The sequence below is a fragment of the Fringilla coelebs genome (assembly GCF_963513975.1).
Source record: "Fringilla coelebs genome assembly, chromosome: 5".
Classification (NCBI taxonomy): Eukaryota; Metazoa; Chordata; class Aves; order Passeriformes; family Fringillidae; genus Fringilla; species Fringilla coelebs.
In genome coordinates, this window is record NC_140033.1 from 65,838,688 (window position 1) to 65,982,866 (window position 144,179).

Below are 144,179 nucleotides of genomic sequence, written 5' to 3' on the forward strand. Positions count from 1 at the left end.
GGTGACATGTACTTAAGGAAGAAAAAGGTGGGCAGAGAGAAAGAGACAAGTTAAACTCACAAAAAAAGAAAATCTGATTCACTCCCTGATTTTGTCCCATGATTAAATGTGAACATGGAGAAAAAGCTGATGCACACAAAGGACACAAGCATCAGTGCTTAATAATGGGATTATGATGCTCGATTTACTTCCCTGTAGCAGTAAGGTATCCTATAGTGTCCAGCTTTCAGGGCAGTTTATGGGTGGTTTACAAAATGCTCACCCTCAGGACATGCCAGCCATGGGGTTGGATGCTTCACTCTACTGACACTGATGCGCTGTCATAGTGCAAACCCTCTGTAGGTACCACAGTGTTGGTGGGACTGCTGAGAAACTTCCTGCCTAAGGGACAGGGGTGGATGGGGGGATCAGACATCTTGTCATTGCCCTCAGTCCAGTTTCTCAAAGCATTGTTTGCCACTTCCAGCTTTAGATGAATGGAAGGAGAAAGGGCAAGGAGCTGATTCTCAATTGTATAGAGCGAACAGCAACAGATGGAAAAGTAGGAGGCAAATTAATTTTCCCTTCCCTTTCTGGATATCTGTCTGTATTTAATTATCCTGGGATTTTATAGCTGTCAACTGATGGATGCGCAGCCTACCAGTGCCTGCTGGCTAATCCACTTTGGGGCTATATTAGATTGGTTGAAAATGACTGGATTAGAATAATATTCTGCTGTAACATTAAAAAATAATGGGACAATGAGGAAGTTTATGGGAAAAGTATTATTTGTGTCAATAGAAGAAGCTGAGTATCAATTTCTAAGAAGTAGATCTGAGTTTCGGCAACATTAGTGCAACAACAGAGAGAGTTGGGCTTGATCATATGAGACTGAGAATTACATTAAAGGGAAAAAAAAACCTGAAAAATGAGAAAATAAATAGGATATATGGTCTGCTGATTTGTTAGGAAACCAAAGACAGGATATTAAATTATGTGTGGTCAGTAGCATTTTGTAGACCCAGATGCAGGACATAAAGAGTGGTAAAACAATAAGAATTGGAAGAAGAGAAATAGAAATTCATAGACCTGTCAAAAGAAATACAAGGGAGCGCCTTTAAATGAGTCCATAAGGTTTACATAGGTGAAGATATGCCTTAAGCCATGAGAATTCTTACTGTATGTGAAGTTATTTAATGATTCATGCTCAAACAACCCACCACCAAAACCCAGAATGGTGCATAAAACTGAGTGTGTTTTTGACACTGTGTGTCTAGTTCCTTGCTCTTACTTGTGAATAAAGGTTTACTCTTAAAGCACTGATTTGGAATGGAGTAAAATGAGAGATTCTCTGTGTATGTTAAGGTCTAAGGAAGTTTTTATATGTATGGTTTTTTTACTTTTTTGTGCTTAGTGCAACAAACATACAGTGGGTCTTTTGGCAGAAGTGCGAAAATTGCTTCTGCACCAAAACTATGCTTTTATCATCCTGAATTCTTTCCTTCAGTATATGTCTACATGCCAGTATCACCATTATCTTCTTTGAATTGAACATGATGCATTTTCTCTAGGTAATTGGGAAAGAAAAGTACTTTTTTCATTCAAACTGTTTGCAAACTGAGAAAGAATAGAATAGAATAGAATAGAATAGAATAGAATAGAATAGAATAGAATAGAATAGAATAGAATAGAATAGAATATTTTCGGTTGGAAAGGAGCCACAACAATCATCTGGTCTAACTACCTGACCAACTTCAGGGCTGGCCAAAAGTTAAAACATATTATCATTGTCCAAATGTCTTAAGGTCTGACTGATCATTGATCATCTCTCTAGGAAGGATTTTCCAGTGTCTTTGGAAACTTTAATGCTTTTAGAAACGGCAGGTAAATATTTTTTTTAGTATCTTAAGGGAGCAGAATTAGCCACAGAAATCAGAATCCTTGTACTTCCAAAAAGCTCCCTGAACTAACCAAGAGTGATTCAGGGAGTGTCAGGAGATCTCATAAAATACATGTGTTGTCTTAAATAAGGTAAACCCGATCTCCTGACTGGTTTCTCCCTGTGGAAGGAAGTGGTAATTTTCCCTTGTTTCATCCATATTAGTAATTAAACAGATAATTTATGGAAGACCTCTTAGGTGAGAGTATCAACAGCTTAATTGCCTGTAATGAGCAGCAATTGATGCAGTCACTGGCATTCACAAATGCTTTCTGTAGCAGTGCCTTCATTACAAATTGTGCTAAAGTGACCAATACCCTGCCCTTTATGTAGAAAAGTGTTAACAATTTTCTCATTCGTAACATCAAAACATTGATGTTGCTTTTTGCAAGCCATGAATGCAAAGGCCTAGGTCACTGGTTTGGTGTTTGGCAAAACTAGCTCACACATCCAAAGACTGGAATATTTATATCCTTTGGCTCAATTATCACTTCTTTCGTATCAGCCAAACTTACTGCTTATCTGTTTAGCTTTTCCTCACTATAGATACCCCTGCTGCCTTTTCTAGCTCTGATTCTGGGTAGATAGTAAAGCCTGTAGAGAGGGAACTGGCAGGAAAGTCCCCGTCTCCTTGCTGAGGCAGGAGGCACAGTGCTGGAAGTGACTTGAAGTCATTTAGTAAGGCAGTGATTCAGTGCAGGCTGTGACTCAGGCATGTCACATTCAGCATCCTCAGGCTTCCTGAAGTCATGACAAACCACAGGAACAATGATGAGCTGAAGTAATCTGTGACAAAGAATCAAAAGGCAGAAGGCACCCACTTGCCTGTTGTTTGATTTCTATGGTTGTATTATTTTACTGCATTATCAGCAGTATGACTTGACAGACTAACATGGTAATACCCTTAAAATGGCCGAGCTGGAGCTGAAATGCATTGGTCTGTCAGTATCTAAAAGGAAGACCAGAAAAGCCAGTTGAAGGAGAAATAGCATTCTAATTTCAAAAAGGGAGCTCTAGCCATGGAAATTGTAAAAGAAACAGTATCTTGTGGATTCTAGAAATACTACATTTTCTGTCAGATTACACTCTTGAACCCAGATTTCATTTTTATTTTCAAAATATAGTTGTTGATTTACAACAAATTCTTAGAAATACCAAAGAAATGCTGTATTTCCTGTATGTTTTTAATACACTGATTCATTTTATCAAAGTGCTTAATTTTTTTTTTTGTTCCAGAATCTTTTTTTCCTTTACTCCTATTTCAGTTAACTCTTGTTTCCTTCAGTCCTCTTTACTTTATTTGCTGATTCTCTTCTCAACACAATTTTTCTCTTATATCACCGTTCTTCAATTCTACCTTCCATTTTCTGTTCTCTTGCAGACTCTGTTTTTTGGTCAGTGTGTAGGCAGAAATAATAGCCACCCTTAAAGCCCTCTAAATATTTATTGTCCTAAAACAGATTCTTCCAAAACATACAGTTATGCTACATATTGAAAATAGATTGCTCTGTGTTATGACAGGAATAAAAGTAAGATTTTTTTAACAGGGCAAGCTTTGCAAGACCTGACACAATGCAGTTCTAAAAAAGACAAGTTTTGATTTTCACCTTACAGAAGAAAAGTATCCATACAGCAATATGGTAGTCAGAAGGAAACTTCTAGGAAATTGCTTTTCTTTCTTAATTGCCAAAAGTCAAGGGATGCCTACAGCTGTCAGCCAAAAGGGTTTTTTTCCCTATGTTTATGCCTCATGATTGTGGAAGATGCTGTCCTTGGGCCATTGCCTTTAGAATCAATCCAAGTTAAGGCTTTTGAAAAGAAGAAATGTAGTGAAAAGATATGATAAAGAGACAGTTAACCTAGAGACTGTATTTAATCAAGGCAATAAATATGTTCTTACTTTATGGCTCATGGAGACTCAGTAGACAATTCATAACAATCAACTGGAGTTTGAAAGGTCCCAACTAGCAAAGTGCAAAAGACTGTATTAGCTGTGCCATGCACATGAACAAGTCCAGAATGATCCTGTGAATTAAGCTGTTGGTCACTTTAGAGGGAATAATTAGCTCAGTATAAAATAATTCGTTCAGTATAAAATTCCCCCACATCCAGAGACTCTATGGACAATGTGAAGTAGTGCGGAACATTCCCAAGAGCGATACTGGGTTGGAGCTATGCTCTGAATTTGGAAGGATGTTGGGGATTAATCATTTACATTCAGAAATCAGAAATTTTGTGTTCAGTTATGTGAAGGTCACAAAGCTAGGCTCCAATTTGTTAACCCTCATATGAACTTGTAGCAAAAAGTCATTGTCTGCACCCAAAGATTGAAAGAATTTAATTAATACCCTGGGGTGAAACATGTTCATCCTACAGGAACTGTTTGTACTTCCTCAAAGATTCTTCAATTCTTCCCTTTTCTGAAAGCACAGGTAGGGGTGTGCAAGTACAAGCTATTCTCAGTTCCCCCCTTCTTTTAAAAAAGCAGAAAGATAAATTTATTCTAGAAGCCACAGAGAGCTGAAGACTTGCTCTGGCAAGGCCATGGATGAAGACACTAAATAACTGGTCTCAGCTCTGTGCTTGACTTGTTTTGCTCTCAAGAGTGGTGGGCATGGCAGGAGCCAGCACCTGCCAGTCCAGTGTCTTACAGGGTTGGTTTGGGATGCTTCCTTAGGTGACTGTCCACATCCTGGCAGCTCTCAGAGGGGTATTTAGGGGTGGGAGAGGCAGGCACTATGGTGGCACAATGATTTCAGATAAACATGGGATTGTGGAATAGTTTGGATTTGAAGGGACGTTTAAATGTGACCTAGCCCAACCTCAGAGCAGGAGTGCAGGTTTCATGCCAGAAAGGCTTAATGGGGAATCTCATACTCTTTTGGACCTTTGCTCAGGGAGCCTGTGTGTGGAATCCCACCTGTGCTTGGTTTGGAAAGAATTTTTCAATGATTTTTACAATGCATGTGAGGCATGTTAGGGCTGCATCCAAACAATCTGCAGAGAACCTCCCGCTCCAAAGGAGGTGATGAAAGAGAAGAGGCTGTCAACACCATGTGAGATTTAAACCCTGGTCTCTACAGATATCTTGTACTGAGTTTAAGGAGACACTGGAGTCAAGCAAAGAGTTAAATCTGTAAAGTGAAGTATGCACTTTTAAACATTTCATAAATGGCTTGTAACTGCACAAAATACCGCAGGGTGCATGTGAGCATCCCCACATGAAGCTGAATTGCAGCCAGATAAAATATCCTGCAGCTTTTCTGATAATCCTGATGAAAGAGAGGCTTATTGTAATAGAAAGAAAATGTAGGAAAGATTTGTAGATAAGTGACCATTCTAAGTCAGTGACCTGGGGGAGGACGTGATGCAAACAACATTTGATGAGTCATTGAAAGCTGTAAAGGGAAGAGTGGCAAACCTTTTTAGATAATTTGCAAAGTCTGGCCATTGCATATCTATCTATCTATCTATCTATCTATCTATCTATCTATCTATCTATCTATCTATCTATCTATCTGATTCTGCTTTGTCATAGAACTGCATCATGACAACACAGCTAGGTGAGCCAAACCCTGATACACAGAGGCAATGATTAAAATATCCAAGTAAAAGAGACAAATGTTCTGGAAGACAGATGAAGGCTGAATGAAGAGTAAACTTAATTGGGCACATCCTTATAAAACTATTCACTAGAGGTCATCTTCACCTGAAATCCTCTTTAACGGGGCATTTATTTTTGATTTAAGACACTAGAAGTATTTCTAACTCCTAAGTAGCCTATGAATGGACATTTATTTCCATTGACTTTACTCTAGCTGTAAATAAATTGCAGACTCTACTCAGTAAGAGCAGTAGATGTTTTTAAATAATGGCTGGTGGAAAAGACAGTAAGCTAAACAAACCAATGTTCTCATGTTTAGGTTGGCAGCATTAATATCATCACTCCTGTGCTTTCAAAAATAATGTCTGGATTCTTCCTCCCCCCACTTCAATTATTAAATTTACTTTAAAAATCAGGATAATTTTAAATATTGCAATTCTAGATATGCTTGTTTTTCTTAGAAGGCCATAGTTTCTGTGAGCAGGGGAAAAAAATATCACATTTAGGAGTTTTTCTTGGCATCTGACATGTATGGAATAAAATAATCCAGAGGTTTTCGTTTGTCATTTTAAAACATCAAGCATTGGAAGGCATGTGATTAGCTTTTGAAATCTAGAAATAACATACTGTCAAATGTATATAAATATGGATCATCAGAGTAATTTTTAAGAACAACCATGCGCAAAATTGAGAGATGATATTTTTATTCCAAACAGGAGGGTTCATATTCACACAGATTTATCTCAAAATAGTAAGCAGTATACAATAAAACAAATTAATAATTTCAATATGAATAAAGCCCATAAAGTCCTGTATTTTTATGAAGAGATGGTTATCAAGTCTGTTAATGAGTTATTCTTAGGAGAAAAATGAATGTTTAAAGGCTCAATTGCAAGATAACGAATATGACCTAAACATAGGTCTGCAATTATGGAGTTTCTTACTGGTTGCTGAAATAAATTGAATATTTTCTTTATATGAGAGGGGAAAAAAATATACTCTTACATCGGCACTATTTGCCTTTCAGGATGTTTCCTTGACAGGAAACTGTACCAGGTAGCAAGACACAAATAGGCACTTTGACTCTAGACCTGAGATTTCTGGGAAGTGTAGTTTAGAAATCAGAAAAAAAAAAAAAGGAAAAAAACCAACCAACCAACCAAAAAAACCCAAAACCCAAAAAACCCAAAACAAAACAACAACAACAACAACAACAAGAAAGCAGGTTTTTTCTCTTTTATAGATGGTTATTTGCAATTACTGGAATGACAAGGTTTTGGGTTTGGCAATTAATGAAGCTACAAGATTTTGTATTTGCATTCAGTGAAAATGCAAGATTTTTGTGCGGTTACATGCAGTGATGCTGTTCTGGTCTGGGGGCAGTCACATTTCTTCTGATGACCGAAATGCATTTGAGCATTTATCTGAGCGATTATAAGCAATACCTTTGAAAGCAGTAAGATGAATTGCTGAAGGAGATTCACGTGATGAAGCTGTATCAACAGTGATGTAATGACAAATGAAAAAACAGGTAAGCTAATCCATGTTGTGGTCAAGCCAGTGGGAAGTGAGTAATTTCCACACTGCTCAAATCAGAAACAAGTACAATTTCTCTCAGTGTGTGGCAATGAAGCCAGCACATGGACGGATGGAGGCAGAGTATGTGGAAACATCATGATACCTTAGAGCTCCAAATGTTGATGTCTGGCTCAATTGGAATAGAGAACCATTGTCACATTTTATTTGTCAGTTAATGCTCTTCCCCCTTATATTTCCCCCTTATATTTCTCTTGCTTACCTTACGAAGGCACCCTGTCTTACAGTGAAAAGTACATCTCTGGAGGGTTACCTGAGGAAGGACTCCAAAGGACCCTGCAACTCTAGACTCACAATCTCTCTACATACAATAGGGATAAAACCAATATCTGGGAAGAGACAGCTGGACAGCTGCAGTGGTGAAAGACACCACTGGACGGCTGCAGTGGTGAAAAACCTACAGCAGGACCTGGTAGACTTTTCTCTTTGGCAATTAAAGAGTAGGAAGGTTTCTGTCATAATTCTGCTAGGAGGCAATCTTCCCTTGATAGAAGCATTGATAGAAGAGTGCCATGCTCCCCATCTGCAAGCTCATCTCCAAATTTGACACTAGCCACTTTGGCCTTACACTGGGATGCTGCCCCTGTGACAAACACTGTGGGTCTCACTGTGTCTGAGCCAGGGGGAATATGTTGCTTGCCTCAATGAAATTTCAAGGTCTAAATAGGAATAAAGGAATAAAGGAAAAAACATGCCTGTTTATTCATAGTATTTCTCTTTTTTTGCAACCATGTTATTGCTCATATTCCTTTTTAACTGCCCAACCTTATTCTGCAGAGAATTTTTCAAAGTAATACAGTCAACAAAGATCCCTGTGATGCAAACTGTAGTTCTTAAGATGTGTTTGAAATCTACAGTGATGCAGTTTCAGTGGGACAGAACATCAGGCCAAACACACAGAAGAGGTAGAGCTTTAGTCTTCTCAGGCTGAGTATGATGTTTATTGGTTAGCAACTCAGAAGCTAAAAGGCATTTTGCACTAGGTGGAGTAAGGTTACAATAGAGAAGTTCAGTTAGGAAGAAAAAACTGCTTAACAATGCAGCTTCCCTTGTAATATTTACAAAAATTGCAGCACTCAATAGGCAGGCAAACAAAATTAGTATATCACATAAAACTATTCAGTCCCTTAGCTTTTGAAAGATGATTGTAAATGTTAAGTGTAATCTAACCCCACCATGGTATCTTTTGTAATCATCTTTCAAAACCACAGATAACTAAAAATGTGTTTGCCAATCTAGACATGTCTGAGAATATAATAAGTAAATAGGAATGAGCATGTAAATCTCAGCAAAAATCACTTCTGAGTCCTGATTTTTCCATTTGTTGCATCATATGTAGTTGTAGGGCTTAGAGACTTGCTGATTATAGATTAAATTACTAGTATAAAATTATTTTATCTTGCTAAACTCAGTATTTAGTTTGCATTCATTTGGTATAAGGCTTCTTTAGTAGGGCTACCTTAGGCAAATAATTGGGTTCAATGTTGATGTCTCACTGTATTATCTGAAGCATGGAATTAAAGTTATTCACAGAATTTCAGAATCTACAGTCTCAAACCTTAAGTCTCTGAATTGCTGCACTGATTAGAAATGTGCAAAGGCTCCTTTCATTAGGCATTTGCTTCATGAGGACTGGGGAGAATGTTTGTTTCTGCAAGATAGGATGAAAGGACTTGCTTCATGAAATACAGCCTACAGATAACTGCTCTGGGTGCTCCTCTAAACTCCTGGATGCAAACTCCATCTCCTCTGGTCAAGCTAGATGATTTCTGAAACACTTTCAGAAGAAGTCAGGAAGCCTCTCACCATGCTTTTTGAAGGTGAAAGGAATTTTGATAGCCCAGTGATTGAAAGCAGAGTCACAGAATCAAAGGCCTCATGTCTAAAAGGAACCTGGATGTTGTAGCCTGTGATAGGATCCTGTACTACTAAATTTCTGTTGATGATTATTTAACCTGATCTTAAATCTTGGCAATATTTGCCATTAAACTAAATGCTGCTCAAGTCCGTTTATCACAAGTACAACAATTCCTTACCTTGCTGTCTTTGCAACGTGTTTTTGCACATTTGAAGACTATTACACTCTCCCTGCTCAGTTTGTGTTTCTGTAAAATAAAGCAACACAACCTTTCCTCATGGATCATGTATTTCATTGTGGTAGTGGATCATCTTCCTGTTGTTCACCTCTGTGTCATCTCTAGCTGGTCTATGTACTTACTGAAGTTTACTGACCAGAAGACAATTTCATACATGAGTCTGGACTTCCTACTGCTGCAGGGTACGAGAACAAGTCATGTTCATTCCCATACAACATGCCTGTTTATTCATAATGTTTCTCTTTTTTTGCAACCATATGGTATTGCTGACTCACATTCCTTTTTAACTGCCCAACCTTCTTCTGCAGAGAATTTTTCAAAGTAATACAGTCAACAAAGTAAGAAATCAGTTCATGAAGAACAGAAGAAAGAATCTAAAATTATATTAAGTCCAATGCAACAAAGCCAGGAAAGCTTCAGTTATCAAGGGAGGAGTTTGTGAGAAAATTTGTAAATTCCATTTCATGCTGCTATAAAGACATGTACTGTCCTCTGCTTGAACACTGACTCAGCTTGGATGAGACAAGTAAACAGAAATTTTCAGGCCAGCATTTACCTGTAAATATGAAACACCTGAAACAACTGAGCATGGACAACTGTGTTACTTATTAATCGAATTAGCTGTCTGCTAAACTGGTAGAGGCTTAACAGGCTCAAGAAGACTGATAGCTTGAGAAAGTGAAGCATATACCAGGTAATGAGATGTAAAAGAGAGGAAAGAAAAAGAGGGAGAGAAACAGGGAAGAAGCTGAGACAAAAGGCAGTAGTGATCAAAGATGTGACCAGATGCTGTTTTGCATAACACCAAGTGAGAGAAGAACTAAGAGAGCAGTGGACAGGTCAGTTACTATGTAAGACCAGATTCAAACCTCGATTGTGGTGCAGGTTTTATTGCCATTAAATCATGCTGTTGCCATTAGGTCATTACCATGCCAGATGCACATGCCAAAGGCATAATCTCTTACCAGTTTGGTACCCTTCTGCTGAATCAAAGCTCAAAGACCAGATGATTGAGAACACATCTCAGCATCAGAAACTCACCGAAGGGCATCCCAAGCCTGAAAAATACTCTGGCATCCAAGAGTGGGTTTGGTAGTCTTTTAGAAAGAAGGGACATCTTAGACATAGGAAGCAGGTGGGTAAATGCAGTAGTGTGATTTAAGAAAAGACTTCATGTACAAAAGCATGGTAACACAAGTATAAAATATTAAAGGCTGCTAGTATATGTATATAGTGCATATGCTTAATGTGTACATTTGTTAAGAGCATGCATAAATTGTGTGTAAGATCCTGATCAGATGCAAGATACCTATCTTTGTGCGCTTTTTTTTAATTTTTCTTCTTTTAGTTCTGTTCCAGCCCCATATGCTCTGAGTGCTTCCCCTAAGGAATGTTTTTGTGCAATTGTTTTGTTAGTGATAGATGGGGCCTTAATCTACAACTGCAACAGTGGAGCAACAGTGCCAGAGAGTGGCTGGCTGGGATAAATGCAGCTGGATTTGCCTTGTAGTTAAGCCTTTGGGACTTAAAATGAGCACACACAGAATCATAGGATATGCTGAGCTGGAAGGGAACCACAAGGATCATCGAAGTCCAGCTCCTGGTCCAATGGTTGATCTGAGCAGTACAGAAAGAAGAGAAAGGCATGTAAAGTGACCTGTCACAGAGTAATTCTCTCTGTTGTCTGCATTCCCTAGAAATTTCATGTGACTTACTCTGATTTTGAATACTAGTCGTGGAAAAATGCTAGGGAAGATGATGTGAGCTCTGACCAACTGTTCCTTTCCCCTTTGGTCCTGCTTGCTCATACTTTGATTTACAGAGCTGTACAGGATGCAAGCTGTTCCCAAACTGTGGAGATTGCTCCTCCTGCTTGGGCAGAGTTCCCTGTTCATGAAACCCTATAAGCCCCAGGTCATACCAACAGCACTGTGTCCCTTGTGGTACATCCTGGAATAAATGGGACCCGTGCCTGGGCCAGTGACTCTGCTTCCCATCATCTTCATTTTCTAAAGAGATGCACACCTAAGTTGCCCTTGAGTGCCTGCAGCCAGTAGCTACCTCCTGTTGACTAAGCTTTCACAGCCTGACAGGGGACTTCTGAAGTTCACTTGGATTCTCCTCCCTAGGTAAAGGAAAAAGCTCATCAGTTGGAGTGGGGGTAAATGCATTTGTGATGGATTGGGAAAGTTGAAGCTCAATAGGGCTTTGAAATATTTTACCACAGGAGCCACTTTATCAGAAGGCTGTGGGGAGGTGTGGGAGAGGTGTAGGGACCAGCAGCAGTGTGTGTAGGTGACCTTTCCTTTGGCAGGTTTTGGAGGTGTGAGTGTTGAGCTTTGTCAGCAGAAAGTCAGTGCAGGAGAAACTGAATTAGTGATTTTTTTATTGACTATATCCCCTTCTATGCCAGTTGTTTTGTATGAGTAATGAATAAGAATTGTGTACTAGAAGACCATTCAGCAAATTATTTCAACCCACATCTACCAATGCTTTTCTATTTAGGAATATTACCTTGCATCCAGAAAGTGTTCTAGCATTATTAAGGTGGTATTTGTTTAAAGTAAATAAACGGGCTTTATATATTTTGCACATAAAGTAATCAGGTGTATCTCTGACTACTAATGTGAGAATTAAGCATTTTAATATTCTACTGAGTTTTTTTTTCTTGAGTCACAGAATTATTAAGCTTTATTAAATCTTCTTAATCTCAGCCTAAGTTTTCAGGAATAGTCAAACTGATATTTGAAGGTAAGAAAATATATCATTTTCCCCCAGTTCAGGATCTTCAAATCAATTAGCTGAAGATAACAGTAGAGTAAGGGTCAAAAATACAGAAATTTTTTGCCCTCTAAACGATACTACAACCTAGTCTAGTTTCTGTTGTTGAAACTTCTTTAGTTTGCATGAAGAATACTCACTAGTTTGGAGCAGCGAGTGAGATGTGCTAGCCTGACAGTCAGATGGAGACAATGTGAGTTGTATTCCCATATCTATGGGGTTTGTGACAAAACAGGCACGAGGGGTCTGTAGAGGAGACCTGTGACAGCAAGTAGCTGTGATGCAGGGCCCCTCGCTCCTCCTGATCTCCCTGGCCAATGAATGCCCAGTTCCTGCTCATGGCCTCACACACGGGGGAGGCAGCCTGCCCCTCCACGCCGGTTCTGCACCCACGCCCGGGTTTGTGCTCGGGTGCGGAGACAAAAGGAGGTAGCGCACGGGCAGCTCCCAGGCGCGGCTCTCCTACAGCCAGCGCCCGCGGGGGGACCGGACTGTAGGTCTCGGCAGTGCCGGGGCTCCTGAGCGCATCCCAGCCCCACGGGACGGGGCCGCTCCGCGCCCTGCACTCTCCGAGCCCCGCAGCACCCCGGGCCCGCCGCACCGCCGCAGGGTGGCGCTGTGACCCCGCGGGACCGGCCGGAGCCGCCCGGCTCAGGGGCCGCGCCGCCTCCCCCGGGCCGGGGCAGCGCTCCGGACAGACCGCCAGGGCACATCCCCGGGGCAGCGCTCCGGACAGACCGCCAGGGTACATCCCCGGGGCAGCGCTTCGGACAGACCGCCAGGGTACATCCCCGGGGCAGCGCTTCGGACAGACCGCCAGGGTACATCCCCGGGGCAGCGCTCCGCACAGATCTCCGGGGCACATCCCCGGGCAGCGCTCCGCACAGACTGCCCGGGCACATCCCCGGGGCAGCCCTCGCACAGATCTCCGGGGCAGCGCTCCGCACAGACCGCCGGGGCACATCCCCGGGGCAGCGCTCCGCACAGATCTCCAGGGCGCATCCCCGGGGCGCATCCCCGCCCGCTGCCGCGGTTCGGGTCTGCCGCCGCCCTCGGCATCGCCCGGCCCTGCCGTCCGCCTCGTCCCGCCCCGCAGGGAAGATCTTTATGTACCCCGCTCCTCCCGCCACCGCATCCCCGCGACTCTCGTGAGGGACACATGACACTTCCTTTCCACTTCTTTTCCAAAAAAGTTTCAAAAACCGGAAAAAGATTCACAGGTGGCGGGTGGTGGTGGGGCTGTATCGTGAATGACTTTTTGGTGTTGGTCGAAGAGTTTGGGAGGCAGCTGTGAGTAAAGTTGAGAGGCTGTTGGAGACATGGCTCTGCAAAAGTGAAACATAGAATCAAAGAATATTCTGACTTGGAAGGGCCCCACAAGGATCCTCCAAGTCCAACCCACTAACCTGCACAGGACAGTCCCAAGAATCGCACCATGTGCCTGGGATTCCTGTGATTCTGTGAAACACGGCCTCATCTTACAACAAATGGCTTAAAAAATAATGGGGATGAAGAACAAAATAATCCTTACGTTGGGTCCGGAAAAAAAAAAAAAAAAAGAAAAAGAATAATAAATGACATTTAAATACAAGGAAATGAGTGTGAAGGGAAGACTCGGCATTTTTTAAGGACAAATTGTCTGTAGTTGAGTATTGATGACAGTGTAGCTGAGTGGACTGGAGGAACTGGAGGAGAGCTGGCTGCCTCGGAGAGCCGGAGCGCTGATTATTAAAGAATGAAACTGAGGAATGCAGGGGAAAAGAGCCAAACCGATCTGCAGCAGAGGAATCGGAGCTGGCGGTGGAGTGGGAAGTCTCGGCCGCCTTCGTCGCTACTGGGGGACTTGCTCTGAGCCCCCCTTCCCCAGCACGGCCCTTCTCTGTCCCGCTTTGCTTCCCCTTCCTCTCACAGGGACTGGCTTGGGGTCCCTGCATGATGCCTGGAGAGGACCCTGTTCCTGTGGGTCGAATGGGTGATGACAAGGTGCGGGCAGCCTTTACTGTGGGAGTCTGAACATGACCTGCGATTTCACACTGCGCCTCTTCAACCACGGCAGCCTGGCTGGCCTTTAAAAAATCCTTTGTTTTCTCCGTCAGGATAGATACTTTACGATGAAGTTCTATGTTCAGCCTCTTTTGCTTGCTTGTCACTGCCTGCTTTCCTTTCAGGCTTTCCTGGTGTGTGTTTAGCCGATTCTCTTTGAGAGATGCCTAGAGCCATCTGTGCTGACTGTTGCTACACGTATATGAATGTATGTGTAGGAGAGGGCAGAGGTGCACGAGTTTTTCCGTATCTGTGTAACTCCCTGCAGCCCACAGACTTGTATCGGAGTGCTATTTAAGCGTGCATATGCATGCAGATCTGTGCCTCCGGACAGGCACACATTGTGTAGTAGACTGGAACAGATAATTCCACAGAATGCAGGAATAAACGGAGCAGCTCAGAAATCAGTGAAGAAGAAAAATAGAAAAAATAGAAAAGAAATGAAAGGGAAAACCCCCCAAAAATCAAAAGAAAAGGAAGCCTTGCTTCATTGTTAGTGTCTGAATACAAAGTGAGGTTTTGTCCCACCGATTAATCTCTCTAGGAGCAGCAAACTGACTATCCTAAGCTAGTGCTACAAGCTAAGTGTATCTGTTTCTCAAAGGAGGAAGCATATTCTCTTACTGCGGAAAATGATACCAAATTTGGTGGCAGACATTGGTGTCCGGCAGGGTCAAATGGCCGAAGAAGTAGTCTGGACACATGTTGCTTTTTAGGATACAGCTGCCAGCAAGTGGGGATTAACGCCTGCATCTGTTTGTTTAGAAAGAGAAAAAAAAAAGAAAAAAAAAGAAAAAAAAAGAAAGAAGAAAAAAATAGAAAAGTTTTAACAGTTTCTTTTGTGAAGTCCGTGCATTGCCAATCCAGCCGCGTTACCATACTAAAGGAAATGAAAAAATGCTTCGGTTTGAGAGGACGAGTCCTTTATTTCCCTTATTGGATACGTTTCATGTGTTTTCCCCAACACTCCGGCTTAAGGACATGCCTTTTGAAACACAAACACACGCGCAGCTCGCACACGCACACACAGATAAGATATGTATTAGATCCTGACACATGCGGGGTGGAGGGAAGAGCGGGAGAGAGAGAGAGAGAGAGAGAGAGAGAGAGAGAGAGAGAAAGAGAAAGAGAGATCCTCCTACCTGGAGCCATAGATTGCAAGATACGTAGTGTTACCTGAGGAAGTCAGAACAAGTAAAAACAGATTGAACTTCAGGGCTCTATGAGGCAGTTGATCAACATCAGTGCTTGCTCATTCTCTCCCTCAGACTGTCTGTCTTGGGGTTTTGTTTTACTGTTTTGAGCAGCCCTTTCCGTTTTTCCTTCCTCTTTAGCTTTAATATCGGAGCCGGTTTCGGTCACCATGGCTCTGGGAAGAGCTGCCTATCTGCGCGGAGTTGACTTTTTACAGCTCGGCCGGCTTTGCTCCTGGGTAGCTTCAGCAATGCTCTTGACTGGGATTTAATCGACAAGATCAGTTCGGCTTTTTGTGCAATTTTTATGGCTCAGTCCATTTTCTAGATCATGCACAGAAACTTTCGGAAGTGGATTTTCTACGTGTTTCTATGCTTTGGAGTCATCTATGTCAAATTAGGGTAAGTCCTTCTGCACGACAAATCTCCTTGGCTTTTGGGTCACGTTAGTGCGGAGTTGGGAGCAAAATACTGCAGAGGAAGAAAAAAAAAAAAAAAAGAAAGAAAAGATGTGATTATTTCTCTCTCCGCCTTCGGGTGTCCAAGCGCCGGCAGCCCCCCGAAGCACGGCCGTCTCCCCCGGTCCCGGGCCATGCCCGGCGGCGGGGCGCTCCGCCCGCCCCGAGCCTGCAGGGAGCCGGTCGCGGGTGATGACGGATCCTTTTATTTTGTACTGCTTAAGCGAACTTAAATATTATCTCTGGCTTACAGCACCCTCAGAGGGGAAAAAAAAAAGGAAGAAAAAGAAAAGGCAGCCTGACAGAGTTAACTCAGGCGCTGCTGCTGGGACAATAGAGCAGAGCTGAGGTATTAGGCGAAAGGGGCGGGAGGAGGGGAATCCCTGCTCTGAACCTGCGCTCAGGGATTTGGTTTATGCAGGCCTAGACACAATTTGCGTTTCTATCCATCACACGGACGTGTTGAAATTAACTTGACAACTGGTCCGGCTACCTCTGCTCTGGTGCTCCCGGGAAGCCAGGCGGGCTCAGGCGAAGGGACCGGCCCGGGGCCCTGCAGGGTGCGGCGGGGGCTCCCGGGGAGCCCGCTGTTTGCTCCTCGGTGTTTGATCACCGCAATCGAGTGCACGCGGTTATTTTGGTTGCCAAGTTTCGCCCTCTTTCCCTCTGACTCTCCCCCCAGTGCCTGTATGCCCTTATTAATATTGCTCGTCGCAGTAGGCTGACTTGAGTTGAATTTCCACATTCCTGAGCCCCAGCCGAGTTCTTACCTGTCGAACTACAAACTCTTTAAAGATCCTGTCTTTGCGGGATTTTTTATGCTTTTTTTTTTCTTTTTAATGATCAAGAATACATAAGGTGAGTTGCAATCCAAAAACTCTCACTTCCCACCTTGAAATCAATACGTGGAAGAGGACAGGAAAGGCAAAGGGCAGCTCCCAAAGGCAGGAGAACGAGCAAGCTCCCCAGAGCGACGGGCAGGCTGGAGCCCGGCCGGGGCCGCAGAGCGGGAGGGCGGCGGGCAGCGAGGAGCGGCCCGGCCCTGCCCGCCGGGAGCCGCCGCCGCGGGCGCTGCTCCGCGCACGATGCGCGGCGGGAGCAGCCACGTCCCCGCTGTCAGCAGCCCAGGCAGCGCTGGGAGGAGGGGGCGACGAGAGGGAGGGAATCTGCAAGAGGGAGCTCGCCAGAGCCGAGGATTAAGGTTAAACAGCGGGGGGAAGGAATTAAACTGGGCTCCTCGGGGATGAGGAAGGGAGCGGCAGGCTCTGTATAGCCCACCAGGAGCTCCCTCAGCTGCGGGCAGCAAGGGCAGAGCTGTCCCATTTTCAGGCTGTCGGCCAGACCCTGAAGAGAAGCCGGCTGCTTCCCGGAGGGTTCCCAGCGAGTTGCTCGGCGGGCACCAGCCGGATCGCATCCCTTTGTGTTTGCTCATTTAGGTATTTTTGGCACGGCTCTCGGCCCGCCCCTGCGGCCGCAGGTGCCGCCGCGGTGGCCGGCGGAGCAGGGCGCTGCCCCGCAGGCGACCCGCGGAGGATGCGCGGGTGCGGAAGGGGCACGGCCTGCGCGCTGCCCCCTGCCCCGTGCCGGTGGGGAACCCTCTTCCGCCCCTGTCCCAGCTGAGCCACATGCCCGGGGGTAGCTCCAAATCCTGCCTGCTGCAGACAGGTCCTTTCAGTGCTCTGACCTTTGCGGGGCCGAGAACCTGCGCCGCCCTTTGTCGTAGCCGGTGTCGGCAGCGATGGGCTCTGTCCCCCCTCTAGGCTCGGATTGCCGGGAGTTTAGATGCGTAGTGAATTTGTTGAGGCTGTGTATCCATAAATGAAGTGATGACAGGGTACCCAATCTACTTCAATAGTATGAGGACTCTGTAGAGCACACCCCTCACAGAGAGGCAGGCGAGCTCAAGGAAAACGCTTTGCAAAATGAGGGCAATGGTACAGCTACTGCTTTCGCTGCGGCCAAAGGGAACAGAGGATTGGGCACATGTTACATTCTGAAAGGCAGATCTCTCTTCGAAATTAGTTTTGGCTGTTTTAGAACGGGATTCAGAGCAAAAATCACAAGAATGCTGTCAGACTGTGCCTGGAAGTGAAACTGAGTGGACATCAGGAGCAGCAAAAGCCTTTGTGGAAACCCTATCAGATCCATCACCATGCCTGTAAGGCGATGAGGATACTTCACTTTCTCTGAACAATATGAGAGAAATTTGCTCTGAGATCCAGGGCTACTTCTAGGCTAGGCATGTGGGATGCAATTATTTCCTCTTTCATCAGCCACTGGAACTACCATTTTGTTGAAACCATATCCTTTGGGTGTAATGATGCCTTTTCTGGTGAGCTTTTGCTTTGAAAAGGGGGAGGTGAAGGTGAATAAAATGCCTTCCAGGGCATTCATTCGGTTGATTTTCAGCGGGAAGGAGACAGCCGTCGTGTCAACCCCGGCAAGGAGGGGAGTATTGGCAGGGTTTGTTTTTTTTTGTTTTTTTTTTTTGCTGCTGAGCGCGTCTCCACGTCTTAATAAAACGTGCTAAAAGCTCCATTTTCGGTGGCAAACATGACGCCGAAGGGAGAGAAAGTAGCGCAATACATAAGCTGTTGGACGGGCCGGGGTGTTGCATGGGGTGACATGGCAGGCTCCCATCAAGAAGCCACTATCTCCTCCAGTTAAGAGAAGAGAGCAGGTGCCACTCAAGTATCCTTCCTCTAGGGGATCTTCCGTCTTTCCCGTTTCTATTTCCGGTCCCCCATATTGCTGGAGAAACAGGGGTGAGGTGAAACATCCCTTAATATTTCTGTCGATGACGTTTCCAGGCACCGAAGCATTAAGCATCTGCAGCCTTGCTGACTTCATGTAACCCGCTGCGATAGCAGGTCGCATCAAATATTGACCTCAGGCAGGATTGAAACAGAAATACTTCCTGACAAGATCACAGAGCATTCGGATACCGTTTAATTCGGATACCGTTTTAATTATTAAATACGTCAGAAATTAAAAATTACAGCAGAAATTAAAAATTTGCAGTACTACAGATGCAGATGACAGTGGAAGCTCTGGGTATGAGTGATGAAAGATGAAAGATGAAGTCGTGGACAATACCCAGATCAGAGATCTGGGGGCAAATCCCACCCTTTTCCTCTTTATTCTGGAGGAAAAGAATGGTAGCAGCTGGGCAGCTCCAAAGGGAGCGGGGAAGACCCCCCTTTTCCCGCGGAGAGAGGGTCCCTATGACGTTAGAGGGATGCTGGCGGCGGGAGCTGGCGCTGCCCAAGGGAACAACGAAATGTGTCGGCACCCCTTTGAGGGGCGGCAGGGGCGCTTCTTTCGTGCCCATCCGAGCTGAGGGCGCACAGGGCTACGGACATCGGGGACCCCGGCCCGTTCTGGGAAGGCCGGAGCACTCCGCTTGCCGGGACTCCCAGGGATGCTGCGGCAGGGAACGTGAGAGCCGGTCCCGCTCGCCTCCCCCACGGCGAAGTTCGCCTTGGCTTTGCGACGTTTGTGGTAAAGGCCAACGAAATCCTGCTGCCCTCGCCATCCCCGGGGCTGTCCGGCCGCGGGGAGCCCGCCCGGGCCGGCCGTGTCCCCCCGGCCCTCGGCAGGCATTGGCCGGAGCTCAGCCTCGACGGCGGCAGCACGTGGAGCGCCGGGAGCCGCGGCGAGGCCCCGGGAGGAGAGCCGCGCCATTCCCGCCCGGAGCGCCCCTGCCTGGCGCCGTCCCGCCGGCGCGACCGGCGCTCCCCGGCCCCTCCACGGGCACCTGCCGTTGTCTCACCCATCGGCCAGACACCGCTCATTCTGAGACTCATTGTTGCCTTCTTTCCCCGGCACTGGACTTGCAGCTCGATGAGGTACAGCAAACGCCCGGTTCCGCCCAGAAAGGACACGGTGTGCTGCCCGCCTGGCGCATCTTCCCGGCTTCCGACGTGCCCTTCTGCCGGACTCTCCCTAGGCTTGGGGTAAAAAAGGATTCGCAGCTGGGAATAGATCGATAATAGGGGAGGAATAAAAAGCAAATAGTTTATTAGTGCCTGCCCGACTATAGTGTCGGCAACTATTTCGGTGTAATTCTGCCCCATTTTGTCCAAAGCATAGCTGTTTGTGGGAAAAGGAGCGACCGATGCTCAAGTGCCCATATAAGACGTTACCGACAATACCTCCTTTCCAGTGTGACGTTTTATTGAAGGGAATGTTTCCGTCTTCAGTCAACAAAATGACTGTGGTTCTCGCTGCCCCGGCTGATATATGTATAAAAACCATTTGGATGGAATTTGCAAGGTTATTCTCATCATCATCGTCATAATCTTCATCCTCCTCATCCTCATTATTATTCATCATCAATAATTTTTCGCCATAATAACCGGCCCGTGGTTTTAGAATAAAAATTAACTCCCCGAAAAGAAACTGCACAGTTTGATTTCTTTATACGACTTTTCTTCCCCTACACAACACATCTGTGGATAAAGTCAGTTTCGACCTGAAAATTATGGAAATTGGCAAACCGTCTTCGTTTCAGGTGGAGAGGGTCAAACTTTGCCAGCACAAGTTCGAAGTTTTCCAGTGCCAACTTTTATTTGCATTTTTACAGTTCGCTGTCCCCCTCCTTCCCCTCCCAGGCGCATCTTTAAAAGAAGACGCACATTTAAAACATCTATTCGAAGTGGAACAAATGCTAGAAATAAAACCTTCAAAGTGGCTTCTCGTGGTTCAGGCTCAGCAGAGTTGCCCCAGCCACGTCTAGCAGCGAAAAGGGCACTGAGGAGATATACATTTCTAACTCTTTCGCTATATATAGACTTGCATGCACACTTACAGAAGTATAAATACGTTCATTTTAGAATCTTATATAATTATAAATAAGACTGTTCTGGGATGTAAATAATCGTTGAAAGGCTTAAGCTTCCGTCTCTTGTTAATCGAGATCAGCGTTCCTCGAAAGGACATTGACTGTCCCAACGTCTGTGCTGAACTTGCAGACGAAAGTGGTTAAAGCAACCAAACCCCGAGAAGATTTTTATCGCATATTGAGCGGCATACAACGTTTTTGCACCAGTTCTGCAATTCCCAGTCCATCTGAGGGCATATTTCGTTGTGTCGCTGAGACAGCTGCATCCATGTTCTGGGACTGGTTAACTGCAGGAGGTGTTATCAGGGCGTTCGGTAGAGCTCTTAGCCAAGACGTCTTCTTCGGTCAATAGCCAATTAACCTGAGACGAACATTTACAGACCGAGGACACTTCGGAGACTGGTTCGTGTTCGTTTCAGCTGTTTTTCAGTTTAAGCGTCTTCGGTGGCCGTTTATTTTTCGGGGTTCGTTTTCAACCCCCAGCCCCGGTATCCGCAGCGCACGTATTTCACCATCGTTCTCAGCACTTCCGAAATAAAGGACAGACGCCCAGCAATGCAGAGGAAGAGCGATGGTCTCCTGCACGCCTGGGGCTGCTCAGGGCGAAGGGCTCAGGCCCGCCGGAGCGGGAAGGGTCGAGCATCTCTTTGCGGGGCGCGACGGTGCCAAGGGGCTGGAGTCGCTCGGCTCAGAGGGAAGGCGAGGGAGAGGCAACAAACCTGCCGGGAAACGCCTCTTCGGACTTGCATCTTCTCGGAAACGAGAGAAGCAGAGGGAAGAGCGGAGACGAAAGCTCTTCCTGCGGGGGTGGTGAGAGGTGTGGGGAGCCGGGAGCCGCCGGCAGCCGCCCCCCGCTCGCTCCCTACAGCGGCTGTTCCGCGCTAGTCCTTTCCCGAAACCCAATCTCGCCAGGAAGCTACGTGTGTGCATGTCTTTATTTCTCACTCAGTAAGGCTATGACTACATATATGTTCCTTTTTTCTTGACGTTGCTCCTGAAATCGAAGCCTAATTTTTAATATCGGAGGGACAACAACAGCCAAACCCCCGCCGAGGCTGGAGGGAAGGTGGAACCCTTCGGTGGAACCGGGACAGCTCGCCACAATAAAGAAATTAGCCGAGAGTGGGGTTGGAAGCTGCCAGCTCGTTCAGCCTCTCCCAGGGCGAGCTAAGGGTGCCGCGGCAGAAGCAGGGAGCTCTCAGCCCGCTGAGCGCTGATGGGGGGGCGGGGGAGTTAAAAATGCCCCACGGAGCGCGAAATGAGCCCTTGCCGGGCGAGACGTACGGAGAGAGCTCAGCCAGGGAGCACGGATTCATTGCAGCCCGGGCTAGATCAGTGTCTTTCCATTGTCATCCTCCCCCTAGGAAAAAAAAAAAAAAAAAGAAAAAAAAAAAAGGGAGAGGGAGAGAAAAAAGTAGGCGGATTGCAGTGACTGACTGCCCAATGGCAGCCCCGGGCCTCAGGAGAGTTACAGAGAGAGAGAGAGAGAGAGAGAGAGAGGCACTTTCTGCCATCCAAATCCCTTAAACCATCCTCATTCCGACACGAGAACCCACTGTAACAACTTCCAACCACTGAGACATGACAGGCAGGAGCCCAGAGGCAGCAGCAGCAGCGAGAGCAGCAACAGCAGCAGCACACACTCTGCACAGGGAGCAGCATTAGCACCAGGGGAATACTACACACAACAATACAAACAAAAAAACAAACAAACAGACAAAGCCCCCCCAAGCCCAAGGGACTGGATTCCAACTCAGATTCAAGCCACAGCTGACACCAAAAAGGGTGGGGAATTACGACCAGGGGGGGCCAGAAAGGAATAACCAAGGAAGCGAACTCAAGAGTGTAAACGGGATTCAGCCATGATCCTTTTTTCATCTCGCAGTGTGTTACTCTCAGTATATTACCCTCAGATTTTCCTCATCCTTACCAGTGGGAGTTACCTGTAAGTGATCCAGATTTTTTTTTTTTTTCCAAATACTGTTTGCAATGCCCCCGCTAGCAGCTACCTAGGGGCAATGCGCAGAGCGAGCAGAGGGAGCCGGGAGAAGCCAGCACGGGCGGCAGCTCCGTGCGGTGCGTGGTGGTGAGGATGGTGGTGGTGGTGGCGGCGGAGGAGGAGGAGATGCTATGCTGGTGGCGGTGCTGGCGCTGCTGGTCGGACCCCGCCGGGGGAAGGGACGCACCGCCAGGTAACTCCCGGGGCTGCCCCGCCGGCGAGGCCGGGGCCCGGCGTGCCCGCAGCGGGGGCGGCGCACCTGGGAGGGCGGCGGGGCAACGGGACGCGGAGCGGCCGGCGTCTCCCCTGGGGACTCCGACCCCGACTCCTCCTCCTGCCAAACCGGAGATGGGCATCGCTTCGCGCCCGTCGGGGGAAGGCTGTTTGTGTACGGAGGTCCCGGGGAGCGCGGGGCTGCCGCAGCCGGCGGCGAGCGCCCAGCCCGGGCCGCCCGCGGAGAGTCCCCGCCGCCGAGGCGCTCGCCGGCCGGCTGCTTTCGCTCCGGAGGGATCTCCAGTCCCGCAGTTAGAGCTGGCTCCAGGACTTTTTCCTTGTGAGGAAGGGGGTGGAGGTAGGGGTGGGGGAAATGAGAGTCGGTGGGTGGGACTGCGAGGAATTTCGGTCTCTTTTTTTAATATCTATATCTGTATCTATCGTTGCGGTGGATAAGAAGCGGCTGGGTTAGTCCGTGAGGGCTGCGGAGAGAGTGTCCGCCGTCGTTCTCCTGCAGGTCCCCCGGCAGGTCTCTGTGCCCGCCGGCCGCCGCGTTAGGGTGGCGGGGGTGGTGGGCCGGGGTCCCCGCGCCGGCCGTGGGGGAGCCGGGCCCGTCCGGGACCGCAGCCGGGCTCCGGAGAGGCTGTCGGGGACCTGCCAAGGGCTTCTGTTCTCCTGCGCTCCGGAGGAGAGCTGACCGCGCCGCGGGGCAGCCGTGCGGAGAGGAGGGCGCTGCGGCGGCAGGTACCCAGCCGAGGGAGCCGCTTTAAAATCGGGGAGCCTGCTCCCTCCCTTGAGCATCCCCCCAGCCCCGGGGCAAGAGTCTCCGTGCCGGAACGCGGGGGGAGCTCTGGGGCGGTTCGGAGCCTGCCCAGTCTGCCGGGGCTGCGGCAGAGGGGTTCACCCCTGTCGGTGATGGGGAACCCCGTCTCGGCATCCCCGGCCCCGCATTTATCTCGGCTGCCGAGGCCGGACGGATTTCCCTACTCTCCTACCCCGAAGGTGACCTCAGTTTTTTTGTGCCCCGACAGATGCGAATTTGAGGTCCTATCTCTGAACTGTACGTGGGTTTATATATGTTTGGGGTTTATTTCCTCTGTATGCGCGCACAGGAGCACAGGCGTACGAACAAGCACGTGTGCGTGTGTTCCTCCGTGTGTGTGTCCGTCTGTTTTCTGTGGGCTATGGAAAAAACATAGCCCACTGCTATGGGAGAAAAGTAGGAATAAACACGCCCATAAAGAGAAACTAAAAGCCTATTTCTACGTTCTTAATTCTTAATGAAATGCACATGTCTTGGCCACCGATTTTTAAAAGTGCTTAGATTTATGGAAGCACGTTAGATTAATTCAACCAGAGCTGCCTGTTTCTGTTCACAGGAGGGAAATGTCTGCTGCGTAGGTGACCAATAGCTTGTAAAAAAGCTTGCCGTGCTATCTTTGGTTGGTTGGGGGTTTTTTTGTGGTTATTATTTTTTTTATACAGGAGGAAGGAGTCGTAATAAATAAATAAATACACCCTTTTAATATAAGCATAGCCATAGTTTTCTCAAAACCGTAGGAAATTACTATCCTACAAAGTTTTCCTTCTATAAATAGTTCAAATCTTAAAACAAAAGTTTGCAACCGCACACCAGATGCTGGGATGCTGGCGGTTTCCCTTGCTGTGTGACATAATTATAAGGTCCGAAAGCAAAAGCTATAGAAGTATAATAATAATACTAAGGCGACTGCTGAGGGGAAATACAAGGGAAGCAATGCCTGCTTTATTTAAAGCCAACTGCTTGTGGATCTTTTGAGCACTGCCCCGCGACAATGAGAAGTTGTGGTGGATAAATAATGCTCTCTCGCCTTTCCCTGGGCCGTCCCCAGTTCATCCCCTCCGCGGCAGGTCACTCGGAGCTGGACCCGCGGAGCTGGAGCCGAGGTGGCTATTGCAGCCCAGCAGAGCAGAAGCGAAAGGGATCAGGAGGTGAAACCCAACAAAGCGGAGCCCCAAAGCGACGCCCACCTCCCTCCATCCATCACTCCGGAGGGACGGAGCCGGCTGCTTTCCCGGGGAGAAAGCAGCGCACACGGGGCCGCTGGGGACAGGGTGCCCGGGACCCGACCCCCCCCCCGCTTCTCCTCCGTGCCACCCCCGGCACCAGCCCCCGGCCACACTTGCTCCTTTTCCAGTGTGTCCCCCCCATCCCTCCCAGAGAGCGGGGGCAGCGGCGGGAGAGCTGCGGGGCTTCGCCTCGCTCTCCGTAGGAAGTGAAAAGGAAGAGTTATTTCAGTGCTTAATGGAGAGTAGCCTACTGAACTTGTGGTGTTTGTCTGGTGGGTAAATATGCTTCTCTGGCTTACTAATGGTAGCTTTTGAAGATTAAAGCATAGTAGAGTCTGTTGGAGCACTATCTGCCGGTGTCTGTTTCTGCTACCCTCGCTCTCCGGAGGGGAGGATGCTTCCCAAGCTGCTATTTAGCGAGCTCTCAGGGACTGTCAATGGTTATGTTAATTTTCCCCGAGATCTCTATCATCTTTTAGCTATGGGAACGACTCCTTGGCTTCTGCATTGCAGCTCCTTCAGGGACAGAGGGGGTGAATTTCAGCGAGCAAACAAATGGAGTGCGGGGTGTCTGTGCTCAGTCTCTCTTGGTGCAGGGAATGCAGGCCGGAGGAGATGGGATGGTGCCCTGTTATTCTGTGAGAAAACCTGTCAAGCAAAAATCCCATCGGATTTTTTTGAATGGAAAAGGCAATGGTGAATTGAAATGGGCACCACACCTCAGTGGTTTTTGTGCAATAGCTGTGAAGAAAGTTAAATTATGGTCAACTACATCCAAAATTGATTTAAAACCCGACTCCCTTATAAAATTGATTTCTGTATTGCAAGTGTGCTATCTGATAAAGTCATCTTCAGATGACTTCATCAGTCATCTGAAGATGTGCTTGCCTGGTAACCTTTGGCCTGCTGAGGCACTGTGAACATTTTTACAACCAGAAGAAATTAGTGTCTGCCTCTCTGAAAAAGAAAACTGACTGTGGCTCCAACAGCTGATGCATTTTAATGTTGGACATATTTTGATAATCCACTTAAATATTTAAAGTATAAAGCTGCCATTAAATAATATCAGTGTAATTAGCATAAATGTCTAAACACCAGGATTATGCAGAACACTGGCACTGTTTCTTGCAGTGCATGTGAGAGTGTGCATGTGTCTGTACACAGGCACATATTCTGCTGCTTCTAAAGAAGATGGTGCTTAGTTTTCCATTGGTGCACCCCTTTCACTGTTCATCTTATTTAGTGCAGGATGCATCCACCAGCAACATGAGAGTTGGTTCTGAAGAAGCTTATTTGGGGATTATCTGCTGGCACATAGATAGAGTTAATTCAGTTATTTGCTATGAAGTGATTTGGAATAACTCTTAAGGGAGTGTGTGCGCATGTAGTAATAGCAGCACAAATGTTCAAAGCAGATACATTTTCTAACACCATAACACAGCAAGTAATTTATATTGGTGAGTAGATATCACTGCTTGGTTAGGAAATGTAGAGGAAGAAAAATCCTCTGCATGTTTTGCATTTGTTCTGCTGGTGCTTCCACATCCTTACAATTCTGTATCCCTAACAACAGGGCTTCTCAACACTTGTGGGAAGCAGCTTAGAAGGAATGCAGATTGTTCATATGCCTACAGGAAAGTGGTCATGTCTAATCCTTAAAGATTAGGACTGCTGAAGAGCCTCTGGACTTTGCTTCTTAGTCCATCAGTGCTGGAGGGAGCTGCACAGGCAGAGAACAACCTGGCTGCTCTATGAGGCAGAGCCTTCAAGGGAACAGTGGGCACAGCTTCACCAGCAATGCCAACCAGCCTGACTGATGCTCCCACTCTTTCCATCCTGGTTGGATCAGGGCAGGATCCACCTCTGTGATTAAGCTGGCTGTTATGGGGATGGAATTGCCTCCGGCTCAGTCACTGAGCTGCAGTGAAAATCCATCATTTCCCTGCTTTTGCACCTTGCTCGTTTTGTAACTGGGACTTTAGGGGAAGCTTGCTCTCTCAGTTATGCAGTGTGCAATGCCCAGGAGAGCTGTGCTGTTACAGTCTCCTTTTATGTGATACTGTCATAATGATTGTCTATAAGAGGATTTGCAATAGGACTTCCTTCCACTTTGCCATCCCTCAAAGATGTGTTTGCTTATAGACAGAACAGGTCAATCTTCAAAGAGTATCAAATATTTTCAGGCTCATCTAAAGCTAATGCTTTTGCTCAGCTGAAAAGAGAAAGATAAAGGATATTTTTATGCTGGACTGCCATAAGCTTGGTTTACGTGCCTGACACAGGAAATTTCCATGTATTGAAGCAGCTACACAAAGATGGGAGAATGATTGTGACATGATTTTGTGGTAGCTCTAGGAGGTAAAGTCCAGCATTTTGCTGTGAGACCCAGAATAAAATTCCCTGTCTAAAATCAAAGAGCTCTGGTAAATCTGGGGTTGTCCACCCTTCTCCCACCAAGGTCTAGATCAAGCACTGAAGTCCTGAATATCCTTGAATCCAAATGCATTTGGATGAAGGAAACTCTCTCAATCCTTTGCAACAATCAGGTTCCAGGAATTGGATGTTGAGTACACCTTGAAATTGCAAAAAAAACCCAAAACAAACTTTAGAAATTATAAGGAAAGGTGGCAGCATCCAGAATGTGTAGGATGACAGCATGGAATTACCATATATGTTGTATTACTAACATAAAATAAAAAAGTGGATAAAAAGCAATATGAAATATTCAGATGAACATGTAATGATGAATACAGATGTGTTTGCATATTAAGCACCCAACAAGGCTAATCTCTCAGAAGAGAGTCTTTCAAAGAAGGTGTCAGAGAGCTAAAGAAAATGACCAGCAATTTTACAGTTAGACTGACAAAAACCTTTTTTTGCAATGGGAAAAGCACCATGTGTACCTGGCAATGTGGCATGAGGGTAGAATGGTGGCATACACTTTGTCAGTGCATGGGACTGTGTAATTTGGACTGAAATGCAGTGAGAGAGCCTCCTGACCCCAAAATATAGTTTAACCCTCTAGTCCTCCCCAGTTACCCCAAGCAACAAAAACCTAGGACCAGCTGCAGACCAAAGGAGTTCTACAGATATGCTGACATTATGAATTACAGAATTGGTTAATATTGCAAGCCCAGTTTCTTCAGCCCACAACTTTGGCATGTTGTTCTACCCTCAGTGGACTCTCACCAGTGCCTTTCATGGCTGCTGGCAAAGCATGTCTACCTGTTAATTACCTGACAGATTAATTTTTGCAATACAGGTTCACCTGTCTGTTTGGTTCTTCTCATTATTTTTGTTCTTTCCCCCTTGACACTCCACTGCCCTTCTGTAGAGCATCTCTCCAACCTCCCAGGTAATGTAACTTGCATAGTGGTACAGTAAAACTCTACATGGAAGGGTTCTATGAGAACTAGACAGACCTCTCTCTGTGAGAACCATGACAGAAAAGCAAAACCTCCACGACTTTTTTGTTCTGGAATTGTGCCATGTACATGTGAACACCCCATCAATGAGCTGAAGAAACTTGTCACCAAAAGCTTCGGGTTTACAAGCCCAGAATTATGTAGGAGGATGAGAAAGCCCAGGAGTGTAGGCACAGGAGTACTCTGGAAGAAAAGCCAAGGAAGGCATGTTTCTGGAGAATGTCTTTCAGTCTTTTAAGGGTTGTTAGAACCCTCTCCTCTTTCGCTGTCCCTTCAATCCTCCCCCAAATGTAGAGGTATTTTCTCTCCATTGAGGATAGCTGCATAGGACTTGCTGTTAACTTCTTGCTAAGACAATTCCTATTTATTTGCATTTGCTACAACACATGCCTAAGGAACATTGCAAATTCAGCATTAGTAGAAATTCTAGATACAGAGGCTTAAATATTTGACCAGTATGTTTTTCTGTCCGTATGCATTTCTCTGACTTCTTCCTTCCATTACTGCCAAAATGTTTTTAGGACAAACCTTTAAATAACATTCTGAGTTTTTTTTTTTTTCCCTATGTTTTCCTCTTGGGCTTTCTTTCTAACAGTCAGTTTTCTGGATGGAGCTGAAAGTTTGCTGCCTTATTCAGTTCTAATAGGGTATGGGCAGTTTTACTGAAGTTAAGATAGTTACGGCCATATAGTTGCTCTCATCATAAATCGTCTTTCTTCCACTAGGACCTGATAACAAGATGGTTATCATCTACTAATTATTTTTCTGCAAATCATACCTTCTCTAGAAAAATCTCAAGACAGAGTAAATCAGAGAGTTATTGTATCTTTCTTTTCTGGAAATAATTTTAATGGCACATACAGTTTGTACCTGTATCACTGTTACAGTTTTGAACATTTATTTTTGTCTCAGCCTATACTTTTGGGTCAGATTTCCCTTGAAAAAGGATAAACTTCATGTTTATGCAAAAATCTCACTTAATCATCATGGTGACAGTCTTTGTTCCCGCTCATTGTCCAAGGTCAGATTTGACCCTGAGTTCTTAATAAGGAGAAAAAAGACATCCAGTGGCAGAGCAAGTGTGCAAGTGAGGGAAGAAGTGAGGGCTAGAAGTTTGATAGGTGGCAGAAGAATTTCCCCTGTGTGGTGGCACCAAGTCTGCTGGTTTGTTTTGGGACGTGCAGGGAGCCACACTTACAGGCAGTGACACCATTTTCAAAGCTGATGGAACTCTATGGACTTTACTGGCAGATTTGTGGTGCAAAAAGTAATGCTGGTGAGTTGGGTCTCCACCAGCATGTACTTGGAATGCACAACAAAGACATTCAAAATAATTTCCTTTTGCATGGCCATCGCTGTGTAGAATTTTGGGAAGATCTCACCTTTTGTCTTTTAAGCTTTATGGGCCTAAGGCTTCTCTCCCCTGAGGCCATATCCACAGCTCAGCAAGCTAATAAAGCAGGAGTAACTCTGCTGCAGTCAAAGGAATGACTCCAGTGCAATCAAAAAGAGCACCAAACAGAAAGTCAGCACCAGCCTTGTCCTTACAGTATCAATTTGAATACAGCCTTGACATGGGCTGCTACTTTATGTAATTTATAGGGAATCTGGCCAAAGTTTGCAAGAACATACAGCGAAGACAATATTAGTAGGAGGCCATGCCAGACAAACCCCAAAATCAGTTCCATGGGCTACTGAAAGAATTATGGCTTTGGAATCGGCAAGACCAGACATAAATCCAAGACCTTATTTAATTTTTTGAGGGGAGAAATAAGTCAAAAGCCTTGAAGCATTTGCTGTTGCATGTGAAGTATTGCAGAGAAGCCCAAAGCTGGAAGTAAGCATAAACTAGAAAGACATAAACCACTGTCTGCATGCAGGCAGGACCTGGGAAATGTTTTGACTTGTATCCAATTAAAAATTTTGAAGTGCTGCAATACTGGGACTGGGTGTAATACGCACCTTACTAGTCTGTATGAAGTGAGACATAATTATCAAATGTGACTACTATTTAATAATAATTTCTTTCATCAGGGATTGTAAGTGAATTAATCTTAATTCAAGTGAATTGGGCAAGGATCATTTCCCTCACTGCTGGGGTGGAGTGCAGCAGTTGCTGTGCAGCACCCAGCCAAGCTGTATGGACGTGCAGGACCAGCACCAGTCCTGACATTGCTGGCAGCTAGGCAGGACAGCATCTGAAAAAGCCCAAGCACATCTCTGATTGATCTGGACCCTGGCCAGGGCCAGTCCCTCTGAGTCCTGCACTTTCCCATGGTGGGTTTCACTCTGTGGTGAAGATAGGAGCGTTCCGAGAGCGGGCCGACGGCTGAGCTGCTGAACAGCAGTATCGTGACTCCTGCCTGCCTCAGTTTCCCACAGCTTTAACAGGGCAATAACAGCACTGGCAAGGCTTGAAAGTAGGGGAGGGGCAGCAGAGCAAGAGCTGCCGCAGCACTTTGGAAAGAGAAAACGCAGCGTAAGTGCTGCGTCATTACTTTCAGTGACTCTCTCTGACCACAAGCACAAAGGCGATGCCATTGCACTCCTCTGAAGCGCGGCGTCACCATCGCCCTCTTCGCCGCCGTGCCCAGCGTGGCCTTGTGGAGAGCTCAGGGCGCAGGGCTGCTCGCCAGAGTCGTGAGCATCACTTCTGACAGTGCCTTCTCCTCCTGTGGGAGCCAGACAGCCGCTGTGGGCAGCGTGGAGCAAGCCCTGGCCTCGGAGAGCTGCTGGCCTCGGGGTGCCCGGCGGCCGCTGGAGTGCTGGGCACAGACAGGACATGGTTAAGGGAGAGCTGGGGGGAATGGCCGCATCTCTCATGACTCCTTTGGCTGCTCGCCAGGGAGAGCCATGTGACTCCTTGGTCAAAAGAGTCCTCTCAACCATGAGACACTTTTTTCCCCCTCTGGTTGTACCTTTTCTTTTCTGAAGTTAAAAGAAAACAAAACGTACCCACAGAACTTTCCACATTAAAGTTATATTGTAGTCCGATGACTCAGGGTGAGAAATTCAAGGGGAATGAAGAGGAAGGGAAACATTCCTGAATCAGATCTGTTGTGCTGGGCCTTAAAGAAGGAGATGATTTTGCTGGATGGAGAGCAGCTCTGCTGCAGCACAGTGAGCAAGAAGTAAAGGATGAGACTTAAATCCCTTCCCTGCTGCTGTGGACTACCACTAAATCTCTCAGGGTAGCTTCAAACCCAGTGGACTTTGACGCTATCAAGAGGGCTGAGGGTGGAAGCCCAAATAAATATGGCTTCTGATTCACAGTGAATTCCTTTTTCTCCACTCCCATGGCCTAAAGGGTATATCAACTAGCTTTACAGTTTTTGGTTAGCTTTTTTGCATTGGCACTGCCCACAATAATTAGATTGGCACATCTCTAGTAGACTCCCTGGAGTCTTTTGTTCCTCTGCCTGCTCTCTCTCTGGGGAACTCTGCCCAGGGTAGGTGCTTCTGAGGGGAGGGATGGGGTCAGGTTATTGTTGTTAATGTCACTCTGGTTATGTTGTAAAAGATGTATCAAAGAGGAAGTTCTTGCACTATGACCTAAAGGTCATCAGACTCTGGCTTAGGCTAATCTCTAAAAATTTGTCCCCTAGACAGATCCTTTCGACCGAGAGTAACTTACCTCTAGGCACAGAGCTTTGTGATCTGTTTTGTGATCTCCACTGTTCCAGAGAAGCTCTGCAGCTGAGGCAGAGGTTTGTTCTGCCTTCTCTTGCTGGGCCATGATCCACTAATTGTTGTGTTGAGGTCAGGCTTCACACCTTGAACTAAGGATGAAAGAGAGCAGGGGAGGAAAGGCCTTGCATGCAGAGGTGACATGTGTGGCACCGCCTCACCCGGACACTGACTTTGCAGTCAGCATGCTTATTCATGGTCAGAGCACCCTGGAAGTCACAAAGGCTGCATCTCACTGTGGCTTTGTGCTCTCTTTGGAGAAAAAGGGCAAAGCATTTTGAACATTGCCAGCCAAGAAGTTTTCCAGGCTTGCCCGTCTCTTTGGGAGTCTTGTAGGCTGAACTGAGAGGTTGGAAAAGCTGTGGATGGAGAGTTGCAAGTTCAGGGACGTCCATTCACCAGTAACACAGAATGTAAGCTGTGCCAGGGGTGTGGAGGTGCAGGACAGGATTCAGGAACAACAGCTTGCTCCTTTGTTTGTAACCCCCAAATGCAGACATGCTTCTGAGCAGAGCCAAGGTCTCCCCTTGGTGTAAATACTCACTTTTAAGGAATGCACTTAAAACAAGCATGTGTGCCTGGCCCTGTATGCTCCTCTCCTTTCCCCACCCCAGTTATGCAGTGTGCCAAAGCCAGTTCCTCAGCAACAAGACTTGGCAGGTGGCACCTGATGAGATAATTGTGCCCCTGGGACATTAGGAGTCATGAGGTGCAGCCAGGTGCTCCTGATCCTTCCATGGGTGTGATTTTCTGTCGTAACCACACCCTCAAGTGTCCTACTGCAATTAGGAAATTTGTTCAGTTTGGGTCAAGTACTTCTATTAGGGTGATCTTCACACCTAACATGTGTTGGCATGGAGAAACATGTGGATGTCCAGGGCCAGGAGATGCACTAGGCTGAGGGGTGTTCTTCCAATGAACAGGGAAGAGATCCTACTTCTCACCACTTTGATCTCTGCTTATGTCCAAATCTGGACCTTCCCTTCATGAAGAGCCACTAATCTGAGCATTGATTCAGGTGCAAATAGTGAAATGGCTCCCTTGGACAAGAAGCTGCTCTATTTTGTCTGCAACAGATGAGAAATCTTTAAACAGTTTGCCACTTTTGCTTCCTGGGATTTCCATTTTGCAAGAAGGTCTTTTAAATCTTAGACATATGAGGGCCATGCAGCAGGAGAGATCAAATGACAGTTCCTTTTTGTAGCTTGAAAATGCTTTGCTGTCCCAGGCTGGCTTGCCTTGCTGTCTTACTCCTGGTGTGGAAGCTAGAGGTTGAATCAGTCACACCTTCTTGTTAAAGATTTGGTGTAGCAAAATCCAACAGAAAATGAAGTGCTCTGGCTGTCATGGAGGTGAAGAGGAAAGGGGGGGGGGGTCTCCAGTGAATTGCAGTGTTCCTTCTCCTTTCCTCGGGCAGAGCTGTCACTGTTTGCCATGTTTGCTGCAGTACTTTAGGAGGCAAGAAATGAGACAGCCAAGAAGTGGCTTGAAGTGCTGCCAACTCTTGCTCCAGCTTTGGGGAAGCCTTTCCTGACAGTGCACAGAAAATTCTTCCAGCATCGCCTGCTTGACCTGCAAGCAGGGATGATGGCTCTGCGCCTTCATGCAGGGAAGCACATGCAAGGCTTCTGCTGTTTGCCCTGCTCTCAGCCATCTGGATCCTGCCTAAAGTTGAAATTTAAACTTTGGTTCCACACAAACATTGCCTGAATAACTTCTGGATTTAGGTCACAGTATTTTGTTAGGAGAGTGCTGTCTTTTGGAAAGAGAGACTGGTGCATTTTACCTCTCTAAAATTGAAAACCTCTTTCAGCACTAATCAAAGCCCTGCTTTTCTTTGTTATGCCCAGATAGGATTTTTTGAGGTGTATCAGATCTTTTTAACATGATAGTTGCCATTGTGTACCTAATTAGAAATCAGCTTTAGCTTTCTGACAATAGCTGGCACAGATTATGTACACTCTAAGACATCTTGTGAGATAATTAAAGCGTTGACTGAAAACAGAGCACAGCAAAAGGAATGTTTCTTGAAGTGGAGCCACTTTACAGGTTGGTTGTGTGTGTTTTGTTAAATGCAGCCCAGGCATAACTACCCTGACTTGGATGAATTCCCCAGAAATTGGCACCTTATTTTTTGAGAAAAAAAAATCTTGAAATTCTCTCCGTTTCTGGCTCCTTTTAAAATTAAACAGATGTATATGAACATACTGCTTGTGAAGGGTGCCTGAATCACAGCCCTGGAAAATGAATTCCTCTTCTTACCCACAAAACCAGGACAGCACAGGCAGAGGGTGTGTGAACTTCCCCACTCCACCCCATCCTCATGTCTCATCCATGACCTAGAGGGGCAACCTCTAGCTAGGCATAAGCGGGTGGCTCAGTCTCTGTACTTATTTAATCCTTGGCCAACCTGCCAAGGCTGCTGAAGAGGGTGCCAATTGTGGTGGTGGTTTCTGTGATGTGGAGAGTCATCCACTGGGAACTGGATTAAGACCATCAACTCATTTCAAATACTCTAGGCCACAAAGCTTCTGCCAACCAGTAACCATTTTTTTGGTCACTACTGACTTGGGTCATGTTTGGATCAACGATGAAAGGCTCCATATCCCAGTACCGAGCCCCTGAGCCATACAGTTTCCCGAAATAATTTTTTTAAAGAAGGAAAACATTATTTTTTTGTCCTAGATTCTACTTTGATCTGCTGATTTTTAATGTGCATATTGGCACTTTAAGATACATAATTTTCATTACTTGATTGTTGAGGGCTCAGATGATGGGAAGTATTTTGAAAGATGGCAGGTGGCAGACCCATGTGGTGTGATCCAAAAAAAGCTCTCAGAGATAGTGGTTACACACTGGCACCCCAGCTTACATTATATTTTGACCTAAGAGTGATTTTACACCTTGAAATTTATCTCATAATCCCTCAGGAGAAAAATTGCCGTTAAAATTGAAGATCAGATTCTCTGCTGCTCTTGTTCTTTCAGAGCTACCCTAGTTGTGTGTCAGATCTGGTAGCATTTCCAGCAGCTGTTTATATTGTCAGTGGCCCCTGTTGGTCTCTGTGCCTGCCCTCTAGCACTCTGAGGTGTTGGGAGGTGATTTATTTCTCAGAGATAAAGACTAAATCTTTTTGCTCAAATTGCATGGCCCAGCAGGGCACAGAAATGGAGTAGAGTTCCAGCTTAACCCCCAAACCATAAGTTCTCCTCTTCAGCACACCTGAGAGAGGAATTAGAGCCAGCTGAAATAGTTTTGTTGGCAATAAATTATATTGCTTCCTGGAGCTGTAGCTCCTGCCCAGAAGAGACCCAGCCCCAGAGAGCTCTGAAGGTGAGCAGCACATTTTCAGCATGCCAAATGAAATATTCTGGCCTTTCTCAGGTAATATATAACCATGCAGTGCTGCCACCGTCTCTCCCTTGAGCTGAAGCATTTCCTGGTTTTGTTTTTCTGGGGGTAATTTACATTGAAGCTGGCAGGAGGGCACTACTTTGATTGCTTTAGTTCCTTGGAACAGTGAGTCACCTGTCTCTTCCCTGTTACACGAGGAAGTGATGCTGCTGGGCTAACAAAGGAGTGACTGTAAAGATGACTGAGAATTCTGAGCAAAATCCATTTGCAGCTATGGATATTCAGAAGCAACAAATAGAGGGAAAAATGGTATTTATTGCTGGTATTGTGAGGCTGTGGTAGAACCTTCTTTCTTGCACACAGGTGAAGTGTCAGAGGCACTTACCTATGGTTTATTAGTCTTGGAGTGTGAAGCATATATCTTGGGTTTCCTTTTATTTTGTTAAAAAGAAAATGAAAATATTTTATTTTATGTATCCATCTGCCATGAAAAGTTATCCCTGTTAAAAGAAATAGAGGAAGACAAAGAGTATTGAAGAAATTGTCCTTGACAGATTAAATGTAGCCATATAGGTACATATAGAAACAATAATTCTTTAATTTTTTTTTTATAATAAGTGTGTCTCTTCTCTTTTTGAAGTTTCTCTGCTTATTTGGAGCCCTTTATTTATAATTTGTCTTTCTAGAGTAGAAGCTTCCCTTTTAGTGACAGCTGAGGCTTAAGTTCCTGGAGAGCTGGAAGCATACAGGCTTTGGAGAGTTCGTAGTTACATCACATATTTAAACAGACCATGTCACACATGTGGAAAACAGGATAAACACAGTGCCCCTTGTATGTTCCCTGAGTACAAAGGGATCTAAGACATGCATAACTCTTTCCTGAAACAAGATCTAAATTTGAGCGACGTCTCAATTTTACTTTTTCCCTTCCAAACCCACGAAAAGAGAACTGAAAATGTACTTTGTCAGAGAAATCTCAGTTTGGGACACACACGTTTATGTCAGTAAGTCAGAGTTTTCCTTTCAGCTTGATGGCTGTGAGTGAAGACCAAGCTCACCATCCTAGGAGTTTTGAGATGAGAGGTGATGAGGAGTGATGGTGGCACGGGAGGGACAGCCAGGGAAGGACCTGCATGTTCCCAAGGGAGAAGGGAATGGAGAGAAGGCTGGGGTAGAAAACCCAACTGAAAGGAAACTAACAACTGAAAGGAAGAAAGTAAGAAGTCCATGAAGCCTGGAAAAGGTGGACCTGGAGGGTGAAAGAGGCTTTAGGATAGCTGCCAGAGAGGGAGCCAGTTCTTGGGAGGTTCAGCATTTGGCTAAATCACTGCCCAACCTGTCCTGTGGGTCCGAGTCATGACCCCATCAGCTGGTCTGAAATTTAACCACCTCACAGCAACTTTTTTGCCCCTCAACATGAGGATCATATCCTGGAACCAGAATGCAAGTGGGGCATTGGGAAGTGTGCTCAGGAGGTGTGAGCAGAGTGGCTCAGGAAACCAAGCTCAGCCCAGAGACACCCACTGTGGCTTGTTTGTCCCCAGACAGGATGTGAGTGACCATTGCTGGCCAGGGAAAGGGCACAGACAGAGTGCAGGTCACAGCTGGCCAGCTTCAGCTAGCAGAGCATGATCCCCTTTTTCAGGGGAGAAGTACAGGAAAGGGAATGTAAAAGAGATAAGAGACAAAGCACAGTTTACATCAATAAGAGAATTTGGTATTTGAAGAAGACTTTCTGCATGGCTGCTCCACATAAATTGTGCTCAGCTCTACAGCTGCAGGATTGTGGTGTCCCTGATGAGGCTCTTGAATTGTCCTAAGGACAGTTTTGCAATATAACATTTGAGAAACATGAGGCCTTTACATGGGTGCACTTTTAAACTTAGAGATTCAGAAATGCTCTAATACTGATGGTCAGAAGAGATGTGGAATAAGGGCTGTCTTCACAGGTTTTCATTTGTGGGCATGGGGTAAAAATACTGTTTGGCCTGAGAGTCTTCAACTGCAGTGTGTACTGGGAACACATAATAGTGCAAATCTTTGGTGTGACCCTGGTGTGGGAGGTGGAACTCACACAGTCACTGCCCAGTGGATGCTCAGCTTTGCCTTCCTCTAGAGCATGAATTAATTTCAAAAGCCAGCTTTTAGGGAGTATAGCATTGCTTGTGAGCAGCCAAACCATAAGGGATTTTTTTTCCCCCAAATTAAATTCAGCTCTTTCCTTGCCATCTTTAGAACTATTTTCAATGTTTCAGCTGACTGGGATCCAGTTTTTGCATATATATATAGAGGAGCCTTTGCTTGGCACAGAAAAGAGACCTTGGATTTTATAGCATTCATGCACTGCAAGGGTCTAGTTTATTACTTTGTAAAGTGTTTTTGGGATATATCTTTTTTATATAAAACTAAGTTCAGAACAATTAATATTTCACATCTCTCTTCTCTGTTGTTTTTTTCATGGATACAAATATTTATAAGGTATAGAAAGACTCCAGAGAAGGTCTGAGTGGTGTTGAGATATTCTTTTTAGCTTTTCTTAGATTCCTCTTTTCAAAGTTACACACCCTTTTAGTCTAAATTGGTGCCTCATCCATACATATATGATTGTGGTGTGTGTCCAGGCCTGATCCTCAGGGTTTCACACAGCAGTTTTCATCAAGGGCATGTATGTGTATACCTGAGACCAGGCAAAAGTTGACATAAGGTGGATGTTGTGTCTCATCCTTCTCAGTAACTCAAACTCCTTGAGATGAAGATTGGTATCTGAAGTAAGTTATCTTATCAAGGCTTGTCTCAGTGTAGCTATGCCATTTCAGTCTTGCCATACAGTTGGAGAGCTGTATTTTCTTTTTCTCCCCCTCCTCTCTTCCCTCTATTGCTGTTGCTAAAATAAAATGCTATAGGAAGGAGATAACTGATAGAGAAACACATGAAACTCAGAGGAGGCTCAGAAACCACCTATGATTCCCTTTGGTGTATCCTCCTATTTGGAATAAACCTCAAGTCACTCACTTTCCTGAAGATGTGAAGCCCAAAATACACTTCCCTGGGCCAGGAAGCCCCTGGCAAATACCTGGAGAGAGACTTGCTCCCATGTTCAGCAACACATGCAGGCACACACGTGCAGTTGCCCAGGCAGAAGAGTATATGCTGGCTCCAGTGTTTCCAAGTTGAGAACACATATCTGGGCAAGCATAGGTTATTATAACTCTGGACAGCAAACCACAAAGGCATTCAAAGAATCACCACCACAACATTTTGCAGAATATTATTACAACTGTCACTAGGAGTTCGCTCAGAAATCTGGAAGTTGCAAAGGACAAAAATTTAACCACTGAGGAGCAGGGAATTCTCAAAAATTGTCTGGCAGTATGCTGGCATGTTTGACCAGACAGAAAGGTGCTAGGCTTTGCTGCTAATGATCCCAGAGTGTAAAGAGGGAAAGTAATGTCAAAATGATACTCATGTGCCCCTCTTCCTTCAAGATCCTAATGCATTATCCTTACTGTTTTCATGTCTGCTTGCTCTCCTCCTCTACATTGCACCACCTCTGAGGCTGGACTGGCTCCAAGGACTAACTTAAATACTCTTCAAAATTTCACATCTCATTAGAGCTGAGATTTTGGAAACAAGTTTGAGTTTTAAGGGAGAGAAAGAAAATGGAGCTGTTCTCATACAGCCTGTGCCAGCAAAATACATCACATCAGGATTGCGTTTAAATGATATCTGGGTGGGCATGACCTCTTGCCTGTTAAAAGCCTTATTTTGTGCTTTTTATATTCTGATAAGATGCATGACATTTTGTGTTGCTCCAAATTTTAATTTTACAATCCTTTCTCCTCGTTTCCTTGATGCAAGAGGCTATCAGAAGAGAAGTGGGGATTTGGACGCAAGGATCTGAAAGCTGGCACCTTTGAAACTTGGGAAGTTTGCACAGGAAGGGGTTTTGGTAGTTTTGAGTCCTTGGGATATCTTTTAGACAGGAGGTAGAGCAGGGCTGTGTGCAAAGATGCAGAGCTTGAATTCCTTCATTAAATCCCACATCAGCAATGGCTGAGGAATCTTCTTCATGCTGCATCCTTTTTAGATGCTACTTCAACCCAAAGTGATCCATGAGCCCATAGCCTAAAAGCTTTTGGTTGCATTACTAGGAGTGAAATGATTAAGCACACTAATCACCATTTCTGCCAGATTTCAGGAAAAGCAGATTTGTGGCACGAACAAGCCAGCTGATGTTGCTCTTGGACTTAAGGTTTCAGGCTCCTTGTGGAAGCACTCGTGACCAAAACAGGGCTGCAGCTCCAGCAGTGACTGAGGACATGTTCATGTAGCTGGCCCTGGTTCCTGTCTGGGAGAGCCTGCATGTGTGCAAAGTGCTGCTGGGGGTGTGTAGCTGCTGGCAGCAAAGCCTTGCAGTCCCTGCCATCATGTGTCCCAGGGATGGCTCTCTTGGAGCCCCACACGTGGCACAAGGAGACCCTGTGGGTGCTCCTGCTTGCTGGGATGGGATTGCTGCAGCCAGAGCAGTTCTGTACCTGCCTTCTCTGCTCTTCTGTGGTGCTCTGTGCAGAACAAAGGTTTATCCTGGAAATACCTGAGAGAGCTATGAAACATTATTTTTACTGCTGGTCATGCTGACCTCCCTCCAAAGCCAGGTGTCTCTAATGCTGACAGTTCAGGTTCTTGTCTGTAACACAGTTCTGGCTCTGTGGAGGTGGGAAAGAGCCCAGTTGTGCAAAATCCTTTTGGCTGGCACTGCTCTGATGACTTGGCCTTTGGTGAAGATCTGGAAATTGAAGTTCAACTTCAGTTTAACAGGACAAGAGGGCATCAGCTTAAGCTGTGCCAGGGGAGGTTCAGGTTGGAAGTGAGAAAGAACTTCTTCATGGAAAGGGTTGTAGGCATTTACTGCCTAGAGAGGTGGTAGAGTCCCCATCCCTGGAGGTGTCCAAGGAACACCTTGGTAGATATGGCAGGAATTTGTAACAGACTGGACTTGATGATCTGGGAGGTTTTTTTACAACCTTAATGGTTCTATGATCATATCCTCTCACTTCATCCCATCCAGCTCTGGGACCATTTTGTTGTCTAGTGTAGCGATTTGCAACCAGGAGAAAACACAATTGTATTTTTGTGCCTTTAGCACAGGAGCTCAGATGTCTAGGGAATCTGCCTGCAATCAGCAGGATTGAAAGTGACAAATCTGCATGCAGAATGTGCTGAATGTACTAAAAAAACCTCATAAGCTGTAGACCACGGGGTGAATGAGACTGTGTCAGACCAGGGGTGCTTTTTAGACAACCTGAGTCCATAAGCTACGTAAAATTGTGGATTGCCTCAGAGCCATATGATCCTGTAAGGCCTAGAAATGGACAGAAGACAATCCCTAGCTCCTCAGGGGTGCAGCATGCTCATTTCCAGGCAGAATGACTTAAGAGATATTACACATGAAGCCTGTTGGTCACCCAAGGCTGATCATTGTGCCTGACGTAGGAAATACTGATTCTGGGGGGAAATATGTTTATGTGTGTGCTGGTGGTTTTATAACTGCTGCTTAGGTTTGGGGCTTCTGAAGTGGCTCCAGGGAGCCTGGATTAATGGGTACAAGAGGTGCAGGGCAAGTACTGTAGGAGGATTTCCAGAGGTTAGCAGCTGATATCACCACAATGTAAGTGATATCAGCGCCTTGCTGAACAAAGCAATCTGCTGTACTGGCTTCCCGTCTAGGGTCACTTCTGGCGTTTTGTGGCCTAATTTCACCAAAACACTGAAGGCTGGGAGTATCCCACTGGCTCTGGTCTGAGCTCAGTGGGAGCCTATGTTAGTTTAAACCTTTCCCCACACACTTTAGAGTGTGTCAAAAGCCCATGCCTGGTGGGCTCCATGGGGCCAGCACCAAGAGGCTGAGTGTCATCAGCAGCCACCAGTGACGTGTGAGCTTCGGTCACAGCCTGGTCCCCCGGGTGGGTGGTTGCTTTACCAGACTGTTTTCAGTTACATTTTTTTTTTCCTGACTAGGAATGTTTTGTTTGTCCCTTCCCTCTTTGCTTTCACAGTTGTGTTGCTCTTTTTAAGAGCTGCCTTTAGCACAGGAGCTCAGATCTCTAGGGAATCTGCCTGCAATCGGCAGGATCGGAAGTGACAAATCTGCATGCGGAACGTGCTGAGCGTGTAACGTCATGCACTGTCCAAAGGAGATAGGAGCTCTTCAGGAAATCAGGCTGCTCCTCTGCTGGATATGTGGCTTTCAACTCTCTGGCTGCTAGGCAGATTGCCTTTTAATTATCATTCTCTGAAGCCACTCCTAGCACTGCTAAAAGCTTTGTGAAGGTAGTCACCTTCTCTGAAGGCCTGAAGAACATTCATCCCCTTGCATGCCTGTGCTATTGCCAGCATCCTCAGCCAAAGATGCACATGTTCCCTGGCTCTGGCTACAGCCTGGATCCCATCCCAGTGCCTCTTTTCACAGGGCTGCCTCACCACCCCATCCATACACAAAGATGTGGTGTGACCCTTTATTCCTGGTCTTCTCCATCTCTGCTCTAGGGGTGGTCACCCCATCATTGTCCTTTCCCATTCTCTGCCATTCTAATTTTTGCTATTTATTTTAAGCTGGGCTCTTCAGTTGCCCAAACTCCAATCTTCTGGCAGGTTCAATCATCAGCACCCATGGGGTCATCATCCACCCCACATTCCCTGGTCTGGCAGGGAAGGAAAGAGGAAACATGCACTGGCAAGGTCCTGCACAAGACTGGAAGACTAAGGCAACCATCATGAGCACGGATACTAATCCTGGCTTGCTAGTATGCTCCTTGCCAGTGAGAACAGTAATTTCTTTGAAATCCCCAGAGACTTGTAGACTTAAATGGACTTTGGCTCAGGTTGCCTTTTTTTGATACAATAATTTGCTTTAATGATGAAAGTGAAATTACTCCAGTTCCCTTCCAGTTTGAGATGCAGCTGATTGAAGGGGAGGGTGTGGAGCTGCAGTAAGAGGGTGGAAGAGGGAAGAGTCTCCTTTGAAAGCAGATAAATGTTACCACTTCTTCTAATTGCATAAAAATGAAAAGCTAAGCCATAAACTGGAGTGCAAGTCTGAGATTACTTGACATCCTGTTATTCAAATGCAGAATGCTGGACGGAGCAGATAGAGAGGAGCTTAGTGTAGGAAAAGGCACTTATCTTCACTTGTAAACCCCCTGTGTGTATGAGGAGTCCTCCCCAGCCTGGCAAAAGAAGATTAGTGCACACCCATCAGGATTAAAAGGCATGGACACAAGGGACTGTGACACCAGACCCACATGGCCCCTGATCCGTGGGGAGCTGGCACCTCAGTCCGGCCATAGCTCAGGCCCCTGTATCATGAAAAATTTGAAACCCACCCGTCTGTTATGTACTGATGAACATGTAAAGGAATCATTTTGCTATGAGAACTGGCATCCCAGTCCAATTAACCCAGTGAAAAGACTCCTGCTGTTTTCAATGAGCTTTAGATCAAGCCCAGGAGTGGCTGATAACACACCCTGCGTGTTCCTGCGTGGCCCAGAAGGACAGCAGATATTGCTGCTAATGCTTGGCAGCTCCTGTTAAAGCCAAAGCATACCAGAGTGGCTCCTCAGAGATGACTTGCCATGGAGTGACAGAAAATTGGCTTCAGTGTTGAAATCCAGAGTTGTTTTCAAAGCTAACTGGAATACATATTTGTGTGTCGGATTTTTACTTTGAAAAATTCAATCTGCGGAAACCACAATTGCTCTGTGATAAGAGAGGGGTAAACAAAGAGAAGAACAAAAGGAGCTGTGAAAGGCAGTGGCATGTTGCAATCTATTTGAATGTTTATCTGCAGCAACATGCAGAGGTGGATTCATACAGCCAAATTTAGGCAATGAAGAGAGGTTCTCAAGTTAGGAGTCCAGTCTCCCTGGGTGTCTTCTGTAGTTAATGGAGAGACAGGCAGGTCCATGGGGTAATTCAATCCACCTCTGCTCTGAATCATCCTGGGAGGTGTCTGGCTCTTTCCTTGATGGCAGAGGGAGCCTGGTGCAGCTGGTTGCTTCCCTCAGGTGCATCTAGGGGCACTGTGAATGGACAGAATACAGGACCCAGTGAAGAAGTCTACCAAAATTCAGGATGTTCTATGATTCTGTAAAAAATCTCTTTTTAATTCCCATTAAAATTAATTAGACCTAGCTTGGTTGCCTGAATGCTGAGCTGAAAGAAAAAGGGGGTGAATGGGATGCTAAATAGGCAGAGGACCAAACTCTGCTCTGTGCCTGTGATCCACCATATCCAACGAACCCAGCAGTGCTGGGGGAAATTCAGCAATGACAGTCTTTGTGCTGCATGGATTTTTAGGTTGCTAAACTGGAGCTGTAGCATCCCCTTGTAAATTGAAATAGTCCTGAGGTGCTGCAACAGTGGCATCCTTCTTTAGGCTGCTGAACTGAGGAGGGTGGCAAGGTTGACAGATAGCTACAGTTCTTTGAAAGCGGGATAGTGTATCATCCTGAGTTGGAAGGAACAGACAAGAATCATTGAGTCCAACCCCAGCAATGCCCGCACAGACACCCCGGCAATGCCTGCACAGACACCCCGGCAATGCCCGCACAGACACCCCAGCAATGCCCGCACAGACACCCCAGCAATGCCCGCACAGACACCCCAGCAATCCCCACACAGACACCCCAGCAATGCCCGCACAGACACCCCAGCAATGCCCGCACAGACACCCCAGCAATCCCTGCACAGACACCCCAGCAATCCCTGCACAGACACCCCAGCAATCCCACCCTGTGCATCCCTGAGAGCGGTGTCCAAATGCTCCCGCAGCTCTGGCAGCCTTGGGGCCGTGACCATTCCCTGGGGAGCCTGGGCAGTGCCCGACACCCTCTGGGGGAAGAACCTTTCCCTGCTATCCAGCCTGAACCTCCCCTGACACAGCTTCCACTCCTACCAACCCACTCCTGTTCCTGAGGCAAAACAGCTTCTCCAGCTTTGTTTTGGTTTATCAGTGCCCAAGTGAGAAGGAAGCAGAGCAAAGGTTTCTCAAACAGGTTAGGGGCTCGGCAGCACTTTGGGCAGAGGGAACATAATCTCTAGAGCTGCCAGCAAGTGCTTGGGTCTTCCAGGCAGTGAGGGTGAGTCACAGGGAGGGACAGAGAGAGAGAGAAAGAGAAGGGAACTCAGATCTGGGAAGGTAGAGAGTGTGGGTGGAAGGCAATTACCATGAAAGAGCAAAGGGCTGCTGTGTGAGTCAATTGAACCCTATAGATACTAATAGTTATCATAAATACCAAAGAGGTTTTAGCAACCACAATTTTCAGAAAGTAATAAAAGCAAACTGTTTCCTGTGGTTAGAAGGATCAGAGAGGATGATGTGAGTGGAGGAAGAGGAGATCCTGAAAAATCAGGACTGCGAAGGCAAGGGAAGGAGCATTGTGGGGGATGACATAATGGAGCATGGATTAGCAGCAATTATGTGGCATGGGCACAAGATTGGATGATTAGCTTTTCCAGAAAGATGTTGTGCTGTTTTTCCCAGTAATCTCTTATTAAATGGGTGCTAGAATGCATGAACAATACAAGAAAACCCCTTTTTATTCTAGTGGTTTTCTTTCCATAGCTAACTAAGTTTTGCCCATAAAGCATTGCAGGACACTAATTTTTTTTCCTAGTGCTACTTCATTTCAGTGCTGTGTGTTCAGGTGGCACGAAATGTGAGGCAGTCTGTAGAAACATTTTTAACTCTTGAAGTTTCTTTTTGGGAGTTCTGTCAATGCAGAGATCGCTGTTTAATGCTAGCAACATTATCCATTAAAAAAGGCCTGCACTGTGGGGTGCAATAGCCTATCAGTGATTCTTTTTTCTTCTTTATTTAGAAAATGCACTGAGAGGTGAATAAGCATTATAGCAGTATTTTTACTCAGGTTTTAGATTTTAATAACAAAACAGATATTGTGAAATAAAAAAGATACAGAAGTGCATCTTCAAAGCTAAGACAGCAAAACAGTATCTAGGACAATGCAGAGTTTTCTCTAACCCTTTCACAATTTTATAAAGCCTAAATTTTGGGCATTCCCAAAATTCAGAAGTGGTTTTTTTCCCGTTTTCTGAAGGACAGAATGCAGTGATTTTCAAATGAAATTGTCAGTAATGCACCTAAGCCATTTCAACTGTATCAATTTGCAGGTGAAGCATGCCACTACTCAGAATGGATATAAGCATGGGAAACTCAGCCACAGATGTAAGTGAGGGCTATGCATGCAAACCAGAGCAGGGAGAGAGAATTTTTATCTGAAATAATAGGGGGGATTGTTATGCATTTTTTATGGCATCAAGACTTTTCCTGTTCTGGGACACGAAATTTCTGCCTCAATGATTTCAGATGAGGTGGTGCAGAGGATGCTTAGAAAAGAGGCTACAGAAAGTGAGGCTACCCTGACCTTCATGATGCTGTCATAATGTGCTTTTGAACAGAGAGTTGCATTTGTTGTGTCCAGGTTTGGTGTTTTAAAGTTCCCATTTGAGTTAAAATTTCAGTCTAGCAGTTATTTCTTTTTTCCTGGCAACTGCCAATGGATCCTGAATGTGGCTCCCACCTAAGTGTGCATTAGTGTCTGATCTCTAGTTCAGTCACATATTTCTACAGCATTTCTGCCTTGGGGCATTTACTTCAAGTGGCTTTGGGCTGTAGGCTTTCCTCCAGGGGCTGTGCAGGGGGAGCAGAAGTCTCCTCTGAGTCAAATATTTGAGTGTTGCTATATGAATGTTTTTTGTTTCTTTAAGTGAGAAGTAGCTATTGGCTGTATTTGGTTGCTTGGTTCCCAGAATGTGGTTTGATGAACTGGGGAATGATCCCAGCTGCAGAAGTAGTCAGAATGATCAGACAACACAAAATGTTTTGAAGGCTGAAGTAATAAGAGTTGTCAAACTCAACTCCTTGGACCAGTGAATACTTGATAGCTCAATCTTGCTGAATTTCTAAGGTGGGAGGATTCATGTCTCCTGTGCTCAAAGAGGCATCGTGGGATAATTTTTCTGTCATTCTCTCACACATTGTATTGATCATCACCATACAGAAGGTAAGATTCAAACTCAGACTCTTTCAATAAAATGGAGTTTGAAACGCTTATAAAGCCTGGGTGTGCGCAGTGAACAAGGAGGAAGCAAGACAATCCAATTCCTCATCAAAAGAGTGCATCCACCCTGTGTGCCAAGTGGATGAGAGGGTCCTGTGGAAAAAAAAAGTTGTGTTGCTGTAGAACTGCAGGCTGCATTCCTGTGCATGCACAGGAGACAGGTGAATTCAAATTTCACTTGTCCTGGCATTTTCTGACTTGCAAGTGCTTGACCTCATGACCTGAGAATGTTAGTGTAGAGTTGCTTTCTATCACTTAGTATTATGTATGGTTAGAGAGGTTTGATTGGAAAGACTGGAAGAATGAGCTAGGACATAAAATCCTGATGTAAACTTTTTTTTTCATTTGGAGTAACAGTTATTTTCATACTTAATTTTCTGAGGCTTTATCTATATTGCAATATATTGGCTTACTCATTTTTAAATTACCAAGTTAATTGAAGCCTGTTAAATCCTAGAGTTTAACAGTTTGGCATTGTAGAGGCATTGCTCAAATTCATCCATCATATTGCTCTAATGACATTGGTATTTGGCTTATTGTACCCCTTTCATTTTGGAAGGCTAATCCTGCTAGTCCTACTCACAGTGAAGGGATACATCAACTTGGCCTATTACACTGGACTCCTTTGTGTCAACAACTCAGTAAACAAAGAGACATATCTGGATGCTTTTGTAGGGAACAGAAGAATCAAAAAAAAAAAAAAAAAAAAAGAACTATTTTGTGTATTGCCAAAGAAACAGAAGCATTCACAGGGTGAAAGAAAACTTTGCTACATGGGTGATGGAAAACCGCTAGGTGATAATTTCAGTAAGTTTGCTAAAGGTTGCACCCTGCTTACAAACTCTTTATTAAATCCATCCTAGCTCCTAAACCCTTGATCTAATTAAAACAAGATGTATTTCTAGATAAAGGTGTTAGAACACTCTGTAATTTCTATGGCTGATTGCACTCTGCAGGAGCAGGGGAGGCAGGTGAATGGCTGGGTGTGTATGAGCGCAGGTACGTGTGTACGTGTGTGCCAGTATCTGAAACAAGGTGGAGCTGAGTCTTAGTTGAAAGAAGAAAATCAACCTCAGCAAGTTCTGGATTTGCTTTAGATTTTTTTTTTTTTTTAAGGAAAAAAACCTTTGTAAAATGTACAGCCTGCAAAGCAGCTTGGCTGTGTTTCCCAGGGTAAGTGAAGAAAGGTGGTAGGTAGTAGAAGCAGGATATTGAGGCATGCATCTGAATAGAAGAATGGGTGACCAAAGTCCATTGAGCAGAGATCTCCCAGCTTCACAATGAGCTGCCCAAATTCTGTCTAGAGCAGTATTAGTTGGGAGGCATCACCACACCACAGCTGCTGGGTGGCTGAGAAGAAAATAGATGTTGTGGCTTCACAGCAGCTCCCCCATGGGACCCACCAGGCCACTTCTGTAACCAGTAGTAATTAACACCCCTATTTCCAGTGTTAGCTCCATGGCCATGAGGCAGGCCTGGAAAGGTGAGAGCTTTCCCTCTGAGAGGCCCCTGGGTTGTGGCTAAACTTGTAGAATGAGCCCACTGTAGTGTCCTTTGAGCACACAAAGGGAGCGGGCAGCTGGGAAGAACCTAAGGCGGGCAAAGAGATGGGGTAAACTTGCTCTCTTACTATTTAACTAACCCAGGGAAAAGCAGTGAGATTGGTTAGTGAAGAATGAGAAAGCATCTATATTTTAGGATGCCATTGTCAAAGTCACAGAGCAGGACTAAATTTTGTACTGCAGATGTTTCAGTTTTGGTTTTGGCTGTCTTTTGCTCTTCTGTGGCAAATATATGTGTCTGAATCAATGACTGGAGGCAGAAAGGAAAAATTCATATTTTTATGTTTCAGCTGGAATTGCTAGAGCAAACTGCTATGGGAAGTGATGGGCTGTTCATCTTGGAAAGTGCTCATGAAAAGTCAAAATCCATTCCAGCATGTGCTTTAAAGCTGGGTTTCTCAGATGAGTGGTTCGTGACCTCCTTAGAGGTCAAAAGAGGATTTGGGTGATGCTACAAAATGTTACATGGCATTTTGCAGCCCCTTGGCTCCTGGGAGAGAGGGTGCAGACATGGGTGTCCTGTAGTTGCACCAGCCAAGGCACAGCACCGTGGCTTCAGTGTGCTGTAGGAACTCAGCTCCTTGAGACCTGTGGGATGTGCAGTAGGCAAGGTCAGCGGAGCAGAGGAGATGTGTTTTTGCCAAGTGTGGAGTCAGCACCTAAAAAGTCACAAAACTTGTGCTGGGTTTATCCTTGGTTCATCTCTGTTAAGAATTTGAGATTTAATATATTCAGGATGTCCTCCTTATCCTCAGTGGGAAGTATTTGATCCACAAACTAGTATTAGTATCCTAGGCATGTAACTAACATGCTAGTTAGTGTTTGTCTGTTTAACATGGCTGAATTTGAAAATTCTCCTTTAGATGGTACTCCTGAGCAGCCTGAAGGAGATATTTCAGATTTGCTGTGCCTACACTCATTACCTTCCCTGGAGCTGGAAAGCACAGACACATGCTTGGCAGGAGTGAGGAGGATGGTTTGTTTTAGAATTACTACTTTGGCAACAACACCAGCTCAGCTAGGCAAAATCTATGGGCAGCTGGAGAGGTAAGACCAGATTCCAACCCAACATCTTTCTTCTGTGCAAATGAATAACAGCAGCTACAGCAAAATGGATCATTTAAAAGAGTTTGAAAAGGATAGTTTGGATGGTGGAGGGAAGCACTAAAACTGATGGTACTTTAAATTTTTAGTGCCTCTCCTTTTTGCTGTCAGCCTGCTTGTTACTGGTGGTACCTATGTGAGAGTCAGTTGATATATATATATATATATATTCTAATTAATTTTTCCAAATAAATTAATGCCTAGCACTCAGTCTGTAGTGTGGAAGAGATTGCAAGTATGGGCAAGTCACTGTCCTGGCTCACACTCTGTCTAGGAAGGTAAAACTGCAAAGAAGCAGGAAAGCAGCACACTAGAAGAAGGCGGCCCACTCAAACCAACACAGCAAATCAGAGCCATGAGTAGGACCAGATCTTGCTTTGATCCACTCTGGGAGCTCCTGGAGAAGTGGCTCTCCACTTCTCATCTGTGGATCTTCTGGAAGAATAGGTGAACAAGGAGAGCAAGTTTAGGCTGCTCTTCAGGACCAGAAGACTCTCAATATCCGGCACCTACTGGATTCATCCTTCCCACAACCTGCCTTAGCTTGCAAACATGGGAAGTGAGCTGATGTTCTAGGTATGAACAGAGCAGTGTAAGACCTGAGTCAGGTTGCCAGATTTTTCTATGAGTCTGTGACTCCAGAGGACAATATCAGATTTTCATTTCAAATTCTAACCTATGGGATGAACTGGCCTATCATTCCCATGATTTGACATTATAGTCCTAAGGTTATTATAGTCCTTTCATTTAGAAAGACAAGAGGAATGTAAATCTTGTGAAATACTGCCCTCAATGTGTGCCATGCAGACTTCCCATGCCATTTAGAAGCAGCAAGCCTCTGAAATGCTGGAAATACTGGTGCAGACAACTAAAACCAGCAATCCTATGTCCAGTAACTGCTTGGGTTTCATCCTGTAAAGATGTACATCTGCTGGAAACTCTAACTAACAATTTTCTACAAGCTCCTGTGTGGGTTTTCAATCCCTTCCTTTTATAGTGTGCTATAATGGTTGGAATTGTCTCCAAAAAGGAATGGTTGATTCTTTAAGTTTCAGTAATCACCAAGGAGCTGAGCAAGAGGTTGGTTGACAAAGATATTGCATGTGGAAGATGTCACTAAGTTAACATGGTAGGGAGCCAATTAAGATAATTTTGCCAGCTTTTTCATTAAAATTCAGTAAAACCTTTGTGAACCAGAAGGTGTTTTAGATTAAACGCCACATTCAAATTCCTAAAACCAGCTTTTTGCATAGTTTTGTGCTTCAGTATTCACATCTTAGAGTGCCACTTCTCATCAATTGCTATTGCTGGGAATTTCAATCTCTGATTTTTTAAGATTTCAGGCTTTTCTTTCACACAGGATAGGTTTGAAGATTATTTTGTTTGCCTGTACAGTGTCTCACCATACTCAAAGCAAGTTTGGTGTGTTTTGGATCCCACCATCAGCTGGTGCCAATTAAGAAGAAATGTTGGAAACTAACACATTGTAGCCAGGATAGGAGCAGAGTTCCTACTGCACCGCTTAATTCCTTGCCGTACACAAATTGTGGAGTCCAGCTTTGATTCCTGGCTTCAGTAACTCACAAGATCTTCTCAGGGACCTATTTCTTCATGTTTTCTTTTTAGTCAGTGTCAGGTTACAATTTGGCAGCTTTCTACACAGCTTTCCTTATAACTATATCCAGGCCAGGACAGCTGTAAGCTTGCAAGTCAACAGCTTGCAATCAAACCCAAGGATCTCAGCCACCAGGAACACAGTCTGTCAATAAGACAAAAATAAAAGCTGCCCACCAGTTTACCATGCATATTCAGAGATATTTAATTCCACTCACTCCAGCTTGGAGTAACAGCAGTTTGAAAGTATTAGCTTACTTCTCTGTGAGTTCACCAAATTTAGTGAAGCGTGTGGAATGTGGGTGGAATTTTGGTATTTTGTGCAGAAATTGAAACTCATGAAGATGCAAAGAATTGGTGGCCAGTGAGATAAGTTATTATAGACAAATATAATACAGCTTTTTATTTTCACATTTTTGATTCAGGTCATGATGAAACTAGTAGTTTGGAGTGATGTTAGTTTGGCCAGCTTTGGGATAATTTCCAGAACCCAGAACACCACTGTTTGGCTGTTATCTGCCATTGCCTCATTGATAGTCTCTACATAGAATTCAAGGATTTACTGGTTGTAGAACAGGAACTCTCTCTTCATCCTCAGAGAAGGTTGTTCCAGTTCAGCAGTGAATACAGCAATCATTGCATGTGGATAGGGAAATAAGGGAGGGAGAATATCAGTTTCTAGAAACTTACCAGAAGAAGCGTGCCAAAATTTTTTTCCTCTCCTTTCGTTCTTGCATGAAAAAGAATACTTCAGCTATATCTTGTAAAACTGAACAAGAAGCTTTTTATAACTGGAAAAAAAGCCATCAGGCAAACACTGAATTATCACTTTTTTTTTTTTTAATGTTGGCTATGCAGAGTTTTATTTTTCTCTGCAAGCCCTGTATTTGTCATACTGAGTCATCTGAGGTCAAGCAGCTCAATCCTTTCTGCCATAGTGCCCATCTTTTCTGGGATCAGCCTTGGCATGCTGGCACGGTGCAGTTGTTGGCATTCCCAGGCCCAGCTTGGCTTGGGTGCCTCTGGCAGTGCAGTCAGTGGTGCCTGGCATGGACCAGCAGCTCCTTCAGGCCACACCATATCGCCTTCCCCCTTCTTGGGCAGAGCTTCTCCTGGTGCTGTCACAGCTGGGACCACATCAGGGACAAAGTGACACTGACTCTGGGGAGCAGAAGGTTCACTCTGTGAGAATTCTTTCTCCCAATATTTTCAGTTCTCTCTGGTCTGTCCTGTTTCATTCCTGGAATTCATTGCCGTTTCTGCCTTGCTGCAGACTTCAGTCAGTAAAAGCGACTTTCGTTGGCTGCAGTCAGTTAGGACCTTATACTACAAGCTATTTGATCTCTCTTTTGGGTTTACATTTTCCTCCTGAGTGAGTGATTTTTTGGCATGGGAAACAGTTTTATTAATTATGAACTTTTATCTGTGTTAGAGTTTCATGCAGTGATGTCTTTTGGACACGCATGATGATACACTGCTGAATATTTGGCAGAACTGAGATCCCTTCACCTAGAAACTGGCTGTCAATGTTTGTCTTTCACTGAAATAGCACAATAGTGGTTTTGAGCAAAATAACCAAACTGGATAGGGAACTTACCATGACAGTTATGATTCAAAAATAGTCCACAATATAAAAATCATTATAAGGTCAAATTTCCCATTTGAAGTCTCTAGATCTGTGAATCATATTTTCCTCTATTAGCAAAACAAGGAGGATAATCTCTTCTGTGCAATGTGGATTCATTCATTATAATTTCTAGAAAGCCCTGAGCGAGCCTATTTCATATGTCTGGCTCTTTTGCCACCCAAAATTCTTCTTGGGTAGGTTATGGCCAAAATCTATCCTGGCATCACTTGACCTCTCCAGCCAGAGAGAACCCTAAGAAACACATAAAATGTTATGCCTTTTCTTTTTGAGTTAAACCCACATTCACCTATACTTTGTATGCATTTCATACAGATAAGTCATAACTGTAAAATATTTATGTCCCCAAATGAGTCCCAAAACAGTTGCAGGCCTCTGACACGTGTACTCAATTTTACATTCATGGGATTGTCCTCTTGGGCCGTAGAGTTAAATATCATGTCTGAACGTCTAGGTTGAATTATTTGAACCTGAACTGGGAAATATCAGCCCTTTACTTAAGCCCTTCTACTTGAGTAATCTTGCCCCCCAGAATAAAAAAGCTAGGATGGTTTTTATACAGAAAAAAAGCAGAAAAACTGTTTGAACAGAAAGAGCAGAAGAATACAGCATATAGTTAATACTTACAGGAATTCTAAGCAGGCAATTTTAATTATCTCATTTTCCATCAGTTCTTTGATTCCAAAAAATCCCAGAGGATTTTTATCACCACAAGAGATCAAGCCCTCTGTTTCATCTGTGGGAGGCAACAACAAACTGTAGGACATGCATCATCATCTGTGACCATCTATTTTCCTTGTGATTTAGGCATTTGGTATCTCCAGAGGAACTGGATTTTGGGTTAGCATGAAGTCTCATTGTTTTGTTCTACAACAAAGACGCTGATTCTTGTTAGCTTTTGGGAGTTGGTTTGTGATGTTTGGATTGTATTATCAGGATCACGCACCATATGGGTTAGTTATCAGATCCTTCATGAAGTTATAGTTTTCCCAACACCAACTAAAAATCCCCAAAGGGGTGATTTTCTTACTCTCATCTTTCTGTAAGACAGAAGGAATGCTGTTGATTTTTTTTTTTTCCTTTCTGGTGACAGAAGGTTTTGAAGCATAACAAACAAGATGCTTAGGAGAGTTCTGAAGCATACTTTAAGACATGGCATTAAGGTATTATTTGTAATTCTTTTTTTCCTGAAAGCATGCAAAACATTCTCTTCATTAAAGTAACTGAACAAATACATATGTTGTTCCATTAGTTCAATTAGTTTTTCCTTTAAAAGAAAGATTTTTAGCATTCTGTAAGTATTTTTTAGCACACACCGGAAGACTAAAAAGAATAAAAGCACTCAGCTTGGGAAACACTGGTCAGCCCAGGAAGAGCCTTAGGGAAGATGGATTTTGAACAGCATGAACTGTGATTTTTTTTGCCCTGTCTGTGGGGTGGGCTTCCCCACATAGAAAGGTATATTGTGTCTCATGGTCAAATTTTCAAAATAAGTGAGAATTCTGTTTACCCTCCAAATGGGTGGCCAACTCATCACAAAGAATTGTCTGTCAACTGAGTAGATTTGTGAGAGGGGTGAGTGGTCCTACTTGCAGACTGAACCCATGACCTCCTAATCCTATCTCATGTGTAGTGCCTGCCAGACTGTTCAATGGTCATTAGACCTGGGTGAACAATTTGGACAAAAAAAAAAAAAAAAAAAAAAAAAAAAAAAGGAGCCATTCTGGGGATTAAAGATCCAAAGAAACCAAAACTGAGCTCTCAGAGTTACTCTGGGCTTTCAGCTTCCCCTCAGATTTATTTTATAGTAATGTCTTTCCCATGCTGCATGTTTGTTCTGCTATGGCAAAAATATTTCATCCTGGATCATATAGGCTGTGCTAGGAAAACTTGAGGATATGGCACAAATGCTTTATGTGTGAGGTAGAGAAGCCAGAGTTTAATGATTCATGGTAATGGCATAATGCAATGGTAATCCAATAAAATCAGGCACTTTGATTTTTACTAGGGATGAAATGCTCACAAGTTGGATGAAAACACTGGCTTAATTGTAGAAGTGTTACTGGGTAGAAACTTTTATATCATCCATACTCTATAGAAAATCCATGAATTACAGAAAATTCAGAAGCACTGAATGATTTGAACTGTAAATCTTAACTCCTAGGGTCCCTTGAATGTTCAGACTGGCCTAGAAATTAAACAAAGGGTGACAGTATTTAAGCCTGCAACTGAAAGATACTTTTCCACCAACACATGTAGCTCCTTACAAGAAAAACTTCTCTGGCTTTGTTTGGAGACACAAGAGAATGACTTGGTAAGGCTGGAGGTGATGCCACCTCATCCTCCCAGTTCCCAGATCTCCAGTTGGAGCAATTCTCATTCTCCTGAGCAGTGGCTCTGACTCTCAGAAGTGCAATGAAACCAAAACACATCAAACCTACTTTGGCTACTGTTAAATGGGAAAATTGATTCCTTTGCCATAATTCCACTCAATACTGCACCAAAACTTGGTGTAGATTTGTTCAGGCTTGTATCAGTGGGAGGCAAAATATGCAATATTTTAAAGACTCTTAAAATAGGTGCTTTTAAAACACAAGCTTTGTGTATTTTAGGTACTTAGTGAAGATACTTTTACTTGACCTGTCTCTCTAATGTAAATATGAAGCACAATCTAAGCAAATTGTTTTTCTATACTTTTAACCATGCTTCCCCTCCCTCTGCTCCATGTTCTCAAAGTCAGATGCTGCAAATAAAAGGAGTACTCATAACTGGACACTGATTGCTGAACTGCTGCTGTTCCACTAATGAGGGGGTGAGGCACAAGGAGTCAAAATATTTTGGGCCTGCTTTACACAGCTGCAATGCAGTCCATGCAGGAACTGAAGTCAGAAGCAATGGTAATTCACTGTAGAATGGGGACTGAAGAGCCACATTAGGTCTCAGCTCTGTTTTACTAAGTGGAAAGTAAAACAGACATGGAATGGCAAAAGCATTTATCTTGTTTCTGTTTCCCTGAGAGGAGAAGAGGGGAGTGTAATTCCAGTCATGATGTGTTGTTTATCTTCTTGTGCAGAAAAAAAACCTTGGACCAGTGGGAGAGAACATTGAAAAGAGGGATAGAAATGATCAGAGGTTTCATGCATGAGAGGAAAATTTGAATGAGGGCTGCTTTGTTTTGCAGAAGGTTTATAAACAACTTAAAGGGCAGTGCAAGGCCTCTGGGGAAAAAACATTCTCTTCCCATTTGGTATCAGAGAAGAAACCCTGATCTTTAAGTGCAGAAATTTCCTAGTATCATAGAATAGAAAGATTGGAATATTCTGAGTTGGAAGGGACCCACAGGGATCATCAAGTCCAGCTCCTGGCCCTGCACAGGAGAACCTCAAGAATTTTACCCTGTGCCTGAGTGCTGTTCAAATGCTTGTTGAGTTCTGTCAGCCTTGGAGCCATGACCATTCCCCAGGGAGCCTGTTCAGTGCCCAACCATCCTTTCAGGGAAAATTTAGGGTGATTTATAAATGGTTTGAAGTGTCAGTCAGGAGGGGGAAAGGTGCAGCTGGCCCTGCCCAGGGAAGGTGGATGGACTGCTGTGTCCTCAAAGTCACTGACTGTCCAGTTTGCTGCCTTCTGTGGAACCTGTGCCTTCCCATCACCACGTTCCTTCCTCACCCAGCTCTCCCGGGGGGATGCAGCTCATTCAGTCCCCAGCACTCATGGTGTCATGCTCTCCCAACAGGAGCCTTTCCATGTGAGCACACAGGGGCCAGTTCTGCAGGCACAGCTGCCTCTCTGACACACCTTGGCATGTGCTTTCAGATCCCTTGGTGCAGGAGTTCTCCTGCAGTGCCCAGGTGCTCTAACACCATCTACAAATGATCACACCATCAGGGGAACCACTGGGGGAAAGCCTGCAGGTTCCAGACTTCATGTCTTAGAGAATGCCCATGGCTGTCCTTGTCTATGACCACAACACTTTTAAAACAAGCTCATCTCCTGAGCATGCTATAGTGCTTAAAAGATATTTAAGTCATGGAGTTTTAGGAAAATTTGATAGTTTCTGAGCTTCCTAATAGTCTGTGATGCTACTGTTAGCTTAAGTTTTTCTTCTATGGAACAGATAAATGTAATTCAGACAGAAAGCTAACTTCTCTATCAATTTCTGTTTTACCTAGGGGTAAAAAGTTAAAAAGATCAGTGCCAAAAGAATGGTAGCATCAGGGAGAAAAATGAGAGTAAGTATTTATTGGCAGTGAAAGGAGATTTCTGTGGGAGTGTGGGGCTGACTGATGGTGGAGACTGGACTGTGGCTCAGATGTGGCTGTTAAGCCAGGCTTAACCTGCTCTGGGTGCTCCCTGGCTGACACTGTGTGTGCCATCAGCTGCCTGTAGTCCCTACAGATTGCACATGACTCACTTTGGTAGAGCTGTTTTAGTACCACCCCTGCAGGCTCAGCTGTGAATCCCAGACAGTCCTTATCACTTACCTCTTTAAATCTCTTCATTCTTTGGATTGCATGGCCATAAAGGGATTTTTTTTTCAAATTGTCAAATTCAGAAAGATAACTGGAGGAAAAAGAAATCCAAGATTCCCATAGTCAGCAGCATCTTCAGTTTGAAGCTGCTAAATTGGGGTCAATATGCCACCTTACAAAAAGGCAGGTAAATGCCTGTGTGTGTGTATGACTGACAGTGTGTGTGGGATCTTCTGAGAGTGGATTTTAGAAGGAGAAGTACTCCATCCAGCTGCTTTCACAAGCTTACAGTGATTTTCAAAACACCAAGGGCACACCCAGCATGGGCCACTGGGATAATAACACAGATGCGAGATTTTTATGGCTGCACACCAGATTTAGAAACTCCCTCTAGAAAAACAACTCAAAATGACTTTTTCTAATCCTTCTGAACACCTGGAATAGACTTAACAAGCCAGGCAACTAGAAAAGTCACTGTTTGGTTTACCAGGCCTCTTATATCACTCAGAATTAAAATTTTGAAATAAGTAGCTGAAAGAAACCTTAGACATTCATAGATAGCCCTGTTTGGTGTCACAATATTTTGTGCCAGTGTTGACAGTTCAGATTATAAAACAGAGAATTGTTGTTCACACAAAGCCCACATGAAGCATACAATAATGTTTTAAATGCTTGGAAATCTGCATAGGAAATAAACCTTAATATTCTGATGTTTCTGAGGGGTTCTCCCCTTTTTCTCCACACTTGAGACTTTCTCAGACTGAAGCTATTTTGTAGTGATATCCAACTTTTAGGTACAGATTTGAAGGTCTGATCAGACCCCATTTCCATGTCTAACCAACATGTACAATCTCAAATATAAGTGTCTCATAATTTCAGGAGGGTAGTTCCTGTAAGGAGCTCACCAGAAATTATCTATCTGATGGATCAGAATTTCTCTTTCCATGATCACCAATAGGCAGTGGGGACTTTTGCTGGTTTCAGGGAATGCAGGTCTGCTCCATGGAAGTGCCAAGCAGTTTTGCTTATAGCTGGTGTGGTGGTACAAGCAAGGCTGCAAATAACTTTCTCATTAGGGAACAGACTCAGAAAATGAGAGACAAAATTAATTAACACACTAGGAGACAATTAAAAAAATATTTCCAAGCGCCATTTGCTATTTGCTTAAAAACTTGTTGCTTTTTTTTTTCTTTTTCTTTTCAATAAGTATTAATTAAAAGTATAGAAAACCTACCAAGTGTAGCATTTCTGCCCTCTGCATTTCTTGGGCAACTTCCTTAGTGTAACACCTCTACCTTCTTAATTTGGGATCTGGTGTTAACATGAGGTCTTTGTACAGGGACATATTCTGGAACATTGACTTGGGCTGACTTGCAGTTAACAACAAATTTTCCATGGAAGCAAAATAGAACTGCATGACCAGGAAAACACAAAGGGTATCAGCCATACATTGATCACCTTGAAATCTGTATGGATCTCTTGTATTTAGTAAGGTGGTCCTAAAGTATTTTCCTTCCTAAATCAAGGCTTTGCCCGAGCTTAGCTGAGCTATGCAAGCTGAAAGGGACTTCCAGGGCACTTTTGTTTGAAGTTGCAGCCAGCCCAGGGAGGTCATTTAAAGCTGGCTGTCCAGCCCTAGCACAAACCTGCCCTGGGAGCAGAACCTGTGCCCAGGCAATCCCCCTGTGCCAACCTGAGCAACCTCTCCAGGGGAAAGGGAGGCCCTGGCACAGGGTGCCCAGAGCAGCTGTGGCTGCCCCATCCCTGGAAGTGCCCAGGGCCAGGCTGGATGGGGCTGGGAGCAGCCTGGGATAGTGGAAGGTGTCCCTGCCCAAGGCAGGGTGTGGAACTGGATGGGCTTTAGGGTCCCTTCCAACCCAAACTCTTCCATGATTCTGAGGAGCAGAATCTGTTTCTTTTTGAGGTGATGTGGAAGGTGCATCCTCCCTCCTGTCCTTGGTGCTGGAGATGGAGAGCAGTTGTACATTCGTGCCATGTCTCTGACAGAGGCACCTCTGCACCACCACCCAGCCCCATGCAGACACACCCCCCATCTCTGCTGGGATATTGCAGCTCTCCTGTGGAGGAATAAACTCTGACATGAAATTTAAAAATAATTTTAAACCCCACAGTTTTCCTCATTCTGACCTGTTCGTGCTAAGCCTGGAGAGGTCCACAGTTCCTGCTGCTGGCACTTTGTGTTTCTTTTCCAGTTTTTCCTACGTCTTGAGAACAACACAAATGTTCTGAATGAGTGTCCCCCAACTGCTGTAGTTTGAGGGAAAGGTGAAGGTGGGTAAGTGAGGAGGAAAAATAACAAGGGCTCAAGGCTGCACAACAAACTGGGACTATTGTTGGGGCACCAGGGATCTGCCTGGTCCCACCTGGGTGGTGCCAAGGACGTGCCCAGTCCCCGCATTCACTTCCTCATCTGCTGAGCACTGGAGCAGTGTGCCCTTCTGGAGCTGCCCTTCTGTCTGCCATCCCAAAGCTTCAGCTGTTGTAGAGAAACATCAAAAGAACTCATGCTGCTTCTTTTACCCCCTGACAATGGTTTTGTCTGAAGTGAGGCATTTAGAGCAGATGAGAGCAGCACACACTGCTGCTGGTTTGAGCAATGCTCCCATTCCAGATGTAGGAGCCAGCAAGTAAACCTGACGGCACCAAGTCCATGGATTTTTTGCTTTAATTTTGTTTGTGGATGTTACTTAATTCTATATCCTGACTTTTTGTGGCCTTAGGAAAGATTTATCACCATGAAAACAGTGGTGAGGGAAGGAATAAAGGAAACAAATCATGGCTCATCATAGTGGTGTATTCAGTGGATAAAAATTCAATGTCACTGACAAAGAGAATTTAACTTTTTTTCCTCTGCTGCTAATTCAAGACCAGTAACTCTTGTTTTGTGGTCATATATCTGTGTCCAAATAGCAGCCCTCAGTGGTGATTTACTCTGAAGTGCACTATGGGAAGGGTCAATGTGGCCTCTCCACCTTCATAATAAAAGAATGTCTGAGACAACTTTACATGGCTTTTCAGGAGTACCTCAGAGCTGCATACAGCTTTTGATCCTCATGGTACTGCAATGGAGCCTCAGCATTTTAACACAATATACCAAATTCTCCAACATGATGGCTCAGTAGACTTTCAGAATTTATTCTCATTGGTTGCTCAGATCCTGATGAGCTCCTGCCTAAACCACGACAGCAGTAAAGCCAGCGGACTTAATTTTGAGAAGGAAGAGTCTTCCTCTCCTGCAGACCCATTAGTATGTGCTTTCTTCTTTTAATTTTTGTATCACATCCATGAAAGCCCTATGCAAACAGAGCAAAAAATTTAAGAACTTTAAAAAATGTTAAATGAAAAATATCACGAAGCATTTATTTTAAGATAGATTCCAGTACAGTTCACCTTAAAAATTTTAAAGCCACAAGGCATACCTGGCATTTCAGAATGAGCTAGCCAATAGATAATTGCTTCTGTGTGGGACATCTGTGGTAGGACTGGGACAGGCTTTCATCAGATCTCACAAATTAAGCAGGGTATGGTCTTGATAAATCTTGGACTTTGCCTGAAGACTACCTATTTCTTTCTTCCTCTTAATCCATTCCCCAAACAGAACAGACTGCTAAATTTGGTCAGAGACAAAATAGGCACTTCATTGAAGTTTAATTAAGGCTTGGAATTGATAAAGCTTGGAAAATGCCCATACTTATAAATATGTTGTGTGTGATTGGAGAAAGCTTATTTGTTCTTATTTACTATATGGAAAACAGGACAGAACTGTGGACTTTATATATAGAAATTTTCATTTTTCTATGATACTGAACTGCATAGTTCAGTATCATAGTTCAGATTTTCTGTCTCTGCATAGACACAGCAAATCTGTGACTTATCTCTTCCAGCCACTTTGGTATCCCAAGGTTGCATTCCCTGCCAGGAGAGCTGCAATATCCCACCCTGGTTATTCTGCAGGGTAACTTTGCTTTCCACAGCGGTGGGTTGCTGCTCAGCAAACAGCTCTGTGCCTCCCTGTCAGATATTAGTGTGGCTCTTTCTGGTGCTAAAGGGAGCCAGAAATGGGGTGGAAGGCAAATTGTGGTGCTAGACATCAACACCAGCTGTGAGAGCTTGAGGGGCACCTTGGCATTGAGGAATGGGCTTGGAAGCTGCTTGGTACTCTGCAAGGTAAGGCAAGTGCATGTTTGCAGAACAGGACTGGTAGGTCCTGCTGATGCTGTTTATAGAGACAAGAGAAAAAATCCTGCGTGAAACAAAAGTGCTTCAGTTTGATTTCTGAATCTGATAAAGCTCTGCTTGTAAAAAGAATCAAATAATTTTGTATCAACACCATTTTTCATTAGGCCTATTCAGATAAATGCAATTGCACAACCTATGTCACCCCCTTCATCACTGACAAGACCAAAGCAGGAATATTCCATCTTTCCATGAATTGCCCAGGACTATGCTGGAATTGCTTCCTTCCTGCAGATTTCAAACACTGGCCCATCAGTTTTCTCTGGTTTGGCAAACCAAGCACTTATTAAAAGGCAAATTCCTTTGGAATCATTATTTGCCACGCTTCAGATATTTTAACACCCAATTTTATTTTTATAAATTTTTATATCCACAGGATGTGTTTCCCACCATATAACAAGATGCCCCCAGAGTAAAGTGATTTGAGACAAGAAAGAAAACCCTCATTATACAGTAGTTTGCCATAAAAATTCTGGAGGATAGTGAATGTTCAATGAAAATGGAAATGTAAATTTGCTAGTGCAGCCTTTACAATAGGACACATGAGGTCTCTGAGGCATTTCTGTTCTCCATGAGCCTTTTGTTGGTGTAAAAAAAGTTGAATACAGGTAAACTACAGATGTAACAGTCTTCAAGATATCCTGCTGTTACATATCAAGTGTTGCCTCACTGAAAGATTATTAAAAATTATCACAGTGGACCAGTCATACAGCAAATAAGATAGGTGTCAAAATCAGATTTCTCTTGCTGAGTGGGCAGCAGGAATGTGCAGGAGGCTGGTGCTGGTTGCTGGTGCTGATCTGTGAATGGCATCCCAGGCAATGTCTCCCCTCCTTCTGCTGGAGCCCAATGAATCACTGCTGGTTTCACAGCAACCATCCCAGCTGGCAGTGAGGGGAGGGTGTGATCCAAGGGTTTGCTGGTGTTCCCTGCTCCCTGTGGCACAGAGGGATGGGGGGCATGCCCCCACTCCTCTCTCAGGCAGGTATTTACCCCAAGGCAGGCTCTACCCTTGTGTGAGTCATCCATCAACTCACCCATTCCTCCCGGCCATGCCAGCAAGCAGCACGGGATGTCAGGCACTTTTTTGGGTGAGCTCCTCAAAGAAATCTCTGCCTTTCATTTGGTGGGAGTGAGCAGGTCTGTGTGCAGCCCCCAGGTCTGGAGCCCCAGCAGAGGGGAGAGCAGCACAGGGCTGAGCCACGCAGCCTTACTGGATTTCCTCTTCAATCACACACATCGATTTCCCAAAGCCAGGCTGGAAAACAAAACTGAAAGCCTAAACAAATGCATATGGCATTCAGAGCCCAGGACACTCCTGCCAATTTCTGCAACTGATATGCACTCAAAATATTGACTTAGGAATTCTTAATTAAGTCAACCATTTGGTAGTGGTGTAGGGTTTCAGATGTGTCGCAATGTCACCACAAAATACCTCGGTGGCTCCTGCTAACAAAGAACCCACTGTGTGGATTTTTTTTTTTTTCTTTTTGGTCAGAGATGGTGGGGTAAGTTTTCTGTACAGTGTGCCAAAAAGCTGCACAACTCCTCTGCTGTTAATGGGGTTCGTGTGGCTAAATGCCTTCGTTCCTTGCTGAGAACAAAGCCCCTGCCCAGCAGCAGCCTCAGGTGAATGGCAAAAAGCAGAGCTGGGGAGAGATCACAGTGACCCTACAGCTGCCTGTCCAAGGGCTTGCAGCAGGGCTGGCTCGGTGGGAAGTGTGTGCTGTGCTGCTGTGCAGTCAGGAATGCAAGTGAGGGAGGAGAAGCTCTTGACAGCAGTCCTGGGCTCCAATAAAATGAAATTTGCTCAGGGAGCACAGATTGGCAGAGAATTTTTAAAGCAATTTTTTAGTTTTTTAACCAAAGTGTTAAAATCAACTTGATTAAGTGTTTCGTGTGTATGCAATGTGTTGTTGGTTTAATCTCTAATTTTACATCTTTTTTGTCATGTATTTGTCAGAATGGTATATTAAGCTCCTAGGAGAAATCTCAGTACACATCTGTGCCTGTGCAGGAGCTTGGGGACAATTCCAAAGATTGGTCAGTTACTGCTCTTCATCTAGAAGCAGACAGTTCTGCTTCATAATTTTATCAAAATTCAGATTCTTTTAGCAAGAATAAAATTTAATATTTTTTTCTTATCATGTGCTTGTACAGCTGTCTGTTATAAGGATTTACTTAATATATTTTCCACTCATGCAAAGAATCTGTAAACTGCAGTTCACATGATGACCTTCTTATAGGTAAAATTAATCAGCAGTTGCAAGGATGTGATAACATTTGAAATCAATGAAATGACTTGGGCTCAAGTTAAGTGAATGCTTGCTTTTGCAAATAAAAAATGGAGACTCCAGCAAGCCAACCAGGAATGAGGAGTACATTTCTCTTCCAACAAGCAGTTCTTAAAACTCAAGTGGCCTTAGTGCTTAATTTCTGAAGCATTTCAAAGACTTTTACTTTTATGACTCTCTTAGAATATCTAATAATTTTCATTTCACTTTGCGAAAAGGGAAGCTGGAGTTGCTTAGGTGCTACAGAGGAGATACAACTGTGACAGGAAATACATTTGGAAGGAGAAATTCCTCTTTTTGTGACAGGATTCATCTGTCTTTGCATAAGTAAGCAAGCACTATTTCAGAAAATAAGCTGAAACTTGTGTCCCACTGCCATGATTTTCTGCTTGCTGTGACACAGTCCTGGTTATTTTTACAAATGATAAAAACCCTTTCAGAATTCTTATGCAGAAACCAAGCCTTCCAAAATTTTGTCCATCAGGTGTAATTTGATGGAAGTTTGAACTGCAAGGTCCTATCCAAGCCCAGATCTGATGGGGGTTTTCTTGTTTGTTTCTATGTGTGGTTTTTGTTTGTTTGATTTTGTTGGGTTGTTTGGGTTTTTCCTGTGGGATTGTTTTTTGGGGGAGGATTGCTGTTGTTTTTTAAATTTGGGCATAATTCAGTTTATAAATATTGCTCAATTTCAGTGCTGGTGTTTCCCTTGCATTAATGGCATAGGCATGAAGAAATATCAACTCTCTCCATATGCCAGGCACTGGTGCCAGCTCCTTAGGAAATGTGCCATTATTCCACTCACTCTGTTTATCTGGATAAGCCATGGGGATGATGTTTAATTGAATAGCCCATGTGGATGACCCAGCAGAACACTCTGAGCTGTGTGGAGACTGCTGTGGTGCAGGATGGTTGCAATTACTGTAAACTGCACCAGAAATCTTAACAAAATGCCACACTCAGGAGTTTCTGGTGATAAGAATCAAGGCAATTTGCACCACAGAGAAAGATTAGATGAAAGAAGATGCCAAAATGTGGCATGGAGGATCTGCCTTTTGACAGCTATAAATTGAAACAATCTCCATCTTTGAGAAAAAATAATTTAGCCTTCAACCTGCCAAGGGGCAGGAGCACATCATAACCCTCCCAAATGTGTGATGGATGCACAAACTGAGGGACGCCACAAGAAATAGAGGAGAGGAAGCTTGAAATGCTGTTGGGTGCATTTCTTTAATAAAAATAAAGCTTTCCAAAACCTCAGTTTCATGATTCAGCATTTCTTTTGGCAGTGTAACAATTTAAAAGTAGGCTAAACAAGTCTGAGGGAATATGCTGGTAAGTTCAGGCCAGAGAGGGGGAAGTTTCTGGAAGTAATAGAAAAACCAAGACCCCTTCCACCCCCAATAATTGCTGTAATACATTTCACAAGCACACAAGAATTGTAATTATAATAACACTACGCCCTTCCAATACCTTCTGAAGCAGGTATGATTGTGCTTCTTTTCTGGATGAATAAACCAACCCACTGTGTTAAATACTTTGACCAAAGCCTGCTCTAAAAAACAATGGGAGCCCAAAGAATATATTCTTTAACCTAATTATGAGACAGCAGGGATGTGTATGAAGGAAGAACCTTAACTGAAAATTATATGTTAAGATGCTGTGGCCAATTCTTGCTTTCCTTTGTTTTGAAAGTCGTAAGGTTTTTGCTGCTCAACTTGAGAATAGTGGAAACTGTGGATGCCCAGCAGTTCAAAAAAAATGATGTCAGGAAGTTATTGCACAGTTTTAATCAATTTTTAAATTTTTTTAAAAAGTATTTCTATAACATACAAGTAATTTTTAGGTATCAGTTTTGCTAGTAAGTTGGTTTCCTAGTGACTTGATGACCATCAGGCAGCTACAAGACCAGAACTGTGTGTCTTGTTCATGTGCCAAGCATCAGATGGAATTTTGAATGCCTTGTGCAAGTCTCTTTCTGAGGAGCAAACCACAGATTTGCTCAGGGCTAGATTTTCCTGGAAGGGTCAGTGTCTGCAGCAGCAGTGGAATGGGTTACCAGGTGAGAAGGTCTTGCAGGAAGCCTGGGCAGGAACTGGGCAAAGCCAGGTGGAGGGGATGGGGCAAGAGTGGGGCACAGCATTTTAGTATCGTCAAAGAGTCTAAGTTTCTGAATTTGACACATTATCTATTAAGGAAAAATGCTTTCCTTTGTATTTTAATGAATATTTTCAGGATGTCCATCCAACTTTGTGTGGAAAGTGGATGAAGTCAGAGAGAGAAAAGCTCTGTGACCTTTCAAAAAAAACCAACTTTTACTTTTCAATATTGAAAGGTGTGTGATTTAAAAAAAAGAAAGAAAAAAAATGTACTGATACTTTCCTCTGTGATTTTTATTAGCTTTTGAAGCCATAACATAAAGGTCATAAGCCACTGTAAAGAGAATCTTGTCCCTGTATCAAACATAATACTGCAGAATACTTTTTTAAGATTATCACATCTCTTGGAAAGTCCTAATTTAAAGACATCACTATTTAATTTTATTTTTTTAAAATTTTAAAGAAGAGAAATACTTTTTGCCAGAAAAAAACCCTTAGCTCAAAACCTGCATGAATCTCAGGGACTCTCTGGCTCCAGTTGGTGCCCCAGCTTTGTTGCTCATCATCCAGAGGAACGCGAATTAAAGCTGCAGGTCTGAGCACTCCTGCTGCAACACTGGGAGTGGTCAGACTGCAATTGCCTTTGGTTCTTACTTCTGTTTAAGAGGCAGAACAGGGCAGGCACGTGCTGGGTGATCCCTTATTTCTGTATCCATGACCCCCCTGCGCCGCCGTAAATAAAAACCCACCGGTGGTGAATTTCTCACGGATTGTTAACTTTGGAAAAGATGCAAAAATACCTACTAAAGGCAGAGTGGATCATCATGGGATTTCCATTCCACAGGAGTAGCAGTATTTCGTTTTGGCCAGGGAAGAGCTCTCAATTTCTCCCTCCTTGTTCTGGCTTTACTATATCCTGTTGAAATGACAAAATTAAACACTCTGATTTCATTGAAATGCAGCATTTATGTAATTTTGCAGTTACCTCGTGATGAAGTTGACAAATTCTTACATAATTCTTTAATTTTGTTTAGTCAGCATTTCCCCAAGGCAGCATTTCCAGTGGGAAATTTTTAACACTAAGATGAAAGGCCTAGGCTGGTGTTGAAGGTGGGAAGTAGGATCATGGGCAGTCAGTCTGCTTGTCCAGAGCCAGCTGAAGCATCTCCATGGGCTGGAGGGTACTCAGTAGATGTGACCAGAGGCATCACTGAACCTGTACCCATGGTTGTTCTATTTTTTTCCAAAATATTACCATTTAACATGTAGGCTGTAAAGGTGTTGAAAAATGAGCCTGTGAAGATGTTGAAAAGTGAGCTGAAAAATGAAAAAATAAATGTGCTCAAGTGAAAACATGTGGCAGGTGCAAGGTATATGCAAACTTCATAATGAATTCTGAAAATATACTTGAGGAATGAGAACTGCAAATGTTTCTAGCCTGGATGGCAGATATTAAGGATAACTCCTGTGTGCTCCATGATGTTTGCCAGATCCAAAAGCACAGTTATGCTGGTGAACTTCATTAATCATTCAATACCCTGAGCATAACAATGGTTAAGAGAGTTGGTAGTGTCAAGTCATTTAATAAATTGTGCTTAACAGTTTCAAATGAGGGATGAATGAACTGGCTGCAGTAACTAAAACACTAATTCTGAACCTGCATTCAAAGTAGTTTCAGAGATTTGTGGATGATCGCTTATCACTATATTTCCATTTTAAATAAGTCTTTCTTTCCACATCTCACAAGCTGATGTCTCTGTGTAGGACCGGAAACAAAAGTGCTAAAATTCAATTTCTTTCTTTCTTCTGGCACAAACCAGACCAGGAATTACTGCAAGATTTCCAGGCTGCTATACCAGACCAGACACACTGTGCCAAGCCGGCACAATTACAGGAACTCAACCTCCGACCCTTCCCCTTTTGCCCAGCACCCTGCCAGCCCCACAGCAGCGCCTGCTCGCCTCAATTGGGTTGTAACGTGTCTTTCTGCTTTTTTCTTCAGAGCTTTGTCATCCGTGGTGGCTTTAGGAGCTAATATAATCTGCAACAAAATCCCAGGCCTGGCCCCTCGGCAGCGCGCGATCTGCCAGAGCCGCCCTGATGCCATCATCGTGATCGGGGAAGGGGCGCAGATGGGAATCAATGAGTGCCAGTACCAGTTCCGCTACGGCAGGTGGAACTGCTCTGCTCTGGGAGAGAAGACAGTCTTTGGACAAGAGCTTCGAGTAGGTAAGGGTGTCTCTGTCCCTGCAGGGCTGTAGGGATGTGTTTGGGATGGCTTTCGCTCACCTTTCCTGCAGAGGTTTATAACCCACGGAGCTCAACGGCGATGCTTCCAGAACAATTGTGGGTTTCCACCCAGGGAAAAGTCACTGGCAAGAGGCATGGAGTCTCCAGTGATCTGTAGATGAAGTCACTTATATCTGTGCAACTGCAGACCCTGCAGTGGCCTCAGTGCCTGCACAGCCACCCAAGGTCACAGCCCATGAAAAGAGTATTTCCAACTGTTGTCTTGTTAGACCTTCTCATGGTCAATATTATGGCCAATCCAAAATTAACTAAAAGCAGCTCAGAAAAATCTCTCTGGATGGATAATTCCAAACAGAAGACTGGGAAAGGGAGGGGGACAACTTCTGAAGGAGAGATACTCATAAACAACAGAGATTCTTGCTCTCTTTGTACTGGAAGCAGGTAACATTGTCAGTCCCCTCTTCATCTCATGCTTCAGCTGCAGGCCTGAAAAGATATGGGAATTGGGCATGGAAAATATCTAAGTCATGGAGGAGCAGTTGGCATCTCATCATACATGCTGAGGGGGTGTCAGCCAGTAAATTATTCTTTGTTCAGACTTTCCAGAAGCTTAAGCAATGGGAGAGTCCCAAATAATTGATGGAAGTACTGTGCATACCACACTGGCCTTCCAATATGTAGCAATGATACATTTTAGTGTTGCTAGCATACTGCAAAGAAAGTACTGCGAGTGATTTGAGGCAGGAAACATATTCAAAGAAAATAATACGTGGCCCTGGCCTGACAAGCTGCTAGCTGGCAGATGTTAAATCAATACCTTTTCATTTACCCTGTGTCTGGTATTATTTCACAGGGGAGATTCTGTAATTTTTTTCCCAGCACTGAGGTCACTATTTTCCTCACCACCCAGCTGGGTGCCCTTAACTTATTCCTGACCTTCTCTCTCTCCCCCAAGGGCTGCCCACTCTCCTGTCTACTGCTCTGGGTTGGGATAACATGTTGAGCTGTGTGACTCTCTCAAGGGCACTCAAAGTGATACCATCCAGCTTCTCAGTGGGGTTGTAGCCTATTTTTCTTGTATCCCTTTTTCTTTGGCTGATACCTCTTCCATTCAATGGTTTGGGTGAGTCTTGTGCTTGCAGTACAGCTGAGTGTGGTCAGATGTAAGATCTCATTAAAACTGCATGAAAAAAGGCATAACATTTAATTTCATCTGTGCAAAGAGGTGTTGACTCACATGGTGCTTTGGCTGTTAGTGGTGGTCAAGGTGTCAGGCTTTTTTCTGACACCCTTGTGAAATGAATGCCAAAACTGAAGTATGTTTGGGTCAACAAGGGAAGTGAATATTTTTTGAAAGAACATCCAAATATGAGAAACTGGCTGAGGTCTGGGTGCTTTAAGGTCACAGTGGTTCAGCTGTAAAGTGGCATTGGGCAATTGACTTACATTTGCAGAGGGTCTGTCATATTCTGTGAGCTTTTCATTACATTCTCAAGGCATCATATTCAGGAATTAACCTAACTTTTGACTTCTACCTTCAAATTTAAATGAGCCAGAAAAAAAATCTAGTCCCTTGTCTTGACTGTTAGAAGCATGGTCTGGTCCTCCTTGGCTGGTATTATGTTAGTTTGCTTTCAGTTGGTAACCAGAATTATGTTGCTGTCAGAAAATATACATCTGCCAAGCATTCTGTGCTTCTTCATGCTCTGTTTTCATCTGCCAAAGCTTGCAGGCATGCCCTGACCTTAGATAAATGAGTAGTCTTACCTTCTGTGAGACCCCTTATGGCCTGGAAAGGGCCACTCTGGAGGGTTGTACCGGAGTGGGTGTCATCACAAAGCTTTCCAGTGAAAAGGCTTTCACCACTTTCACCACTTCACAATTTCTGCTCTCCTCTTCAAGCTGAGGGTCTTGTGCTGCCTCACCATCTTCACCACTGTGCTTGTGGGTAGCAATCCTCTTCACCAGAGACTCCTTCCATCCTCCAAAATTTTGCAAATGAGGGCAGTTCAAATGCCTAAAGAGGGCAAGTTGTAGTTGTGCTTTCAGTCTCAATGTTTCAATGCAAGGTAAGAGCTACAAGGAGCAGAAATTATTTGTCATTAGGATGGACCAGCTATCAGGATGTTCAGACTATACAAAGATAGAAAGAACCAGGGTTTTCTTGAGCCACTGTTCAATCCATATTTGCCAAAATGTTTACCAGATTCTTGACCCCTTCACTGAAGCTGGGTGGTTTCTTGCAAGTCTGAAATGACTGATGTGGAATTTGGTGGGCTCTTTTATGGGTTAACCCAAACACAGATGAAACTTGGCTGTTGCAGCTGAGTTCTGCTTTGACATTTGTTGGGTGTGAAACCACACAGACTCTAACAGTTGCAGAAGGTTTACATGACCCCTTCCAGCTGAGCCAGATGAGTTCCATGCAGGTCTATAATCCACAAGTCTTTATTTCTTTTATTACTGGGGTATCACCCAGAAATGATGAGGTCAGTACCTAAGAAAAGGATAGGGTTTAGGAAGTAGTGTTATTACACTAGCAAGGGGGAAAAGGTAAAAAATGGACAAAGATTAAAAAACCCAACTACTTAAAAGTACAAATATTCACATGTGTAACAAACACACCTCTGTCTGACACAGAAACACTAAACCAGCCATTCAGTTCTTCCTGAACACACTGGAGAAAGGCCTAAAACTAAAAAAAAACAGGCATGTTTTTCACTTTGCCCCAAAGGAAAGCTTTGTCCCAGAACCCCTTGGGAGATGAACGCTGCAGGTGAGTTATTCAGCTCTCAGGAAAGTAAGCAGTGATAATATATTGATCACTCTTTTGCTGCTTGGGAAGGAGGGGACCTCCTCTTTAGCCACTGACCAAGCCTCTACCACCACACTGACAATTACAGATTTATGGCTATTCTAACTTGTATTTTGATGCAAGACTCCCCCTTCAAAACTCAAAGCAAACACTCAGGCTCACCCAACATGAGGTTTCTCCAGCAGATGCACATCTGTTTCTACCATCACCTCTTGAGTGCCATGATGTTCTAACCATGCATGTCTTCCACCCACCACCAAGCCAGAAGACATGACACACGGACACATGTCCCCCCTTGTGATTTCTAGGGATCCAACTGTGCCAGGAGAAGTCTTCAATTTATTAGCTGAGCTGTAAGATGGATCAGTGAGGAGTTATTTATTCACAGAGGTACTTCAGTGAATGAGGGCTGCATCACCAATACAGTACATGGAAACCATATTAAAAACAATTGAAATAGTCCAGGGGATGGAATAACAGTTGTAGAAATCATGGGGCATTCGTGTTGGTGTGAAAGATTTATAGCAGCCTGACATAGAAGTGACAGAGAAATCTAAATTACTAGCAAGAACAAAGACTGTAGCATGGGATGAATTTGCCAAGCATTGTGTGTGCATAGCTTATTTTGATATATTTATAGCTGGGAACTCTTCCATAGTCATGCCATCCCCAAAGAAAGTCAGTCCTTCTCTTGTTTTACTCATGCTGTCCTTGTACATTTTTGTATTTGTCACCTTCCTGTGTTCATCCCCAGTTTTCAGGCCAGCTTCCCACATACTCTTCTGTACTCTCCACTCATTCTTCTTGCTTTAAGCCTCTTTAAAAATTGCCTCTTAAACAATTGAATTCAAAAATTAAAAATTTTAAAACTAATTAAAAATAATTATACATCAAATGTCATTAGTGGTAATCACTGTTGAAAGATAATTGCCCTTCTAACATTTTGAAAGCAAGGACCCTGATCTGGAAGAGGAAAGCCTCTGGTCCTGTCAGGTTATGATACAAAAGAGCTCCAGCACTAGGTCTCCATTCCCCCAAATGATGGGCAGAGCAATTTGTCACCTACATGCCTCTGAAAGCTGCAGGTCATTAATAGCATTGAAAGCAAAGAACTCCCCCCAGAAAAGTCAGCAGTGCAGGCTCTGTAGTATGAAGTCTGAATCAATAACAGACATGAAACCCACTGTTGTTCTTTGACAGTGGATTATTCTGGATAATTATTTGTGCATTGACCCTTTCCACTGGAATCCTTTAAATTGAAGTGCTTATGAGCAGGCAGCTCTTACCAGTGCTAAATCCAGGGCAAAACTGAAATGTTCTGGTGTTTAGAAAAATATATCTGTCAACATATCCAAAGTGATCTGTACCTGTCTCAAACTCCTGATTCATGATGTGGAAAATGAGCATGATTTAGCAATATTTGGCTGTGTCACTGGTGCAGTGATTTGGAAAATCACTAAATTGGACACCTGACAGGGAAATATTAATAAGTAGACCAAACCAAAGGGAGTTCTGAAGTTGATTTTTTTTTATTTTTTTCTTAATTTTTTTTATTTAATGTCTTACCCTTTGTTTTGATCTGTAGTTTTCTGGTGTGTTGAAAGGATGCATCTGAAAGGAAGTTACGGCTCTGCTTGCCAGGGGCGGTTTAGGAGAAGAACATCTTGGGAAGTTTCTTGTCTCTTCCCATTCATTTAGCTTTTGATCCATTCTCCAGGCAGAAAGGGGGAGGGATAGGAGAAAGAAAAACCCTACAGTTTGAGCAACAAACAAAATCTGTGCATGGATTTTATTAACTCCCAGGTGAAGGAGACTTTTGGCAAACACAATCAGAACATAAACTTCAATGTCACAGCTCTCTACAAGCATGCACTTGTACATATGCACACATAAACTGGGAAGAGGATGGATAATTCCAAACAGAAGACTGGGAAAGGGAGGGGGACAACTTCTGAAGGAGAGATACTCATAAACAACAGAGATTCTTGCTCTCTTTGTAGAGGAAGCAGGTAACATTGTCAGTCCCCTCTTGATCCCATGTTTCAGCTGCAGGCCTGAAAAAACATGGGAATTGGGCATGGAAGATATCTAAGTGATGGCGTCATGGAGAAGCAGTTGGCATCCCATCATACATGCTGAGGGGGTGTCAGCCAGTAAATGATTCTTTGTTCAGGCCATATATAGGCTAAATTAAATTTGGATTCCACATATGAATCCAGTAACTTTTATTCTGGGCTACGACGATGGTTTAACCGAGATGCCAAATGTTCATAAAAACTTCCTACCAAAAATGGGAGGAGTAGAGAGGCTCATTATTCTCCAAAAATGGATATTTGGGTCCAAGCAGATGGATTAATCTAGCACAGTAGTGTCTGGTGTGGTATGAGTTGGCCAACTTGGGAAGCTTGGTTTTCAGTGTGAGCAGAAAACTTGGGATACATGAAGACAGGCGGCATTCTTAGGAATGCTTTACAACCATAGCTGTGCTTTAATGCTATCAGCAAGTCAATAAAGGGAACCATAAATGAATCCAGACAGTTTGCTAAAGTAAGTACATTTCTAGCTCCCTTTTTGCCTTTATTTTCTCCTGCCGTTTCTTTCTCTGCTACTTTATGTTCTCATTTTCAATTTTTTAAAATCAATTTATGTTGTTTGTTATATGTTTGTTAAGGCTTAGTAATATTCATATATCAGGTTGACTGTATGTTTATTATTCTAACATCTGTGTATTTATTATGGGAAAATCTATCTTTACGAACTTGCACTATATCCAATAAAAACAATATGGGGGAAAAAGAGGAATTGTACAGCTGGAAACAATTTGGAGGGGGAAAATGAGTTGGAATTAGATTATTTTAAATATGATACAGAGCAGGGTACACACTTCACCAACGGAAAGGCAGTAATTATCTTTGTCATAGCAGTAGGTGCTATGATTGGTTTAGGCATTTGTCAGCTATGGGAACCTCAATTGCACAGTGGCTTTTGGACCTAATGTGGAAAAATTTGGGGTTTTTTGTTGTTGTATAGCATGGGCCCAGACAACAATGTTCTTTGAGCATTCAAGCAACAGAGCAGAAATAAATCTGTTTTCTGTAATTTGAACTGGATTTCTCTGTTGGTGCTAGGATACAAGAAAAACCTTCCAGTGTGAGGGGTGGCTTCTCAGGGCATGGCATCAGCTTTCAGCTCCTAGTGCAGTGGGCTGTCTGGGATTCCAGGAGAGGTGCACAGGATGCATTCAACAGGCTGCACTCTGTACTGAGGACGTGTGCAGCTCCAGAAGATGATGTAGGACCAATACAAACTGTGTCTTTATTGCTCATGTAGCCAACTTGGAGTGACTGCTGGTGTCCATCTCCAAGATACCACGTGGAGTCATTGCATTTGGCCATTTGATTTAGTTAAACTATGGATACCATGGCAAATTTAATGATCTGTGGCTTAAGCAAGCACAACTCTTAATAGAAGCACAGTGGTGCATAATAACCTGTGTATTTCTTGGTTATTTGAAGAAGGAGAGTTTTCTCATTATTAGCCTGAATGAAAAAAAAAAAAAAAGACATGCATGATGAACCTCCACCCCTAGCAGCTAGGTAAGTGGCTGGTAGGTAGAGGCAGGCAGTAAAGAGATAAAACCTCCAAAATCTGTGGGATTCCTCCGCATGTTCATTTTGCAGGAAAGATTTACCACCCTGCAAACAGTCACTGCAAAACCTCCTCTTGAAATGTCTCAAGCAGCACCTTTATTGTCACAAGTGCCCTGTTGTTGCTGGAAGAAGAAACTAAAATATCTTTAACCTTAAGAATGTCTAATCTATTTGTTCTCACTTATTAGCTCTCTATTACTGCTATGATATAGTATTACATATTCCTTATATTAGATGGATTCTGGTGTGCCAGAGACTGTCCCACAATTTGCCTGTCAGAGGTAGAAAGGCCATGCTGGAGCAAACTGAGCTGCTCCACCCAAAGCCCTGTGTGCAGGTCTGAGTTATTCTACAGACAGAGAGAAGAGTGCTCAAAGGCAGCTGCCTTGGCAGAACAGTTTCCTCAGTGCAATTCCTCTCAGCTGAAAGATAAGCACTGGGGAAAAGGTGTGATAATGCAGCAATAACAAGGTAAAGTATGTGAGAGGGCATTTCAGTTTGCATTATTTGGGGGAAGCTGAGGAGTTGGTTCAAACTGTTCATACTTCCTTACTGTAAAAGGTCGGATAAGCTTTTCCCTATCACAAGTAACAAGGTAAGACAGTAACCCAAACCAGAATAAGAAAATAAACCCTCCCAGCTGGCCATAGCTGAGGTTGTGAAGGAGCAGTAAAAAAGTTATGAAACCCTTAAGTTGCTAAGAATTTGTACTTTTTTTAACTGAGGAGACAGGTTATTGTGGGAGTGGTAGGTTCAGACTCTTAATGTGTGTCACTTGGATGTTTTTAGAAAAAGAAAAATATCTTTTTATTCTAAGAAAGTAATGTTGTTTTAAAGAAACATCCTATTTTGACAGGATGGAGGATTCCCAGCTTGGTGAATCAATTTGAACATTTGTGGGTGATAATTTCTCTGTGCTTCAAAAATTTCTTAGATGTCAGAACCTCAAAATGATTCAGGGAGGCCTTAGTAATGTTTTCAAAATACATTTTAAATCAGAGAGAAAAAGACAAACATAAATGGACAGTAGCATTTGTAAATTATGAGTTGACCAAAGTAAATTTTGTTTTACTTTACTAGAAAAACTGTCAGTTTGCCACATTAATTTTATAATCTTTATTTCTTTGTCTCACTATAAAAGAAATAAAAACATATATAGTCTATAGCATATAATAATTTCCAGCCATGAACAGACTGATGTTTATATATCTCAATTTATCTTCTCCACTTCCTTGTCTTTTTGTAAGTTTTTACTGTTCAGTTCAAGTATAGCTCAATTGTATTTTCTCTTCCCTCAAGGGTCCTGTGTGTGAAGAATAGTATAAATTCTCTTAAATGAAAATGTTCTTGTTGCCATTTAAATATTTACCTATTTGGCAGCAGTCTTTCTTTAAAAGGCAGATATCCTTGTTCCAAACACAGCACTAATATGGTAATACAATTACTTGGTGAACTGTGTGTGGCTTGCAGCTGGATGGGGAATGGTGGTTACTGATCTGAATGAAATCTGGAATTTCCATTCTAAGGAAAGGGCTTTTGTTTCATTCTGTTTCATATAAAAGTGAAGATTTTCTTGGAACAGGTGCTTTTCTGTAGACATTTCCAAACTTAAATACACTGACATACCTGACTTTGAGCAATTCCATTTTTGTTTTCAGAGCACTTAATTTTAAATTTGTTCCATGCATTGATGTAAATTAATGCCAAGAACTGTAACTTGGGAGGCTCAAGTCTCTGGATCTCTGCTCTCACATGCTTCCATGGGTATTCTGGGATGTAAGAGCCCATTACACTGCACAGCTTGGTAGGAAACATCAGGCAGCACAACACACTGTCTTCCTGTGACCCTAAACCTCAGATGTCCTGAAAAACCAATGGACTGACACGGGGATGGGGTTAACACATCGTTTCCATGGTTCAAAACTTAATGGACCTTTTTATTGTATGGAATTGCTCCATCTAAGTGTCAGTATGGAAAAAACCATTTTTTTGGGAAGAAAGGTGGGTACTCATATGTTTTGGCATTTGATCATGCTACTTGTGTGCTTAGGTGTAGTGGAAAGGGGCAGGAACATGTGATGGGACCTTGGGTCTGTGATGATCATTTCCTGCTCAGCACTGGCCAGAACAAAAATCCTCCTTTTCTCTTTTAGCTTTGTCTGTAGCTATTCAGGGTAACATTTTCCATATTGCTTTTCTGGTTTCCCTTGGGATGAGTCAGTCAGAGGTCCCGTGGAAAAGATAGTGTACAAATTCTAGGCTATGGTTTAGTTGAATTCTCTACCAAAGTTTGGACACGGGGCTAACTTTGCATAACAGCTTTAAGGTTGGCATTTCCTTACTTCCAAGTGCCTCCAAGGAACATGAATGCTCATTTAGTGTCATTTTTTAATATCAATTTTTAATTAAATTGCTGAGTACAAACGTTCCATAGCATGCTGACTCGTTAGTCACTTCAGCATCCCAGTCAGCATCCCATCTAAGTCAATGACTTAGAACGTAATGCATGCTTAAACCAGGAAGGCAAATGACACTAAGAGTCAAATAAATTGGGGCTGGGCTTCCTCCAAAAGGACAGGGGCCAAGTTCTTGTCCTATTGCTGTCAGTAGAAATTTTGCCACTGGTTTTACCAGAACCACTAAAAAGTCTCCTGGTCTTTGGTTATGAGCAGAAGTTGAAAGTGAAGCTGAATTTCATAGAGGGACTCAGCTAAACCCCAATTAGTTAAATGACAATCAACCGTAGGACATTTGACTTTTTAAGTACAGAGCAACTTTGCAAACAGGCAGGTGCTGCCAAACCTTGCCACTGCAGGGGAAGTTCTTTATGGAGGGTGACAGGGAGTGCAGGACAGCACCTGCTGGTGTGTGATGCCTTAATAACTCAGGGTTCTAATGACTCTGGAGATTCCCTGAGCTTCGCTGCTGCGGTTAAGTGTGTTGTCAAAATCTCTTCCCTAGAATTACAGATGATAGGTTTGGTCATCTAGTCCAACCTCTACACCAAGCAGGACAGGCTAAACATAACATTAGACTTCAGAGTTACATGTGTAGCAGCATCCCTCCCTTTCCTCCTCTGTTCTTAGGGATAGGTTCTGTTTGGTAAACTATCTGTTTCTAAATTGAAAACTTGAAATGCAGAGAGAGGCATGTACAAACGTTTCAAAAAACACAGCATTTGTTATCTGCACATTTTGGTTTGCAAACAAATATTTTAGCATTCAGGATTAGACCACTGATCCATGAAGTTTGCCATCGTGCCTCCAGTCACAAGCAATTTCTTTTCCTAACAAAGTGGCTGGTGTATTGCAAAATATTACATCTGACAAATACCTCATTTTCTAATTGACAAAATTTCCTTCGTGCGTATCATGCCTGACCTTTTAGCATTGGATTAAATTGTGCATGACTGTAGTTTATTTCTTACTGACGTTCATACTGTGAAGAATAATATTTTTGTTACTGATAGAAGAGGAAAATTAAAAAAAGAAATAAAGCAAGCAAGCAAGAGGACTCTGCAATCTATGATTTGGAGACTCGAAAAAGTGAATCTAGCATTCTAAGAGAGTCATTCTCTCAGTATTCAAGCTGGGAACTGACTCCAGCATTGCTTTTTTTTACCCAATGCATGCTTAACTTTAAACCCTCCACTGTAAGTGCTATTAAAGAGGCTTTGAAATCCTCTCTTTAAAGGCAGAACCAAGTGATTTGCAGAATACAGAAGTCATAGTGAAAGCCAGCATGCAAGAACAAGCCAAGGATGGGTCCTTCTGCCCATCCCAGATCCACTTGGAGTAGACCTAGGAGGCTGCTTTTAGCCACAAGTGTAGTTTGTTGCTGTCTATAATGATCTCTCCACTGCAGAGGTTCAAACTCCTGTTCTGGGACTGTGTGAGAAGGATGATTCCTGAGGCTTAGCTGGTGTTAGTTAAATGGGCTTGAATTACTGAGGTGTCCTTTTGGTTTGCTCTCCCCCCAGACAGCTCCCTGGTGCACTGGGAGGAGGCTCTGCTCTCTCTAGGTGGGAGCTCAGCAGACATGCATGGAACTGCTGCAGACTTGACAGCTTTATTCACATTGCTAAAATGGAAAGAAAGTTCACTCATGGACCATGGCTTATTTTTACCTGTTCACTCATTTCTTCACAAAAATGTGGAACCTCATGTTCTTTCTGTCTGATTCAGCCTCCAGCCTTCTTGCTCAGAAGAGATTTCCATTTCAGGTCCCATCAGACATGGTCAGTGCAACCTGGCAGTCCCTGAGGGGAATGGCACAAGAGGTAGAAGTGGTTCCTCTCTGCTGCTGAATTAAAGGGTTTCAGACAACCCAAAGGCAGAAAAATGAGGAGCCCCTTCCCCACTTCTTTTCTTTGGCCAAGTTTCACATCACACAGCTCCAGGCATTTGCTTGAGATGTCTGAGATAGGAACCTAGTCAGGCTGTTTTCCTTGTATGGTCAAAGAACAGGGAGAAACGCTTCCAGAGGGTGATTTGCATCTTAATTTGACTGCACAATGGTCCCTGTTGCCTATCCCCGGAGTTTAGACTCCCTTAATACCTAAATTCTCTTTGTGTTTGAAAGTTTTCCATCTCTATATATTTTCCTTCTCTATGTTTCTCAGGGGAGCATTTGGCCCTCTCATAAAGCCAAACGTGCTTCCCCACATGGCAGACATGGAAAGGTGATCCCTTTTTAAAGTCCTACCAATTCTTAGTGCTCAATCACCAGTAGTACCTGCAAAAGTTGTCTTAGCTGAGGACTTTTAGACAGATAGTGACAAAACCCAAAAATAAATGCTGCAACCACAGGCGTAGCTGCACCGCTGCTCTTTGGAAATTTAAGAATTGGGAGTCCAAAATTACCACCAGATGGTGCACCTATTTAGCAAGTGACAGAGACATGTTCCACAAAGAAATGGAAGCCACAGCCTCCAGCAACCCACCAAGTAGCTTCCCCCGCTCTTTATTCTCAGTTGTGATATAAATTGAATGTGTTTGAAACATGGACCTGCTGCTCATACTATCCTGTTACATTTAATATGGAGTGTGTTTTTAATCTTTGTAATGGAAGCCTTTCAACTCTCTGGCTAGGGACGTGAGGAAGTGGGAAAGAGTGAAGCAGACCTATAAATGCATGTGAAGGGAGAGGGAAAGAAAAAGGGATGGGCCAGAGGCAGGAAAAATCAGTAATGGTGAAGGGCAATGACAGGATCCAAAATCCAAAGTGGCCAGCACAGAGCACTGGTGCATTCCTGCTTTGAGGCAGTTCTGGCTATCCATGGTGGGCACCTGACAGGGCATTTTTGAAGGATAAACTTGATGTCAATATTTTGGAAACTTGCTAATGCCAGTGTCCCAGGCATAATCAGCCAGGGTATTTCATTAAGGGCATAGTAAAAGTGGTGAACTTTCCTACACAGTCAGGTGGGTTTTATTCTCTGACTGCTTCTCATTCCTAAGCATTTGGGTCCTCCATAATCAGAGCAGGATTAGCACAAATTGACAAGCATATATTTTCTGCCATATTTGTCACAATGACAAAATACCATGTGATTCTTTCAACCATCAATACATTATCATGTCTAATGATAATTACATATGATAATGTATTGATGAGCTGGTATCTATTTTCATTCTACTCTACTTCTTGCTTTAAAGAAAATTCCAAAGTAATAACTAGGTTCCTGGCAATCCTGTTTCCTGAACCTCACAAAACTTATGCAGAAAAAAATATTGTGTCTCATTCCTTTGCTCAGGTGGGTCTTTTACTGCTTCCTGTTGTTATGGTGTCTTTAAAATTATGTCATAAATAGAATTTAGTATATTGCTAAGAATGATTAATTAGATTGTTCTTTTAGTTACAACTTCACCAGAGAAAATGAACTGAAAATTTCCTGAGTGAAAACATTGGAATATTCTTTAACTTGAGACGTATTCATGCAGAATGGATAAAAAATTTTTTATTCTCTTTAACTAAGCTGAGAGGAAGGAATCATGTTGAGAAGCTCCATACTATTCCCTTCCTATCCTTTTTCACATACCTGTGTCTCCTTGTTCAATGTAAGAACAATCATTTTATGTTGGAAGCGTGGACCAGGAGATAATGGACTTGTGCTCTGCTCCCAGCTGTGCTTTTTTGTGTGACCTTGGGCAAGCCACTTCATATCTGGAAACTAAAAATGCCTAATTTCAGTGAGGAATGGAAATGATTGGAGACTAACCTCCACTTAAACATTTGGGATCTATCCTCAAACAAAACTGCTTGCTGGTAAAGTCTTCTTACCCAGTGAGGAAAGAAAAAGGAAAGGAAAGAAGTATCATGGAGGAATTTGGTTTTCTAAAAAGTGAGTCCAGGCCTGAAAAAAAACCCAGAGTGAAAAATGCCAGTAGAAGAGGCCTAGTAGGATTATTACCTTGGTTTGCAGAAGAAGGAAGTTTGAAAACCTTAGGAAATTGTCCACTCAAAATACTGAACTGATGTTCAGTACTTACATATAACATAAAAGGGACAGAATAAAGCCCACAGGGAGAGTAAATTCTGGTTACTTATTATATGTGTGCTGTGATTCTTTGAGTAAATCTTCCTGTCTGTGTTCCCTCTTTTCCTAGCTACTGGTGCACATCCTGACACTAGAGATGGGGCATTAACACTTTTTCCCTCTTTCTCTTTCTCCTTGCTGTCTCCCATTTTCTTTCACTTCAGCAGCTCAGTAATGCTGAAACCAAGCTCCTTTCCCTTTTGTTTGCTTTCCACTTGCCCACTGATCAACCACCTTGATTATTACACTGTAGTATTAACTATAGCACAAACAGAAGCAATGAGCAGGAGGTTTAGCTGGGTTTTCCCTGCCCTCTTATGCAACTGAAGGTTCTGCAGCACCCCCTTCCTGTTTGTTTTCAGGGATTAGAGGCAATAATCCACATACTGGTGACATAATGAGGCATAAGCTTCACTCAGAGAAGGCAGGACGCTGTGTTTTGAGAGACCCTGGACTAGAAGGGATGGGCATGGAAAGTTTGAAAGGTGGCAGCCTACCCTCAGAGCTGAGTGGCAGGAAGATTGCTGATGGGGTTTTGCACATCATGAAAGCATGTCCATGGATACTGTCTTCTTCTTGAAGTTGGATTCAAAGTGTCTGCATGGAATATCTCACCCAGCAGCATGTGCATGCTGTCAGTTTGTGCTAACCAGAAGAACATGACATCATGTGATAGACAAAAACACTGCTGGGTACCATATAGCCCAGTCCAGAACTTTTCACGTGAAACATTTGTTTTGTTTTGGTTTTAAGACATTTGCCTTTCTAACTGGTCCATTTTAATTAGAGCTGAACCTGAACCACAAACGATAGATTTGAACTTTCCCAGAGTTCAGCGGTGTTCAGATCTGGCTTTTGGTTTGGCCCATCGCAAAGACAGGGGTCAGCTCCAAAGTTCAGATCTGGAAAGGAGCTGCTGGAAAGTGGGGGGCTGGAAAGGTTATTTAGTGAGAGCCATTTCTCATTTTAATGGGGGATTTGCAGTAGAGACACTTGCTCATGTTTAGGAGCAGTTTTACATAAGCAGCATCTCGAAGACTGGTATTGATAGCAATCTATCTATTGAAATGCTCATGTATGGCAGAAAGGGCCTTGTTCTTCCTTTTCTGATCATAAAGCCTGGATCCTGATCTGAAGCTGGAGTACCTCAAAAGCCTAGAAATTTTTCTTCTTGTCTTTGTTTAAAACTCATCATTCCTTTCTAGGGTATACTGCTTAAAAACAATTGACTGTGGCCTAGAAATTTGATCATTTTATTCTTATAAAATTTAGTTTTTTCGGCAGGTAGATTGCAGGGTTGTTATGGCATCTGCCATTTGTCAATCTCTTGCAGGTTTGGATCCCCATTTTAGGGTGAGCTTGCTCAATCTGTGGCAAGACACAAACTTAACACAAACAAATAATAAACAGCAACCACTTGTCTGCTAGATCAGATAACCTGACCCAGTGGGATTAGCTGGACAGGCTCAGATGAAAGATTGATTCAATGTCTGTTATAAGTCCTGAGAAGATTCAGATAAACCTTTCTTGTTTATGTGAATCGTGTCACTTCCCTGCTCTTGTCAGGACCAGAAACTCCAGAGCTGAAAAAACAGACTTTGCTCTTGTGATGCTTCCAAACTCATTTTGCAAACCAGAGAGGTTTGGATCAGAATCTAAACTTTGTGTATTTATCCAAACTTCTCTGAGCTCTTTACTCTTTTAAATCTCTTTCATATGTGTGATCTGTGCTGTGTCTTGCTCCCTGGGGTTACAAATGTGACTACCAGGCAAGGACCCTTTAAACACCAAGAAGGGTGGACATCATTTCTTGACCCTGTCTCTCCTCCCAGCAAAATGTACAGGCAAGCCAGATGTATCAGAGAGGTGAATGCAGCCACACAAGCAGTGTGAAAGAGCATTTGGAAAATATTTAAGCAAATTCAAAAGCAAGTCTCAACCCAGCCCTTCCACCAGAACTTTCTCATTTGCTTTCCACAACCTCTGAGCTCAGAGGCAGGACTGCAGTGAGTTGCAGGGTTACTGCCCAGCCTATCTGCTGCAGCCCAGGAGATGTGACCTCTGAGCAGAAATAGCAGAGCACAGACACATGCTGGGGGGCTGCCAGCCCAGCCCCTCTGCTGGAAGGGCTGGGTGGAGTGGGCCAAAGCCAGCGAGGCACATCTGCTGCCATGGGAGATATCCAGAGAGTGAGAACATCCTAAACAGCCACACAACACTCACTGATGTCTCCCCTTCCAACCTCTGCCCTGCCAAGAGTGCACCAAACACATGAAAGCCCCCACACCTACAGGATGGGTCACCTGTGACAGTGCAAGGGACTTGCTTGTGGAATTTGACTTGCTGAGTTGGTCCTCTAAGGTCTCCTGCCAGGCATTAGAAACCATGCCAGGAATTGATGTGAGCTACAGATTTGTAGGACAACCTTCATACCTCCATCCTCCAGGAGATAATCCAACAGCAGCTCCCAGCAAATGCAGCAAGAACCTCTCTGCTGTGTTCCTGTGCAGAATTTTTACAGAAGAAGGCAACATTCTAGCATACTATTTGACATGAATTATTCTTCCTTTTTTTTGGTCAAACATAAGTCTTTTGTCTATGTCTATGCACTTAAGAAGAAGGCCACCTTGAAAAGCAGAGTGACCAGACAAGAAAGCATAGCAATCTGTGTGCCTGGATAGTGCTGTCCTGGGCACACAGGGGCTGTGTTCTCCATGAATTGAAATGCTTTTCAGACCTCCCAGTCTGGCTGTCACCACTTCTCAGTTTGAGCAGGATGTCCTCCACACTCACTGCTCTTACCATGAAATGTTGTGTAGAGCAAGGTATTTCATTACTTCACAGTTATTTGACATAATGCTCATCTTGTGCTGCTGTTGCAGTGAGAACTAAAAGGTCAGTGGTTATTCCATTTAATGATATTTGTCTGGATTTAGATTGAAAGTCTAAAAGAGAGTTTAAATAAATAAATAAATAAATAAATAAATAAATAAATAAATAAATAAATAATATATTTATTAGACCCTTCCTAGGTCACGTAAATGCCTAGTGTATGTGATTCAGTTTAATAAAAGATACTGCTGCTCTTCATAAATCTTACTCTAGAAGTGTCATGACAAAGTAGAATTAGTACTTTATATAACCTCATCCTAATTCTGTACTTGACAGAACCAAGTTAAATGATACTGAAAAAAAAACCCTAAAAAAATACACTAGAAGAAGTTATGTTCAGAAGAATGTCTTTTTTCTAATCAGTAAAAGCAAGAAAGTCATCTCCTGGCTTTTCATGGAACGAAATCTTTTTTCCCCAGTCAGAATATTTTAAGGGTGGGCTCTCCTTTTTGAAAACCTCTATGTCCCTCCAGCAATTACACTCAGATGATTGCTGCCAGCAAAGTTGGAAAGACTCACTGTGCAGGGAAATCTGGCTTAGCTCTGATGGGATAAGTTTAGACTCTCCCTTTCCTTGCATTTTCTACTGCCAGTTTTGGGGCTTCCCCATGCAGCTTGATACCTTCTGGGAGCCTTGCTTTTTTGGTTTCTAATTCTCTCAGTTCTTGGTGAGGCTGGATTTTTGTGCCAGCCACATGGAAAATGCTATGTGGAAGAACATCTAAAAGGCAGGCTTTTAGAGCCAACACCCTGTTGCAGATTTAGCTCTAGGTGATTAGCTCTTGCCCTGTAGGTGTAAATTATTTTGTATCCCATGCACATTAGTCTGAAAGCAGTATCTCATCCTTGATAAATGTCCTGGGCTATGCTTGCTTTGTATGTGCTCCCAAAAGGAGGTTTATAGATTTATATGTTTCTATCTATCTATCTATCTATCTATCTATCTATCTATCTATCTATCTATCTATCCATCCATCCATCCATCCATCCATCTATCCATCTATCTCAAATATTTGTGTGGGCTAACATAAAAAGTGAGTACAAGAAACAAGGTCTACACTGACAAACGAAATAGTCAGCTTGAAGTTGCACCTATCTCACTAGTAGTCAAGAAATGTCAGTTCCAAATTGGGATGTGGAATCACTTGGTATCTCTCTGAAACAGAGCAAATAGAACCTCAGCAATTCTTCTGGGAAGACATATTAGGTATTTTTTAGTCAGTTATTTTTTCCAAATTAAAAGTGAAGGAAGGGTGTGGATCCAAGCTAAGCAGGTATGGCGTGTGAGGATGTGAGTGTGAATGTAAGGAGTGGACTCCTACAGCCACAGCTTTCTCTGGCAGGCACTGGGATGCTGAGCATTGCTGTGTCAGATCCCCCTGTGTCTCTGGCAGTAGATGTGCAGGTCAATACTGTACTGAACAGTGGAAGAGCAGAGCAGAGGATTCCCAGTCCCATGACTACTGCTCTTCTCTGGGAGGGTTCCTGTCCCACCATGCAGCTCCATGGATATTCTCCCTGCCTTGAATTTGTATTTCACGTGTTGCTTGAGAAGATTCCAACTGAATGACTGCTATCTCCTCACAAAAAGAATCCAGCAAGAGGACAGCTTGTCCTCTGGGTACATACCTTCTGTCCTCTGGACACATACCTTGACCTCCTTGTGCCTCTGTGAAAGAGACGTAATTATCTCTCTCTTCTCTTGCCCTCTTCTTAAAGCAAGGACTGCCTCTTGCAGAAACAGATGTGTGTCTAACACCAATTTCATCCAGGTATCACTCAGATATTTGTAATTCAATTATTCTGGCAAAGTGGTGCTGGCCTATTCATAGGCTCTGCACAGAACATTCAGGTAATATTCATGATTTAACTAAACTACCTCAGGAATCAAGATCAGAAATTTTATCTGCAGAATACACAGAAACCCATCCACAGAAACTCTGGCTTGCCCAGGTACAGGAGTTTGGTGCTTACAAAAACCCATAATTGAGTGGACACTTTAGAGGATTATTTAACCTGCTCCTACAACAAAGGACAGGTATGCACAGAGATTTTAAAAAGAATACAGACATGACCACTGCTCTTGAGGATTTGTTATCTGGGCTAGAAATGGCATAAGGTAATAGAGGAAAAGAAGATGCAAATGGCAATGAAGATTTATTTTATAGAGGTGCTCTTCAACACAATTATGTCAGACCACTGAGATGATTAAAGGTAATTAAAATACTGACCCAGCAAAAAGTGCACTGAGAATGTCTGATGCTGTATGGCAGTGGATTTTTGATACTCATGAGTAAAATAGAAGGAATGACAGAGTATTTGTGAAATGGGGTCCACAGCAAAATCAAATGCAGTCACAAAATAACAGAATAACTTAGATTGGTAGGATCCTACCTGGGGTGCATCCATTCTGAACTGATTCACTCATGAAAGGCTCAAGCCTCTAAAATCTGTGCACATGAAAATCTCAGTGGTTATGGTAGCCACCTCCTCTGCTCTTGTATCTTCTCAAACAGAGCATGACGTTGACTTGAAACCAAATGTACTTTAAAAATGTGATTGGCAGTGCTGTCCTGTTTTCTTATCAGGTTCAGAGTGGAGGTTTCTTTTCTGCTTGTTTTTTCCTTCTGTTTTTTTTATTATGTGACAAGCATCTTTTCTACTTCTTAAATCCAAGTGCACAATGTTTCCCTTGCTGAGCCCCACACAGGCACCTCAGAAACCTTTAACAGGCCATATTATAGTGCAAGAATACTATCAAGAGCAAACCTAAAAAAAAGATAAAATATGTACCCAGGTAGTTAGAGATTCCCCTCCCTTTTTCCTAAATATTGGACTTATTTTTCTCTGTGAAATGCTCTTTAAAAGAGAGACTGTAATGCATTGTGAAATCTTACATAAGAGCCGTTGTTAACAGGTTGAGGCAGTCGAATTATTAGAATAGAATAGAATAGAATAGAATAGAATAGAATAGAATAGAATAGAATAGAATAGAATAGAATAGAATAGAATAGAATAATGAGATTGGAATGGAGTGGAATGGAATGGAGTGGAATGGAATGGAATGGAATGGAATAGAATAGAATAGAATAGAATAGAATAGAATAGAATAGAATAGAATAGAATAGAATAGAATAGAATAGAATAGAATGTATAGCACATCTGGCTCCTCACAGACTCATTTAATTTAAGGACATTGGTATACTTCAGAACACAGTTTCTCTGGGATGCCTTCAGGATTCCATGCTTTCTGGCAAGGGGTGCAAAGAATTTTTTTAAACCTCAGTGCACTGCAAGATGTCTCCAGCTGAGCTTTCACATACTGTGACATATCAAACCTCTTGTCATCACTGAAAAGAAAAGGCACCAAACATTCATCAGGGAACCATTGAGTGCCACAGTGGGACACCAGCAGGTCCAGAAGAGAACACAAGCAGGAGACAATCTCTCTGCTCCAGCTCTTGTTTCCCACATGCTGCTTTGATAGTATTAGCAGCAGCATTGTGAAAACACAGCCGTGTGTGACACACACAGGCTCCTCTGAAAGGCACAGAGCATCTGGGAACTCCCCCCTCGTGCTCCCCAGGCCATGCTCTCGTGCACTCTTTAAATGTGTGCTCAGCACCATGTTCTCATTTAGCCCAGACAAAATTAAGCAGTGGTGCTTTGGGACCAAAACTCTATTTCAATTTTCTCTGAGAATGCCTCTTAGGGCTGAGCTGGTAAGAAATATTTGTTATGGCAAATACAGTTTTACAGCGGAGAGCCCAAAATTTTCATATTTCTCTGGGCACTGCTAAAGATCTTTTCAAAGATTACAGCAAACTCACTAACCTCACAGAAACTGTCCCAGAAAACTTCACCAAGGGACATGTTGCCAAAAGACAGTCTAAAACATAATAGAATTATGTTCACTGGAACAGAAATGTTGACTATTGTTTAAGGTTGCCAGGACTTAACTGAATAAATTAGGGAGTTAATTAACTTTAAAATCCCTGTAAATCCTTGGAAGACTCATTACAGAAATCACTGTGGAAAGTAACACCAAGCCTTTAGAAAATACCCATGACATTCAAAAAATGTTTGAAAAAATGTGAAAAGAAGAGGCAGAGTAAGTATCTCTTTTTAATAGACATGCTTTCAAAAGTGTATAAAGAGTGACAGCAAGAAGCTGCAATAAGGCTACTGTGAAATAATTCTGGCTCATGTACAGCCCATTCTAAAATAAGATTTGACAAACCCACATGAGCAACAGAAAACAATCCAGTTGACAGGGCAATTCTAAACTGATGGCCAAGATCCTGGCACCTCCAGCCATAAAAACTTAGTGGGAGCCTGGAGATGAAAAATGCTGAGTAAGAGAAGAATCTGTGAATAAACCATTATGTCATATCCCTACACATGCTCAGCTTTGAGATCTGCAATTTTCTCTGTCCTGGCCATGTGTAATTGAAAATAGATACCACAGAAAGCCTAGGAAGAAGCTGCTGTAACTACCCCTGCTCTAGCTCTAGTTCAACTAAACAGACCTGTATGGATGAAACAAAATTAAACAAGATTATTTTAATTAGACTGTAGTAGAAAAGAAGGGGTTTAAGGAGGAAAAGGGAAATGAATGAACACTGTAAAGACAATATTACTGAACATGACCATCAGCAGGCTCCATCCCTGAAAGTCCTGCCAGTAACAGATAGCCAGCCAGCACCACATTCATTGTTCAGGAACACTCCTGAGCACAGGTGCTTCAAAGGAACCTCACAACCATGGAGGGCTATATCTATTTTATTTTTTTACAGGAGGCTACACAGAAATCAATGGGTTAGCAGTAATTTGTTAGTGAGTAGGAGATGTAGAATAAAAGCTGATCCACTACTCAGTGAAAGGGATTCCAGAGGAGAGTGAAAACCAAGGATAACGTCAAGAAGGCCAAGCACTTCTTGCCTCAGACTTCCCTAAGCAGGTGAATGGTGAGCAGACTTACACCATCAACAGAGGAACCCCCTGAGCTTTAGAGAGCAGAATTTGTCCTAGTTGATTGCTTTCCAGTTAGCTGTCCCTCATCTCAGAACATTTAATGGAGTGAGTGGCTGTCCTTGCAGCCACTAGTGCTGAAAACTAGTGGAGAACTCTAATTAAGAAGAATTGAAAAGACAAATGAGTTGCCTTTGTAAATAAAAACCAAAACAAAACCACCAAAAACCTAAAAGAAAGGAATTGTAGGACCAATCAAGTTAACTTCAGTAAATGAAAAAATACGGGAACAAACTCCCATTTGTAAGCTTGTAACTAAGGACAAGGACATGAGTCAACCAGGAACTGTCAAGAACAAATCACATTAAACCAAACTAATTCCTTCCTTCTTCTTTCCTTCCTTCCTTCTTTGGCCACCTAGGGCCTCAGAGGCAGAGCAGAAGCAGTTTATACCATACATCTTGGACTTGAAGGGAGCTTTTGACCCTGCTTTACATGGCATTCACATAAGAAAAATAAGAACTTGCCAGATGGTTTCAGACCATCTGGACATCATACTTGCAGGGTAGTTATCAAAATGCAAAGGTGTTCTGACTAGGTTTCTTGTGATCTGTGCTGGAGCTGCTAGCAGTCAGCGTTATACTCTTGACTTGACCAAGAGAATAAGCTGTGCACATTGCATTTGTGAATTATATTCTGTTGGGAAGCTGGAGGAAGTTTGGGCCAAAATTGAACATGATCATGGATAAGTGGTCCAGAAAAGAAGAAAAAAAAGCCTTAAAGCAAAGAAAGAGGAGGCAAATCAGGAAGGCAGAGATCTGAACATGGGAATGATCATCTGCACAAATTTAAGATGAGAAACATCTGGTGGGAGAGCAGCTGCACAGAAGACAACTGCAAATTGAGTAAGAGTCAAAAGTGTCCTGCTGTTGTGAAATGAGGAATGCTGGCAGGAACAAACAGGACTGCAGCACACAAGGCACATGAAGGGCTCCTTCTGCTCTGGCCCAAGGAGGCAAGCCCTCAGCTGGAGCACCCTGTCACATCTCCAGCCCTGCAGCTCCAACCAGCCAGCTGGGAGAGCAGGGCCAGGGAGCAGAGCCCTGGGGATGCTGGGCAAGGACTGATGGTGCAACACATCTGGGAGGGGGTGGAAGTCTTTACATATTTCAGGGCTGCTGCTAGAAGGAGGGAATAATCTGCTCTGGAGGAAGAAGCAGTGGGTTTGCACTCAGAAAGACAGTTTCAGGTTAATATTAGTGAAATACATACCAGTAGTGGTCCTAAGGTACTGGGCTAGACCCTGAAACCTCTTCTCCTGAAGATCCTTAAGAACAGGAACGTTAAAGATTGTTCAACAATAACAGCTGTTGTGAGGAGCATCTGTCTTATTAGACTATGCCAGGGTTGACAGAGTAGAGACCCTCCTGAGTTTTCTGCTCTTCTGCCTTAATTTTTCTGCCTGTACAAAGTGGTTTCAGTAGACTTTAGTTCTGACACGTAGCACTGGGTACAGAAAATTAGAGGGACAGAGAAATTAAATTAAATTAAATTAGTCCCTGCTTTATAAACCAAGAAGCTCAAAGTTAATTACACTGAAAATGTAAATAAAGGGTCTGCTCCCTCTGACTTGTACTGCCCTAGGATCAAACCCAAAATGAAGAGCCTGCACTATTTTCCTTGAGAACTGTTAATATGTGCGTTGAATAAAATGCAAAATTACAAAGGAAATAAACCTGTCTGTAAAAGTCATCATCCAACACTACTTAAGGTGCTGTTGTCTGTTTTAGTTTACTCATCTAGATGTATCTATTGTCTTTTGCCATAAAAAATTACTCAATCTGTCACCAGCTTACCAGACTTGTTGAAAAGGGTAGGTTTGTCTAAAAAAAAAAAAATTATTTCTGCTGTGGTTCATTTCTTTTTCCCATTGACCTATGTTGTATTGTGTCATATATTCAATCTGGTGTATCGTGTAAGTGCATGAAGAATAATTTGTTTTGTTTAATAACAGTGTGTAGTACTTTTTTCTATCCTTGCTGATGCAAGATCTAGGAAATTACTGGCCAAAAACTGTATGTTCTGCAGATAAATATTTCAAGTTAAATTACAGTTCCAATAGCTGACATTCAGTGGCAGCCTAATTCATCTAGCTGCTGACAGGAGTCATTTCAGGATGGTGTGTGCAACAGCAGAATTCTCATCTAATTAATCTGACAAAATAGATATCTTGCAAATAGCTATGGAACAGTTACATCTTTAACCCTGTGCTCACAGCTGGATAATTGAATATGTATTTGGCCTGTGTGATTCTCAGCTGATTGTGGCTCCAGGCTGGAAATGCTGTGCTGAATCTGTGCAAGTTTGAATCTGGTAAACTGCAGCAATTGTGGAACTTGTAAGAATCTCCTCATCAAACCATGCTAAGTGCTCAGTAGAAGTCTAAAACTTAGCCAGAAATGACATCTAAATGGGGGATAAAACACAGGCTAGTCCATGACTCCAAGGACTGATAGAGGCTCCTCTCTGCCTACCTGCCAGAAGACAAGTGCTAAGAAATCAGTGGTCCAAAATCTGTCTGAGCAGGAGCTGCCTGCATTGTTGGCTCTTAGAACACTTTTAAAGGTTCTAGAATCCAAATAAACTCAAGAAAATGGCAGAAACTCAGATTGGCAAATGACAGACTCCTCTGATAGCCTGGCTGATTGCTAGTAGTGTCTTTGAGCACCTTCACCAAAGAAAAAATTCTTATTTTAATTAATACTGGCAGTCATCTCCTTTTGGAGTTATTAGATTAGACAGTTATCAGATCAGATAGTTATTAGTTCATGTTTTACTCATGAAAACATCCCTGCTATGTTTTGAGAATAAAGTCAGAACTGTCATCTTTGACTCCAAGGCAGGCATTTCTAACAGAAAATGGACAAATCCAAGGGTTGCAATAAAGCCAAAGCAGTGTCTTTTCCACCAAAATAAAAATCTCAACAGAATTCTTCTGGTCTATGTGACAGAAAACTTTGGAAGTCAGACAAGATTTTTTCTTCTGAGACTGAGAAGCTGAGTGTATACTGTGCCAAATAACTAGATAATCAGGATATTTATTGGAAAAAGAAATATCTAGCCCCAAATTTGGGTCAAACCCCAAATCTGCTGCTACTTATATCTTCATTTCATGAACATTTCTGGAAAGACCTGTCTACTTTTTGTTGCAAGAATATTTTTGAAATCTCAGAAAATTCTGTAAAATGAGATTATTGTTCTCCATTAAGGTATCACAGCAATCATTACTTAAATATTTTTAGCTGCCCAACAAAGACTTGCTCAGAACTGATTCCAAGTGATGACATGCTAATGAAAAGCTTTGTGTACAGCAGACATTATTTGAGCACAGAGGTTCCCTTCCCTGCTCCATCAGCAGTTTCTGATAGACTCCACTGATCTGGGACCTTAGTGAACTGTTCAGGAACACTAGTGAAGTTTTAGAACATATTTTAGTTAAAAAATACTCCCAAAATTTTAATTCTTAGCAGGACAACTTGCTAATTTCTGAGACCTGCTTATTTTAGAGGTGCATTGGAACAGGAGAGTAATCTCTTAAGAGAGTCAGTGTGGTTTCCATTGGATACTGTTCCATGATTTGAGAAAATTCCATCACTGCTGTTAGCTCTCAAATGGATAAAGGGGAGATATTTTCCTTTATTGTTGATGGCAGTCAGGAGTATAATGGGAATGAGGGAGAGAGAAAGGAGGATAAAGACATGACTTTCTTTCATTTTATAAAATTGATCAAGGGAAGCAATGTGTGAAAATTTACAAAGAAGGCACAGGCACAGTGGCTGTAATAAAATGTCTTACCACAATGTACTCTGGAGACATGGGGAATATATTGAACTAGAAAACAAAATATGAGCAACTGTCACTAAATCTCTGAGTAACTCTACTGAACTGTAGGTCACAGCTGCTATGTTCCCTCACAGGAATAAGTTTCTTCTTGTTAATAAGCCTTTCTACATATTCTTCAAAGGTATCTGACCAAAAATTTCCCTGGGTCTGGTTTTGCATAGTTGTTTACCCTCATCCTGAAGAAAAGCAAACTGTATCTATAAATGTAGCTTCTATGACATCTCATACTTCCAATATTTCAATTTATAGATTAGAAATAGAATTTTTTTTTAAAGAAGAGAGAAGAAATCCTGCAAGTCAACGGAGCACATTTTAAAACAAGAGTCGCAGATTTGAATTTAGCTGGCAAGCAAAGAGGAGAGGAGTGAATATCAACATGTGAAGATCCCACTAGGAACCAGAACAGTGGTTCCATAGCTGGTTTGGATTGCTATAAACCCTCAGAATTTCTTACAGACCACCTGGTATCGTTATCACCAAACTTTTAATTGAAAACACTATTTAAAATAGTGTTTAATATGGCTCTGTGGGTTAGCTGTGAACCCTTTACCGTGGCCTCCTGGACCACCAGTGCTCTGCAGAGCATGGTTTGGGAAGCACTGAACCAGACTGCACACGTCGTGCACCCCAACCAAACGCTGCTGGCTCTGGAGCAGAGGCACTCCTGCAACTGCACCATCCACTCAGAGAATGCACATGTCAGTTCTACCTTCTTGGTAGCTGAAGAACACAAAACCCTTTTGTTTTTTTCCCTACCCAAAGTTTATTTTTTATTTCTTTGGAGAAACAAGCAAATGGTGCCAAACCTCCGTTTCTGATTGTTTCTTGTTGGATCTTCCTCATATCTGGCAATGGTGTAATCTTTCAGGAAGCTGACTGTGAAAATAAGAAATATAAATCCCCCCACACTGTGGAGTTATCATTCCAGAATAATTATGAGATCTGTGAATCCAAAATTTAAAAAATTATAACTAGCTTCTAAGTTGGTTTTTTTTTTCCCCTCCTCTGGAAAATTTGTTCCTTTTTCCCTTCCCAAATCCACTAATGATGCTGGAGCTCTGTGTGTGGTCATTAAAGCATTTCAGCAACTTTCTACAAACCCTTTACAGTTATTCTTTGGCTGCAGCACTACAGGATTGTCTATTACCAGAGAAACACACAGAGGAAAGCATTGGGAAGGGAACTTATGGGGAAAGCATTGAGAAGGGAACTTTTGTGGAAGTGTCATAAATAACAGCAGCAAAACACCACGATCCAGCCCTGTGTGAAGTCAGTGACAGAGTGAGGTCTCACACAAGAGCAGGGATGGGCTGTAGCTTCCCCTCCCATCATTCTGCCTCCTTGCACCTCCCAGGCACCTCAGCCAACCAGTGTAGAAAGGGGATTTATTCACTTCTCCTCCTATTCACCTTATTCACCTCTCCTCATACACTCATTATCAACAGCTACTGCATGGAATTGGCAATCAGGAACATTTGCAAGTAGCAGCATCACAGAAAAAAAAACAAAAAAAGAACTCATTTTCTAAACCAGCTATTAAAAAAAAATAAGTCTGTGCTTCCATGACTCTCCATCTGGAGAGAAAATAGTGCTGTCACAGCACCTCTGTGCCCTTTTTATGCTCAATAGCCATGGTAGTGCAGAGGTTTGGGTCGGAGTGGGAGTGGAAAAGGGTCACTTCAGCAAAACTAATGCACAGGAGAAGTCTGCAAGGGAAAGGAGTAACCTCTGCCTTTAAAGAAAATGAAACCTACCCACGTCTTGTCTCTACAGGTCTCTCTTGCAGTGCTTTACACTCAACATCACTAATAGGTGCTACTGGAGCATTTATAAAGTTAGATTAATAATCAGCCCCATTTCTAGGTTTGTTTTCTTTTTGGTTGTTGTTGTCTGAACAGTTCTCGTTTTTCCATGCCGTGCCAATGCTTAGAGGCAGCTGTCAACTCACCTTTTATTCATCTGAAACAGATAAACTTCAAGCTTACAAACCTGACTAGGCAGTGTGAAAACAAACCCTGTGGCCTCACCTTAGCACTGCCCAGATTCCCTGCCAAGTTCCCTCTGGTGAAGGGGTTTGCTGGGACAATCCCACGCCCGCACACCTGGGGTAATTTGCCCGAGCCGAGCCGAGCATCTTTAACACGCGCGGGATTCCGTAAGACGAGAAATCCGCGCTGAGGAGCGATGCCCTGCTCGCTCTGCTGCCCGACCCCCTTGCTGTCGATGATGTGTGTGCTTTCTTTAGCGAGTACGTGCTGCCTTTCTGCCGACCCATCAGCTTTTGGCTTCTCTCCACAGGAAGCAGGGAAGCCGCGTTCACCTATGCCATTACCGCTGCCGGGGTTGCGCACGCTGTCACGGCCGCCTGCAGCCAGGGCAACCTCAGCAATTGCGGCTGTGACCGAGAGAAACAGGGCTACTACAACCAGGAGGAGGGCTGGAAGTGGGGAGGCTGCTCTGCGGATATCAGATACGGCATTGAGTTCTCCCGGAGGTTTGTTGATGCCCGAGAAATCAAAAAGAATGCACGGAGGCTGATGAACTTGCACAACAATGAGGCTGGAAGAAAGGTATTCCAGAAAGGATGAGGGATGGGAATGTGTGTGCTGGAGGACGGGGGGAGGCTGGCTTGGTGGCAGGAGGCGTTTCCAGAGAGATCACCCCTCTCTCTGATGTTATCCCGCACTCCCATCAAGTCATCTGTTGTTCACCTTTTTAATCCTGTTTCTTTTGGTTCAGAGCTGGCCATGTATTATAGGTACTCCCGTGAAAATTTCTGCTTCCTAAGCCTTCTTTCCAGCTCCAATAATAGAGAGGAGCTTGCTGGATCTGTTTAGCTGAAAATCACTGCTTTTCATCCAATTTGCAAAAAAAAAAAAAATCTAGCAAGGGATGTCGGGGCTTGTGATGGGACAGAACTGAGTTATCTGCATTGCTCAGATTCCACAGCACTTCCAGATATTTATTCCAGTGAAATCCCAAATCCCTTATTTGACCCCAGCTCTAATGAAATACACACAGTAGTACACAATGCACTTCTTAGCAGATGCACAACTGTCTCTTTGTAACTACAAAGCTGCAAAGAGCTGCAGAAGAAGAAGAAGCAGTTTCCTGTCTACAACCATGACTGAATTCCTTCTCATGGTAACAATAAACATCATGGAGCTATGCTGATTTGTGTTCACCAATCCTCAGAGCTGTCAAAGCTTGTCCTTTAAAAAGTGTAACAAATCATATATGCCTAGATCAGGAGAGATTATAGCCTCCAAAGTGTTTTCCCCTAGGAAAAGCCCTCCATTTCAGTGTTGCAGAAAAATCCAATATACCAGTGTAGCAATCCAATAAAATCTGCCTCCTTCTCTAGTCCCCAAAGTAAGACTGAATTTTCCTTCTCTAAAACCATGTGTGCTTTCAGTCCTGTACTGAGCACTGGGCAGAGAGAGTAGAATTGGTGGTGACAGAAGCAATGCAATTGTTTTACTGCCTGCATCTTGCTTTCTAGCACAGTTGCATTGGCCATGCACTGAAGCAGAAGGTTTTGTGTGGGCAGGAGTTCACTGGGATGGAAATACTACATAAATTCAGTGTGATGAGAGAGGCATAATCTCAAGTGTAGAGAGAGGATGGGTACCCCAATGATAGCTCACACTGAGGTCTCCAGGTGTGCAGGAGAAAGCTGACTGAAGAGCCAAACAGAAAAACAGCCCTGAGGGCCACAGTCTTTTTTCCTAAAAATTGCTGCCACAGGTATAAAAGCAGCACCTGCCACAGCAGTTGACCATTGGAAGACCAGCTCCAGATCTGATCACTTCACTTAGGCTGGGAATTCCAGTTCAGCATCACAAATTGTGTTTGGAGGCAAAACAAGATGGAAAGTCAACTCTTAAACTTGCCAGGGAGAATTTATTACTGCTGGGTGCATTAGCATCCCTGCTTAAAGTGGCACCCTCTGTGGTGTGTGCTGGGCCACCCCCATGGAGGTCCTGAGGCAGATCCTGCTTGGAACACGCCACAGCCTAGATGGGAAAGAGGGACAGGAGAGCAAAAGCAGACACTGAGATGGAAAACAGTGAAGTCCCAAGGACAGAAAGAGCTCAACCAGGCACTGATCATGGGTCCCCCAATTCTAAATACAGCCCGGTAACCACCAGACCACATTGCTGATTCTTATTAAGCACATTAGATTTTACTTTTCATCAGAATTTCATAAGCAGAGGGACATAAGCAAACCAAGTAAGTGCATGTTTTTACAGATACTTCTGGTAGCAGAATTCATGCAAATAAATTTTATTTAACAATTATATTTTTTGTTCAAATGTTCTTGCAAAAAACAAATGATAACACTTTCATATTCCTTCATAAGAAAGGAATACAAAGGCTTGCAATACCAACAATATATTTTATTCCCATTATAAAAAAATATAAATAGTGTTTTGGAATTTATTAACTTTTTCAGTAGTTATTTATACCCGTAGCTGTTCATTAATTCATTGTATTGCTTTCAAAAGCTAAGAATGACTGAAAGGATTTGGTGTAGCTTTTTGTTTTTAAGTATAATCCATAAAATCCAGAGGAATGTGCTAATATAAAACATGTTTTTGGGGGTCATGTTTAGAAATAATGCTGGTGTTACAATATATATTCCCTTTAATTAAATATTCAGAGTTGTACAGCAAATAATATTTAGTGATTTTGGTTCTTCTGAGATAATTTGCTATTTTTATAAATTAGACATTTTGAATTCAAGACTGATTGACTCTTAAGGTTAGAGCAAAACTCTGGAACCTAGGATGTGCTTTCTGTCTTTCTGGGTTGGACCCTTGCAAAAGGAGCTCCAGAATTTTCCACAATTTCAGAGTGAAATCACAAGTTCCTTCTGAGAATCCAGGCAGACTTGAAATCTGACCTACATTCATCTGAAATCTGCCTGTTTCGGGGGTCCTTGGTCAACCTGGACTGCACTGTGAGCCTTTTCCCACTACTGGGAAATGCTTGTACTGCTCTGAGAAAATTTGTCACTGCCATCCTGCTGATCTGTATGTGGCTGGTCTTAAAATTTGGAAACACTTCTGGTTCATTACTGCTATTATAAAGAACCAAAGTGCAGATGTTTTATCCATGTTATGAATAGGAAGAAAAGGTAAGAAAGAAAACACAGTTGACAGGAATTTTTTAATTCCTTCGTTGCTTTAGAAGTTCTCAAATATTTTCAAATAAGGTGTTTTCAACCTTAGAGTGGTAATGGACAGTAAAGACAGCAAAGGAAGTATGTAGGAACAAAGGAAGTATGTAGGAACAAAGCTTTTGTAGCTTCCTACAGATATTTCACAGCACTTTCACCATTTGAAACACCCTGCATTCACATCTGTAATGGGAAGGCTTGCAGGTTTTTTTTAGTCATTCCAAATTGGCTTTTTGAGTTAGCTAACAAGAACAACTTTTAGCCAACAAATATGCTACCTTCCTTTTAGTCTTCTTTTTGAATCTCAGAGCCTTCCAAGACAGAAACATGAGGAAAAAAGGACACAAAAAGCTCCCAACCCCGCATAGAGTTGTTTCCAACTTGCTCTGAAGTCAGTGGTGGGCCCTTGATGGCCTCACTAGACATCTCCCAGCTGGCCAGAGGTTCATTGCTAGGATCATTAGTCAAGGCTCTGGCCACCAAATTTGTCCCTCCAGCAATGATCTGAATGTTCTTGTACACCACCACAAGGACTTTCTCACGTGCTCTCAGAAATCTTGCCCGTTCTCCATCTCTTCCAGCACTTGTCCCACACGTCTGGATGTCAGAGGGGTTTGTAAGTACAGCAGTGTGGCTTTAATAATTATTCTGCATTGGGATGCCCTCAAAAGCTGGCCTGCTGGTATTTCACTGCTGCTAAAAACTGAGCCCAGAGGATTTTTTCTTTGTGGAACAAGCAGCATGCTGTAAAAATGATTGCACAAACTTTGCAAACAAATGAGGGGCAAAACAGTCTTGGTGGGGTCTTTTACTTTACTAGGGTTGAGATGTTCAATACAACCCTCTAATAAATGATCTCATTGGGAAAAAAAAAAGTCATTTAGGCTTCTCAGAGAATTTCTGATGACTGTGGATTGAATGAATTCTCTAATTGCCCCACTCTGCATCCCATATGGCTCCACACTGCATTTCTAAGAATTGTTTCAGCTAATGGCAGGTTTGCAAAGTTTCTGCTAAACTTGCAGTGGGAAGCACCAGTGACAAAATGATAATCTTGTCATTGGTGCAGTTTGGAATGAATAAATGTCTAAGACTCTCCTGATGGAAGATTTATGCTTGGTGGCCAAGTGGCACCTCACACTTTGGTGTGAAAGAGCAGAGGAACAAACTTCCCTGCCAGTTGCTAAACATCTGCTGTGATCTGGGATGGAATGAGCAAGTGTGGTAAATGAAAACAAGCCCCCAAAGGAGGACTAGTGTAAGTCTAACACAAATGTTACTGAAAGAACGTTTTGTTGCAAATCTGAAAGATTACAGAGAGATCTGTGGGCAAAACTTTGACAGAGTAATGAAAAATTAAATACCAACAAACCAAGTCAGCTTTGATGCTGTTTTATGAGGCAGCTTTCTACCATGTATTTTTAGAAATAAGTATCTTTATTCTTGGATAAATGAACTTAGAGTAACATCTGGGAACACACATCATTAAGCTTAACTTTTTGTTGAAAGTTTCAAAACAATGACTGTCTCCCACGGGAAATCTCATTTATAAAAATGGAGGTTTCTGTTTGTTTTTATGGGGTGAGTTAAAAGAACAAACTGACAAATTGGTAGCAGATTGCAGCTTTTACCAAAAAGTAGAAATGTTTCTAACAGTTTATCAATCAATTAGGCTCTTACAACAGACAGTGACTGTGGTTATGTGGAGAAAAAAACTGGTCCTTCCAGAAACACACCCATCAGCACACTGACTGCCAGCAGCTCTGCCTGACACCATCCCAATATTTACTCCTTTGTCACAGCAATGGGCTTTTCCTGTTGTTTTTTTGGAGTGCCTGAAAGATAACAACAGCTTATTTTACATATGAAACAATAAGAGTGTGGGGAAAAAAACAAATAATTCAGGCTGTCATCAGAAGAGATTTTTCAATTACTTGGGACACCATTTCTACCTAAGCCATGGCTTTTTCTCACAGTTTCTGGTGCAGTAGGCCTGTGGTACTGGGAAGGGGTTCTTTTGCCCATTTGCTTTGGCTGTAGAGCAGCTAATGAGGTGATTTGTTAATTACCACTCATTACATATATATACACATATAAAGATACAAAATTTTTATTTATTATATTATATATTCATAAACAGACATAAATATATATATAGTGTGTGCACATAATTATGAATATTTATACATATTTATGTATATGGTCTGTACATATTTTATGTAAGCCAGTGTTGGCTCCCTTCACCCGTGTGGAACATTGGAATCAGCCAGCTCATTCCTGCAAGATGCACAGTGCCTAATTTGCTGCAGGCTGCCCACACTGTCACCTGACAGGATGTAAAGATAAGAAGCAATGCCCAGAAAAAGAGTCTGAATAAAATGTTCTGAAGTCACAGCGGAGGCTGAATCCCAGTTTCAAACGTGAAAGCCAACTAATTTTATGCCCTTATAAGCCTAAAGTATTCTTTAAAATGTGACTTTGTTTCCTAAGTCATTTCAGAGATGCAAAGAATGTTACTTTCCAGGTTTTACAGCCCCGAGTCCATCATTTGCTGAAAGTTTCTTTCTCTAAAAGTGACAAATTATCTCACTACACTTCCCTTGTGAGACCACTTACAAAAGAACAGCTTTCGATAGTTCTGCTCCATGCCATACTTCCATACTTTCCATCTTCCCACTTAAAGTGATTTGCAGACAGTTGCATAAACACAATTTCAAAAATTTTGGTGTTAGAGCTTGGGTGGGTTCGATGGATAACTAAGGACTTACCCATATGTCTTGAATATGCAAGCTTTGGCTCAAAATCTCACGAGGATAGATCTCCTGCTTCCAGTTGGGCTGGCTTTGTTGGCTTATTTTTTTTTTTTCCAGAAACACACCCTTAGCACAGACTGCCAGCAGCTACATCTGGTACTACCCTACTTTCTGAACAATTTGCTTCAAAATTAGAGGGGGGAATAGCCAAATATTTTAGGACTTGCTAAATGGTTTTATTCAAGAAATGTGCATGCCCATGCATACCATGTAATGCATGCAAGGCACGTATCAAACATCTAGTGAAATATCACTGTACGACCTCAAACCTGACACATCTGCTCTGCCTGGCAGAATAAAACTACCACTGAAATATTTTTAACTATTTCAGGTGGTATTTCACCTTTAAGGTTTACAAAAAAATCCATGGAAAACAGAATGGAACACTGTGAGCACGCTTGCTTTGGGGATGATGGGGGGGATGATTCTGCAGCTGAGGTGCCCTTATTCCTCTCCTGCTGGCTCCATGCTCCCTCTTCCCAGGGCTGGGCACAACCCAAGGAGGCACACCATGAACTGCTCAATTTTGGGCTCTGTGATCTGCTATTAACAAAGAATAATTTCAGGACATTGGTATTGGAAAAGTAGCATTACACCCTACTAATCTCAGTTACACCCCTGCTATCCAAGATAAAAAACCAAACCCAGACAAACTGAGCTTGGATTCCCAGAGGGGTCCAGGAGATCAGCATTTTGTCAGCAGTGCTGGGCCCCAGGCTGCACTGAGACTGGGCTTAGCCTGTGCCCACACATCATCAGCAAACCATCAGCTCTCCTGGCTGCAGCTGCATGAGCACCAAAGAAGTGGTGACATCTTGTGACCAGAATCTGTCTCTTTTGCTAGTTATTACCCAAAACAAAAGTTGATCACTTGCATATTTGATGAGGTAAAACTCCTCAAGTCTTTTATTTCTTTTTGATACTTCGGTCAAAAAGTTATATGGATTTTGTTACATTTGGTCCAACAATGCGCATTTCCATTGAGGAAAACAAAAACCAGCAGGGGTAAGCCAAAACACATACACACACAAAATGTAACTATTGTTTTTGCATATATATATGTAAAATGATTGGTTTTATAAATATATATATATTTTTTTTTTTTTAATCCAAATAGGAATTTTACTATGTACAGAAACTGTATCTGACGTTATGCAGTTGGGTCTAGATATGGAACTTGAAAAAATTAATTTCTTTTAATGCGTATGACTTTGTTTTATTTGGGTCTTCACAAGTCTTTTTCTACTTAACTGGAGCAGACAGCCTTCAAATTGCCTTTTAAATGTATGATTTATATAGGTATAAGAAAATGTGGGATTAAGAAAGCTTTAAGGTTGTATTTCACAATTCATTTAACAAAGTAGCAGTAGTTAGAAAATTTTACTTGGCAAGATCATGCCGGGGTGGGAGTGGGCCTGTATGTGGAAAAGGGACCTGAGAAATGTTCCTATGATTAATCTGAGGCAGCAGAGCCCAATGATGGGAATTTGCTCTGGGAGGTAGATCTTGCTGTAAACCATTCGAGATTAGATATGAGGCACTGACATCTGACAAATGAAACTGCTGAGAGAGCGGCTCATGGGAGCTAATGATTTTCAACCTTTAATTAAGCACCTAGCTTGGCATAGTGTCTTAGATTTGAGTGAATGAGTACCTTTAAGGTTCAGGGTCAGAGCTTTGATGGGAATTTTGCTGAGGAAAGCTGAGCTGGAGAGACTTTTAGGAAGCAAAATGTTGCTTACCCTTCATTCAGAGCTTTGAGCCAACAGGGTCAGATCCAGCCACCTTTGCCAGGTCCCATGGCACCTCTCTGGCAAGTGGGAGGCTGCTCAAGGTACCACACAGGGAGACATTCCTGTGGAGGGCCAGAAGATGCTGGCCTGTCAGCAAGGAAGGGCACTCTGCAGCATCTGGGTGGAAAGAGGGGAAAAAATGCTGCTTAGAATCTGCTTAGTTTGGGCCCCGTATTCCCTGACCTCCAAGTCTTTGGGCACAATTTTGTACCCACAGCTGACTGTGGGCACACAAATTATAGCATTCAGGAATTTAACTACCTGATGATTGGGCCTCTGCTCAGGGTTGTAACCCCAAGCATTCCACATTCATGAGAGAAGCCTCCAGAAAAATTTTTAAAACCTGCAAGGTTGGCTTCAGGAGCATGAATTATTACTTTTTGAAACTTCTGATTTTTTGAGCCTGCATGGCTTGCCTTTTCAAGTCCTCCCACCATCAAAAATAGTGGGAATCTTTGGAAAAACGCAGCAGTGAAATTAGGTTTCTGCTCACCAAAATGAATCACAAAACTGGACCTTCAGAAAGACAATGGCAAAAAAGAAAAAATATCAAGACTTAGGATAAAGTTGCTGGAGATTGTAGTATAGAGGCTGCCAGGTAGTGTCTATAAATAATATCTATATAATGTGTTTAATAATGTATATAAACAGCAGCATCTCAACCAATGCACACAGGTAAACAATTATTATATGGACATACAGGCATCCATATATAAATACACATTTCCAAAGATGTCACCCCCACCAAAATGGATGATATCTGTCTTTCAGGAGCTATTACACTTTCTAGTGCATCAGGGAAGCACATCAGAGGCTCCTTGGGACAGTGTTGAACCCACAGAAGAATAAGGAGCCTCATGAACTTCACCTCCTCCCATTCTCTTAGCAAGTCACTGACTTGGCCTTTTCAACCAAAATGTAGAAAACAGAAACACATGTAGGGCATGACAAAATATCTCCCCTTCAGCAAGATTTACTGCTCAGGGAGGAGAACAACTCAGGGATGACAGATCCATTGTCAGTGCTTTCCTGGAAATCCTTAGATCCTCGTGCTCTTTGGCAGAGGCGTAAAAGTTGCATCCATCCACCTCTTGTGGATTTTGCTGCAGTTCTCACAGCTGCATGTTGAGAAAGCTGTAGGAATGGGTTAGTTTCAACAAAACCAAACATTTTTCAGCACAACTTCATATAACTTAACTTCTAAGCATGTTCATGTATACATATATATATAAATATACACACACACACACAAACACATCTAAATATCAATAGATTATTTGTACCCAGATTTGTGGAACAGGATTGAAATCTTATTTAGGGGTCTTTGGAAAAAGACCTTCTCCATAGGCCAGAAATGGATATAGAGGAGACCCTGGAGACCCCTAAAAGACCCCAGAGTGTGTCACAGTGCATCCGTCTCCTCACTGCCACTGAAATGCTGCTGCTGCAGCAGAAGGTGAAAAATTTTCTCTTCTTTCAGTATGGGAGACAGGAAAGTGATACAGAGCATTCCAGTGCCCACAAAAAACCCAGCTCATCACAGCCTTGCTGATTTTCCTCTTTTAGAGCAGTTGCAGCTCTAAGAATGTCTTCCTCAACTCAACCTCCAACCCTGCTGGGAAACACCTTTTCTGCCTCTGACAGGATAACTTGACCTTGACCCTGGTAAAGCCTGTGGTCACAGGAGGTCTAAGGTAGACCAGAGTGAAGTGAGACCTCATCAGGGGCTGTAACTCCTGCTGAGGGGAAGAGGAGGGGCAGGCACTGAGCTCTGCTCTGGGACCAGGGACAGGAGCCGAGGGAACGGCTGGAGCTGGGCCAGGGGAGGGTCAGACTGGACAGCAGGGAAAGGTTCTTCCCCCAGAGGGTGTCGGGCACTGCCCAGGCTCCCCAGGGAATGGGCACGGCCCCGAGGCTGCCAGGCTTCCAGGAACATTTGGAAAATGCTCTCAGGGATGCACAGGGTGGGATTTTGGAGTTGTCCTGAGCTGGACTCGAAGGGTCCCTTTCAACTCAGGATATTTTATGATCCTTGCATAGGTTGCTCAGCTATCTTATACTTGTTACCGTATGTTGGTAAGGGAGAATCAAATCCAAATATTCTCTTTAATATTGAAACCCCAGAAATTTGGGAAAAAACAAACCATACAATTTAAGTGAAACTCAAACAACTCAGGAGGGTGCCCTCTATTTGCAGGGATAACCAGATCTGTACAGCTTTTATTTTAAGGCCAGTTTCTGAAGCAGTAAGCATTTTTTACTCCCTCCTACTTCATTATGCCATTGTACTCAGATTTCGGCCCTTTTATCCCTTGCCCATTTCAGTCATGTTCTGGGATCTGCAGTGAAACCGCTACAGGAGATGGTCTGCAGCATCAGTAATGCTTTCAGACAAGCTCGGTAGCTCATGTTTCTTTGTTAGCATCCCGTTGCGAAGGGGAAAGATCAGCTCTCTTTGTTCTTAGGCCTTGATTTTCATAAGCTAATGATGGCTGTGGGTGTAATTATGGTCAGGCTTAAGTGGTAACGCAAGGGCAGGAAAACAGAGAGGCGCTTCCGCGGGGCTGGCTTCCCCCTGCCGCACACACGGGGCGGGAGGGCACCGCTGCCTTCCCCCGGCACAACCTGGCCCGGGAGGGAGGGATGTGCCGGGCAGGGCACCCCTGGGCTGCAGAGAAATGACAGAGTGACAGTGGAGCATCAGCATGAGCACCCACCCCCAATTTGTGTCTCCTCTGACTCTGAATTAAACCCCTCTGGCTGAACCTCCTCCACAACAGCAACACATTTCTCTTTGGCTCGCTGTTGAGCAGGACCCTTCAGGGGATTTTTTTTTTTTTTCTGTCTAATGCTGTGTTATCATTGCCCTGGTGGAAAAAAAATGTATTTGTGGCTGATTGTTTGCTGAATGGTTGGACTAAGTTATAGTTGGACTAAGTCCAACTAATAGTTGGACTACTGCAATGAGTGCTGCTTTTAAAGGGGATGGGACATTCTGCGGGTGGAATAGTCCATAAGTTTACCACTGGTGGTATTGGTATAGGTACATAGGAAAAAATCTTTAATTATGCAGTGAATATAGCATCATAAAATGGTTTGTGTTGGAGGTGACCTTAGAGATCATCTAGTTCCAGCTCCCTGCATGTAGGCATATTCAGTCACATAGTAGATACTGTTCTTCTTAAGCATTCTTTGATCATTACTTAAAGCAATTAAGTATTTTGAATCTTATGCCACTTCACCCCCAAACCCATTCTTGTTTTCTGTTTCCAAAATGAAAATGATTTGAAAAAATTTGAAGTCCCCTGTGGCTCTAAAGAAATGTCTCCTAAAACGTAAGTAAATATTCTCCAACATTTGGAAAAAGAATGGAAATGTTTTCCCAAAAAATGACCAGACACTGTATTTCCAACCAGGTGCCACTTGAAACAAAATGTTATGAGCATTCTGCTGGGAGGTGAGAAGATCTATAAGCATTATAAAGCATATATAAGCATTATAAGGCATATTTAGAAGAATTTGAAAAATTTCAACTAGCAGTAATGAATATTCATCAGAACTAAACAGACTGAGGTTTAGGCAGGCTTGCAGCACTGTTTTCCTGCAGTAACAATATGCAAATGTCTGTGCACATAGGTACTCGAAGAGAGAATGAAATTGGAGTGCAAGTGTCACGGAGTTTCAGGTTCCTGTACAACTAAGACCTGCTGGACCACGCTGCCTAAATTCAGAGAGATTGGATATATTTTGAAAGAGAAATACAACGCCGCAGTGCAAGTGGAGGTGGTAAGAGCCAGTAGACTGAGACAGCCAACCTTCCTGAAGATCAAGCAGATTAAGAGCTACCAGAAACCCATGGAAACGGATTTAGTGTACATTGAAAAGTCACCCAACTACTGTGAGGAGGATGCTTCCACGGGGAGCGTCGGTACCCAGGGACGGCTCTGCAACCGCACCTCTCCCAACGCGGACGGGTGCGACATGATGTGCTGCGGAAGAGGGTACAACACACACCAGTACACCAAAGTGTGGCAATGCAATTGCAAATTCCACTGGTGCTGCTTTGTCAAGTGCAACACGTGCAGCGAGCGGACAGAGGTGTTCACCTGCAAATAGCGGCGCCGCGCGCGAGCGCACCGAGCCAAGCACCGCGCGCCAGGAAAGCGGAGCACGACAAACAACGACAGCATCATTTTGCACATCTAATCCTCTTGGGGAAAAGAACCCCAGCCAACACCACCACAACCACTCCCTCCCCACAACTACCTATGCTTCTAAGGATGGTGCATTTTGGCTGGCTGGCTGTTGTAACTGCTTTGGAAACAAGGGCAACAGGATTAAGGTGATGTTGACAACCACATGAAACTTTCTCTCTGTCTCTCTCTCTCTTTTTTTTTTTTTTGAAACTACAATCTGGGTGTTGTAGAGTTCTATTAGTGTTTTAAATTATACATATCAGAGAGGCTGATTGCATTGCAGCTCCCGTGACATTTAAAAGAAAAAGACATTTTCTCCTATTTTACAGCAACAAAACTGTCTGGCCCTGTGCAAACAAAGACTTTTTAAAGGAAATGAAATCTTCACTGACTAGAACACAGCATTCTCTCTACAAAACCCCAAATTTTTAAGAAAGCAGATAGAGAGAAAACAACAGGTAGGGAGCAAAATCTATGGCAGAAATACTCCACTATCAGTTTGGAAAAAAACCCCAACAAGCATTCACAAAATTACATCAGCTGCCAGTGACACTGGAACTCTTTGAACGAACATTAAAAATAATTATTTATGGTTTTAATAGTATCAAAAAATTCTAAGCACTAACGGGTAGCTATGTCTTAATTCTGTACTAAATGTAAACTTATTGGAACTCTGACTGTATGACTTTTGTATTTGGTTCTGCCTAAGTTCTTCAATGCTACTGATCTGTTGTCACTCCACTATTAGAGAGCTCAATTACTGTAGGCCTTAAGCAATTGCCAGAACTGAGTGAAAACATGAAACTTTGGTTAACAATGTTTGATATTGACTTTTACCACTTGCCTCCTGAATAAGAATGACTTTTTCAGACTCAGGCCTGAGGTGTGGAGCACCTGCTCACAGCTCCTCATAGGGACTTTTAGGATACAAAGATGTGCTTCAACAAGTATCAAAGGTTTTGCTTTGACAATGAATGCACTGGCAGGGTCTTCCAGGCATTGTGTTTTCCCTTTAATGGTTGAAAGTTAATATTTTCAAGACTTTTGAGAAACTTATGCTCAGCATGCGCTCAGAAGAGGATAAAAGTCTGGCAGCTGAGCTCTAGGTTGCTGCAACCTCTGAGCTGTCATGGCTTCACGAGCATAAGAAAGCCAAAATTTGGGTTAGTCTGTGTCATCATTATTTTAAGGTTGGCAATAGAGTACCTCCTGGTAAGCACATGAATGTTAAAAGAAAGAAGCTCACTTCTTAATAGCACTCAATCCTAATTCCCACACCTTTTCCCTATGAGAGATTTTAAAAACAGCCTCAGATATTTTACTGCTGTAAAATCTAGTGTTTTAACCCCAAGAGCCCAGATATGCCCACTTAGAACACAGCCCATTTAACCATGTAATTGTTTGCTTGTCCCAAAGGTCCCTGCCTGATTTTCTGAAAACTTGGATTAAAAATTTCCTTACATCTGCATATCTGCATTTTTAGCTTTTGTTTAATTTTGTTCCTTATATTGAGGGGCTGCAGAGCCATGAGCCCTCCCCACCTAACATGGAAGCACTTCTCCATCCACGTGGTGCTCTTGGGGCAAGGGGCTGGTGGACCTAGAGCTCCACCAGCTCCTGTGCTGGATATGTGAATGAGCCAGAATTACCTCTGCAATTTGTGGACCTGTATTATCAAAGGTAACTAATAATTCGGGGACCTTTATTTGAACACTTTCTGACCCCAAGCACTTACACTCTAAAAATCAGACCCCTTTGATGACTCCCTCACAGACCAATGTAAAATTGCTTTTTTTTTTTTCCTTTTTGATGTTGATTTCTAAATACCAGCCTTGGCATGAATGAGTGCAACTTCACAGAAGTCAACAGGGGCCCCCAAAAGACTAGATTCACTCCATGTAATTTAAAGTCCCTTGGACTCATGGGTATTGTTGTTGATGATGATGATACTGTACTTTCACTACATTCTTGACAGGAAGCAAATAAAGCTCCCAAACACAGTAATGCACAGTCTTATGGTACTAGATACTGTAAATTTATTAGAATAGTATTTGTTAAGTACAATTGAGGAATCCAATTAAGTTATATTATTGTATATCGTTTAAATGTCTATAGAGTATTTTAAATTATTGCGAACTACACTGCGTTAGAAAAAAAGAAAAAAAGGAAAAAAGGTTATATATTATAACACCAACCACTCCAAAAAGTGGACCAAAGTGACACTTTCTCTCTTCCACACCCCTATTTGAAGAGGCTCTGTCTGCTACTGTAAGACCACTGTAACAATCCCATGACTGGGTGAGCAGTCTAGAATGTAAAGTTTCAGAGCATCCTACAAAAGCTTTGCTCGTGTGGAGGTGCAGCATTCAAAAGGTGCTGTATGGCACAAAGCAGGGGCTGGCAGTGGGAATGCTTGGACTTTGAAATGTGTCCCATGGAAAAGCAGTTCTGGTCAGAAAATGCCATTACCACTAATATAGAGAAACACTCCCCAAAGTGACGACTTTTAACGAAGGTGTCTGTGAATAGAAGTGGGTTACACACAACTTTTATTTTTAAAAATGTAGTTTGGTGTCAAAGACCTGTGACAATAGAGGTTGGAACACGACCAGCAACATGTGGTTTAACCATACTTTAGCAATGACAAAACTCAAAATACTTTATGTTATCAAAGAACTTAAGAGCAAAGATCAATTTGTTTACTATGTGTTAATGTTTTATGGCAAGCAGAAAACAAAAGATGAAATATGTTTCCATTAAAACTTAATTTTTTCCCCTTCCAGTTCCTTTTCCTTTTATTTGTTCTTTGTTGAGGGAAAAATAAAAAGGCAACACCGTCTTATGAAAAGACCATTTGTGGGGAGGCTTCTCCACATGAGAAATTATAGGTGAATTTCAAGTCCCAAACAGCTTTTGTGTTTCAGGAAAAATAGTAATGAAAATGACTATGTGTGGTGTCAGTCTTGAGCCATCTACCCACACCAGGGCTGCAGAGACACCAGCACCAACAATGCTGCTACCAGAGACTTTAGCTGGCTACAATAAAAAATCATTTTTTTGGTGAAAGAAAATAAATATTTTGTGGTAGAAATTTGGCATCTAACTCAAAAATGGGGCTTGACTTTGAACCTCACATAACAGATTAGCTAACAGAGAGGAATAAGAGCTGTAGAGGAGAGGGTTGAAGGTCCTGACTTGGGCATGTGTACATGCTCCAGCTTATTCAAGCCAGCTATGGACACATCTGAAAACCCATCTGAATCTGAACCTGAAGGATTTTACAGCATTTACCTTGGCTAAGATAGTTGCAACCTCTTTGATATTGAGAATACTCTCTTCCTATACAAAATCTAAAGAAACTGTACAACTTTTGCTGTATTTACCCCTCAGGGAAGGGATCCAGGTACAGATAGTGCTACAGTGAAATTCTACATGAACTGAGTCCAAAATAACTTCATTAAAATGAACTAAGTTGGCCTGGGTTTTACAGTAGCATAAGTATGCACAGTATTTTACCCACAGATGCCAAAGAAAACACTGCACCTTCTTTCTAATTACATCATGGGAAACTTGTTAATAGAGCTGCAGGAAGTTTTTATAGCACATAGTAATATGACATTTGTTTCTACGATGACATCTGGAAATTAGATGAAACTCATCAAAAGCTTTGCAAATCTTTTAACAAATCTAAAGCATGTTGTAAGCAGGTCACCTAAAGTTTTAAACATATTTCCTTGGGTCTCTTTGCTAGTTGAAGACTAAAACCCCAAAGTGATACTGAAGCTAACACATCAAGACCTTCCCTTACAGCAGTTTTCCCGTGCAAATAACTCAGCGTGGCTTTCATTATTGAAGGCAAAATTGGCATTCAGCAGAAAATGATTTCTATAAAGCTAATTTGCATTCATAGCAATTTTCATAACTGGACAGAGTGACTGCACGTTTCCTTTCCAGCCCTTCAGAGCTTTTGTTGCCATGTCAGTTCCCACAGCAATGGAGTCAATGGCACAGTAAAGACCCAACATTCTTCTCTCTGAGCGATGGCCACAACAAGATGTGGGGTATACACAACAAAAACTACGCCTAAGGAAAAAAAACCATCAAAGTTGGAAAGGCAGGGGAAGTCGTAAGCAATTTCAGTTTGTGTTACTGATATGGTAAGAAACCTCCTGTGTGCTAAACAAACCACATTGGAGGCTGAACTTCACCCACAAACTCATTTCCCCTCAAATCCAAAGTCCCTGTCTGCATGTCTACACATTCAGACTTCAACAAGCCTACTCAAAGGTTGGCGAGTATTTCCTTTTTTGTGTTTTATCCGCTATTAGGAAATGGTAGGGGATCATTTTCTGGCAGGGAATGTATATTTGCAAATTTAAAATTTGCATCTCATTTTTTAAATGAAGATTTAGGGCTTTCCCCCCCTGCACAATCCTGCAGAACAGATATGTTTGCTTTAAAAGATTTATTTACTCAAAGAAGAATTGCAGTTCATATAATACATGGTAATTGTTTGCAATGTGTTCCATAGAGCACAAAGACAGAGGGAATAGTACTACTGTAAACTCAAAATCTTGAGTTGTGCTTTTTTTACTAACAGCAATATATTAATTATTAGCTGTTTGGAGACCCTTGTGTGAGTCTATTTTTATCATCCTTTTCAGAAATTAGTGCTATGAAAGACCAAAAAATTGAAATATTAAAGTCTGCTTTGTTTCCAGGTCCTCTTATTCTTGATGCAAACAGATCCTCAGGTCAATTAAAAAAAAAAAAAACCAGCTTAATGAGCCTTAAACTTGCATAGGTCATAAAAATGATTAAGATATTTGTTTCATAGGCATCCCAAACAACTGGCAACCACACCAGACACTGGAAATGTTTGCATCTAAAGCCAGCTGTATGATTAGCCTCTGCCTTCATTTGCCCAGCAATTTAGGGAAAACCCTGCATTTTAGATCCCATACAACTAAAAGGAATTCCCAAGAAGATTACAAGATTTTGATCTTATTGTTTAATTCCTGTGGCTGAGAATGAAAAGGAGCATTCCCTCAATCTTTGGGTAAAGGGAAACCCAAAGGCATTTTGAAGGCTATTCACACCACTCAACTTAAAAGACTCAAAGACAGGCTAAGGGAAGTGACAGCCTCTCTGGAGTCCCTCTACAATAGGGAGAGCAATCTTGCACCAGGGGGGGCCTTAGATCAGCTCTGACAGACCTTCTCCCTCTCTGGAGAAAAACTCTGGGAAGACCACGCTGGATAATTTAACTGCTGAAATTAAGCACCAAAAATTGTATCACGGGAATGAATTTCCGTTTCCCCTCTACCATTTGCCTTTGTTGCTCTTGGGCACCAGTTCCATTTTCCCTTGGGTTTTCTTAAGTGCAAGCTTTTTTTATTTTATATGTTGTGGAATAGATACTCCATCAGTGAAATTTGCTTTGCTTTTGCTTTTTACTGCCACCCTCTCCTCTCTTCCAACCAACCTCCAGCTCCTGGTTTAATGGATGGACTATCTCCCCGCAGAAATTATTTCAAAGAGAATTGTAAAACCAGGCTAGTATCCAGTGATTTGATTGAAGCAGTTTCCTCCAAAGCATCTTATTTATGATTTTGAATTCATCTAAACATATAAGCTGTCAAGAGAACTCTTATTCAAGGGGTGAACATTTAATAGTGCCATGACACTGGTTGTGGACAATCCTAATGGATGTTCATAGAAATCCTCTCCTGGTTCTTTCACCAGAGTGGATCCAGGATGCTCTGAAAGGCTGTCACAGCAACTGCACCCCAATTATCTGCAAGGATTGCACCCTGCCATGGCACCCAGCTGAGTTCAGCTTCCAGGTTAGGCTTGTTCAAAGGGCACTGAAATTTAACAATCATGTATTTTCAGTAGTGCTAGACATAACACTGAATTTTCCATAGTGCTAAAAATCATCTCAGCACTTTGCCGAGGTAAGTATTACATTCTTTTAAGACAGAAATATATTCATAAGAGGAGGTTTAGGCTGGATATCAGAGAAAGGTTCTTCCTCCTGCTCAGGCACTGCCCAGGCTCCCCAGGGAATGGGCACGGCCCCAAGGCTGCCAGAGCTGCGGGAGTGTTTGGACACCGCTCTCAGGGATGCACAGGGTGGGATTGCTGGGGTGTCTGTGCAGGGATTGCTGGGGTGTCTGTGCCGGCATTGCTGGGGTGTCTGAGCAGGGATTGCCGGGGTGTCTGTGCAGGGATTGTTGGGGTGTCTGTGCGGGCATTGCTGGGGTGTCTGTGCGGGCATTGCCGGGGTGTCTGTGCAGGGATTGCTGGGGTGTCTGTGCGGGCATCGCTGGGGTGTCTGTGCGGGCATTGCTGGGGTGTCTGTGCAGGGATTGCTGGGGTGTCTGTGCAGGCATTGCTGGGGTGTCTGGGCAGGGATTGCTGGGGTGTCTGTGCAGGCATTGCCGGGGTGTCTGTGCGGGCATTGCTGGGGTGTCTGTGCAGGCATTGCTGGGGTGTCTGTGCGGGCATTGCTGGGGTGTCTGTGCAGGGATTGCTGGGGTGTCTGTGCGGGCATTGCTGGGGTGTCTGTGCAGGGATTGCTGGGGTGTCTGTGCGGGCATTGCTGGGGTGTCTGTGCAGGCATTGCTGGGGTGTCTGTGCGGGCATTGCTGGGGTGTCTGTGCGGGCATTGCTGGGGTGTCTGTGCAGGGATTGCTGGGGTGTCTGTGCAGGGATTGCTGGGGTGTCTGTGCAAGGATTGCTGGGGTGTCTGTGCAGGGATTCCTGGGGTGTCTGTGCGGGCATTGCTGGGGTGTCTGTGCGGGCATTGCTGGGGTGGATGTGCAGGGATTGCTGGGGTGGATGTGCAGGGCCAGGGGTTGGACTTGATGATCTTTTTGGGTTTCCTCTAGCTCAGGATATTCTATGATTCTATGATACTTGAAGGAATTAGCATACTCAGAGAGAGGGAGAAAAGGTAATCCTCAAATTGTATCTTCTAGCCCAAATAAAAAGCCTAAAATATGTGTACATTATCCATGTATTTTCATGCACGCATTCAGATACATGAAAATACATAAAAATGCATGTGTGTGCATATCTGAAAAATACTGCAGATATTCAGAACAGTTTCTATAAGTTCCTTCCTCAATTTTCCCTTTACAAGGGGAGTGGATTTTGTGGCCTCCTACTGAAATATAGGGATACAAATTTTTTGTATTGTCTTCCATATATCTGGGTCATCAGCACCCAGTAACTTCTGATAAAACCTCCTTCTTTTTTTTTTTTTTTGTAGATTTTTTTTTATTAGTAGATCTTGCTGGAAAGCAGAAGGGGAATTGGATCTAGATGATGTTTACAAGCCTTTTCTAACCAAAACTGTTCCATGATTCTATGCTTGTACACTTGCTAAAAGGGGATACGTGTGAAACCACTCTCCCTCCACCTAGTCAGGAAGAGGAGGCAGCCTAATTCCATTCTAAATCCCCTGCCACAGGCCCCAGCAAAGGCCAAGAGTGAGGGCTGAATTCAGAGGTCCTGGTTTTCAGTGCTGTTACTGGCCCCACCTGCCCTGGCTCCTGCAGCGCACAGGAGCGACAGTTGTGATGAATATACATTTATTGGCAAGCACCTCACAACCCTTCCTCCTTATCTCTCTCCTTAAAAGATAAGCTACTTAATATTTGCCCCTGGCTGATATCAACAAATGTGTCATGATATGCACTTGATCTGCACCCGTGTTAACCTTTTGAGCAGATGCAGGCACCTTCAGTCAGAAAACCATCACTGGTATGCTCTGTTAGCACATTTACAGTAATGAGTCAGATAAATGCTTTCTGTTTTTAAAAGGACAGAAGCAATGCAGCAGGACAGGTTTGTCTACCCACTGCATTTTGTTCCAGCAATTCTGGCACCGAGCTGCATCTGGGATGAAATAGTCTTAGGAAGCCAACATGCCAAGCTTGAAGAGTAGGGTAAAGTAAATATATAATGGCGTGGGAAAAAGTCTTTTGTTTGTTAATATTAGGTGATATAGAATATCTGTTGTTCAGGACGAGGAACCACAGAGTTGTTGGATCGTGTTCAACAATGCCCAGTTGTCTTTTTCAGTGGGTAAATTGCTTTACTCTCTGTGCATGTGCACACATGCAGAGGGACTTGGGAAAGATTTACTGAGGCAATGCATTAATAAACTTTACTTTTCATGAAAGAAACAAAAGAAGAAGGTGTTAGGGATAATCCAAGCGAGAAATACCTGGAGATGGGTCGCAGCAGCACGGTAAGAAAATACGTGCTTTGGAAATTTCAGCTGACTACCTAATCCAAACCACTCCTGGAGGAAGGAGAAGGAATGAGGAAGTCAGTTTGTGGTTACCAGCTTCTCTGGCTGTGATATCCAGTACATAATTATTACAGGGCTACAGTTCAGCCAGCCTTTGACAAAAGAACTACCGAGAGTTTTCTCTGCATGTTTTCTATTCAAGTGTGTTTAGTCATAAATACTTGGTTCTAATGGCATTTTCTTAGTCAAACAGAGCCACTCCTAAGCATTAATGTTCCTGGTATAAGCCTCTGGTTTTTTATTCAAGTTGAAGATCTTTTTACAGAAGTTGAGTATCCTGGACTTTTTCAGCCGTACTAATTTTGGCTAATTACACTCCTAGCACTCTACATCTCCAAACCCTTTGCAACAGTTCATATAGTTTCTGCTGAAATGCTTCCATGAAATAGAAATGATCACTGAGGTGTTCAATAGAGTTACAAAGTTAATTTTAGAAAAGGAAAAAAAAGTAGCGAAAAGGACAATCAGGTCAGAACATCAAATTTCTTTGTTCCCAAGCAACCTTATTAAAATTCAGCTTCTCTAGTCTTCAGGATCATAAACCAGAAACTCCTGGGTTTGTAATGCTCCCATTGACTTATCCAGAGGTATCCCCATTTTAGAGGTATCTCTAAATATCAACTTTCAGTCCCAAAGACCTGGAAGAAGAAGCAACGAGCCTTTAACAATCCCTGGTGATGCCACTTTATGCTTTGGCCATATTTGCAAATTTAAAATGAAAAGGTAGATGTGGAAAATGCTAATTTTTAATCAGTGCATGCTTTTCAAATCATATTACTTTTTAAAGTGAGAGCTAGAACTCTTTTTGATTATTTGCATTTTACAAGCAGATAATAAGAGGTCAATGTGCCTCTTTGGGGATGTTTTCCTGAAGTGGAAGTCAAGATTTAGTGAATTGAATGCCCTCTACTAGCATTTGAACCATTAGAAAGTCATGTATACTTCAAACCCATTTAGTTAAAGTACCAGCACTGTCAATTTTTGTTTTAGGTAATTCCTGAAACATTCTCCCTATCCCTAACTACCCACTAGCAAAGAGGAGAAACAGAAATAAAATTTTTCAAAACCCAGCTAAATGAGTGCTTTCCCAAGGACCTGCCTTTGCTTTCCTCTAAAAACAGCACCCTCAGCTTTCTGTCTAAAGCCTTGTGCATTCAAGAGCTGCCTCTTTTCCCTAGGTGGGTTCACTTGAGCTTCTTTTTCCACTTCAGCTTTTTAGCTGGCTACACTCCCTCCCAGCCTGATACCTGTTCAAATGTCTCCACTCAAGCTGAGACAGATCCAAAAGGCACTTGCAGAGGGTGTTGGCCACCATCCTGAAAGCTTTTTCTGCTGGCACTTCAAAGCAGTGAAGTGTTTGCCTGCTCCCATCCTCTCCAGCTGAAAGAGGAGGGAGCTGAGCTTCCCCTTCCACTGTGCAGGACTGCAAGGTGAGGCACATCCCCTCAAGGAGCAATAAATCAAATCAGCTCCAGCTCCTGACCTGAAAACACTCCAAGGTGATGGTTTTCACCAATCCAGCTCTGACTCTACACTAAGCAAAGCCAGACTAGAGGATGCTATGAAAGCAAGGAAGTTTTCTAAGTCTGGTGTGCCTCTCAAACTTTCCCAAAAAAATTATTTGGTGACAAAAGACAGATTAATCAAGACCAAAATGGAGTTATGATGCATCTCTCAAATTCAATATAAAACCAGAAGACTAGGGAGTGAGGACATTTTTTAAGGCAGCCTTCCTCTGTGTCCTAGTTTTTTGCATTATTTTAATTATATATTTTAATATATTTAATCTAAAAGTTTGTAAAAAAGGAGCAACAAGATACAGAAAAATTTCACAAATATCAAACTGAAATTAGTTGGCTGGCCCAAACCAGATCTCGTCTTAAATCAAAGGAACTATAAATTTTTGTGCTTCCTTAGAAAGAGAACCATTTTCAAGATTCTTTTTTGTTTGTGTGTATTTGTGATGGGGAGATCATTGTACTCCTAGTTAAGGAGCATGTTAGCTTTTTGAACATTTCTGTCCCAATGCAGTTGATAATATTTATTTCCTTCAACTTTTGTAAAAACCTTGACTGGGTGACAGTATGGAGTTTCATATTTCAGTTCCAAAAGAAGATAGTCCTTCTAGTATTTTTGCTCTCTCTAAGCTTTCTCAGATATATTCTGTTATTGCTATTCTTCCAAATTCAGACATGAAAATCAAACAAAATTGGAGTATTCCACCATCTTAATCTTAGAGAAATATATGAAGCCAAAAGGTATTAAGATATAGAGAAAAAAAACCCCAAAACCACAGAAAACAAAATTTAAATAGCCAAAGTCCACCATTAAAACAAAGCCAGGCTATCATACTCTGTCATAGTTTTAAAATAAATACAACTGATTAAATAGGAGCTCATTGGCCTGAGCTGGGATGGCATTTGTGAAATATTGCCCACTGCCTGGGGGCAGTTCCCCCTTTCCTTCATTCAGCAGATCCTAGTGAAGTTCAGTCCTGGGTTCAGGTGTGGCAGAGGACCTGTCAGAGAGATCAAATTGAGCACGGAGGTCAAGGAGCACACGGTAGGTGCAGCAAGGCACAGACTCAGCAGGGTTTGAAAACCTCACCACAGCTATTTGTGGAGCACAGGAACACTCATCCCAGCAGCCTACCACAGGCAATCTAGGGTTGGAACTATTTTCAGCCGTTTTCAGTATTTCCAAATGGAAGATGTTTGGCTTCTCTGCCCTTCTGGGTTAATAATTACTTCTGCATCCTCTGGGGGAGAGGAAGGCAGAAGGCAAGACCTTGAGAGCTGCAGGAAAACTGATGGGAAACTTGGTGTGGTTGTCTCTGCATCTCGTGGCACCAGCTGAGGAGAACACTTGGAGGCCAGTGGTGGAGAGGTTATTGAAGACAGGGAGGGACAGGATGCAGTCAGTGCCCAGGGAGAGCTTCCCAAGTGATGCTGCAGCCCCGTCCCAACGATAGCAGCCCTTTGCTGAATCCCACACGTTTTAACCTTATTATTTGGCTCCTATTTGTTTTCTCAGTGCTTTTCCAAAAGCCAAGCGCCTTTCTTTTCCAGACCAGCAACCAAACAGTGCAAAATAAACACGCTGCCTGTTGCTACACAGCTTCAGCACAGGCTGAGGAGTCACTATGAGCGTGGGTGACGCAAACAAAGAAGTCTTGCCCAGATGACAAAGCAAATATTCCATGTGTGTAATTTTGACTGTGGCTTGTGTCAGGAAATCAAAGGCAGAGGGGACCCCATCTGCTGAGGGGAATGGGCTGGGATTGCTGCCCCTGGGAGCTGCCCAGCCACCTGCAAAGGGCCATGGTGTGGAAATGGTAAGAGAGGTGAAATCCCAGCCTTCAGCACACCTTCATGCCTGGTGAGCAGCTCACACTGAGGAGATTGAGTCTGCAAACTCAGGGCATGAATAAAGGTGAAATTTTTCTGAACTATTTTAATGTAAACTCAGGGGTATCCACAGCTAACCAGCATGGCAGTTCAACTGGGACTACTGCCAAGGAACAGATTTAATGCAATGTGCTCCATTCACTCCCTAACAATGGGCGAATGGCACTCTCTTGCTGTTTCAGAGGTGTACCCACTGCTGCCTACGTGTCTGCCCACAGGTGTCGAGCCCAATGAACACTGCTCACATCCATCTGTTTGCTTCTGTTTGCTTCCCTCTTCCAGCCTGGCTGCTAAAGCCTATCCCAGGTCCCAAGCCAAACAAGTACAAACACAGCTCACAGAGTGAGCAGCAGCAATTAGAGCTCGCCCAGGTAGGTGCAGAGCTCCAGCAGGGCTGGCCCCTGGCCAGGGAGCTGCACAGGGAGCTCTGCTTCCCCAGCCAGGCAGGAGGAGGGAGGAGGAATTCCCTTCGTGCCTCCCAAGGTGCTGATAATGACAGAGCTTCATCCTTTCAGAGCTGTGCCTCTGTGCTGGTGTTTCCAGCTGCCAGTGGACATTCACATCCCTCTTCTTAAAATTTGCCTTCTCTGCAACCACTCTTGCAACTCCATTAAATTCTTGGAGTAGCCCCCTTAAGTTATTATTCCCCCTCGACCACTACCTGTGACTAGCAAAGAAATTGCTATTGCAGTGAATTTATGTTATTTGAACAAATACCAGCAGCTCCTTATTGGTTTTGTGAAAAAAAATGTGAAAATTCATGGCCAAATCTTAAACAGAGAAAATATTTTGCTGTTACATAATAAAAAGTGGAAAAAAGAAAGCAATTTAAAAACATCAAACTAAGATGTTTTATCACTTTACAAGCTTAAAAATAAGCATGCACAGAAGCATTTTGCTGAATTGCAACCTAAATATTTTTTACCTTCTGGGACAAAACCTCCAGTACAGTAATGATGATGGGGAGCAAAACCATCTGCTAATTTTGTAAGTTTTTCTTTCCAGGATTTTTTTTCCATTATTGAGTGCATATATTATGAAAGGAAATACATTCAGCTCATGCAGTTTTTCCTTTGGACATAGACATGGGAAAAAAAATAATAATCACATGGTTGAGTGCAGTGCTCACCAAACTTGCAGCTTTCTATTTGCTCTTCTATTGCTGTGAAACAACCAGGAGTGCATCCCATATATTAGCATACAAATAGTGTATATAATTCAGTGTAAACTGAATTGTTTATAAACATCAAGCATTATTTATAGCTCTCACACACGTTACCATGGAAACAAAGTAATTGCTATACCATTAGGACCCAATTTCTCTGTGCAGTGGGAGAGAATGGCAATTTATCTGCATCTGGGTGGTTTCACATTGCTGCTTGTGGTCACAGATCACCCCTCCAAAGCATCTTTTGGCTGTGGAACTAGTTTTGATTAAAGGAGAAAGATTAGATCAATATAAGAGACTTGAAACAGAAGTGCAGATGTGAAAAGACTGCAATTATTGCACAGGAGTGATGTGAGCTATTCAGTGATGGGAATTCAAAGGCAAACTGAGGAATTTCAAGCCCAGCCAAAGGTCACTGTAGGCCAGGGTTTCCCATCTTGCCATTGCCAGTGGTCAGGGGTTGCTGCCATCTGCTTGCTGCTCAGCAGCCTTGATGAAGCAGCAGGATTGATTGCAGATCCAAAAGGTAAAAAATTAGCAAGAAGAGACATCCTTGTCTATAATCCTTCTAGTAAGGTCAAGGGTCGAACTGACCAGAGAAATGTTTTTCCTCTTTAAAGAGAATGGAGTCTGTGCAGAGTCAATATTTAAAGGTAAACAGAACTTTATCAGACTGCTATAGGGGCAGAGTGTGTAAAGGACAGATATGTCTGCATATAGAGGGAGACATTAACTGGGATTTTTGGTAATATGAGTAAGAATGTAAGGCATTAAGAGCACTGCTTTCCTTCTTGCACTTAAATTGGAGGCTATAATACAAAGAAACCTTTTGGACCTAACGGTGTTAATGGCGAGATTATCACACCTTGGCAATAACAGCTTCCAATTTGATCTTTTCTGCCCAACAAGAGCCCTTCAAGAGAGTTAAAACAGGTGGTAATTCATCACAGCATCACACCAGACTGCATCAAACCATGGCCTGAACTGATCATGTACGCTTTAACATCAGAAAATGTAATAAAATTCTCAGCTGAAATGATCATTCCCTTCAACCAAGATTTATAAAGGTGAGCAGATTTACAAAGATGAGGATCCTGGTGTTTTTGATAAAAGGTTCACACTGAGGATAATTTTGCAATATCAGTGCAGGCTCAGCTCCTAGAGAAGGTAACTCAGAATCACAAGGTTATTCCAAAAAGGCTGCATGTAGAAAGTCCTGTTACTCCATGAATTGATCTTATTCAGGCTAGATTTCCTATGAAGTCCTGCATTTTGTGTCACCAGAAAGTGCACCCACATTCAGAATGGAAGGCTCCTTTGTGTCATCTGTGCTAACAACAGCAAAACCAGAATGGCTTCTTTACATCTGACAGAGATTTTTCTCTAAGGGGGAAAAAAATGTCTTCTCCCTCCTTGCAGATCTAAATGCTGCAAAGTACTTCAGGAGGCTTTAGGATAAAAAAAAATGGCTGGAGTAAACACAGGGTATAATTATCATCATCTGTCTTCTCTGAATCCATACATTTTATATTCCATTTAATACAGAAAAAAAACCCCTCAACGGGATGTCTTCCAGTGAACCAATTTAGCTAATGAGAGTGAATATCAATGACTGCTGCTAATCAGAATGGTATTAGCATAAATTTTACTTAATGAGGACATATTTGCCTGATGCCAGGAGCAAAATGCTGCTGAGATAGATTGTAAAATGCAATGGATGGGTAAGTCTCATCTGGAAGAAAAACCCCAGCAGATGAAGTAAACAGAACTATAGATGTGGTTCCTGCTAAACTAGATTTTTTTGCAACCCAGGACTTTAACCCCACTTGAGGCTTTTCAAACTTCTCCATTATAATAGAATGCTATCAAGACTTTAAATGTGATGAATTAAACACCCTGGGGAACAGCTTGACAAGAGATTCCATTGAACACTTTTAACCTCATGTGGGTAGGTAGATCACTGAGGGAACTGGCTTTTTTCAATTTAAAGCATGCAATACATGTATTCTGCTGCACAACAAAAGTGTATTTTCCCTTTGTGCATTGTGTAAGGCTCTTTTCTGAAAAATCCTTGTTACTCCTCTCAGCTTCAAAAGCAGCAATGGTACATTGCCCTCTGCCTGCCTGTGAGTGATCTTGGGTGGAAAATTCCCTTCAGCCACTATTGTCTTGAAGGAGTTAAGTCCCAGCAGCATCCTGGAGCTGTTCAGCACACTGCATTTCTTCCTCTTTGTACAGAATCCCTATTAGACAGTCTGAGGAGGCTCCATGAACAATATGAAAGATTTTTGTCTACAGTAACATAAAGGGGTTAGAGTTCAATACTCTCACAAAATATTTAATCTTGTGAAATGCTATTTGTAGTGTCATTCTTGTATATACCTGCTTTGAAATTCCTAACCTTAGATTCTTCTATGTAAAGGAATATAGGGCACAAGTGTTCTTACCTTTGATATACTATAGGATCTAACAATCTTTAACTGGTGAAGTCATTTTTGTTTCCAAACCTGTGTCTCAAATATGCTTGGGAACGTGGAAACTCACAATGCCCTTATTCATGACATCAAAATCAGTTCCATGGTAACACATTGTGATGACAAAATACACAGATTGCAAGGTCACAAGTCACACTTAAGAACAGGCAGGGGAGAAATTGTTAGTTTAATGAATAACATTAGCCAGTTCCAATAGGAATAAAAATAAAGAAAAAAATAAAGTGCCTAAAGTAAACACCCTTAAATGCACTTCAGAACCATTTCATCTTAAGTAGTTCTTCAAAGGCAGAAGGCTTCCACAGCTCTCACCTCTGCAGTAAAGAGAAGCCAATGTTGAGAAGAAAAGAGCTGCTGTACATTAATGATGACCCCATCAGTGCTTTTACATGCACAGAGAGAATCAGCAACTGCAGGGAAGAAATGCTGGAAGTAAAGGAGCCATGTTAATTCCAGGCTAAATCCCTGAAAGCAACTAATGATTCTTATGCTCAGCAAGGACTGCTGAGGGGTTTTGCACCCAGTGAGAAGCCACTTCTGAAACTTGCATGTCCTTGGTCTGCAGACAGGTATTTGGAGTATTTCCGTCACAGGACTCAGCAATGAGAGCTGCAGTGTGACTCCTGCCGAATTTGAAATGATCCTTTTGTTGCTTGTTTTCTGAACACTTCATCACTAGAGAGCAGTCCAGGTTTATATGGTTTTAATGTCCAAAGGCCAGCACTGATATTTTACCCCTTTTGCTGCAAGGACCCCACTCTCTGCAGGTAGGAGAAATTCCTGTAACCAGCTCATCGCCTGAGTAGGTAAAGGCTGCAAAAGAGAGAAAGGAAAAACACAAAGGAAGAAATGACCAGCCCAACACCCCAACAAATGCCAGGCACCTCTAAGTCTTTGACACCACCACCAGATTTGCTTATGATTTCCTGGGCAATGACAGGAAAATTTTGGAGTTCTTCAAGCAAATGAACCAGAAAGATCTGTGGTTAAGGGAATGTTCTTGCAAATGGCATGTCTTAGTCATTAGGTGGTTGGTCCATGAAGTCACTGCACAAAAAGTAACAAGAACACTTTTGAATGGGTTTTCCCTCCTGACTCTTACATCTAAACCTTCTTTGAAATCACAGCTCAAATATGTCACACACAATCTATTTGACGTGACTGTGTCATAAAATTGGCACTGTGTGTTCTGTGCTTACCACAGTCTGAAAGGTCAACAGAGAGGATAGATTTCCTTTAGCCCCTTGTTTGAATAGCATCTCATTTTTATTAGGAAAGATGGTTTTGTTTTTTTTACCATATCATGGCAGACAGCCCTATCCCAATACATCCTTACATAAACAGCAACTGAAGAGACAAAAAACAATTTGCAACTTAAACTCAGTGAGGAGAACCATGTCAGATTAGCCTTCTTTCCATATATCAGAGCAAAGGCTTTGAAAGGTAGGAGCATTTCAAAACAGATCAGGGAGCAGCTTTGATTTTTATTTAAATTATGTAAAATCACTGGATTATTCAAAAACAATGAAGCATGCTTTGGTAAAGCATTAACATTTTAAACATATTCTTGTACTCTGGCAGTGAAGGGAATGGTAAAATTCCCTCTATATTAGAGAAAACAGCTTGACAGTTGCATACACACTTAACCACAGGTGGGGGGGTTCTTCTTAATTTGGTGTCTATCATGTGATGCTTCATAAGCAAAGAATAGCAGGCCATGCTGCTTTATTCAATTGGGTTATGCTTTTACTCTTTCTTCCTGCATGTGAAAAGCATAACAGAGAGCTAGCAGAGCAGAAGTAAGATGTGTTTTGTTAGTTGTCTGAAGCCCTGGGGCCCGGAACCGGATAAGTCCTGATATTGTACCCTGGATTGAGCAGAATAAATCCATTTTGTTTCCTCCAAACATTTAGCCATTAAAAAAATATGAGATAGAAAAACAGACTTTGCTGTCTGCATGCCTTCTTGTAAAGCTTGTATTGTGGAAATGTCAGAATCATTAGGTCATTGGCATATATTTTGCAAGCTAATGCTTCTACTTTAATTCTCACTGGGGACTGCATGTCTGCTTTTCAAATAAAACCCAGACTGAAGAAGGTGAAGAGAGCTTAAAATGATGCTGGTAATGCTCTATGATGGCTGATAACATGTCAGGATATGAATAATTAGGAAATATCAGCCAAGGCTGATACAACTACAGCTATTTAAGTACCAAACCCCACAAAAGTAATTGGTAAGTGTTAAAATTGCCTCATAAATATTTGTGGCTCCTATTAAATGCACCGAGAGGCACATGACTGAATAAAGTTTTAAAATAAATGCAGCACAAGAAATAAATTTAATATGTGAAATCATGCACATAATAGAAGCACTGCAGAGGAGACAAGTGGATGAATTTGCTCCTGAATCACCCAAGACAGATGCAAAACAAGTGGTCACAGAAACACAAGCCCCATTCCACAAAGAGCTGCTTGCCTCTCAAAGCACACATTACTGATAAAATCCAGCATGAGTTGAAGAAAGAGGTTAATAATAGTAGACATAATAACACAAGTAGAAACACTCTCAACTCACATCTGGGTAAAAGTCTTGAACTTGCAGCAGTTACTCTTCTGCCTGAGTGCTCACTGCCCAGACCAGCTTTGCAGACACACACTCACACTTTATTCTGTGGCTGAGCACCAGTCTCAGAATGCTGGGGGAGAATTGCTGGGGGAGAAAGGGCAGATTCCTCCACTTGAAGTCCTTTATGCAGAACAGACCCAGCTCCCCTGCGTGCTCCCACAGCCCTGCCAAAGGCTCATGGCAGGGAGCAGGACAGGCTTGGCACCTCCAGGTTTTCCATCTTGAGCTTGGGGCTCTGCTGAACTCAAAATAGGCACTCAAAACCCAGCCAAAACCACTGGCTGCTACCTCGATTTTAGAGCATGGCCAGTTCAAACTGCTCCAAACCACAGGTTGAGTGAGATCTTGATACCAATTTATAAATCAGCCCAGATTTATCTGAAAGAAGAATTCAGAATCAGTAGGCAAGGGAGTGAACTGGAATAAAACTTCAGACAAACACAGTTTTTATTCTGAATTTTCAAAGAAATCCTCAAACTAAACAAATTTCATGCAGTTTATGTTTTCATTGTCTTGCATAGCCCAAACTAGTTGCAGATTTCTGCATCCATTTTTATTTCTGATCCATATTTCATGGTTGCATGCTCCATAACAATCCTTCAGGATAAATCCCAACCAACTTTCACAGGAACTTCACGTACTGGGACATACTGGCTTTGAGTTACATTGCTCCAAAACACAGGAAAATCAGCTGTGAGCACTGGAAAATGCTATTTCACCTGGTGTTTTTCAAGGTATTTAACTTATGAGTATTTTAATAACCCAAATCTTTACAGTAAACTTCTTTGGAGTGCAAAGGTGAGACCAAAGAGGTTGTGAGCATGTGCAGAAGCACAACTCCATTGCCATCGGAACAGATAAATATTGCAAGATCTGAATCCTGCTCTGAGTTTCACTGATCTCCTTCTTCAGCTTGCTCTCCTTTGTATTTATTTGACTTAAAATCAGTCTGACTCTAACAACCTATGCAAAACCCATTCTGTGTCATTCCTCTGAAACTTGATGGCATCTGCATTATCCTCATTATCTTACATGAGTAAAAGATGAGTTTACAGGCTCTTGGCTTTTACCTGAAGCCTCCCCTTTTCTCCACTGCAGAAGTGGTTGAGATAAACAGTAAATAACTTGTTAGAAATGCTAAATTGAGTTTCACTCAATTATTTTTGTGAGTAATTCTTGTCCTTCAATGAAGTGGATTGGGAAAAGATGAATTCTCAAAAGCTTGAATACTTTATTCCAGTATATATAAATATATATATATATATTTATGTATTTTCAAAATAATTTTCAGAATGTATGCCCCAAAAAACGTTAAAAATGTAATCTATGCACTGTAAATAATCCTTATTATTTCTTTGCATTTTCTAATATTTCTTTAGTTTCTTTAAAAAATTGTGGAAGGAAAGTAAGTTTGAAATTTTTTTAAAAAAATGAATCAATATTTTCATAAATGGTTTAGGGTATAAATTTGCTCTGATTATTACCTCAGTAGCAGATTTATTTAATCTTAGCTGCTACACAAAAAGAGGTTGCCAAGTATTTGCCTCAGGTATTTTCCTTTCCAGATCATGCATAAGAACAACTGGAACATGATTAAAAAAACTGCATGTTATTGCTCCTGTGAGCATGATGGCAATGTTTTTTGTGGCTTGGGGCAAAAGAGGACACAAGCTGCAAGAGAGCTGGCCATCTAAAAGTCATGGAGCATTTAATTTCATCCTGTCCTTAGATGTTTGCTGACTTTGTGGAGAGCCCCTCTGCCTGGGTTTCTCACCAATTCCCTCTTTTCACAGTTAGCTTATTCTATAAAAGACCATCTCTGGCTTGTTAGGAGCAATGCAAGGCTCTCACTGAGCATTTTGTGGTCCCATGAATTTGGAGGCAACCTCTAGAACCTGAGGAGAAGATAAAGGGATAAGTGCAGGGCTCATGTCAACCACAGCTCCACTACATCTGTTAACAACTGGAAAAGGTTCCAGCAATATTTTCCTCTTTGTGGAGACAGTGAGTGGGGAGGAGGCAAAAGAGGCTATTATTACACAGAACTGGGTCAGAAACACTCGATTTATTGAGGAGAAGAGCAAACTAGTTGCCATTCTAAATTACAGAAATCACAGTGCTGCAGTTTTGGGAAAAATCAAGCTATAGGGGTAGAAATTTCCTAGGAGAGACAAAGAGATGGAAAGATCTCTGATGTATTTAGCACAAATTTTTTTTCACTGTGACTTATTAAAGCTATGAGCAGATTTTGATTTAGCTCTATGGATCACAGAACCAAAACTTTAGCCATAGCCTTAGCCAAGTACCAAGACAAAATGCAAGAGATTGTGCATGCCAATACTGGGAGAAATAAAAGAGAAGGAAATGTTGTGGGACTCTTTTCACTCTTTTCATTCTACAGGTTTTTCTAGGTTAGGCTTGGGGGCATAAGTTATTCTCACACCCAGAGAGTGTGCACAGGATACTAGTCAGCTGTAGTTACCAAAATAATTTTGAAAAGAAAACCTATTTGTAGGGAAAGCATTGATAAAATCTTTCTTTGGTGACACTAAGGTAAAACCAAACCATACCAAGTGAATGTGAACTTCATGTGAAAGTAAAACAAAATCTAGAAGAAATAACATTTATAATTGCTTTCTTATAAAACATTTTCAGGAAAAGGAGTACTTACTCAAGGGGTGAAAATGCCAGATATTAGGTTGTTAAGAAAGTGAATACAGTAGGAGGACAGAAGCCATTAAAAGCTAAAAAATATATTCTCAGATGTTTTTAATGGCACAGAAAAGCTATCAACAGAACAAAATAAAGTTAGCAGAATTCAAATTCCCCGTTGCACGTGTGCCAACACATACTTAGAAGCACACTTGGATGAAAACTTAAGGAAGAAATTAGACTTATTGCTCTGAATCCAGAAGAGAGTCCTGACACACTTTTAGAATGGCTCTTTTGTCCAGCAGCTCCAGAAGAGGAAGCAGAAACCTTTTACCCACACCTTGAGCTTAAAAGACAGAAGGAGAGGGGCTTTTTACAAGAGCTTGGATGACAGAACCAGGGGAATGGCTTCGAAAGAAATTCTTCCCTGTGAGGGTGGTGATTCCCTGGCACAGGGTGCCCAGAGCAGCTGTGGCTGCCCCATCCCTGGAAGTGCCCAAGGCCAGGTTGGATGGGGCTGGGAGCAGCCTGGGAGGAGTCCCTGTCCATGGCAGGAGGTGGGATGAGAAGAGTTTAATGCCACTTCCAACACAAACCATTCTGTGATTTCGTGTTCTACCCACCCCTAAAGGGCCAAGCCTGTGCAGATCTCCACATATCTACCAGGAAGAGTGTTTCTTAATAAATGCATTTTCCCCCTCTTCCTCTCATCTCATCCTAATTAGTTCAATGAGGGGGTGGAAAATTTCTTTAGAGAGAAAATTATAGTCTGTGAAATTTTAACTTAGACCCTCTAAACACAGAGCTTCCCTGTAAATATTAGGCTGTGCTCTGCACCCATATAATTTCCTGAAAGGCTATCCAGACACAGGAATACACTGAAGTTTAGTGATGGTATTTGGCTGTGAGTATAAACAATAGAAGGGTATCATGGACAGGGAGTTGGGGCTGTAAGCTTGGAACAGACAGCCATGTAAAGGTAGAAGTGAATAATTAACTTCTATAGGAAAACCAGGACTGATCTAGGGGCCCTTCTAGGCCTTGGGGGGTTGGAGATGGCTATCAATATTTCTTTACTTACAGAGGAGGAAAGTACACATGAATGATAAATTTGGCTGGAAAAAAGTTCTATCCAATTTTACTGCCATAATTGTTGATCTAAAAAATCTCAATCTGCAAAAAAATGTGTACAAAACACATTAATAATAATATTTAGCCTAGGAACAGCTTGTGAAGGAGACACTCTTCCTTTAATTGTCTGGTGGCAACTGCTCTACAGAATCATCACCTGGACCTGCTATGTGAGGTCTTGCAACAACATTTTTGCAGCAATGTAAATCGTCAGACTGTGGGTAATGCTGCAGGAAACCTAACAGAAGGTGAATGCCAGCAAATATGGACAGAAAAATTAAAATCTTCCAGTGCTTATGCATGCACAACCCTCCAGCTGCTCGTCTGCCAAAGCAGGCTGTAAACCGCTTGTGCCAGTGGTGGAGAAAAGAGTTTCACAAACAGAAAAAGTGATTTCAATTGCAGATGGATGATTTACAGCCAGAATATAAACCTGGAAAAGATCTAGTGTCAGCAGACACTCTGTCTGAGTTTTCAGTAAAAGAGAGGTAGTACAAACACCAGAGTCTGATGCTGCTCATGCAAATAGGTTCAAGAAAGTTTTCTGGGTCTCAGACAGGATGCGATGGGTCACTGCGAGAGACAGTAATGCAAAAAGGAGACTTTGCAAAAGGTAATGGCAGTGATTAAGGCTGGCTGACTTCTGGGTGTAAACCTACTCCTTTTAACAACTTTGAAGGAGAAATTCATGTGGCAGACAGCACTTTGCTCAGAGGTTCTAGATCACTGGTGTGTAAAATCACAATGGAGGAAATACAAAAGCGAGTACATGCAAAGTCGGTAGACAGCAGGAGCGGAGAAGACTAGAGAAGATCATTGATTCAAAATTAGTGCAGATTCAGGGGAGAATAAAGCCCTAACAATACAATAGCAAATGTCAAAAATAGGAATATTCAGAAACTAGAGGGGTGGGGGAGAAACTGTAATTTTAAACAAAGTGAGACCCATAGACCACATTTGATGTATACTACAGGTGTACGTACAGAGGTGGATAACTATTTGTGTTTTGGTTGGCAGGACAGCAGATGGAGACTCAAGATGTGCCAGAGGAAGTTTAGGTTGAACACAAGGAAGATTTTCTTCACCAAAAGGGATGTTGATCATTGGAAGGGGCTGCCCAGGGAGGTGGTGGAGTCTCCAACCCTGGAGGTGTCCAAGGAATGCCTGGATGTGGCACTTAGTGCTTGGTCTGGGTGGCACAGTGGGGATCAGGCACAGGTTGGACTCAATGATCTTGGTCTTTTCCAATCTTAAAAATTCTGTGATTATATGGCTATTCCTAATTTCAAGAATATGGAAATAATTTCCAGAAATATGATCATTAGGGTACTCAGCCATGAAAGTTGTGACCACACATACAAAATCTCTGTTTGCATAGAAGTTACATGCCTCGGAGAACCAAAGATGGTATTTTTTTTGATGATGCATTTTTTTTTTGTAAATTTGTATACATATATTGAAACAAACTGATACAGAAGGCACTATGACAGTACATCACAGGAAAGTCTTTTTATGCACACAGTAGCACACAGAAGATATGTGACAGCAAGCACAGCTATGAAAATCACTTGTGTCCTGTAAAACAAGTTTGTTCATTTCTCTGAGATTACTAAGAAAGTCCACACAAATAGTGTCCCCCTTTAAAGCTGCACAAAATAAAGAGTGCAAGCAGACATCCTAAGGCTCCAAGATCTAAATCAGAACAGACTAGAAATGGGGAGTGGACTGGCCAACATCAGTCTGAGAACCCAACAAAACATTGTGGAGAACTACAACCAGGGGAACACCAGCTCAGAGCCCAGGGGACAGCTCTGAAGAATTTGCTGCATCATCAGGTGAATTTTGTCCCCCCTTCATGGAGAAATTTAATTCCTCAGTGAGGCCCAAGACCTTATTTCAGTTTACACTAACCAATGTAAGCAGCCTGCCTTTGCTCTGGGAGCCATCTCCTCCTCTCCCAAACTCTTCCTTTGGGCAGTTGTTAGCTTACTTTGGAAATGCCAAGTGATTTTTTTGTCCACCAGCTGCAGACAAAGGATGAGGCTCACAGAACTTCGAGTTCAGGGAGACAACCATAATGATGGTGGATGGGGAAGGGAAGCAACAGAAGCTGAGTGTCAAGAGACAGGCAGAGGGAAAGGAAACCATCTGATTCCTTCAGCATGTTACTAAAAGTTTCCATTTCCATCCCCACCAGAATCTTTTTCAAGGCAGTTTAAAGAAACAGGCCATCTTCTGGGCAAACTGAGTTCTGCAAAAGATGGGGCAAGAGACATGCAATATTTCAATATTTGTAGTTTATACAATAATTTGCTTCACAGGAAATTGCCCCAAGACTTTGGGGTGCAGCTGCCCTGCAAAATCTGCTCCTACTCAGCTGCATTACTCACCCAGAGTTGATCAATATTAGCAGCTCAAGATGCCTGAAGTAACTATCCAGACTTCCAAGATTTATTATAGCCATTTTGTCTTGATCCCTCCCTAGATTTCCCCCCTATTTTGTGAATTTAGACCTCAATGGAGGAAAACAATTTAGAAATATACTTAATGTTAAAGATGTGATTAATGCCTAAAGACATCAATAGCAGGTAAGCACATAATTACTTATGTCTAAAATAAAGATGAGATTTAGGAATGCACACTTTAAGTGCATTCCTAAAAAGATTTCTTAAAGGGGGATTTTTTTCATCCTGTTCTGCTTGCCTGTAAAGTACCTAGCACAAAAATTTCTGTTAAAAAAAAATCAAACAAAACCAAAAAAGCAGAAACGTTTCATTGCAAAGATGTTTAAAAGAGAAACAAGATTTTGATTTGTTTGGAGCGTAGTATATTTTAACACACATTGATTTTTTCAAACATTTGCAGAATCTGTATGTGGGGATTTTCAAGCCAGTGTAATATATCTTTTGATTTTTTGAGAATAATATCTATGCCTGCATGTATATATCTATATCTATATCTATATCTATATCTATATCTATATCTATATCTATATCTATATCTATATCTATATCTATATCTATCTATCTATCTATCTATCTATCTACATATATATATATCTGGCCATTTGATTTGGGCACATTAAATAAGAAAGTTTCCTTCCTTCCCTTTTTTACAAGGCCTGTTTGATGCTGTTTCCTCATCTTGAATTAGTTGTTGCCTCATATCAAATGCAAATCAAGTCCTTTTACACTATGAATCATCGCTGCCCTTGGTTAAGGGGTAAGAAGAGATGAAAAGGGAAACAGAGCATTTCTGGACAATACTGATGATTGAGGGCTGGCATGACTCATACTTAGGAGGTCTGCTGCATTTTCAAGTCAACAACTGAGGAGATTAAGGAGCAACTTCAAACAGGGCTTTCAAAGGGAGAAGAAAACAGGAACTGGGGTAAGGTACAGAGAAAGGCACACAGCCACATCCTGGAGCCCTCACTGATGCAAAATTCCCAATGATATTACCTTGATGTTTTCCAAGCACTAAGGTTAGAGTTCATGGTTTAAGACTGGCCCTCAGTTAGCTGGGAGCTCCAAAGAGCCCAAAGTCCAGACATTAGAGTTTTAAAGTAATTATTTCTTAGTCAGATTTTGTAACAAACAGGAATCCAGAGAGTTGCATGGAAATTTCCTCAAAAACCCCTTTTTCCTTCTCATATACACAGGACTGTCATGAAAACTGTTGGCATATCTGTGGTTAGAAGGGAGAGGATATAGATGGTGACATTTCCATTTACTGAAAATCAGGTGTGGAGAACAACACTCAAATAAGTATCAAATAAATCATTTTTGTATCCCTTCTAATTTTATTCTATATGGGAACTTAATATGGAATTAGAAAAAATATCTGTCCATGCAGAAAAGCATCTCTTTGCTGATGAGAAAGAGATAGAAATAACATATTACAAAATCAGTAAAGTCAGAAGTGGGCCTACTTTGCTATTTACCACAGACAGACAACATTTCTTCACCAACAGAATTGAAGAATAAATTTTCTACAGTTCTAAAAATTGAAAGAGTTTTTTGACTATTCCCTTTTGCACTCTCTGGGGAGGGAGGTGTTTGGTTTTTTAATCAAAGATTGTTCCATGCATTACTTTCCTACCTACCACAGACATTACAGCACATTACCATGAACCCCTGGTGAACCCCCGAGGTTTGATTGCAGAACCCATGCTGCCCTCTTTGGAGGACAAGGAATCAACATGTCTTTTGTGCATGAGTCTTAATCCCATAAAAATTTTCTAATTCCTTTCATATTCTTTCATTCACTGGTGTTTAAGGAAAAAAACTTGGCAAAAGGGCTTAAAAAAGGCCAGGTATTGCTCAAAAGTTTAAAAAGAGCAAGGAAGAAGAGATTTACCTATCCTTAGAGCAGCAATGAAACAAATGCTTTTTCTTTTAAGAGTCCAGATGACTTAGCTCAGATTAATTTTGGATTAAAGAACAAACACAATTAGGAGTGGTTGGCAATTACACCGGGGTACTCAGCCAGCGATCCTGCACAGAGATATCCTCCTGCTATCACTTCTGCCCTAAGGAGGGCATTGTGCTGAGTGCCAAAGATCCAGCCTGAGCCTGCTATCAGCAGGCAGCTGTCCATCAGCCCTCCTCCTCCTCCTCCTCCAAATTCCCTGGCCACAATCTTGTCCCCCTCCTCTTCACCAGCTGCTGGGGATCCAGGGGAGCAGGAGCTGCACTGGCTGCTGGCTCCATCCCCTCCTCTGGACAGCACCAACCAACTGCACCAAACCACACATTCTGATATGACAGATTAAACACCAAGAATGAGGAAATCAAACAACACACACAAAATCTGCCAGGCAAGTTCCCTGGACAAATATTTCCAATTAACTCTGCAATGAGGGCCAGGTTCAGTGGAGCTGGCTCTGAAACCAGAAACCTCACAGGTGGCCAGGTGGGTTTCATGTGGCTGTGCTGTGCTAGCACTGAAACAGTTTCTGTAAAATATACCACAGATAGCTTCTCATTTGAATATATTTGCATCAATAACAATGAATTTCATGTGCATTCAGCCAGCTACGTCCTTGGTTAAAAGAGTAAAGCCTCTGAAATGTTTGAGAGAATCAGTGCACGGAAGGGACTGTACATTTGTGGTGTCTGTTCTTGTCTGTATAAAGTGAAAATTGGAAATCAGGTTGCCTAGGCTTTCCACTTTAACATAATTTTCTAGTTGCCATCTGATGTCAAACTGCTAATTACACCCAGGTGGTGTAACAGTCAAGTGGTGAAAGTTTGAGGCTTGTGGCACAGAGTACTTACAGTGTGCAGAGGTTGTAACATTTTCCACTGGGCAATGTGATACAGGATTTAGAGCCATAAAGTTATGACCCCAAACTCCCACTTGCAAAGACACAGCCCAGTGAGTAACAACTCCCACCATCCAATGGTATCTCTTGTGCACCTCACATCAGCCTCTGATGGAACTGATGCATGCTTGTCATTCAATTAGGTGAACTTATATTGGGTTTTCTGCTTTAAATTAGGCAAACTTGTATCTTGGGTTTTCCCGCTTTAAATTCCTCTCTTTAAAACATTGATTCTGATATCTTGATGTTTACATGAAAATACTGGAGGAATAAATTCCCTGTCAGTTTCTATTGTTTTTTCCTTTTTTTAAATAAATAATGTTTTGTCACATTTTGCACAACAGCATTTTCTGTTTCCTCAACCAAAATGAGATTAAAAAGAACAAACAACTGTGCTAGGCTGCAGTCTCACCCACACTTTCTGCACCTTCCTTTACATTACAGCTGTGCACAGATGTGTCAAGGGCAGCTGATGGGCCCCTGCTGCTGCCTCCTTGCCCTGGGGGTGGCTGCAGCAGCGTTGCTTTGCCTGCTGGATCAGGGCATCACTTGTACCTGGATGTGTGGAGTCTGCAAGCGCTGAGGAGCAGCTGCTGCCCTGTCCATGTGTGTTGGACTCATCCACAATTTGTGGGCTTGCTAAAGGCTCCTGGTTCCTCCACCCTCATTGTTTGTGACCCCAGCCTGCAGACACAACCTCCTGAAAGTTGAACTGCTGCACCCAGCCCTGTATACACCCATTTACTCAGGCCACCCTACGTAACAGAAAGGAACATTTCATACCAACATCCCCTGCTCAGGTCATTCCAGCCTAGATTTTAGATTCATCCACGGGGAGCTCCAATTTGGTCCTGCATTTATTTGCTCTGAGGTGCCATCACCATGAGCTGTGACCAGGATCCCACCATTCAGTCCAAAGGCACCTGCCCAGGAACAGCAGCAAGAAGCAGCAGTGCTCCAGAGAGCAGCATGAGCAAGGAGGAGAGGTGGGAGGACAAACAGAGGGCAAAGACACTGAACAGCCCTCCAAAAGGCTGAAGTAGTTTAGCAGCAGAAGTCTCACTTACTTTCAAGAGGGCTAAGGAGGAGGGAACAAACCCAGGTCCCTAATTTCTCTCATACAAGAAACAGAAAGTCACATATTTAAGGAAGAATCTTGAATTCTGGTTTGGGTTTCCTTTTATGCAGTGCTTTGATTTTCTTAGAGTGTTTTTTTTTTATTCTAGCATGATGCCAGCAATAGCAAACTATATGCTGCAAGAGATGGCTGCCCAGGTGATGATGAAGTAGCAAAACAAGAGTTCCTAATGTCTGAGGCCACTGCCCTTCCAAGGGTGGCCTGGCTTTAAAGTGCTGAAGGACAATCAGCATGGGGACCAGTCAATCCCAGCCTTCATCAGTGAGGGGGTTAAACATAAACAACAAAACTATCTGGAATTTGGAAGACTTTCCCTAGCCAGCCCCTAGAGACCAGTCAGGGGGAAGGTTTGTGCTGTGTTTGGAGAAGCTGCCCAGGCACACCACACCTTGCACAGGCACAGCCCCAGGGGTCACTCCACCACACAGGGGACCCCACCATGCATCTGCAGGTGCAGAAGCTGAATTTGGTGAAGTTATCCTTGCCCTGCCTCGTGACACAAAGAGAACTGGGGGAGTTTGAGGGCAAGGGCGTGTGTCAGTGGTTTTAGGAAAAAGGAAATGGGTGACAGAGGTACAAGTGTGGAGATTGCTCTGAGCAGAGAAGCTTTTGGAAAATTGAGTGAGGAAATATAGACCTCCTCTGGTGACAGTGGTGTGCATCTTCACCTGGGGTGCACACTCATTTTCCCTAAAAACACAGCCTTGCAGTGAAGAATATTCCAAATTTGCACCACCAGTTGCTCCTTCCTGTAAGAGCAGTACAAACAGTCATGTTGTGCACTCCACCAAGCTCCACAGAAACACTAAAGTGACTAATGCTCTTCTGTAAATGATCCTGTTAAACAGATTCACAACTGGCAATTTAAATTCAGTGATGTTTTTAAGTATGGCACAGTCTGTTAGTCCTGCTCCCTCTTGCTCATGCAGCTGCCAGCTACGTGATGGCAATGTTCAATGGAGAACATGCTTTTCTTCTGAGTAATGGCAGGTATCTTCCCTAGAAAAATTCAATCCTGCAGTTTGGTTTTGCTTCAAGCATGCCAGCTCTCAGGAACAGAGGGGAACAACTCCTGAACTTTGCTGTGGGAAAGGCAGGTTGCTTTTGCTGAGAGCTGTTTGGAGCCTAGGGAAAGTGAGTGTGAAGCAGTATACAAAGAAAAGGGAAAATAATTCAAAATAATGGAGCATTCAAAAATCCTTTATTTGGCTAACACTGGCAGTAAATATCTCACTTGAAATACTGCAAGGAAATTCAGCTTGCCTGCATGGGAGAGCTATGTCAGACCGGGATGCTGAACACACAGTAATTAACAGTGAGATTATAGCTCTGACAACATAAAGCACAGCACAAGGAACTTTCTAATATTTTGTATTTATCTATAAGAACAAGGGTAGAGTTCAAAATAATGCAGGGGCTTGGGTGAAAGTTAATCATTCAACAGCAGCTCCTAGCAAGGATCCCCTGAATCACTTCTGGAATGGGGCTGGACTCTTTGTGGGCATTCAGGTCGACATAAGTAGATCATGTTTTGCAAAATTGGTGCCTGATATGCCAGCCTAAACAATCCAGCCTTATTGGTTATGCAAAGAGTGGTCTGAAGCAGATACAATGGAAGTACAAGGGAAGGGATACAGGACTTGCCTGATCATTCAACCGTAAGGGTGTGCTGAAAGATTTCTTTCTGAGCCTCCTCCAGCACAGCCCCCCAGAGAAAGCTCCTGCCTGGGCCCACGGCAGTCTGATTACTGTGCACACCGTGCACTAGCTCGGCAGTTAAGTCATTCAGTAGTCTGATTAAAATAACATCTTCTAATTCCCTTTTTGTTGTAATTTACAGTCCCTCTCCTTTGGCTGAACCTGCCAGCCATCCTGGAGGTGAACAAAGAGAATGTGCTAAAGTTGCCAATTCTGGGGCCTGGTGTGAGAGAAAGCTTTTGTTTCCAGAGGTTGTATTTACTCTGGAGACAGTTAATCAAAGCTCCACAGAGCATTGTAATTCTTCTGTTCCTTTGGTACGGGTATGAACTCTCGGTGTCTGATCCCTGCGACTGTCTTTCAAATCCCCTCAGTAAGCTCACTCCAATGTAACTTACACTGGGGCTGGTTAAGGAAGATCCAAGCTTTTTCAAAATGGCTTTAGATAATGAAATTACATCACTTGTGCTGTTGTATTTCCTATTAGCACCATGGACACCAGCTAACACAGCTGAAATGAGTGTCAGGTACATTTCAGCAGGAGGACGTTTAGCACTCACAGCCCAAAAGGGGACCTGGAGGGAGGCAGTTCCATTCAGGAAGAACATTTGGGACTATATGGGAAATTCATAAAATGACTAATGTAAAATTGAAGGATCATTCATACAGAGGCGTACAAAACAGGTGCTAAAAGTGTCTCACATCTTAATTTGTCATTAACCCTCCTCTAATATTCCACACTGCCTTTGACCACAAACCTGCATATACAGAATCAATGTGTGATAAGTCATTTGTCTTTCAGTTAAAAATCACACAGAAAACTCTCTCTAAAGTCCTCTGGTGATGGTCTCACACACTTTTTTTCAGGTACAGCTGAACAAAACAGCAATTCCAGTTCAGGCTCTTCATTTAACACCACATCTGGAATCTGTGACAAAAGACTAAGGCAGAGCAAAAGTAAACTGGAGCAACTGGTGCTACTGAGAATCTGACAGGTCTCATTTTCTTTGTTATGTCAGTAAGCTTTGTTATGAAGCACAATTTCCTCTTTTCAGCATAGAATTATAAAGGGAAGTAGCTTTCTTGATAAAAGAAATTCTGGACTACTCAACATGCAAATATTATAAGCCTCATTTCAAATACAGATACTTAAATAAACAGATTCATAAAGCCAGCAAAGGTTTTTTAGCATGGACATGGATGCCAGTTATCCTGGATAAACATTAGCTATGAAGATCACTCACTTATTTTTAAACTGCTATTTATTTTTTAAATGGTTCCATTACACAAATGGAAACAAAGCACGCCAGAAACACAGTGCTCTGAGACAAGTCCCCTGAGCACTGCCTGCGTGCATAAATCCAGCTCAGATTATGCCCTATGGACAGTGAACTCCAAATAATTCCAGCCTATCTCCTTGGAGAGAATGCTGTAGTATCTAGGATCAGTTCTGGGTGGTCTCCAGTTGCATTGGAGAGACTGTTTTAATACAGATAATTTAACATTGTGAAGTATTTTGGACTCTGGGGAACAATGATAGCGATAAAAACTGTGGAAATGTGGTATTTGACAGAGTTCCTTCACCATCTCTAAAAGATGAACCACACCAACACCTGCCCATGTCACCTTCAGTTTGTTTGGACTGAAATTCAGCCAGGTAATTCCAGTGTTAGCCAGATGCTGAGGCTTGGAAAGGTGCCCCAACCCACCGAGTTGGGTGGAAAAGGCACTGAGCTGGGACACAGAGCTATGGATTGAACTGGGACACTGAGCTGAGACATTGAGCTGGGACACAGAGCTATGGATTGAACTGGGACATTGAGCTGGGACACAGAGCTATGGATTGAACTGGGACATTGAGCTGGGACACAGAGCTATGGATTGGACTGGGACATTGAGCTGGGACACAGAGCTATGGATTGGACTGGGACATTGAGCTGGGACATTGAGCTGGGACACAGAGCTATGGATTGAACTGGGACATTGAACTGGGACATTGAGCTGGGACATTGAGCTGGGACACAGAGCTGTGGATTGAACTGGGACATTGAGCTGGGACATTGAGCTGGGACACAGAGCTGTGGATTGAACTGGGACACTGAGCTGGGTCACAGAGCTATGGAATGAGCTGGGACAAAGAGCTATGGATTGAGGTGGGACACAGAGCTATGGATTGAACTGGGACATTGAGCTGGGACACAGAGCTGTGGATTGGACTGGGACACTGAGCTGGGACATTGAGCTGGGACACAGAGCTATGGATTGAGCTGGGACATTGAGCTGGGACATTGAGCTGGGACACAGAGCTATGGATTGAGCTGGGACATTGAGCTGGGACAGGAGTTATGGATTGAGCTGGGACATTGAGCTGGGACACAGAGCTGTGGATTGAACTGGGACACTGAGCTGGGACATTGAGCTGGGACACAGAGCTATGGATTGAACTGGGACATTGAGCTGGGACACTGAGCTGGGACACAGAGCTATGGATTGAACTGGGACATTGAGCTGGGACACTGAGCTGGGACACAGAGCTATGGATTGAACTGGGACATTGAGCTGGGACATTGAGCTGGGACACAGAGCTATGGATTGAACTGGGACATTGAGCTGGGACACAGAGCTATGGATTGAACTGGGACATTGAGCTGGGACACAGAGCTATGGATTGAACTGGGACATTGAGCTGGGACACTGAGCTATGGATTGAACTGGGACACTGAGCTGGGATACAGAGCTATGGATTGAACTGGGACATTGAGCTGGGACATTGAGCTGGGACACAGAGCTATGGATTGAACTGGGACACTGAGCTGGGACATTGAGCTGGGACATTGAGCTGGGACATAGAGCTATGGATTGAACTGGGACACTGAGCTGGGACATCGAGCTGGGACATTGAGCTGGGACATAGAGCTATGGATTGAACTGGGACATTGAGCTGGGACAGAGCTATGGATTGAACTGGGACATTGAGCTGGGACACAGAGCTGGGACACAGAGCTGGGACACAGAGCTATGGATTGAACTGGGACATTGAGCTGGGACACAGAGCTGGGACACAGAGCTATGGATTGAACTGGGGCATTGAGCTGGGACACAGAGCTGTGGATTGAACTGGGACATTGAGCTGGGACACAGAGCTATGGATTGAACTGGGACATTGAGCTGGGACACAGAGCTATGGATTGAACTGGGACATTGAGCTGGGACACAGAGCTATGGATTGAACTGGGACATTGAACTGGGACATTGAGCTGGGACACAGAGCTATGGATTGAACTGGGACATTGAGCTGGGATACAGAGCTATGGATTTGTCCTGGGCTCACTCACTCCTGGCCCTGCTTCACTTTGCTCCAATTTTAGCTTTGGTGATTTCACAGCACAGTTCTGTAGGACTATCTGCAGGGGCAGCTGGGGCTTGTGTGTGTTACAGCACTGAGCCCCACCAGCAGCAGCAACACACCAGCCAGGCTGGGCCATGAACTGCTGCTCAGAGGAAATCCTCACACCAAAGCACAGGAACAGCTCAGAAACCACCTCTCCTACAGGGAAAGCATCAGGCTAGTGCAGCTACACTCCACATTCCCCAGGCTGAGGTCTGCTGAGAGTTGCCTCATCATGTGGCATTCTCTTCTTGACTTCTGAGCAGTGGAAACCATATACACAATATCTTTCCTGCTTTCCCAGTATCACATTCCCATTAAAATCATTGCAACAGATACTACAGAAGCACAGTCTATGCTCAGAAACAGCAGGAAAGGTGATCTGTGATACAAGCTTTGTGTGAAAATGTAGTCCAGCACACGAATGCAATCAAGTCTCTGAAAGATAGGAGAGGAGAGCAATACAACCCTAGCCCACAAACCAGGGCATTCAGATGCATTCACAAAAGATTAGGGCCAGTCACACAGAGATACTTGAACACAAAGCCCTTTTGTGGCATCAGAAGGTGATTGTTATCTAATAAGTTCAGCTCAATATCACTGGGAGCACTCTGGATTTGCTTCTGTGCTTCCTCACTTTTGCTTTCTAGCCAGAGGTCCACATCAAATCTGAGAAAAGCTGTTTCCAATGAACCACCTGAATTCTTATCCCATGCTCTTTCTTCCCAGTGTGCCAGCACACACCATGCCAGTAAAGTCACAGAAGGAATGCTACAAACAGTTACAGGGTGGGGGGATGGCTCCTTTCTTTTGCAAAGTGCTGCTCTTCGAAGTGGCAGCATTTTGACTCTCTCAGAAGCTAAGATTGTGGCACTGAAAACCCATGTGAAATCTGTCCCCTACTGAATGGCAAAACTCCCAGCAACTTTAGCAAGGCCAGGAACAGATTTAATGTCCTGTACCTATAGCAACTCAGAGGCATAAATTGCATTTGTGGGACCTTAAAAGTCAGAAAGCAATGGGTGGCAATCATAACAAAGTTGTTTTTTCCCAGGATTCTTAGAAAACAGAAGACAAATAAATAAAAATTCAGAATATTTTAACATTTCATTTCCCCAATTCCTGTTCATGATCAGCTACAAGTCCTCAGACTTTCCCACTGGCAGTGGTCAATGATATCATTCACAGTGATTTTTCTACAACCTTCATTAGCTGGCCTTTCTTAGAGTTGTTAGAGTTTCCTGTGGGCTTTGGTCTGATTTGTGTTTTTCTTGGCCATAAGTTGACCTGAAAATATGAGGCTATTTCAGGCAAAAGTATCAAAAACTAAAGCATGCTTTTTCAAACAAAATGGCCACACCCCTGTGCCTCCTGCCATTCTGTCCAGTTAGTACTTTTAAAGCACGTTGTTTATTTGTTTATTTATGCATTCAATTGAAATAGCAGGATTACTGGAGGCAACCAGAATATAATTACAGAGTAATTTGGCAGTAGAAATCACACTGTTTCAAAAAGAATTTCAAGTCCATGGGGCCGGATGGGATCCACCCAAAGGGTACTGAGGGAGCTGGTGGCAGTGCTCATGGAGCCACTTCCCATCCTTTCCCAGCAGTGCTGGCTCACCAGGGAGGTCCCAGGGGAAGGGAAGTTGGCCAGTGTGACACTCCTGTACGAAGGGCTGGAAGGAGGATCCAGGGAGCCACGGGCCTGCCAGCCTGACCTCGGTGCTGGGAAAGGTCACGGAGCAGATCCTCTCGAGTGCCCCCGTGCAACACGGGCAGGACAGCCAGGGCATCAGGACAGCCAGGGCATCAGGACAGCCAGGGCATCAGGACAGCCAGGGCATCAGCCCAGCCAGCCAGGGCATCAGGACAGCCAGGGCATCAGGACAGCCAGGGCATCAGGACAGCCAGCCAGGGCAGCAGGACAGCCAGGGCATCAGCCCAGCCAGCCAGGGCATCAGGACAGCCAGGGCATCAGGACAGCCAGGGCATCAGCCCAGCCAGCCAGGGCATCAGGACAGCCAGGGCATCAGCCCAGCCAGCCAGGGCTCAGGGGTCCTGCTTGCCCACCTGACCTCCCAGGCAGAGTGACCCCTCAGGGGATGTGCCTGCCTGGACTTTAGGAAAGCCTCTGATGCTGTTTCTCACGGCATTTTCCTCATGGCTTGGACAGGGACATGCACTGTTCACTGGGTGAAGGACTGGCTGGATGGCTGGGCCCAGAGAGTGCTGGGGAATGGAGCTACATCCAGCTCCATTGGTGCTCCCAAGGCTCAGAACTGAGATTTGGGGTCAGTCTTTAACATCTTCAGCAATGACCCTCAGACTCTTTGCAGATGACACCAGACTGGGTGGGAGTGTTGGGTGCTCTGCAGAGACAGGCTGGAAGGAGGTTGTAGCAAGGTGAGGGGCTGGTAGCAAGGGACAAGACAAGAAAAAATGGCCTCAAGTAGTGCCAGGAATGTTTGTGTTGATATAATGAAAAATTGCTTCACTGAAAGGGTTATAAAGCATTGGAACAGGGAAGTGCTGAATCACTGTCCCTGTAAATATGTAGATGGGACACTTACAGGCATTGTCTACTGGTAGATTTAAAATTATGTGTTAATGGTTGGACTAGATGATTTTAGAGGTCTTCTCCAACCTAAATGATTCCATGATTTTAGAAGTTCTCACAAACAGACACTTACAGAAGCTGTGCCATGACCAGCTCCGTTGTTTCTCCCATCACCCATACAGACTCCTCTTGCCAGGATGCCACTCCATGCCCCAGTGAGGAATGGCTGGAGGAGCAGCCCTGTCCCTGATCACCACCAGCACCACTCTGGGTGTTTGTTGGGATTTTCTTTCCCTGTAGCTTAGCAGGCTCTGATGAGGTGGCAGGATTAGGTGACACCACAATGCAGACTAAAACCTGCACTTCCAGCCTCCCCTTCCATTCTCAGGAACCTTCCAAGCTTGCCATAATACAAATTGACATAGTAATTTAACAGATTGCCTATATCCATGTGGACAACCAAATATATAATTGAAGGAATATTCTAATATTCAATTAGTCATATTTTTCAACTGGTATGAGCCTAACACTGTAATCATGACATTACAGGACACTTGCATAGTTTGATGTGGTTGTTTTATAATAATATACAAGGCAATGGCATCATTTTGTCCAACTGAAAATCTACATGGTGGCACTGAATCTAAGTTTTTCCAGTTGCCAAAATGAATCTCACTATTCAACAAGAAGAGATGAAAAAGTCCTCAAGTGAATTGCATTTCGAATTTATTGAAAGCTGCATATAAAAGAAAACAAACTCTCACCCAGAACCCTGTAGATTTATCCAATTTTCCTTGTATGTAAATATACAGTCATGAAACAACTGTAAATTATTCAGGATTTCTCCTTACTGAAGAAATGCACACACTGAAGTACAGACCAGTCTAACTGCTGCAAAATTATTTTGAAATAAATGAAATAAAGTGATTGAATAAAATGGGAACCAATTTTACCAGTGGGATAAGGTCAGTGCAGACTGTTATATACTCTGAATTTTGTCAGGCTTTTGACAGATTTGCAGGGGAAGTCACTTGTGCTGTGATACAGGAAAGCAGATGAACATGAAAACATCAGAGCCCATTCATTCACCTAGGGTAAAATCTGAAGTCTTAGAGGGTATCCACCTCCTAGGTGAGTCCTGTAGAATTTTAACTCAATATGGCTTTGGAAAACATCCAGTTGGTGGGTGTAACAGTCTATCCAAGCTTGTTCTAGGGTCAGAAAACTCGTGAAAGAACTGTTTGGACAAGGCCAGTGAGACAAACTTCTCCCCCCAGAGCCCCATAAGCAATTCAGTGGGTACTTGGCAGCCTCTCAGCCCCACAGCCATTCATCAGAGAGGCACAGCAAACACCCCTGAACTGCTCTGAGCCTGTGACTTACATCTTCTCAGTGCTCACCTCCAGAAGGAGATTTGTCTGAAGACTGGGGACACAACCACTTCCTTCAGACTTCTGTTGCAACACACAATTACTCCTCATTTAACAATTTCCTTCAACTGCTCTAGTGACTCATTATAAAATCAGGGATACTCACCCACATAAATGCAAGCTCACAGGACTTCAGACAAAAATATGCAAAGCTTTTTATCTCTGCTTTTCATCTGCAGCTGACTTCTCTGCAGCCCTGCTATGGCTGCTTTGATCTCAGGTTGGCCAGCTTCCATGCCATCTTTCACTTTGTTTGGGAAAGACTGCACTGAGTCATTGGCAGCGTGGTTTTATGCCAAGCTCCTTCTGTTCAGAGATGAAATTCCCCAAGTGGTGCCCAATTCTCCTTTCCTAAATTCTTATTTGAGCGCTTTGTTAACTGGTTTTTGGTTTTCAAA

The 144,179-nt window shown here is 43.1% G+C and overlaps 1 protein-coding gene across 2 annotated transcripts; it reads left to right on the forward strand.

The window, feature by feature from the left end:
* Positions 1-15,562: 15,562 nt before the first annotated feature.
* On the forward strand, positions 15,563-106,364 carry WNT7B (Wnt family member 7B; the record flags this gene model as incomplete). 2 transcript variants are annotated; one of them, XM_084205944.1, is made up of 4 exons in its annotated part: positions 15,563-15,633; positions 67,444-67,670; positions 94,759-95,030; positions 105,885-106,364. In XM_084205944.1, 4 exons carry the CDS (start codon positions 15,563-15,565, stop codon positions 106,362-106,364), a joined length of 1,050 nt encoding a protein of 349 aa, XP_084062070.1. The 2 variants fall into 2 exon arrangements, with proteins under 2 accessions (XP_084062070.1, XP_084062069.1); XM_084205943.1 differs by lacking the exon at positions 15,563-15,633 and adding an exon at positions 22,395-22,477.
* Positions 106,365-144,179: the final 37,815 nt, after the last annotated feature.